Below are 112,488 nucleotides of genomic sequence, written 5' to 3'. Positions count from 1 at the left end.
ACTTCCGGGGTAGTCCAGTGGTTAAGAATCCGCCTTCCAATGCAGGGGATGCAAGTTTGATCCCTGATTGGAGAACTAAGACCCCACACGCCACAGGGCCACTAAGCCCACACGCTGCAACTAGAGACCCCTAAGATCCCACATGCCACAAGGTCACTAGACCCACATGCTGCAACTAGAGAGGCCCCTGTGCATCGCAAGTAGAGAAACATCTACTTGCCGCAACAAAGAAGAGCCTGCGCACTGCAATGAAAACCTAGCACTGCTGCGAAACAAAACAGAAACTTACTAACTAAAATTTGAATAGGCAATTCAGTATCACACTTCAAAAATCAAAAGAGTTAATCCCAATGGCCATTTTTATAGAAATGCAAAAGCTGATCCTAACATTCATATAGCATTGCACGAATAGCCAAAACAATCTTGAAAAAGAACAAAATTGGAAGACTCACACGTCTCACTTTCAAAACTTACTACAAAGCTGCTGTATTCAAGACTGTGGTATTGGCATGCGTGCATGCATGCTCAGTAGCTTTAGTCGTGTCCAACTCTTTGTGACCCGATGGACTATAGCCCACCAGGCTCCTCTGTCCATGGGATTCTCTAGGCAAGAATACTTGAGTATGTTGTCATGCCCTTCTCCAGGGGATCTTCCAACACAGGATCAAACCCACATCTCCTGTATCTCCTGCACTGCAGGCATATTCTTTACCCACTGAACCACCTGAGAAGCCCACAGTATCAGCATAAGGACAGGCAATGAGATCAATGGAATCAAATCGAGAGTTCAGAAATATACAAATCTAGACTTGCCTGTTGATCCGCTGGTTAAGAATCTGGCTGGGGACACAAGTTCGATCCCTGATCTAGGATGATTCCACGTGCCACGGGACAACTAAGCCCGTGTGCTTGAGCACTAGAGCCCACAAGCTGCAACCACCAAGCCAGTGTGCTGCAACTCCTGAAGCCTGTGCCTGCAACAAGAGAAGCCACCCCAATAAGAAGGCCACGCACTGCAACAGAGTAGCCCCTGCTCAAAGCAACTAGAGAGAGCCCTTGCAAAGCAAGGAAGACCCAGCACAGCCAAAAGCATTAAATAAAGAAAAGAAAGAAATATACAAGTCCAACCCTTTATGGCCGATTGATTTTCAACAAAGATGCCAAACCATTCAATACAGAAAGAAGTCTTCAGCAAAAGGTGCTAGAATGACTGGATATCCACATTTAAAAGAATAAAGTTGGACTTCTACCTCACAACATACACAAAAATTAACTGAAAATGGACCAAAGACCTAAGTATAAGTTGATAAACTATAAACTCCTAGAAAAAAATATAGGGGTAGATCTTCATAGTTTTGGACTTGACAATGGATTCTTAGCTATGACATCAAAAGCACAAGCAACAAAAGGAGCTAGATAAACTGAACTTCAAAATTTTACACTTTTGTGCTTTAAAGGACATTATCAAGAAAGTGAAGAGACAGACCACAGGATGGGAAAAAATATTTGCAAATCACGTATCTGTCAAGTATCCAGAATATATAAAGAACTCTTACACCTCAACAAGAAAGAGAAAAACAACCTACTTTTAAAATAAGCAAGGGACTTAGATGTTTCTTTAAAGAGGATTGATAAGTGATGAACAACAGATTAAAAAATGCTCAACATGATTAGCCTTCAGGGAAATGCAAATCAAAACCACAGTGAGATACCACTTCACACCCACTAAGATGGCTAGACTTAAAAAAAAAATAGAAAACAAGTGTAGATGAGAATGCAGAGAAGATGGAACCTTCATATATTGCTGGTGAGAATGTGAAATGGTACAGCAACTGTGGAAAACAGTTTGGTGATTCTTTATGAAGTTAAAGGACAGAATCACCCTGGCACTTGACAATTCTACCCCTAAGGATATCCCTAAAAGAACTGAAAACAGATGTTTAAGCAAACACAGACTTGTGCAGGACTCTTCATTGCAGTACCATTTACAATAGCTGAAAGGCAGAAACAACCCACCTGATGAATGCCCACCAGAAATGCCTACCTGATGAATGGGTAAAATATGGCATATCCATACAATGAAATATTATTTGGCCATAAAAAAGAATGAAGTATTGATACATGCTACAACATGGATGAACCTTGAAGACACGATGTTCAGTGAAAAAAACTAGTCACAGACAAGCACACATTACACACCTCCATTTATATGAATTAGCCCAACTAGGGAGAAGGCAATGGCACCCCACTCCAGTACTCTTGCCTGGAGAATCCCATGGACGGAGGAGCCTGGTGGGCTGCCGTCTGTGGGCTCACACAAAGTCAGACACGACTGAAGTGACTTAGCAGCAGCAGAAGCAGCCCAACTAGACAACTCCATAGAGACAGAAAGTGGCTTAGTGATTGCTGACAGTTGGGGAGGAGGGGAGGATGAGAAGTGACTGCTTAATGGGCAGTTTCCTTGTGGAGTGAAGAGAAAGTTCTGGAACTAAATAACAGTGATGGTTACACAGCATTGTGAATGTACCTAATGCCACTGAATTATACACTTAAAATGGTTTAAATGATCGATTTGATGTGTATTTTAGCACCACGTTAAAAATCAAAGTTAAGATCATGAGAAATGTCCTCTCCTATTCCCAACCCACCCCAGTTTCCACACTTACACCAAGCAAATAACCATCATTTATTAGCATTTTTTGTTTCTTGTCATCTTTCAAGAGATTTGTAGTGTATATACAAACTAACATGAACATATATATAGTCTTCAAGTGATAGAATCAAATGATGGAATTCCGCAAATGCTAGAATACTTTGCACCCAGTTTTACATCTTCCTCAGTTTCACTACTTTTCTTGGAGTTCCCACTACCCAAGAAATAAAGAATTCCCTTGTTCTGTATAGATTTCCATTGCACGGATATGTCATGTTGTATTCAGTCTTTGTGATGAGAATTTATGTTGTTTCTAATTGTTCACTATTATAAACAATACTGCAGTGAAAATTCCTGGATTTATCATTTCACAGGTGTGCATGTTGTATTAATAGGATAAACCCTGGAAGAGAATTTGTAGGGCTAATAAATAGGAATCATTTGTAATACTGGTAAGCAGTACGGGCCTTACCCCTAGACCTCCTGAAGGGCTGCAACAGTTTCCACAACCATCAGCGGTGCATTTGAAATGTCAGCTCACTCTTTCAGGAAGCATCAACATCCTTCTCAGCCTGGGCTGAGACTCAGTACCAGACACTCGACATGGGGTGTGGGGAAGGGGTGGGGTGTCAAGCCGCTGACCGCCCCCGTCCTGCTCCCCACCACCTGTGACCTCAGGCGTAGTATATATATATTTAACAGAGCCTCCACCCTCTGCGAGAGAGACCAGCCCAGGGCTCATCCTCCGCTTAACCTCAGGCTTGCTGGCTCGGCTCGCCTGTGGTTGCCCAGGCTGGGGATGCTACTGCACGAACAGCGTTTTGACTCATCTCTCACAGGTGGGGCTCTGGGCCACACTGGTTCCCCAGGAGTTGCTCATCTCCCTTAAATGGGGCCCTGGACATGTCCCCCCAACCCCCTTCCCCCCTCCTTGGGATGCAGGACTTGCCACCAATTGTATCTTAATCTGTCTTTCCCTTTCTCTCCCCTTCCTATTCAGAAATCTGATTACACCTCTAGTCTGCTTTTCTCTTCACTTCTTTACAGTTCTTCATTTTACTTCCATTCCGCCTCTGATCCTAAACATAGAATGGAGAAATATATTTCCACCCCGTTTTTTCACAGATGGAAACCTGAATCCCAGAAGTGGTGAGTGACTTGCCCAGGGTCCCCAGCGAACTTGAGCAGAGGCAGGGACTGAAGCCGACCAGGGCTCTCACTTTGCATGCTGCTTTGCCCCCTCCAACCCAGGCCCCATCTTCATGGAAAGTTTCACCTTCTCCGCACCAGTCCCCATGGGCTCTACCTAATCCCCTCTCTCTTTCCTTGGGGTCTTCTTTGATCTTCCCTTCGCTCCCTCTGGGTTGTCCATTTTCCCGGACTTAATTCTGACTCCAGTACCCTATTGCCCCTGCAGCAGCTGAGAAAGAGAGCATCCTCCCCACCCATCCAGGACTCTCAAGTCAGGAGGAAACTCTGCTGCCCACTCAGCGTCACCAGGAGACAGAACTGAGCTACTGAGCCACTGTCTCCAAGGAGTGTGGGATCTGCCCAAGGGGAGGAGGCCTGAGGGGAGCACAAAGCATTAGGCAGCAGGCGTAGCGGCTGGGGAGTAATATAGGGAGAACCTTACCTTGTATTAGTCCTTGACACATAGCTGTAAAGCAAATGATGGGCTCATACATCCCCGCCCTCCTTTTCCTGTCTCCAGTCCCACTCTTGGGAAACCAACCCGAGAGATGGGTGGGGGGAGGGAGGGTTTGTGAGGGGAAAGGACAGGAGATCTTGGGAATGCAGATATTTCAGAGCCCTTCTCAAGACTCAGCTGAACCCTGGGTGTCTTCAGGCCAAGGCCCTCTTCCCAGGAGGCTGCGTGCGACCAGGTGGGGCCTGGGCGGGTAGCGAGAGGAGGCAGAAGGGCTGGTGCCCTGGTACTCACAGGTGCGTGCTTGCGTGCGGAGCAGCCCTTCCTCCGGCAGTAGCAGCAGCCTTTGTGTACTGATCTGGGAGGCTGCAGAGGAGGAAGTGACACACCCCGGGGTGGGGGAGACTTGGGGGTGGTGGGGGTGACTGATCTAGGAGACGACGGAGCAGATAAGGGTGAAAACGGATCAAGGGAGTTGGTGACACAGGGATCTGGAAGAAGGAAGCTCATCTACTGGATACCTGGTGTGCGCTGGATATATCATCATAACGTAATTCATTCTCACAAGAACCTCACGACATAGTGTGAAACTTCCCCCAGCCCCCTAATTTTACAGACGTAGAGGCTTAGAAGTACAAGGTAAAGAATTTTGCCCAAGATCACAGAGTTAGCAAACTAGCTGGTCTGGATTTAAATCCAGGTCCGCCTGCCTCCCAAATTGATCTACTTCCTCATATAGGAACATGACGGGAAGGAAGAAATATGGAGGCAGTAAGTACTGTAAGAGGGGGAAGTTAATGACTGTTGTTCTTTCTGAAAACCTGGCGCCCACTGTCTTAGAGTGGGTGCTTAACTACATTGACTCTGGAGCCAAACTGCCCAAGTTCAAATCCCTGGCTCTGTCATTTACCAGTAATGGGGCCCCCAGTTACTTACTTACCCTTCCCGTGGCTGCTTCATCTGTCAAGTGAAACTCATATGATTGTTGTGAGAATGAAATGAGATTATTTGTAGCAATTGTTTAGTGGAGAATGTGGCACTTACCAGGGGCTGGATAAGAGTGAGAATTGATGGGTGAGAAGTAATAGCAATGGAAGAATGTAAAATTCAAGATCCAGATGCTGGAAAGTTGGGAGACATTGGCACAGGGCCAGGCTCAAAGGATGAGGTTGGGAGTCCAAGGAGTCAAACGGTGGAGCCTGGGATGGGGGTGGCAGAAGTGAACTGGGCAAAAATGAGCACCCGCATGGCAGCTGGAGTCGGGCAAGGACGAGGCTGCCAGGAAAAGAGGTCGAGGCCCGCAGCTGACCACAGGGAGTTTTAAGAAGGAACTGCACGTGATGTCCATTCACAGGTCTGTCTCCTCTACTGTGCAGGGACCACAGAGCCCATCTCCTGGCAGGGTGTTCAGTGAGCATCAAGTGGGTGGGAGGGGTGTAGCTGCCAGAGGAGCAACTGGGGAGAAGGGGGTCCTCCTCTGGGTGGGCTTCAGCCAGCCTCTGGCTCTCAGACCTCTTGCCCTTCCCCCACAACCGGCGTTGCCACAGCAATGACCCCTCCTTCCCTACAGGCCCTGTGGTTTCCTCTAGAGCTTCTTTCACTTTCTTCTTCTGCTTTCCGCCCCCTCCTCTTGTCCCCTACTCCCACATCCTCAACCTCTCTCCCCTATGTGCACAGGTCCTCAGGAGACAGCCAAGCACAGGTAGGCAAGGCACTATCCCAGGGAAGAAGGGAGGGGTGGGTGTTGATGGGGAGTCATAGGGGTCCAGGGAGAGTCCAGGGACGCAGTGGCAGAGGTCAAAGGCAGTGGGGCTGAGGTTGGGGTGCTGCAGGGGCTACAGCATGCAGGGGCAAGGAGAGGAATTAGGACAGAAGGTAACAGTGGGGTCGTGGAGGGCAAGCAGGGTCATGGAGAGAAGGGTGGGCTCAGAAAGTATAGACGGATTGACTCAGAAGGTGATCCTGGGATCACGGGGGTAGAGGGGGTGGCACGGCTCATGGGGTGAGGGGTTGGCGTAAAACAGACACACTATAACTGAGATGTGCACCGTGCTTTTCTTCTGGGGCCAGGGACCCTCCTGAGAACCAAATGAATTGGCAACGACCCCCTCCACAGAGAAGGGCAGATGTGCACGTCTAAAGAACTGGGGGTGGGGACAGCTTTAAGACCTCTGAGGCCCAGCACCTTCCTGGAGGTTCACAAAGTCCAATCTAAGGGCCCTCGCCTGGTGAACATGGGAGGCCCAGACACTCAGAATGGACCCTTGGGGACTCCCTTTGGGTCCCCCTCCCACCACACCCACCCAGTGCATCTCATCCTATTTCCCAGTTGCCCTAAGAAGCCTGCATAATCCACCCTCCTCATCCAGTCCCTCTCCAGATCACCTAGTTGCTTCCCCCTCACCCCAGGGAGCCACATTACATGAGTTTCCATCACTTTATTTTGCAAAAATAGAAAACTCAGCAATATGCGATACAGCGGGGCGGGGGTGGGGGGTGGAGGAGAAATGTAAACAGAGGGGAGGGGACAGCACCCGGACCCCCCAGAGAAAAAGGGGAGCCAGTGGGAATCTTATTTGGCAGCTAAATACAAACTGGGGATTGGAGGAAGGGAGGGGTCACAGGGGCCCTGGGCTCCCCCTCCCAAGTCCCCTGGAGGAAGGGGTCAATTCCAGGGTGTAAACAAAAGCTAATAAATAAATAGAGGCTTCCTCTGGGTCAGGGCGGGATCAGCTAAGCAGTGCCCACCCCACCTCTCCCTGGGCCAAGCTGCTCTGGGGGGTCAAGGGGGAAGGCACTAGGGGGAGAGGGATCCCCTGGTCCCTCTGTAGTGTAAGAGGGTCCCTGCCCCAAGGCTGAGATGAGGGGCAGGGGGGGCCCAAGGCACGTGACAGGGCTGGGGGAGGGGCTTGTAACGGAGGCCCCATTGAAGAGGTGCGGAGCGATCCACATCTGTCCCTTTCACCTTCTGCCCCCCCAACAGAAATGCAGGGCCCGGGCTGCCCCACTCTGACCTGGCATGAGGATGGGGCACAGCGGGCAGGATGCACCTTAGGCACCAAGGACAGGGGCAAGAGGGTGGGCTCAGCCCTCCCCCTACGGGCCCCTTTTGGTCTCTAGTGTTCCTGTTTGCTCCCAGAGGCCTAAGCACCCAGCAGAGGAAGGGGCTGTGGAATGAAGGGTCTTCCTCCTGCCCTGGGGAGCCTGGACCCTGGTGTCTGAGGGGCAGTGCTAAGATTTCAGAGTCCAAACCCAGGCTCACCCCTCTGCCCTCTCTCCTGGAGGGAATAGGGCAGGCCCCCAGGACTGGAGAGGGAGCCGGTTAGAGCAAAATGGGGATGAACACAGAGGCACCCCTGGAAACTTTGGCAAAAACAAGGAGCTCATTGGAAGGGGTGGGGAGAGGGCAGAGCAGGTCCTCCCCCAGCCACTGGCGGTGTCTGGGAGATGGTCAGTCTGCTGCCTGGAGCCCCAACCCCCAAGGCAGGGGAAGTCAGAGACCCTGGTCAGGATGGGGGCTGCGGCCCCCTCTGCCCTGGCCCCCGGGAACCTCATCCTCGCTGGAGGCCTTGGGGTGAGGGCCAGGCTGCGAGGAGTCGTCCTCAAACATTTCGGGGTTCTCCAGCATTTCTCGGATCAGGGGAGGCATCGGGCCTGGAATCTCCATCTTCAGGGTAATGGCCCTTTCTGCTCCTGCAGTGGAGGAACAAGGAGGTTCAGGGGGGCTGAGGTACAGCCCCTACAGCGGCCTCCCTAACTCTGCTTGACTGCCCTCTGGGGGCTCCCAGCACAGGCCTGTTACCTCTGTCTGCCTCTTTCTCACCCTCTTTCTACTGTAGAGCTCCTGGGGACCACTCCTCTGCCTGGAGACTCTGCCTGTCTTCTCTGCCAAGCCCACTGCCCATCCTTCCTTTCAGGCTGTCTCCTCCAAAATCACACAGTGCCCACTTTCCAGCCACACACCCTGGACCCCCTCCGTCAGCCCATGGCTTGCCAGCTGCTCTTAGGGCTGTTCTCAATAACATTTATCACTAGGACTAAGCCTCATTAAACACTGTCTGCCAGGCATACAATCAACCTTCCTATGATGATGGAAACATCTCCTCCATCCAGGGCAGGAGGCACTGAACTTTATAACTCAGCACAGCTGTAAGCCTGTTGTGTGTTAGCTTGTTTCATCCTCACAAACAGAAAAACAAGGTTCAAAAAGGAAAGGTATTTTGCACCAAGTGTTCCCACTAGCATGTAGCGGAGCGAGGATGCCAGTGCAGGCTGCCTGATTCTAACCCACTCTGCTCTTGTCTCTGCCTGACCTGGGAGACTGGCAGCTCCAAGAAGACAGAGGGGAGGCTTGCTCCCGACTAACCCTTGGTGCTGATGCCCCGGAGGTCAGTGATCTTCATGAGCATCCTGGGGAACATGTAGGGCTGACTGGGCCGCCGGCGCCGGGCATAGAGCCTCAGGGCTTCGAGCAGCGGTTCCTGCAGCTTGTCCACTTTCTCAGGCTCCTCCAGGTCCATGCGGTCTTTGGGGATACGCACAGGTGAGTGAGAGAGATGTGGAAGACAGTGATGAGTGGCTGATCCCAAGGAGTCCTGCCCTATGGCCCTCCAGGCCCCAAACCTGACCATGAGCCCCATTCAGACCATCTCCCCTGCTCCAATCCCTATACCATCCCTCTCTGGCAAGAGGCTTTCTCTGGTAAATCACTCCTGCCCAGGGCTTCCCTGGTGGCTCAGTCGATAAAAGAATCTGCCCGCAATGCAGGAGACCTGGCGGGAGACTTGGGAAGATCCCTTGGAGGAGGGCATGGCAACCCACTCCAGTATTCTTGCCTGGAGAATCCCTATGGACAGAGGAGCCTGACGGGCTACAGTCCATCGGGTCGCAAAGAGTCAGACTTGACTGAGTGACTAAGCACAGACCTCTATGTCAGCACTAGTACCAGGGGTCTCCGCAGCTCCCTGCCCCCTGTCCCGGCTCTCCCTGTCTTCTCTTTTCTTGTTCCAGGCTGCTGGGCAGTCTGTAACCGGAGCTGAGGAGTCCGGGGTGGGACCAAGGTCTCCAGCCAGGCTGGAGATCAGGTGTGGGGTGCGGTGGGAAAGTAATCTGAGTCAGCGCCAGGGGGCGCCCCCGCACCTCCGCAGATGAGGCAGATGGCGCTGAGCAGGCCTGTCTCTGTGTCGTCCATCTCCAGCGGCAGGAGCTGCCCAGCGAAGGCAAAGACGAGGTCTGTGAGGGGCCCGAAGCCGGCGTTGTGCATCTGAGTCCGGTTCAGGGTCAGCCCATCGGAGAAGGTCATAGTGTCCTGCTCTGGGGTGTACCTTGTGCAGATCCGCAGCATCTGGAGGTGGGGGGAGGGTTAGTGCTGTCTCTGGGAAGGAGCGCACAGGTGGGAGGGGAAAGAGCATGAGGTGCAGGTAAAAAGCCAGGCAGTTAGGTACTAGAGGAGGGCCACCTAAAGCAGGCAGGAGAAGGAAGGCAGACGGAGGGTCCGAAGTCGGGGGAAGAAAAGAGAAGTCAGAAGGTAGGGCATGCAGAAGTCTAGGATCAGATCTCAGGGGCAGAGATTAAGACAAGAAACAGCTTAGGTTTCGAGGGTATCTGGTGGAGTCCCAGATTGGAGCGGGGAACAGAGATAACGAAATCTTTGTGTGGACCAACTCCATGGTCTCGTCTGAGGGTCAGGCTCTGATGGAAGACAGGGCCCAGGGTTTAACTCACCAGGATGTCCAGGCAGGCGGCCTTGAGCAGAGTGATCTGGTCAGCAATGCTGAGACCGGTGAAGCCAGGTAACCGCTTGGCAAACTCCACGATCTTGATGATGCACTTGGTGGCCAGCTCACTGAACTTGTCCCACAGCCCCAGATCCAGCTGCACCCGGTGGTCTGCACTGGAGTTCTGCAGCAACAGCAGGTTAGAAAGCAAACGAAGGCTCGTCCGGGGGGCTGTCTTCCTTTTGCCAAGACCCCTGGCTCTCCCTCTGCATCCAGATGCCCGCGTTGTCAGCACCAGACCACGGCCTCCAACACCACCCCCACCCAGTCACCAAAGTCAGCGGTCCCTGCCTGCACCATGGCCCTGCCCACTCCTCACCGTGGTGTACTTGCCCAGCTGGCAGAGCGAGGGGAAGGTCTCCTGATGGGCCTTGCTGACCTTGGTGATGAGCTCTTCTAACTGGGGGCTCAGCTCATAGCTGTCAAGCGACCCTTCTTCCTTTACCTCTTTCTTCTTCTTGTTCCGATCATTCCGAACGGCTTGGGGGCAGAGGCAGATTGGAGAGGGTCAGGACTCTCAGAATCTCCCTCCCGTATCCCCTCTCACGCTAACTCAATACACTGGAGATCATCCATTCCCTGGGACCCTAGGGCAGGGCCTCGGGTTCTGTCTCCTGCACTAGCTCCCATTCCCAGGCTGGCTCTCCCCAGCCCCACCCAGGGCCTGCAGCCCCTACTCCCTCCCCAGGCCATTCGGCTCCATCCTGCCCTTCCTGTCACCCTGCAGGAGCTGGGGAGGGGGGGCAGGATATGCAGGCGGCAGGATATCCACTTATAGCCTTGGCAGCACAATGGTGCAGGGGAGGGGGGGGGCACCCCAGATCCACCTCAGGCTCATTGCTGGGAGCAGGGGAGGGGACTGGCAAGCCCCCCAACTTGCCCATGAAATAAGGAATGTGCAATGGTAACCCCCATTCCCTCATTCAGAGGAAGGGTTAAGCTCTGAGAAGAGGGAATGGGAAGGGGTGGGGTCTCCTGGGTGAATGGAACTAATCAAATAGGACTGGCCCGGGAGGAGGCAGCACTCCAGGGCGGCTGGAGGCTGATCGCAGAGGTCAGGAAAGTGGGGGCGGCCAGTGGGAAGAGGGTGGCAGCCACAGGCTAGGATAGGAGTGCTCCTGCCCAGGCAGGCCTAAGGGCCTACCTTCCTTGGACATGCCAACTTCAAAGCATTTCTGTAGCCGGCAGTACTGGCAACGATTCCGGGTCACCTTGTTGATGATACAGTTTTTGTCGCGGTGACATGTGTACACCATGTTCTTCTGGATGCTGCGACGGAAGAAGCCCTGGGGTTGGGGGTTGGGGGGAGGGTCAGTGAAGCAGGATGCTGGGAGTATCAGCCTCTCTCAGGCCTTGCAGGAGGTCCCAGGCTCAACCCCCGTCTGTGCAAAGCAGCATCCCTCCCACCCCAGAGGGATACCCACCCACACAGTCTCTGATCTCACCCAGTCAACTCTGGATGCCCAACGCATCCACATCCACCCCATACACACCTTGCAGCCTTCACAAGAGCTGACCCCATAGTGGTAGCCAGAGGACTTGTCATTGCACACGAAGCACGGCTTGTAGACCCGGGGAGGTGGAGGGGGTGAGGGCGAGCTTGGCACCATCTCCTCTGAGCTAGTGCTCTGCGTCTCCACCGCTGGGGAGAAGCAGTGATATGAGGGTCAGGGGAGAAGCCCCACCTCAGATCTCTAGGCATCCTCCTCAGATACACACCCCACATTCCCACTTCTTCCTCTGGCTCGGCGATGACACCATTGCCACCACATTGATTTAAAGTCCCAACAACCCATATACTGCCCCAGAGTAAACACTTTCAGAAACCCTCAAATGACTACTATTACCTCCCAACCTGGCCATCTCCCCCTATAATAATGTCCTATACAACTGCTCAATTCTCCAAATTCTGGGTCCAAGCCATCCTGGAAGTTAAATTCTCTGGGCCTCAGTTTGCCCAGCTACAAAGTGGGTGTGTAAAGGGGTATTGTCCTGTGGTTCTGAACTCTCTAGTCACTCCTTCTCACATTGGGTCCCTGTCAGTAGACGCCCTCCTACCCTTCTCCTGCTCAAGAGGCCACACATCTGGGGGTGAAGAGGCAATTCCAGGTCACCTGTGGCTATCATCTGGCTAAATCACCTGCTAGGAGACTCAGAAGGTAGAAGAGAACCTCATCCTCTCTCAAGCAGTACAGGGTAGACATTCCTGGATCTTCCCCCCACCCTCAATGTGCGTGTGCGTGTGCAGTCTCTGCGCCCCCATGGACTGTAGCACGCCAGGCTCCTCTGTCCATGGAATTTTCCAGGCAAGAATACTGAATGGGGTTTTCATTTCCTTCTCCAGTCCCCCCTCAAACCATCCCCCAAATAACCACCAATGTCCTTTTCCCTAGAAACTACTGAGACAGTGAAGCAAATGGGACGCAGGGACTGGGAAAGTAGGTTAGGGCACATGCAAAAGCCATATTTTACAGCTGAAGAAATAGAGGCCTATGGAGGGATGGGGCCGGCCCAGTGCCACACTGCCAGTTATGGGGGTGGGGAGGGCGTGCGGGGAGTAAGCAGCAGCGGGGAGCGGAAGATCTCAGGTCTAGATCTAACTGGCCAGGCCAGGAGTGAGAGAAGTTAGGAAAGGGAGACAGGTATTTGCTCAGATTCTCAGGTCTAGAAGTTGTTGGGGGTGTAGCAAACCAGAAGTCAGGTAACAGTGGGTTGTAACCAGGGTTGATACGGGAGGGGAGTACCTCTGGTCCCTCTCTGAGCTATGTCTTCACTCCTAAACCTCCCCTGCAAAAGCCACACACTGCTCAAAAAAGATTTCACCCCATGCCACGCAAGGAGTTTGTGGGGAGGACACCCTCTTTTTAGGAGGCTGCTGAGTAAACCTCTTTTTGAGTGTGTGGTTGGTCTTCAGAGGGTGGAAAAAAAAAAATCTATAAATTATTCAATCTGTAGGACCAGTTGCCCAAACCTGGAAGGCCTAAGTTAATGCAAGAAAACCCTAAAACCTAACGAGTGTCCCTTGCTTGCACCCACCTCATAAACACCTTCTTCCTTCTAACCTGCTGTAGCCCATCTGGTCAGAAGTCCATCCAGGCTGCCAGAAGGACAGAAAGGACTGGGATGCCAGGATGCTGGGGTTCCGGATTAGCTCCACCCTCCCCACCGGAGGGAAGCCCTCCCCACCCCCCAACACACACAGACACTCAATTAGCATAAGAATCCAGCTAGAGTGAGATTCCCCAATGAAAAAGGAGAGCGAGGAGTAGAGGATAGGAGGGTGCCTGAAGTCTATTCAGGACCAGGCGGGAGATGGAGGCGGGGGCTGGTGCTGGGAGATGGGGGGTGGGCTGGGATGCCTTTCTTTCAGGATGGCCCCGGTGTCTGAGGGCACATGTGCTGCCCACAGGCCAGTGCGTGGGGTGGTGCTTACCCGCACTGACGCCCTCCCTGCCCGCAGAGCGCTGCCTCATTTCCTCTCTTGCGAAAGGGCCTGGGTGCGGTCAGACTGGCATGGGCCCGTGCCAGCCAATCATGAGAGTGGGGGTGGCAGGGAGACAGGCCAGGGGCAGCTTTTCTCGTACTCAGGATACTGTGGTCCCTTCTCGGTACCCCTCTGACACACCCTCACCCTTGGACCCTAAAGTGCAGCCCGGTGGCTCTGGTCAATCTGGAGCAAAGGGCACAGGAAGGCTAAGTGGGTCAGCTCTGTTCGGATTCCTTTCTCAGCCCTGGGCAGAGACCCCACCATGACGATGCCTGGCCGGGCTAAGCAGGGGCCCCTGCTGCGGAGGAGGGGGGTGGGCTCTGGGTTTTTCTCCTTTTAAAGCCCAAATTGCTGAAATTGAGGAAATTCCTGGCCAGGCTGAGCGGAGCTTCAAACAAACTCTTTATAACCGGCTGTAAACACTCCCAGCTGCGAGGCCCAGGGCTGAGAAGCCCGGACTCACAATCTGACGACACACACCTCCTTGGAGACACTCTCACACATCAACAACACACAGGGCATAAAAGCAGGCACATTCTCAACCAGCTCCTATACCCCAGAGGGGACCTTGGCACAGAACACCCAGGTAGGCACATAGGCACATGCACTCCAGCCACACTGCGGAGGGGGATGCACAACACCCAGCATCCGCTTCCCAGCTGCAAGCAAGAAGCTCTGCCACCAGACAGACACCCGTGGCCTGCCAACGCAGCACCAGAATAGTAGAGCTGCCAAGCACTCGCAGACTCACCAAAGGACTTCTTTCCTTCCCTGGTCTAGACACACAGGTCTAAACTACTTTCCCTGAAAGTGTGTGGAGTAGGCCCAAACTCCCCCACCCAAGGCCCTAGAAGCCACAACTGTTGGTCCAAACTGACTTGCCAGCCAAGTCCCATGGGCTTCTCTGGGCCTGAAAAAAACCAGGTCCTTGCCGGGTCCCTGCAAGAACCCTTCCTGGGAGATTCTTTCCATCTCAGTATATTGCCCAACATACTCCAAATCCCCATCCTATCCGACCATGAGCAGAAAGCTAAGAATTCACAAGGATTTGGTTTGGTGCAAGGCACTAGTTCATGTTTTCTCCGCCCTTTAAATGCTACACTTTTCTTCTTTCTTGCCCCACCCCACAGTTCGGTCTCCTATTTGCCACCTCCCTTTTCCAGTCTCCCAGTTGTTAAATCTGAGCAGCTCTGCCCTGCAACCAACAGACCCAAAAAAAAAAAAAGCGATCTCGTAAACAGCGCTGCCGTGTGCCAAGGAGCGAGGCGCGTTGGCGGGGGCTCAGTGACCCCGCGCGCACACTCCCCTAGCGCCCGCCGCCCGCCCCTTCCCAGAGTGCCCCCCAGTCCCGCATCCCCGGGCTGGAGCGCCGTCCCAGCCCCGGGGAACTTCGGGGGTGTTCCAGGCTCCCCTCCCAGCTCCTCCCCACTCCCCCCCACCCCCGCCAGGCACTTCGGCCCGGGCTTCAAAGCCGCCTCTCATCTGGACTTCATTTTTACTGCCTCTCAGTCCCCGGCTTTTTATTACCGCTCTGGAAAGGGGTTCCAGGGCCCCAGGCCTGGCATCTCCCATTTCACAGAGAGGGAAAGATGTGTATTTGGGGACCCAGGAGTCCTGCTTCCCCGGCCGCTGCTACCTCCAGGCCCCTCCTCACCATACACAAACTTTGCTTGAAACTTTTCCCTTCCTACTGAAGTTGTGGGCTGGAGCCATAGGAAAAAGTGCACACAACCCTATACACATTTCCTAACATTTCTTTTCTCAGTGGGGGAGGGGGGCGCCAGAACCCAATCTGGCCCCTTCCACCCCGCACACAGCACACCCAGAGGATGCACGCTCCAACACAGCCCTTTCCAAAACCGCCCCCGCAGCCACGCAGGGCACACGCCCTCCCGGCCTCACGCCACAAACAATTCCACACGGGGCCATTCGGACCTGCCAACGCAGGCGGAGGGTGATGCTGCGTGGAGAGACCCCTGCACCCACACTCGCACTGCCTAAGCTAGGCGCTGCACACTCCAGGAATGCCCACGCTTCGCAAACAATATATATATTTTTACACTCGCGACTTCCCACATGGACTTTACAAACGCCACCCACGGTCCTGGGTGCCATTGCCCTCTGGGTCCACGAACCTGCCGACCCAAACTACCAACGCACCTCGGCCTCTCCCTATCTCCGGGAACCCTGGAGGGGCATCAACCACAGGTCCTAGCTATATACCCACCATCGAAACCACACACACACTCCAAACACTACTACCCACACCCAAAGGAGTCGCTGAGGCCCCCACTTTTAAAGGGCCAGTACTTCTCTTTCCTACACACCCGACCCTCACATGGAAACGGTCGGAATGCCCGCTTGCACCCCAGGTCCACCTTTTACACATGTAGAGCGAGAGCCGCTGCCTGTCCTGCACCCCACACCCCACCCCCAGGCTCGGGTACCTACACTGCAGACTGGCGGGTTGCGGCCAGGCAAAAGGCTCGAGTCCGGCGAAACAGGAGCTGCCGGCGGCTCTGCGCAGCAAGCCAGCCCCGGGTCCGCCTGCCCCGTACAGCCGTCGCGGACCCGGGGCAAACGTTTCCATGCAGTCGTACATCGCGACCCGGCTTGGAGGGAAGCTGGGTGCTGGGAACACCGAGAACCCGCGGCCGATTCCCCCTCCTCCCCCGGCGGCGCCCCGCTCCTGGAGGGGGGGAGGGGGAGGGCTAGCGTAGGGCGCCGGGCTGCATGGGGGGTAAGGGGTGGGCGGGGAAGAGGGGGATCCCCAGCAGGGGAAAGGGACTGGGCGGGGCGCAGAGCCGGGGCTGCCGCTCCAGCCGCGGTCTAGCTCACTCTGGGCGCCTCGGCAGCTAGCACTGGGGAGACCTTTTGTAAAAGCGAAGCCCAGAGGGGTGGGGGGTGGGGCTTAGAGAGCTAAGGGGGCCGGGCACCAAGATGAGCAGAGCTGGGAGTGGAGCGCACACATACACACACACACACACACTCGCACCGCCGCGCGCTTGCTTGCTTAAGACACACATCCGTGCATGCATTTATCTTGGCAGGTACCACGCATTTGCAAATATGCAATAGTGCACATGCATGTCTGCACGCGCATGAAATCAGAGGTGTACACACACGTTTTTGCAGACACACCTGGCTCGGGAGAATGCTTGCAAGGATTCTCTCTCTACAGCCGGGAGGCTTTGCAAGCTTTTGCACTCAGGCGCGTGCCCCGACCGGGAATGGGGGAAGGAGTGGAGGAACCAAGCACACGCATTTCCTTTCGAGTTGCCCCCTCCCCCCAACAGTCCTTTTTTTTTACACAAGTCTGTACAGGCAGGGGTTTCACGGAGGGCTGGGGAGAGGGGAACAAGGAGGTCCCCTGAGCGCGGCAGTTCTCCAGAGCCCAGGGACCTGCACTACCTCCACCCCCTCATTCCCAGGCCTGGCTCCTCCCTCTCCCTCCGCGCGCGCGCCGCAGGGCCGAACAGTACATTCCTACGGCTGGGCGCGCGCGGCCTGCTCCTTCCTTCCCGTCCTCCCCCAACCCCGGTCCGAGGGCCGGAGCGCGCTCCCGCCGTGAACTCTCCGGGAACCCCCCTCGGGGCGGGTGGCCGGGCGCGCTCACCTCCCCCTGACCCGGCCCCGCCCCACCCCGCCCAGGCCTCAGCCAGCGCCGCCGCGGAGTCCCCCCGCCCTTCTGCGCAGCCGGAGTCTACCCCTCCTAGCCCGAGCGGTCCTCCCTCCGCCGCGGCCCGGGTCGCCTCCCTCCGAGTCCCCCAAGGCCCGTCCCGGGGCTGACGTTCCCGGAGCGCCTCCACTGCCTCTCCCAGCGGCCCTTCCTCGAAACTGACATCACTTGTAGGGCGCAAGGCTGCTCCCACCGTGCCGACTGCGTTCAGACCACACTGCCCTCCTGAGTGCCAACTCCCCTCCCCCAGAGTGCCAATGCCCCCAAGTGCCCAGTGCCCCTCTCAGCAATAACTGCGGGTCTGGTCGGTAGCTGTTCTCAAAGCCATTCGATACCCCCACCAATGGCAAACTGCCCCTTCTTCCCTTTGGTGCCACATGTAGTGCCCTTCGGATCTCCGAGGGCCGCCCCACTCCTTCCTCGCGGGCCCCTTCCGGGCACTGAGCGCCCTCGCCCGGCGGAGAAGAGGGTGAGGGGGCGGGGGTTTGGCCACGTCAAGAGTTTGCCCTCGCCGGGCCGGGCCGACTCGGGGACCCTGGCCCCGGGACAGCGCCAGCGGCGGCGACTCCCGGAAACCGCCCCCTCCTCCGCGCCCCGCCCGCCGCCCGGCCGCCCGGCGGGCCGGCCCAGCCGGCTCTGTCAGCGCCGCTCACACGGGGAGCGCCGGGGGAACAGGAGCGGCGCCCGGCCCGGCCCATTCCCCCGCCCGGTGGCGGTGGCCGGGCCAGGGCGGGGCGCGCTTTTCTAAGAATCTGTTGTACCGGGTGGGGGGCACACTGGGGTGCCGCTGGAGTGGGGCGCCAGTTTGGAAGAATAAAGAGCAGGAAGGGGTGCCAGAGTAGGCGAGGGAAGGGAAGACAGGCGCGGAGGAGGGGCCGGGGTGGCTGCCGGGGACTGAAGGGGGCTGGGCTGGGAAGGAGGGCCTGGTTGGCGGATGGGGGAGTCTGGGGTGGCAGGGCCGACTGGGGGGCTGGAAGCAGGGATGAAGAGGGAGTGTATTGGTCTTTTCCAGTTCAGCCTGCCTGAGCTCCCAGTTCTTGCCCTCAACCCCAAATACGCCATCTCTGGATGCAGCCATTCCCCACGAAGAGAAAAAAGGGGTGACAGATTTCTGATTCAGAACCTGGCCAGTGGCAAACACATCAATTAAGTGCAAAATAAGGAGTACCCCCAAAATAAGGGGGGGAAAGCCCTGATTAGTCAACTCCAGGCTGCCAGTCTCCCCCACCCCACCCCACCCTTCCCCCTCAGAAATCTGAAAGGTCCCAATTAAGTCAGGCCTGCCTGGTTGGTAATTAGAACCAGAAGTGGCCAGGCCACAGTGAGGGGGGTTGGGAGTGGGGCACAGGAGGTGTGGGGGGAGGGCTCGGAGAAGTCATGAGTCCTCAATAGCCCCCCTTTCTATTCACCAGATGCACCCCACTCCTCATCACCCCATCTGTGTGTGTTTCCCAAGCATTGCAGGGAGAGGGGTCCTTAGAAGGGACTAGGCAATGCGGTGTCAGGCCCACCCTAACCCCCAACCCCAACCCCCCATTCTAGACAGCCTCAGCCTTGAGGAGAAGGTAAAAGGATGGGGGAATCTAGTGCCCCCTCTTTTCCCCAAAGTCCCCCCAGCCCTTATTGCAGCAATTAGACCCATTAGCCTTCTAGCATTTCATGGGAACCAGATGTTCTCCACCAGCCTGGTGGGAGTATAAGGGGGGGCTGCTGCCTGACTCACCCCCGCCACCAAAGCGCACCCCTCCCAGCTGGAGCCCCACAAAGCATGGTCCCAGAGGCAAGGAAGAGTGTACCCGTCCCCCACTAATGAAGCCATTCACACTGAGCCTGGCATGGTCACCCCTCAGAGCCTCGACCACCCTGGAAAGGATGCATTTGGCCATCAAGGGGCTGTGGGGGGGCAGGGAGAGCTAGTTCCTTCTCTGCCTCTCTCCTTTGCTCCCCTCCTGCCACCTTCTGGAAGGGGCTTGAGGATAACTGGCTCTGAATTCCTCATGCTAAATTCTCCTTTTCTTCCAAAACCTTCCCCCAAAAAACTGAAGAGGGGGCATTTCAAAGCAGAGAAGGCCCCACCCGAAGGATAAGTCCTAACTTAGGACTCCCACCTGAAGGGTAGTGAATGGGAGGGGTCTCCGGAGGTGGGGGCAGCAGTGGAGCTGAGGGATAGGGAGGTGTGAATAGGACCGGGGCCCAAAGCAGGGCGGTGAGGAGCGCTGGGCAGGATGGGGGCTGGGACCGGGTAGGGGGCCAGGAGAGGGGGGTGCAGCCTGGGCCCCAGCGGCGGCGGCTCGCCCAGCTCCCCCCGCCAGAGAGGTTTCCTGTTGCAATCAAAGCCCCGTTTGTGTCGGCCTGGAGCTGGAGCTCGAGCCTGAGCAGGAGAGACCAGGAGGGGAGGGGAAGGAGGCAGTGGCTGGGGTTTTTTCCTGGAGGAGGCCTCGCTGCCGCCTGCTCACCACCAGGCCCGCCCGCTTAACAAGGCCCCTGGCCTCTCCCGGAGTCTGGGTTCTCTCTGTGTCTGCGCCTTCCAGCCTGTATATTTCCCTCTCCTCTTGTTTACGTCTCTGAGTCTCTCTTTTTCAGTTTCTTTTAAGTAGAGCTCATTTTCTTCCTGTGCCAGCCTGTCTTCAGTTTCTCCATGTCACTTGGTGTGGTGCAGCCTGGGCTCCGTGACCCAGAGACACTGTCACCAAGTTCAGAGGACAAGCAGGGCTAGGTCGTCAGGACACCAGCTATCTTCTAAAGAGGGGGAGGCGGGCAGGGCAGGCCTTCCCTTCCCTTCCCTTCCATCACACTCTGTTCCCTGCAGTCTTGATAAAACAAACATAGACCACACCAGTGGTCATAACACTGAGATGCACAGGGACACAGACACCAGGGTTTCATGTGTAATGAGTGAGCAAGCACACCCAAACCTTCGCGCATGTGTACACACACACACCCCTCCAGTTTTCCACACTTGCAGGCCTGTGCTCGCCTTGGCAGCACGTGTTCCCTTCTCCTGCCCTCCTCCAACAGGCGGTTCTGAGATACCTTACCCACTCAGGCCCCCGCGGCACCCCAGGAGATGAAACAAGACTGCCCTTCTCAACATTAGTGTCTCCAAGGTGCTGGGGACCCAGTGGTGGGATCCAGGAGCCAGCCCCGGGGCGAAGTTCCAGAATCCTTCACAGACCACCTTCCCTCCCGCAGACCAGCAGCAGAGGCTGAGGAAAGAGAGCCAGCCACCAAGTGAGCATGGCTTTGACTTAGGCCTCCAGTCCCCTTCCATTAGATGGCCCAGTCACAAAGGGAAGGGAAGGGAGATTACACTTTCCCCCTTCAGCCACTGCTGCCCCGCTGTGGGAGGTCTCTCAGACTCTCCCAGCTGCCTCCCTTTCCTCCACCACTAGGTGCTGCGAGTCCCACTCCCAGGTAGCTGTCTGGACCCAGGCCTTTCCCTCCTCCCCTCCCCACCGCCACCTCTCTGCCCAGGCCTGTCCCCCGCTGCCAGCCGCACCCTCCAGAGCTACCAGCCCAGGTTCTGGCTCCTCCCTTGGATTTCTTCTTTCAGCCCCCCTCCTTCAGGGCAGCTTTTGGGGATAGAGTTTAGTCTGACCCTTTCCCCTGCCTTGACCTCACTTTGAACCCTGACCTTGCTCTCCACGTGTCCAGGGCACAGGGACACATGGAGAACTTCCTGGGGGCTGGCTCCTGGCTCTCCGCACTCTCCCTGACACCATTCTCTCTTCTCAGCCTTCTACCCCTACTCTCTTAGTTGCCTCGGGAAACTTGGGAAAATCAAGTCCCAAGGGACTGAATTGTACTGCTCTTTGCAAGAAGGGCATTCATGTGGGAGGGTGGTTCCCTCCCACCTCCAAGACCCTGGGACAGATTCATGGGGTGCAAATGAGGTAGGGGAAGCCCAGCTGAGGTTTACAAAAAGGGGGGCTTTGTGCTCCCTCCTTCACCTGCATGCCACCCAAATAACCCCTGCTGGACTACAGACAGGCCACCAGCAGGCCTCACCAAACCCCAGACACACCGTCAGCAGCCCATGAAATACCACCTCACTCCTCACACTGACTCTTTGTTGCAACCCTGGAATTCTGTGTGTGAGCAGCGTCTCAGGGCCACACTGTGCATACAACTGCATATGGCCTTACACACACACACATACACACACACATGCCTTCTCTAGGTGAGCTTGCTCTTTCCAGCAGAGCTGCCAGCCCCAGTCCTGTCTAATCACCCCTTCACACACACACACACACACACACACACACACACACACACACACACACCCCTCCAAGTGCCAGCTCCTGAACACAGGCCCCTTCTCTCCACCTCTCTCTCTCTGAGCTTGTGGAGCTATAAGGGATGTATCTTTATCTTTTGGTCTTTTCTTCTCCCTCTCTGTTTCTCTCTCTGGAGCTGCCCCTCTGTCTATCACCTCCCCTCCTTTCCAGGTAGGACCTTCTCTGCACCAGCTCCCACGCTGACCCTCTATCCAACGGAGGCCAGCATCCTAGCCCTCCAGCTCCTGGGCATCCATGCCTGAAATGACCCTGGTGAGGAGGATCCACTCCCAAGAGGAAGGAGAGGGGACCCAGAGGGAAGAAGAGAGGCCTCAGCTTGCTGCTGTCAGCTTCACCCAAAGAGGGCAGGCCTGAGGGACAAGCAGGGATCTGCACAGCATGTGGGCACCGGGCCAGACCAGAGAGAGAGAGAGAGAGAGGAGTCCACAGCCCACATGGCTGGTGGAGAGGATGCTGCTGGGATGCCCCTCCATTTCCCCGGATTACTTATGAGACAAGAGCTACCTTCCTTGTGGCTATTTCCACCCTTCCCAGATGCAAGGGGCTTCCCAGGTGGCTCTGCTGGTAAAGAAAATCCACCTGCAATGTGGGAGACCCGGGTTCAATCCCTGGGTTGGGAAGATCCCCAGGAGAAGGGAATGGCTACCCACTCCAATATTCTGGCCTGGAGAATTCCATGGGGTCACAAAGAGTTGGACACGGACACTGAGCGACTTTCACTTAACTTAACCAGAAGCAAGAGGGAAGTTGCCTGACCCCAGACATCCCTGGGTACCTGGCACTAGATTCGGTTCCTCTTTTTTGCAGCCTCCCACTAATTCAGGACAATTTCACCTCTTGATCCAAGAGTCAGCAGATTGTCCTCCCAGGCTCCTCCACTTCACAGCCTGGCTCCCCACACCCCGCTACTGCAGGCAGGCAGCAGCCTCAGATTTCCCCAGACCCACCCTTGGCTGCCCATACAAAGAGGTTCTCCCTGCTAGTTGACTCGCTCAGGAGGCAATTTCAGAGTCCCAAATTTTAGGCATGCCACTTTCCCATCCTAGGTGTACAGAAGGACTCTCATTCGCAAAGATGTTCATTTGCTCCATATCCAAACCCCCTCATGGCTACTCCTTTAGATCAAAGCCCTAAGCCTGCCTGCCTTCCTAACGGGGACACCAGTTCTCTCTCATCCACCCACCAGTGCCCTCCTGTTTCCACTTGCCCTCATCCCCCACGATCCCTGAGACTCACACAGAGAGGCCATCTCCTTGGGGAGGTCAGGCTGGCCCAAGCCCCGGAAGCTAGGGCTCAGCATCTCGAAAGGTGGAGACCCTCTGAGTGCCCCTGGGAAGGCGAAGGGGAAGCCAGCCCCTGGGTAGCCAGAGCCAGGCCCCAGGGCACCAGGCACAAAGAGTCGCTCCTTATTGGTGGCCATGGCCGCTGCAGTGTGGGAGGCTGAGTCCCCTGGGGTCTGCTGTGGGCGGGGGACTTCTTCAGCCACAGCCCCCGCCCATGCCCACTGCCCTGGCCTGGGAGGCTCCGTGCCCGCCCTGCCTGGCCTGCTCACTGGGTCTCCAAGAGTCCTAAGGAGAAAGAAAGGAAAAGGAGGGATGAGAGAATGATCACTTTGAGGTTCCAAGCCCCATGACCCTCACCCAGCTAGTCTTTTCTCTCCTAGCTGCCACAGTTTGTACTGCTCAGGGCCCTCTGTACACAGTGGGGGACACAGGGTGGTAGCTGATGCAGGCTCAGAGAAACTCGCCCCGAAAGGGTAAACTAAGTTTACAAGGTGAATGAATGATAGCCTCTGGACTCACAGCAGAAAGGACTCCTAAGCTAGACCACTGAACACCATCATGGGCTGAACTCTTGATTTAACACTCACATCAATCCTGCGAAGTAGGAATTATGATTCCTATTTCACAGATGAGAAAACTGAGGTTAAGGGACTGATTAAAGGTCACATGGCTGTAAATGGTAGAGCCAAGATTCAAACTCTACCACTCTGGAGAAAGTGACCATATATGTTTTAACACTTTTATCAAAAAATGTTACACCTCTCTGAAACACAGATCCTGAAGCCAGACTATCTGAAATGATCCCTACCACTTCTGAACTGCAGGACCTCTGATGTATTAGCGTTACTTAATCTCTCTGGGCCTCAGTTTCCTTCTTTGCCGACTGTGAATAATAAGGCCCATTTCATAAGGTTATTACGAGGATTAAATTATTTATCATATGTAAAGTGTCTAGAATAACATAGGACACATACTAAATGCTTTGTGTATCTCGTGTTCTTTTTCCTTGTCCCTTCTCTTTCACCATACCTCCTTTAATTTGCACTCCTCTCTTTCCATCTTTCCTCAGTGCTCCCTCTCCAAGTTTCCCCTCCTAGTCTGTCTCTGTCTCCAATTATGCCTCACTTCCTAACCTCTCTTCACATCCACAGAAGTTGATGGAAGCCCGGCTCTGTGCCAGGCATGATGCTAGGAAGCTCCGCTCTCTGTCTTCAGTTTACTTTGATTTTCCATCTCTTCCCTCTCTTCTCTGAGCCCTCTGCATATAGCAAGCCCTCTCTACATCCCCTCTTCCTCTAATATAGCCTGGCCCCTGAGCCCAGGGAAGGGCGAGGGGGATGGGGGGGAAGAGGAAGTGGGAATCCTAGGTTAGGCAGGTGGTTCCTCTCCTGATGCTCTGATAAGGGGAAGGTTGTAGGCTTTCCTAGGAGCGCCAGAACCGCCCACCTGTCTCGGGAGTTAGGGACTGGGAAAGGAGAGTCATCTCAGCCTAGGTGCCTCCTCTACGAGCCAGAACCCTGATGGACTAGATGATGAAGGTCAGAGAGCGAGGACGGAAGAGAGCGAAACACAGAGTCCTCAGGGTAGGCAGGCCCAGAGGTAGATAATGGGTATTTTACATCTCTTTCCGTCAGTCTTTGCTTCTAAGATCAATATCTTTCCATCTTTGTACCTCTGTTTTTTCATTTTTCCCCCTCTCTTTTTTATCTCTCATCTGGCTTGGCTTTCAAGTTCCTGAAGGTAAATTGCCATGGCAGTTACAGGAACTCAGACCCCAAGCCACCAGCCATCACTCAGTCCCAATGCATAAAGCAGCCGCTGCCCCTCGCTTGCCACCACTCAGATCCCCAGCACCCTGACTCTTCAACCCAGTGTCTCCCTAAGTCCTAAAACCCTGAGCTCTGAGCCCCCAGGGTACATCTCCTTCACCTTACCCTATTCCCTGCAGTCTTCTTCCCAGGTTAAGCCAAGGAAAAGCCAGGAGTCCAGGCCCCTGAGGCCCCTGGGCCACAGCTTAACAGGCTGGGCCACATTCCAGGTGGATTAACCCCTCCAATGCCAAGGGTGAGAAGCTACTAGAGGTCCCCCCATCTTCCCCAGACTGGCTTAGGCTGATCACTTGGCTGTGTGGTCCAGCACTCTCTGTCTTTGCTTCTCACCTGTGGGTGGGAAACAGAGAACTGAGGGCAGAGCAGGAGGACTTTGAGGGTCCCAGAAAAGGATGCTCAGGCTCCTAGTCCTTGCGGGGGAGTGAAGCTGTGAGTGAGTGGAGGACAGCCCAGCTCTCCCAGGAACTTCCTCTTATTTTGCCGCAGAGAAGGAACTTGAGAGTTGAGTGAAGAGAGGAAGGGGAAAGAGATTCATCCCAGTTCTGAACCTTGGTTTCTCTGCCTTGGCTGGGAAGAGAAGGGGAGGGTCCTAAGTCTTCAGTATAGGAAGGGACCAAGGACTTGAAGACAGTGGTACACAGTGTAAAAGGAAATCCTAAAGTAGGAACCCAGAGGCCATGGTACTTCAGGGGGACCTGAGGAAGGGAGAACGGACTTCTTTCCTCCCAAGATGCCACCTCAGGTGGAGAGGGCTGACCAGGGGAGAGCGGGCCCTTACAAAGCTGCTTCTCTTCAAGTTGAGGTGGAGTTGAGGGGAGGGCATGGATGAAGGGGGCTGCCGGATGGAGGCGGGGGTGTCTCTCTGCTGGCTTGCCCGCTCCAGAGCCTGGAACAAAGCTGCTCTTGTCGGTGGCTCTCCACCCGCTGCCCCCCTCCCCTCTGTATAAACACGACCACCTTTTTCCATGACCCCATCCCCAGCCTGGGCGGAGGACCCAGGCATCCTCTGCTCTGGCCTGGGCCCCCAGCCTGCTCCCCAGGAGGCAACGGCAGGCTGGGTTTCCCTGGCCTCCTGCCACCCTCGGGGGAGTCCAGACCCTTGAGTCTCCACCTCCCATCCCCGTGTGTGCCCTCCCTCTACCTCACTGGCCCCAGGGAGGGGCAGTACCCAGGAGGCAGGCAGGCAATGCCAGTGGAATGTGTGTGGGCATCGGAGGGCATGGGTAGGGTGGGGCAGAGGGGGGAACTGGAGGTGCCAGTTGGGTGGCTTTCTGAGCCAGGGGTGGGGGAGTGCCGGGATGGGGGTGTGTGCCCTGTGCTGCCTACTAGGCTCCAAGCCACAGCATGTGTGTGCATATGTGTGTGTGAGAGTGTGTGTCTATTTGGGATACCCAAGCTCCAGGACCCCTCCCACACTGCCTCCTGCCCCCTCCCCTGTCCTCTCTTTTCTTGCCTCAAGGAAATGAGACACCACCTGTGGTCCTCAACCCTAAGTCAGCATCTGAGCAGTGATGGTAAGGGTACAAACCTCAGACTTTGGGACTGGTACCATCGCCTGCCCTAGATGTGGACCCTGAAGGAACACCACCATCTCAGCTTCTTGCCCCACAGACCCCTCCTCAGGCTACTTGCCCCCCTCCCCGACCCCAGCATCCTCTTACCCTCTGGCCACCTGCAGAGACTCCCTCCTACAGACTGGGTCAGGTCGAGGGAACTGGGCTGTAAGAGCTGGAAACGGAGGCAGCGCCAGTAAGGCCCTGGGACTGGAGCTCCTGGGTCCCTTCCCCGGTCTCCCTGCTTTGCCCTTGTTCCATTCAGGCTCCCCTCAGGAATACTCCGGAGGAGCCCCCCACCTCGGCTGGAGGGAGCCAGGACTCACGCCCAGGTGGCAGCCCTGAGAGAGGGACTCCGGCACTGCAGCTCACATCCACTGCCATCGGCTATACAGACCCCTATCCTATCCACTTGTCTCTCCAAACTTCCGGACTCAAAGGGACAGAATCATTTGCCTCTGGCTCTTCTGATGTCCAAGTGGTGCCATTCCACTAGGGAAGGAGGAACTTGGATCAGCGTGGACCAAAAATCCTGCCCTCAGATTCCCCAGGGGAAGCCTGAGGGGAGGCGGATGGTGGACTTTCCCCGCAGGAGGGGACCCTATCTCCCCTCACACTCTGGGCACAAAAATAAGGATAGAAGCCCGCTGGCTGGAGACTCTTCTCCCAAAGCTCTCCCAGGATACTCACCACAACGAAGGGTGAATACAGCCCGGCCCAGCCCAGCCTGCCTTCCCCAATCCCTTCCCACCTCAGGGCTGACCCCCAAGTCGGGGCCAGGAAGCCCCCCTCCACCCCTGCGGACAGCCAGACCCGCGCGGGGAGGAACCGAGCCGCCGTGGCTCCCGGCGCCCCCGCCCCCAGCCCACCTCGCCCGAGGAGGACCCGGGCGTCCGCGGCGGCGGAGCCTGCTTCCCCGCCTGACTCACCTGGAGGGGGAGGGAGGGGGAAGGGAGGCCGCCGAGCCCCGAGGTCCCGGCGTCGGGCGGTCGCGGGGATGGAGCGTCGCAGTGGCAGGGGCTCGCGGTGATGGGGGGTTCTGGGGGGGCACGGACTCTAGGCTGGGACGGTCCCGGGGCCTCTCGGAGCCCGCCCGCCCACGTGACCGCCCCAAAATATCCGACACATTTTCTCCCAAACCGCACACTGACTCTGCAGGCGGGGACACGGAAAATATTTTCTTTCTTTTTCTCCCTCCCCACCCCCCCACCTCCCTCCCAGCCCGGCTCCCTCCTCCCCCTCCCGCCCTCGCTCCTCCCTACCCTGCCGCCTGCCCCTGCCCGGCTCCCTCCTCGGTGCCCTGGGGCTGGGGGGCGGGGGACTGGGCGGGGCGGCCCGGGACGCCTGGGTCTCTGCCCCTCCCATTTGCTGGGCTTCCGTGGCTCCGTCCCCGGGAGGCCGGGCAAGGCTGGCAGAAGAGGTCAGTGTCCTGGGCCCATGATGCCACCCTTTCTCTCTGGCACTTTCCCCCTTCCTGCCATTTGCGGAGGTGGGGGGGTGGGGAGAGGTGGCTACTGGTTGAGTCCTCTGGCGGGACTGTGGTTCCCGGAGGCTAGTCTCTGTACCTCCTCAGGACAGGCAGTGAGAGCTGTCTCCACGTCCTCCCAGGGGTGGCTTGACCGCGCAGGCATCCGCCAGAGCAGAAGCCCCTATCTTCACCCTGCGCTTAGCCTTCACCTGCGTGTCAAAGTAGACTCTTCTTCCCCATGCCTACCCCAGCCGGTCCTTAGGTCCCAGGAGCAAACTGGTTTAACTAGTGGAGGTTGTAGGGGTTCTGAGGCTTGGGTTTAAAGACCTCTCTCTGCTTTGAGTAAGCTGTGGGAGCTAGGTCTCCTGGGTCCCCGGCTGGCTGCCAACGCCATCCCCACCTTTAGGCTTGTGTCTGGAGGGGAGAGGCTGGGGAGGAGGGCCAGGGAACTGTAGCTGGGGGTGGGAGGAGCCTTGCGCTGGGTGTGAGAGAGAAAGCCCAAGCCGAGGGTGTGTGTCTGTCTTAACTAGCTCCTGCCTGCCTGCCTGGTGGATGCGCCACGAATGTTGTTGACGCTAGGTCTGTGTGTGTGTGTGTGTGTGTGTGTGTGTGTGTGTGTGTGTGTGTGTGCGCGCGCGCGCGCGCGCAGGCACCCAGTGTGAATGTCAGTGTCTGATGGGGACATTCCTCCAACTTCAACGTGACCACCACAGACTCTAAGTCCCTAGAGTCGGAACCCCCCGGGTATCAGCCTCCATCCTACTGAGGACAGAGCCAGAGAAGAGGAGGGAGTGTGAGGTCCAACCTCTGTGCACAGAGCCCCAGCACTCCTACAGGGACTAGGGTGGGCATGCGAGAGTGGAGAAGGGCAGCAGTAGGAGGGAGGGCTGGGCCGGGCAGGAGAGAGGCACCCAAAGGACCTTCCCAGCAACAGTCCCAAGTAGCTGGCACTGGGGACAATGACTTGGTCGCATCACATTTTCCATACTGGAATTACCTTGTCCCTACTGCTACCCTGAGGACCAGGTATCTTCCCTCCCAGGAGAGGGAAAGGCCACTTTTGGTAGCCAGAGTCAGATGAAGAGGAGGGGGATGAGGGGGCCTGCTGTGGCTCTCTCAGGAGAACAGGAGCTGCTGATGGGGTGCTGACAGGCTCTCCCTTTCACTCTTGGGCTGGGAAGAGCTGGGAATAGATACTCCAGGGTCCCGTCCCCAGGTGGCCTGGCTGCTGTTGACTTTGCTTGGTTACCCTGGGAGCAGCTCTCAGCAGTGTGGGAGGGGCGGGTGTTGGGGGGTTGGACCCAGGCATCCAGGCCGGGGTGGGATGGCACTCAGCCTGTGTGGCAGGGATCCTGCCAGGAGGCTGTAAAGTTAACCCCTCCTGCCCTGGTGATGGTGGCGGCAGGCGAAGGAGGGCGGGCCCAACTGCGGTTTGTGAATGTGGCCCTGATTCCCCCTCCCCCTCCCAGCACATCTGTACTTGGTTTACAGTGAATGAGTCTCCTGTCCTCATGAACCGGGTGAGGGCACCGCTCCCTCCCTGGCCCCTGGCCGGGCATCCTGACACAGAATCGGGCGCCACTCACCCCCAGAGCGCTCTCCCTGCTGGGTAGCCCTCTCCCAACTCTTCCCCTTACCCTTCTTAGAGGGGCTCGGGGGCTGGTCCCCCAGAGCTAGAGCTCTGAGACTAAGCTTCCAGGACAGCGAATGGGGCCAGAGAAGCTAACGGGGCGGAGGGTGGGGGTGGGGGACAAAACTCTTGGATAGCCTGGAAAGAGGGAGTGGTCTGGAATTCCATCTGTCTCTGCCTTCCTCATTGTCTTGGTTTGTCTGTCTGTCTGTCTGTGTCTTTGTCTCTGGTGGGTGTTTGTCCATCGATCCGTTTTGGAAACTGTGGCTCCGCCCTTCTGGCCTCTACGGTCCCCAGCCAACGACAGCAGTCAGGGGGCGATGCCCAGGAAGACCCGCCCTGCGCCGGCCCCTCCCCTAGGGATTGCCTCGCCCCCGCCCCCGCCCCCGCCCCCACCCCTCCCTCAGGACCCAGTGACTGGGGTCTGTGGGCTGCAGCGGTTTGGAAGTCAAACCAAACTGGCAGACTGGGGAGCAGAGAAGAGGGGTATTGTTAGGGGGTCAGTTTCTTCTCTCCGCCTTGCACTGCAGTCTGTGCTCTGTCCAGAGATTCCAGGAGGAAGCTTGAGAAGAGGGCCTCCCACTCTGGAAACTGGTGGAGAGAGCTCCCCTCGTTTCTCCTTCTCTCGGGTCATCCCTAGTTCTAGGCTTTGCTCTGTTTGTGGTTGCTCCACTTGATCACCCTGGCAACTTGAGAAATGATATCTTGGGGGCCCTAGAACCAGACTTCCTTCGCTCCTTACATTGCAAAAAGGAGAGAAAATGGATCCAAACTTCCAGCCTACCTGCCCTGATTTGCCATATAGTCCACCCCTAGTTTTCACCTTTGCCTCCTCCCCAGCAGCATCAGGACACTGAATAGGTAATCTGCCCAAGCCCAGTCTGCTACTGGGTGGACGTCCCACACCACGCTCAGAGGTGGCTGGCAGATGTCTGGGGGTGGGGGTGGGGAGGGGGTTTGAAAGGGAGGGGAAAGCTCTGTTACAACCCCCAAGGACATCATTAAAGCATGAAAGTGCCATCGGGGCTTGGAGACCAGGGCACCCAGGGAGACCATGATGAAAACATGTTTTGTACATCACGTGCCTTTCCCGTCCTCCCCTCCCCTTCCACCTTCTCCCCCAGGCCTGCTCTGTGCCAAGGCTGGTGCCGGCCTTGCCCTGAGTGCTTCTCAATTCTACCCCTTGTATCAGGCCTATTTTGCTTCTTGCCACTTTGTTGGTTGTCCCGGTAAATGACTGTGTGTAGAAGGTCTTACCAGCATCAGAAATACCCAGATCCCCACAGAATAAGGCCTTGACTTTGCAACACAGGATTTTAGGACTACCCTAAACAACTCTAGGAATTTCTTCCCTGAACACGCACCATTCATTAATTCAACAAATCTTTATTAAACACCCACTGTATGCCAAGCACTGTGCTGCTGCTGCTAAGTCACTTCAGTCGTGTCCAACTCTGTGTGACCCCGTAGACGGCAGCCCACCAGGCTCCCCCATCTCTGGGATTCTCCAGGCAAGAACACTGGAGTGGGTTGCCATTTCCTTCTCCAACGCATGAAAGTGAAAAGTGAAAGTGAAGTCGCTCAGTAGTGTCCGACTCTTAGTGACCCCATGGACTGCAGCCTACCAGGCTCCTCCATCCATGGGATTTTCCAGGCAAGAGTACTGGAGTGGGGTGCCATTGCCTTCTCCGAAGCACTGCGCTAGGCCCTAGGAATCCGTAGGAATCTCCTTGGGCCCAAGTATCCAGGGAAATCAGGAAAGACTTTGGGGACGGGAGGAAGTGAGGAGGAGAAGAGAGGGAAGGGAGGGCGGCAGAAGAGTATGTACAAAGGCCCTGGAATCAGGGTCCTGGCTCCCAACCACCCTGCTCCCCCAGAAAGCAGAGGGGCCCTCCACTCCTGCTTTTCTGCTGGACTTTGATTCACTACAAGGGAGGGATGGTGAGCACCTCCTAACGGCCAAAGCGCTCTAGGACCCTAGGACATCTGGTGCTCCTTCCCTGGAAAGATTCCATCCATCCCTTCATCTCTTCCTCCAGAAAGGGAAACAGAGGCACAGATAGAGAGGAACAATCCACAAGCTTAGGCCCCAGATTCCATACAGAACACAAGGCCCCACACTGAGGTGGAGAGACTCTTGAGTTGGCCCTGCTGTAGCCTCACCAGACAGAAAACCTGTCTACTCTGAACTGTTCGATGGTGCACCCTCCCGCCCTGGGATCCAGCCCTGACCTGTCCCACTCCCTGGAACGAGGAGGAGGTCTGCCTCCAAGGTTGCCTGGAGCATGTGAGCTAAGAGCTCCAGGTGTCTGCCAGTCTCCATGTGGGTGGGTGGAGCAGTCTGTTTGGTACAGAACCTCCATCCTGGATTACAGGGTTTTATCTCTCCTCTGTCCACTGGGGGGCTTCCAGCTCCTCCAGCTTAGACACCAAGGTTCCAAGCTTCTTCCTTTCTGAAGAAAAGGGATGGAGGATCCTTTGAGGAGAGAATAGGTTTCTTTGTGGCTGTTCCTCCTCCAGAACTGGCTCAGAAGTCATGGGACCAAATGGGGTTAAGTTCTAGACCTGTTCTGATGACCCATTTTTCCTCCCTGTGCCCACACCCCCTGGGGCCAGGGTGTTGGGTGGGGCCGACCTGGCACCTCCACGCCCACATCTGGGACTTCCCCTAGATGGAAACTCCCAGAACCCTGGTATCCTGCCTCCACTGCCAGCTCTCCCACTTCACTTACAGTGGGAGCTCCCTGTCTGCCAGCTCTCCTCCAGTCTACATCTCTGCCTTAGCCCCAAGGAGGCCCCGTGGATGTGGGACCGCCTTCAGGGACCATCTGCGATGTCTGGCTGCCCTTTCTAGTGGATTCCTTTGAAGAAAAGATGTGAGGCTGGGGGGAGGGAGTTGGGAAGCTATCCTTTGTTGAGCACCTACTGTATGCCAGGCGTTATGCTTGGCTTGTATATTACTCACTTAATCCACATAGCAGTCCAGAGAAGGAGCAGTTATCATCCCATTTCACAGAGGGAACTGAGAACCAGAGAGGGTAAGCAGCTTGCCCAATATCACACAGCTATAGCAGAGCTAACATGGGAACCTAGGTCTTGGTGGTCCTGAGCTCTCCTCACCACCACAGGCTTCCTCTTCATCTGCAGCTGCCCACCTCACCATGAGATGAGACTTGGAAAATTCAGTTCAATTCAACCCAATTCAGAAAATAGTTATTGAACATCTGCTCTATGCCAGGCACTGATAGGTGCCAGACCAGCAATCTGGAAGGTTGCTGACTCAAGGTCTGGTGGGAGAGATAGGTGTGTGAACTTCAGTGTCTAACTTCAGCAGAATGATATGAGCAAGGTGGCGTGGAGTAGAGAATGAAATAGTACAAAGGAGACACAGATGTAAAGAACAGGCTTTCAGACTCAGTGGGAGAAGGAGAGGGAGGGATGATTTGAGAGAATAGCACTGAAACATATACATTACCATATGTGAAACAATGATCAGTGAGAGCTTGATATATGAAGGAGGGCACACAAAGCTGGTGCTCTGTGACAACCTAGAGGGCCAGGGTGTGGCGGGAGGTGGCTAGGAGGGAGGTTCAGGGACACACATACATACCCATGGCTGATTCACACTGAGGCATGGCAACAAGCATCACAATATTGTACAGCAACTATCCTCCAATTAAAATAAATAAATAAACTTTAAAAAAGAAAAGAAATAGTATTTCTATTTTCTCCTTATAAAAGAGTATAGAAATATATTATGAACAGTGTACAGAATAAATTGGAATATGAATACCTACTCGACTGCCATCCAGCTCAAGAAATAGAGTATATCCTGCTCCAGAGGCTCCCATGTGACTCTCCCATCATCCTCTTCCTCTCTGAAGAAGTAACCACCATCCTGACTTTTTGGATAATTATTTCCTTCTTTTTATTTATAGTATTAGCACCTACATATGCATCTCTTTATAATATTATTTAATTTTGCCTGTTTTTTGTATAAACAGAATGACACTGTATTGCCCTTTCCTGTCTGACTTATTTTGTTCAGCTTGTTTGTGAGAGAGACACAAATTGTTGCACATAACTGTCTTTTTCATTGTGGCAGAGTATTCAGTTGCATGAATATACCACAATTTTTTTTTTCTTTTTTAATTCTACTGTTGGTGAAAGTTTGAGTTGTTTCCAGTTTGGGCTATCATAATGCTACTAAAAACATGATTGTACATATTTCCCAATATATACATGCAAGAGTTTTTCTAGGCTATAAAGCTAAGAGTCGGCATGTGTGTGCAGGAAATCTCAATTTTTATCAGATAATGTAGAACATTCTAATCAGGAGCAGGTGTAAAATCAAGACCCATACGCCTTTCTTGCCTAAAACTCTCAGTGGTTTTCTCTTTTCCTTGGAATAAGATCCAAGTCACTGCTGTGGCTCCCAGGGCCTCTTCCTGGCTCTCTACCTGTGCCATATGACTCTCCTCTTTGCTTTTTGTACTTGCTGTCCTCCTGTCTGGAATGTTCTTCCACTAGCCATCTCCATGGCGCTCTCCCTCGCTTTCTTCAGGTCCTTGCTAGAATGTCACTTCCCAGTGGCACTGTCCCTGACCACTGAATTTTCTTTAAATAGTTGTTTATTTATTTGGCTGTGCCAGGGCTTAGTTGTGGCCTGTGCATTCTTACTTGAGGCATGCAAACTCTTAGCTGAGATGTGGGATCTAGTTCCCTGACCAGGGACCGAACCCGGGCCCCCTGCATTTGGAGCAGTCTTAGCCACTGGACCACCAGGGAAGCCCTGGCCACTGAATTTTCTATTACAAAATTTTCCAGGCCTCCTTACCCTCCTCTCAGCTTTTGTTTTCCTCACAGTCCAGCCATCTGGGTTCTAGTCAGCCTCAGGCTGCTCTCCTGTGATCTGCCAGGACTTTTATCTCCTCCCAAACCCTTAAGTGGCAACCCACTCCAGTATTCTTGCCTGGAAAATCCCATGGACAGAGAAATCTGGTCAGCTATAGTTCATGGGTTCGCAAAGAGTCGAACACGACTGAGTGACTTCACTTCACTTCACTTTAAACCCTTAAGGGCCCTTGGAGCTGACTGTGTGGTGGCTAGCTGCTCCTTCTGAAGGATCCACCTCTCTGAGTCACTTTGTATCACATCACTCTGGGTTTTTTTTCACAGCCATTCCATGCTCCTAGACAAGCTAATGTATTTATTTGTTTACCTGTTTGCTTTTTGTCCCCACCCAGCCCCACCCCTCGCTTCAAAGGGCACTCCATAAGTGGAAACCTCACTGTCTTGCTCTATAACATGACCAGTACCTGCTGCATGATAGGCCCTCCAATAATAATTGTCCAGTGTAAAGTAATTAGCTTCCAATTAAAATAAATAAATTTAAATTAAGAAAAAAATAATTGTCCAGGCTGGTTGTCAGGCTCCCAGAGACAGCCAGGCCCTCCTCCTCCCCACAACACCTGGGACTTGCCCTGTCTGGAAATTCCCAGAACCTAGGTCTCCCCTGCCCCGCCAGCTCCCATCAATATCCCAGGCAGAGTCTCAGAGCATCTGCTGTGCTGCTGCTACTGCCCTGAGTCTCCTCTGGGGACTGTTTGGAAGTCTGAAGTGGTCATTCTGGCCATCAGGACTGGAGAGTGATGGGCAGGTGTCAGGTGCCCGGAGCTCAAGAAATACTTTTTGATTGAATAAAGGGGAAATCTTCAGAGATGAAAAGGATCTTGCCAGGTGGAGAAAAGAGAAAGGGCACTGCTTGCAGAAGAGTGCACATCATAGTTAGAGGACTTGGTCTAATCTGGTGCCCATGGAAGGTGCTCTGTGGAGGGGAGGGGAGCCGGCAAGCAGGGAAGGGGAGGGCTAGCTGGGGAGGTCTGAGCTCCTGCCGGCTCAGAGAGGCTCAGCAGTGTCTTAGGTTTAATCCTGCCCCCACCCCTGCTCCCCACAGTTCCCCCTCTGACCCCACCCGTACCCTCCCCTTCACCCAACCCCCAGCCTGGCCGCTCCCCGCCACTGAATGGACTTCTCTCTGGGCCTGCGTCTGGGGCCTCGGAACAAGAAAGCCAGCCATCAACAGCCACCTGCGCCCTCTGGACACTGCCCACCAGCTGCCTCCCCTTGTCCGTCCTGCCCCGCCTCTGCCTGTGCCTGCCCCTGCCCAGCCTGTCCCCCTCCCACCTGCTCCTGCAGCACCTTTCCTTCCTACGCAGCTCCCTGCCCCTCCTGTCCTGGCCTCCCGGGCCCACCCTGTACCTGCTCCTGCCCTCCCTGCCCCGCCTGTCCTCCCTTGACTTATCCCCACAGTGCCTGCAGCCAGTGCTCTGGCCAGCACTTGACCTGCTGCCGCCCCTCTCCTTGCCCCATGTACCCTTGCTCCAGGGGTCGAGCCACCTGTTTCAGCTCTTGCTTGGGCTGCAGTGACAGCTGTAGCTGTGGTCGAGGGGCTGCCTGGGGACCTCCAGGCTCCACTGGCCACTGCAGCTGCTGCTTTAGGGGACAGCGCACCTCTCGGCACTGTCTGATTGTCTAGGGGGCAGTTGCCCCCTGGGAGAGTGCCCATCTCCTGGAGCACTTCTGCAGGCAGAAGATCAGCTGGACCCTCTCGCAGGCAGGGAAGGGGGCAGGCTGCTCAGAGCCCCGCGGCCTCCTCAATCCTGAGAGTGAGAGCCAGGCATCTGTTTTGAAGCTAGTTTCTGGACACGCTCTCACTGGTTCCAGAATCTCCTCTTCTGCAACTTCTGCAATGGAAAATGTTCTTCTCAGGGCCTCTCCTGTGGTCCCTGAAGGTGAGCAAGTTGACCACTTCCCCCTCTAGTTGACCTCCCTGGGAGACCCTTCTTGGCTCATCTTTTCTGTAGTTTGCGTGGATAAGATGGCTTCTTCATCTAGGGACCACGTTTTCTGCCCCGTGGACCTTCACCCATATCCCTGAATAACCCAAGAGTCTCTGAACCCTTTACCTCTCATTGTGAGCCTGGAGGAAGGGCAGTGGCTCTTGGACCAGAAGAAGAGGCTGAACAGAGGATTCTTGGTTCCTCCCTCCCCTTGGATATCATGACATCCTTTATGGTCCTTTACTTCTAGGAACCCGGTGCTCTCCACCTGGATGTCTTATCTTTCAAATCTCTGAGGGCTTGCCCAGCCTCATGACCCCAATCTTCCAGCAATAATCCAATCTGTTACATTCACGCTCATCTGGCAAGGGATGATGGAAGCTGGGAGCCCTTGACTCAGGTTCCCAGTGATTCCATCCACACGCAGCTAGTCATAGTCCCCTGTCCCTGGGAGTGGGGCTGGGGAGTTGGAGAAGCCACAGAGAGAAAGATGGAGCTGATAGATGCTGGTATCTGCCTGGGATTGGATCTTAAGCTGAGAGCCCCTAAGCATCCCATCATATTCTCCAAGTTATCTGACACTGATCTGCTTCAGTCTTCTCTTTCTCTGCCTCGTTCCTCTGGGACCCTTTGTTCTTTCATTTCTATCTCTGTATATCCTTCTGTTTATCCTTCCTGCTAGCTTTCTACACCACTCTCTCCATTTCTGTTTCCTTTTTTCTATCACCTGGACACTCTACCTCCACCTAACTTGTGTCTTTATATCTGTTTCTCCCACTCTGTCCCTCCTTTTCCCCATCTAATTTAAAATCTACTTAACATACATGTCTTTTTCTTTCCCCTTTCCCTGTCTCATTTTGTATCTTCATGTTTGTTTTCTTCCTTGGTCTTTTTTTTTTTTTTTTTTCAAACAGGACAAAGTTACATATAGTTCTACTATATGTTACAATTATTTTTTAAGTAGATAAATTAAGATCTTCTCCTTGGTCTTTTGACTCACCTCCTATTTCTCTCCTTTTCCGTCCTATTCTGCTTCTGGGAGCAAGTCACTAGATCTTTTCCATTTCTATTTCCCTTCTTTGTGTCTCTGTCTTTGTTCCTGTCTTTCTGGGTCCAATTCTCTTTCCCAATTCTGTTCTTCTGGTTTTCAATTCCTATCTCTCTTTCTGCCTCCCCAGAATCCGGCTTTCTGTCTGTCTCTCCTCTCTCTCTGGGTCCTGCAGCTTCCTGCACACAGGCCTACGTCATACCCATCTCATTGCTGTCCAAGGGCCAGGACACCAAGTCTTCCATTGTCCTCCAAACAGCCCATGTCCTGGAGTGAGCAAGGGCTGGACATAGCTACCAAACAGTCCCTTTGTCCCCTGCCCACTGTCCAGGCCATCTTATTCTCACTCAGCTCTAAGTCCAAACCTTTTTTCTCCCAACTTCATATTCTGAAAATTGGCAACTGAAAAAAAAAAAGAATTATGCATTTATGCTACCTGTCCTGTGTAAACTATATTTCAGGGTGGTCAAATAGCTCTAACTGGTGAAGAAAATTTTTTTTTTACAGAAGAACTCCAGCTGATGTAGAAGAAATATGGAATTAGGAAAATCACCATTTTTGCAACCCCTAATGAAATAACTGATTAAAACAAGACTCTTCAATGAATGAAGCTAAGGATGGTGGTTGATGGAGAACTTTACGATGGAGGAATGAAGCTGTAACTACCTGACCCCACTGATGAATCTGAGCATTACTAAAAAGAGCACCACCACATAGCCTGTACCTCCTGATATGATGCAATCTGAAGCACTCAGCACCACCTGTGAAGGACTCTTGCCAAACAAAGAAACAAACAAAAAAAACTGAACATGATTCTAATCAAACCCTACTGCTAACCTCCATTTAATAGGAAATATGGGGGGGTGGAGAACAAATTAAATGGCACAACAAGGAAGTAAAACAAAATATCCAGAATGTGGGGCATTCTAAAGGAAATCTGACCTGATTTCTTTGACCAGTCAATGGCTGAAGAGGAGGGTCAATGAGAGGGGGGCGTACAAAGACAGCTACTACACAGAATAAGTGGACCTTGTTTGATTCCTGATGTGAACCTCCCAATTGTAAAAAGACATTTTTAGACTGTTGAAAACATTTAATTATTTATTTAACATTTAATTAAACATTTAATTTAATTATGAACTGAGTACTTACAATGCCAAGGAATCAGTGTTGATTTTGTTAAATGTGAAAATGGCCTTGAGGTTATGTAAGAAAAGGTCCTTATTTCCTAGAGATGCATACTGAAGCATGGAATGAAGTGATGTATTTAAGTATTTTGGCAAATAAAAGAAAGGAGGAGACGGAACAAAGGGATAAAAATCAATATTGTTGAATTACGTATATAGGGTTTCATAGAACCTCTCTACCTTTATTTGAACATTTTCATAATAAAAGTTTTAAATGATGCTCCTCTTGTAGGCATGGTTCCTAGTAATTCCCAGAGCATCCTCCCTGCCTGCTCTGAAAGCCAGACTTCCCCTGTAACTCCCCACATACAGATCCTGGTCCTTCTTGCCCTCTACTGGAAGTGGGTCCTAGAGATGGATTTGCCCTCCCAGGATATTCTCTATCCCTTCCAGTCCTCTGCAGCTCTGCAGGCACATATCCCATGTAAAGGATCTTTCTCAGCTGTGCTTCACAGCTCTGAGGGGCCAGGGGAACCTGAAAGAGTAAACATATTTTGAATAGGTCCTATGATAAAAATAATCCAAAATAATGTAACCTTCCCTAAAGTCTTTCTTAGGTGCTTCTGAGAAAACTACAACTCAGTAATGGAGAACACTGGCCTCCATCCAGGAAAACAGAAGACAAGGCATGTAAGGCCATCCTGTCCCACTCCCTGCTATCATTCAGGGTGACCTCCTCCCTCAAAGAAAAGATCACCAGGAACTGAGAGACTGGGTGTCAGGAGATCAAGGATTTTCAGTCCAGGACCAGGATGGAGGGCATTTGGATTCCCCCATGCCCTCACTCACTGAGTGACCTTGGGAAATCATGATTTTTGAGCTTTGTGCTTCTAGACGAAGCATGGGAACCGATACCCTTTTCTATTCTCTAGAAGTTTGCCAGTTAGGGATAAAGGCACTTTGGAAGTTATGGAATATAAATCTCAGATGTTTATCATAAGAAAGTATTTCTCAAGATATAATTCCAGACTCTCCCACCCTTCTTTAGTATAAAGAAAACTAGCACTTACTAATCATCTGTGCAAGTGGGTGAACACATTTAATCTTCTCAGAAATCACGAGTATGGAATTGGGAAGATCTGGGTCCCAGTTCTGACTCGACCTCTTACCATGTGAGTCTTGTCATGTCACTTAACCTTTCCAGTTCTGAAGTACCTACCTAACAAGTCGTTGAGACAGTTAAACACTTCATCTATAGCAGTTGGCCCAGGACTTCCTAAAACAGAGCTTAGGTGTAATACATAATAACTGATGCACTTCCGTGGTGGTCCAGTGGTTAAAGAACCCACTGGCCAATGCAGGGTACACAGATTCAATCCCTGGTCCAGGAAGATTCCATATGCCACGGGGCAAACAAGCCCACATGCCCAACTACTGAACCCCACATGCCCTAGAGCCCATGCTCTGCAAAAAGAGAAGCCCTCACACCGCAACTAGAGTAGTTCCCACTGGCTGCAACTAGAGAAAGCCCATGCAACAATAGAGATTCAGCCCAGCCAAAAATAAATAAATAATATTAAAAAAAAGTTTGATGTGTTACCAGCTAATAAAGACCAGCACTTTTTAGAATAATTTACATGTATTATCTCACTTATTTATTCATCTGATATTTATGGAATGCCTTTTATGTCCCATTAAATGTTTCAAGTACTGGAAATATAAGTGAACAAAGCAGAAATTTGTAGGGAGAAGCAGCAGTAAGTGAAATATACAGTGTGCCAGATAGTACTAAGTGCTATGAAGAAAAGGCAGCAAAGGAGAATAGAGAGTTGGAAGGGAAGCAGGTAGGTTACTGTGGCAGAGGTGGTGCTGCCTTTTCAACAGTATGAGCAAGGAAGGCCTCTCTGATAAGATGACACTTGAACAGAGAATTGTAGGAGCTGCAGGAGGGAACCATGTGGATATCTGGGAGAACCAGAGCTTCACAGGGCACAGTGTGCAAAGGCCCTAGTGATAACCAGTGTAGATGGAGTAGAAGGCACAGGAGGGAAAATGGTAAGAGATGAGGTCAGAGAAGTGGCAGCGGAAAAGAGGACAAAGGATTTTGTAGGCTATTATGATTTTGGCTTTTTCGCTTAGTGAGATAAGAAGCCACTGGAGGGTGGTTTTTTTGTTTCGTTTTGTTTTAAAATATTTATTTACTTATTCGGCTTCCTCGAGTCTTAATTATGGCAGGTGGGATCTTCCTTTCAGCATGTGGGATCTAGTTCCCTGACCAGGGATGGAACCCAGGCCTTTTGCATTGGAAGGAGGAGTTTTAGCCACTGGACCACCAGGGAAGTTCCCCCTGGGAGGGTTTTGAGGAGATAATACTAAAGCTGGAAAGAAGTTAAATAACCTTTCCCAGGTACTACAGCTGTAGCAGAGGGTGGGCGTCCAACTCCAAGGCTGAAGTTCTTAACTCTTGACTGCCACTGAACTTTAAGCCTTTTTCAGTTGGGCGCTGCTCTCCTATGATGCAGACCAAGAAACTGGGACACTGAGAAGTCATATGGCTTGCCCGAGGCGACACAGCTGGTAAGTGATAGGGGTGGGATTTGAGCCTTAGCGGCCTGCAAGCCAAGTCCACGTCCTTTACACCACACTGCCTCCCTCAGGTGTCTGAGCCATACTGACTTCTGGCCAGGAAGTCACTATCGTGGGAGAAGAGAAAATCGAGAAGCCCGTCTCGGCTGAGGGTGACGATGTTCCTTAAGAAGATCAAACCCCGACTCTGCGGAACTGCTGGCATTGTCTTAGGCACAGCAGCGCTCCGTAACCCACGACACGGAGGAAGAGACTGAAAATGGGTCTTTATTTCCAGGAGGTTCGGTAGGTATCCGGGAGTCGAAGAAGCGAGTGTCATGGGAAGGCCACGGATGGGAGTGAACCAGGAGCAAAAACCGCGACCACCACCGCCTCCAGTCTTGGCCTCGCCGGCGTCCGGAGGTTGTAGTCGAGTCGCGGCTAGAGGGCGGAGCAGGGGCGGGGTTTGAACGCCGCGCCCCCGTCACGTGATGGGGCCATCATGGCGGCGGCCAGAGGCCTCCCCGGCTCCCGGAAGCAGGCTGTGAGGGGCGGGCGCGCTGGTGGAACCCGAGCCGGAGCCAGAGCAGGAGGTAGAGCGGGAAGGGCGGCCGGGCGGCCTGGAGCCGGACGTGTCCGGAGCGTCCCCGCAGACCGGGGCAGCAGGTGAGACCAGGGTCTGGGCAAGGCGCGAGCGTGTGTGGCGGCGGCAAGCGGAGTCTAGGGGGCGCAGGCGGGGGTGCCCTGACCCGAAGGAGGGGGAAATCTGGGATGCACGCGCGTGGCCTGAAGCAACTCTAGAGGCCTGCGCGGGTGGTAGGGATGTCTGGGACAGATGACGAGACCTCGAGGACAAACCAGGCTCCCCAAAGAGGATGGGAGGTAACAGAAGGAAGTACAGTGTGTAAACGCTGTTACGGGGAAGGGCAGCAGCCCCTTAACTTGCGGGGCTGGGATTAGGTACTCCCTCTTTGCTATGCCAGGAAAGGGTGGGGCGAATGCTCAATCTTCTCTCCTCTCACACCCCTCCCCGCCCCAGAGTGTCCCGCTCTGGCGGGCCACTCCTCCCACCCACCCAACTGGTCCCTCCGGTCTGAGCTCTGGGGGAGTGGAATTGAGGGGTGGGGGAGTGCTGTTGGCAGGGGGGTTGGGTGGATCCGCTTTCTGCTTAGACAGGCAGCCCCTGGACAGCGCTACCCGGGCAATGGATGTGACTCTGAAGCCCCCTTCTCTTCCCAGGTCGTCCGGGGGCCGGCCATGCTGGTGACTGCTTACCTTGCTTTTGTGGTCCTCCTGGCCTCCTGCCTGGGGTTGGAGCTGTCAAGATGCCGGGCTAAGCCCTCTGGAAGGGCCTGCAGCAATCCCTCTTTCCTTCGGTTTCAACTGGACTTCTATCAGGTCTACTTCCTGGCCCTGGCAGCTGACTGGCTGCAGGCCCCCTACCTCTACAAACTGTATCAGCATTACCACTTCTTGGAGGCACAAATTGCCATCCTCTACGTCTGCGGCCTTGCCTCCACCGTCCTCTTTGGACTGGTGGCTTCCTCCCTGGTGGATTGGCTGGGTCGCAAGAAATCTTGTGTCCTCTTCTCCCTCACTTACTCACTCTGCTGCTTAACCAAACTCTCCCGGGACTACTTTGTGCTGCTGGTGGGCCGAGCACTAGGTGGGCTATCTACAGCCCTGCTCTTCTCAGCCTTTGAGGCCTGGTATATCCACGAGCACCTGGAACGGCATGACTTCCCCGCCGAATGGATCCCGGCTACCTTTGCCCGAGCTGCCTTCTGGAACCATGTGCTGGCTGTAGCGGCAGGTGTGGCAGCTGAGGCCGTGGCCTGCTGGATGGGCCTGGGGCCTGTAGCCCCCTTTGTGGCCGCCATCCCTCTCTTGGCTCTGGCTGGGGCCTTGGCCCTTCACAACTGGGGAGAGAACTATGATCGGCAGCGTGCCTTCTCTAGGACCTGTGCTGGTGGCCTGCGATGCCTCCTGTCGGACCGTCGTGTGCTCCTGCTAGGCACCATCCAGGCCCTGTTTGAGAGTGTCATCTTCATCTTTGTCTTCCTCTGGACGCCTGTGCTGGACCCACATGGGGCTCCGCTGGGCATCATCTTCTCCAGCTTCATGGCAGCCAGCCTACTCGGCTCTTCCCTGTACCGCATCGCTACCTCCAAGAGGTACCACCTTCAGCCCATGCATCTACTCTCCCTCGCTGTCCTCATCGTCGTCTTCTCCCTCTTCATGTTGACGTTCTCTACCAGCCCAGGCCAGGAGAGTCCAGTGGAATCTTTCATAGCCTTCCTCCTTATCGAGCTGGCCTGTGGACTGTACTTTCCCAGCATGAGCTTCCTGCGGAGAAAAGTGATCCCTGAGACCGAGCAAGCTGGTGTCCTCAACTGGTTCCGGGTGCCCCTGCACTTACTGGCCTGCCTGGGGCTCCTGGTCCTCCATGACAGCGATCGCAAAACGGGTACTCGGAATATGTTCAGCATCTGCTCCGCCGTCATGGTGATGGCTCTGCTGGCAGTGGTGGGACTCTTCACCGTGGTCAGGCACGATGCTGAGCTGCGGGTGCCCTCGCCCACCGGGGAGCCCTACACTCCTGAGCTCTGACCCTGTTCTAGGACCAGGGAGCTGGGATGGACCCTTGAACCCCACCTCTCCAGGGCTGAACAGATCTCTCTGTGACCTTGCGGCTCTTTGGCCCCTTAGCCTGTCCGGGGGCTCCTCCTGTCAGTGCTTTGGGTTGGGAAGCACATGGGGTGATGGCCTGGAAAGAAGATGCCAAAAGTTGCCTCTGTGTCACTCCCATCCCCCTTTCCACTTTAAAATAAACAATTTTAATTGATCATTGATCTCATTTACTCATCCTCACCTGTACCCACCTCAGTAGTTCTTATGAGGGGGCAGCTGGAGGTTGTGAGGAGAGAGGTGGGGTTACCAGTGGAACGTTTGTCTTTCTAGCTTCACTAAGACTTGTTTAGTCGCTAAGTTGTGTCTGACTCTGTGACCCCATGGACTGTAGCCTGCCAGGCTCCTTTGTCCATGGGATTTCGCAGGCAAGAATACTGAAGTGGGTTGCCATTGCCCTTTCCATGGGATCTTCCTGACCCAGCGACTGAACCCACGTCTCCTGCATTGGCAAGCGGATTCTTTACCACTGAACCACCAGGGAAGCCCTCTCTAAGACTGCCTCCACCTTAAACTGAGAACTGTGGAATTGCCTTTCAACAGAAATGGGTGGGAAAAGCCTGAGGCTCTGAGGTCCTCCATATCTTGTTACCCTGGAGACAGGCACCCTCCCCATTTGCCAAGCAAAAACCTTACTCCACATCCAGAGTGAGACAATCTCTGGAGCCTATGGAGTAGATGTCCAAGCCACTGAGCAAAGATTCCAGGGGCTCGAGCTGCTTCTGTGACCACCCCTTGCAGCAAATCCAGAGGCTTGCTGCATGAATAGGCTTGCAGCTCAGCACATGCGTGCCGCTTGCCTTCTGCCTCTCTGGCCAAAAATGCACCCCTTGTCCACATCACCTGGGTCCATCAGGGCCTGTATGCTTGCATGAAACCCAAGTGAAGGGCTGAAGAGGAGAGAGCAGTGATTGGCTGACAGACCGTGATCTTGTCTGTACCTGATTGTTCCCCACCCTGAGTGAGTGAGGGTGAGGGAGGCATCAGGGCAGGAAACAGTACCAGTACCAGGAACTCAAGTTCTGTGAGCCCCTCCCTGCCTCACCTCTGATTGTATCTGCCTTTCCTCCTCCCACCCAAACCAGGGCTTCTCAGAGGAAGGAGAGCCAGCAGTTAAGCAGGGTGGGGAATGGAAGGAGGGTCAGCTCAGGGTGTGTCCTGGAATGTGCTTGAGGTGGGCATGAGGGACCTACCTGTCCTAGAAAAGAGGTTGATGACCTTTCCTTGGGTCCCAGACGAATTCCCAGACAGGAAGAAGCAAAACTTTCCAGGACCTGCAAGTCCAAACCTGTGTGGGGAGATAGCATCACCCACTGGGGGAGGAATGCTGTTGGATGGGTGCCTGCAGGGTGAGGCCAAGGGGAGGGAAGAGTAGTGGTCTCAGGTCTCTGCTCAGAGAAGGGAAAAAACACATTCCCCCACCCATCTGCAGGGAATAGACGCTGAGGTTAAGTATGAAAAAAGCAGATATCTTTTCCTTCCCCCATCTTAAGGCTAAAACAGAGTCTGTTGCAGTAACTCTACTTCCCCTTTCTGCCTGTATTTTATAGTTATTTGTAGACTCTCTGTCCTTGAGGACAGGAAGAAATTGTGTCTTATATGCCCTTGTCTCCCCATATATACACACAAGTGGGTGCTTGGCCCATGGCTGTGCTCAGTAAATGGAGAGGAGACAGGCTAACTAACTCCGGGCTTTTCAAGAGTAGCCCGTTTGGGAACTCTATTAGACTGGAATCCAGAGACTAGTTAATGATTTGTTGTTTTGAATGAGATTATTTACTGATGGAAGCATGAGGGGGGCAGCATGTTCCTAAGTGAAAAGGAAATAGGGAGGAGAGGTAGAGGAGACAGGCTAGTGAAGTTCCTTCAGCTTTGTCCCTGCTGAGTTCTCTTCAAAGGAGCTGGTAGATGATAGCGTGGGGAGGGTTCTTCCTGGCAGACTCATTGGGTGTGACAAGCTGGCAGGTATCTTTAAGGTTGTCCATTTAGCTGTAAACATTTTATTGAGTAACTACTATATACCACACATTGTATTACTAGGTGCTGGTGAAAGTTTTTTTATCTGAGAGGAAAATCCACTTAAAGGACATACAGCAAAGCCAAGGCTAAACTTTGCCTCCTGCTGCCCACCCAGTGTCCCTTCTATGGCATGTACTGACCCTCTCCCTGGGCCTTCACCTACTTGACTTTCCCCCTCTAGCCCTGCTCTTTTCTCCCAAGCCCTGTCCCTGGAGAAGGGCATGAGAGTGGGAGCACTTACCCATGGCTACCTGGCCCACCTCTGGATATTTGCCCATATGAGGTGAATGAGGGATTGCTTCACCAGGTGCACGGTGCCTGCAAAGCAGTCCTCATGATGCCTTGCTGAGAGGCAGTGCAGGGAACTGGGGAAGAGCATGGAGCCCGAGCCCAACTGCCTGGGTTTACATTTGTGCCTCAGTTTCCTCATCTATAAAATGGGGGTGATGGTATAGTAGCTACCCTGAGGGTGCTTGTGAGGGTTAAATTAGGCGCTTGGAACAGCAGTTGGCCTCCAGTGTAAGTACTACTAAGTGTTTGCTTTCATATTTTATTTTTTAACTTTTTCAGTCCAGCTGAGCCTACCCAGATTTGGGTGTGAGAATGAGTGGACTGGGTTGTAACGGGGTGAACAACTTTCCAACACATCCCTGTGGTTGGGTGATTCCCAGCAGTGTTTATCCTTGGTCCTGGCCCAGAGAGCAGGATCAGGCTATCTGAGAGGCCTTCTGCTTTGGGGTGTGCAAGTAGCTGAGGAGGGTGTCAGTGTGCTCCACTTGAACTCATTTCCTCTTCCTCAAGTGGGACAGTCAGCTTGGTGTCAGATTTGATATACACCACCATTTTTCCCTAAGAGAGTTTCCTGATTTTCTGCCTTTCCATCCAGCTGGTATATAATTATTTTATTTGGAGCTTTTAAGTGATCCTGAGGAGAAAAGAAACAGTCCAAGGAAGCAGGAGCCAATGAGCAAGAAGGCAGGAGGCCTGGGGCATGAAGACAGTACTGAGTTCTGAGGCTGGAGAGTGACCTCTTCCTGGGAATACAGCCCCTGCTCAGGGAGGGGAGAGGGCTGCTCCCAGCTGATGGCCATGATCCTTTCACTGCGTCTGGGTTCCACTTCCCAATACACTCTTCCCCTAACCCCAATCCTGTGGTTCTCCCTGTCCGTTTATTATTTTTTGCCACCACTTCCCCCACAGAACCACAGAATAGAATTATAAGACAAGTGAAAGTTTGTCATGCTTGGGATCAGACCTAATGTTATCAAAATATGTCACATTCACTTTAATGATTTTTTTAACAATAAGTATGGGCTAACTGTAAAAGAGTCAAAGGCAAATACAGATGTATTAATGTAAATATGTGAATGTAAATACATGTCCATGTGTTAAAATACATATATTGATATATAAATATATTACAAATATACATATAGACATATAAAATATAAAAAATTATAGGCTCCCTTAAGCCCCCCTTCATACCAGTGTCAAATGTTTGTAATCTAGGGCATATGTTTAATTTTTTTTTAATAAAAATGAATCATACCATTCATGCTGTTCTCCAACTTTTTTTTATTTATTAAAGTATACCTTATTTTTCTTTTTTTAAAAACACTTGAGGGGATGGTACTGAGGAACCTATCTGCAGGGCAGACGCAGAGAACAGACTTGTGGACAGAGTAGGGTAAGGAGAGGGAGGGGCGAATTGAAAGTAACACTAAAACATATGCATTACCACGTGAAATAGATAACCAGTGGGAACTTGCTATCTGAGACAGGGAGCTCAAACCAGGTGCTCTGTGATAACCTACAGGGGTGGGATGGGGTGGGAGGGCAGAGGGAGGTTCAAGACGGAAGGGATATATGTATGCCTATGGTTGATTTATATTGATGTATGGCAGAAACTGACACAATATTATAAAGCAATTATCCTCCAATTAAAAATAAATTTATTAAAAACAAAAACAATTGAGGGACTTCCCTGGTGGCTCAGTGATTAAGAATCCACCTTGCAATGCAGGGGACTCAAGTTCAATCATTGGTCTTGGTTGGGGAACTAAGATTCCACATGCTGAGGAGCAACTAAGCCCAAGCAATGAAAGGTCCCCTGTTCTGCAACTAAGACTCAGTTCAGTTCAATCACCCAGTTGTGTCCAACTCTTTGCGACCCCAGGGACTGCAGCACACCAGGCTTCCCTGTCCATCACCAACTCCCAGAGCTTGCTCAAACTCATCTCCATCGAGTTGGTGATGCCATCCAATCATCTCATCTTACTGCTGCTGCTAAGTTGCTTCAGTCGTGTCCAACTCTGTGCAACCCCATAGACAGCAGCCCACCAGGCTTCCCCGCCCCTGGGATTCTCCAGGCAAGAACACTGGAGTGGGTTGCCATTTCCTTCTCCAATGCATGAAAGTGAAAAGTGAAAGTGAAGTCGCTCAGTCATGTCCGACTCTTCGTGACCCCATGGACTATAGCCCACCAGGCTCCTCCATCCATGGGATTTTCCAGGCAAGAGTACCGGAGTGGGGTGCCATTGCCTTCTCTGTCTCATCTTACTGGATGCAAATAAATAAAATATTTAAAAATAAATAAATAATTGAAATCCACAAGACTGTAACAATCATTCATATATCTATGACATCTTTATATGTCAATATATATACAAAACATGCTTTTAATGGCTGCTAAGCCTTGTTGGGCCTTTAGAAAGCATTTCAAGGCTTTTCTGATGCTGGCAAAACCCCTGAGAATGAGTGAGGCTTGATGTTACTACCCTATTTCACAGATTAATAATAAATTAAGCTGGGACTAGAACCTGGCTCCTCTGTCCAGGCTCAACTTGAAAGCTCTTTCCACCATCCCTTTACTATCTCTTTATAAGCATCAGGAATACTATTGAGTGTTTGAATTACGTGACTCAAATTGACATTGGTCAACACTTTTTGATCTCTAAAGTTCTTGTTAAAAGTAGAAGATGAATAAGAAAGGATGTTTTCTTCCCTTAAAGAGGGAAAAAATTCTAGAACATTGTCAGGGCATTGCCTGTTAAGGTGTAAGCATCTCTCAAATAAATATTGAGAGAACTGATGTATCGTTAATCATTTATGGACCTCTCCTCTCTGCTGGTTCCCTCACTCTATGAGAGATGGGTATCTTCTGCAACACACATTGAACCCCTGAAGTAATATTACCATTTCAATGATGAGATTCTCCAGTCATTCTTTTGCTTTGTTGGTTTGTTTAAGTGGTCTTCCCGGCTAGATTCTCAGCTGTTAAAAGCGGTTGACGGTGATAAAGAAAACCAGTAACACAGAAGGATGAGTTATCCAACAGAGTAAACTGGAACAGAGTTGTGAACTGAATTCTTTAGGGGAGGAAGGGAAGAGAAGCAGTCAAGTGAGTGTGCATGTTTGGGGACGTAGTTTGTACTCACCGAATACAAGCCATTAAAACCTGTGAAATATTCCACTGAATGAATTTTCGTAGTTCTTCACTCACACCCCCTACCCCTACCCATCTACCCTCCACCCCCATCAAGAAAATTCTGTCTTTCTCAAACAATCCCACTGATGGAGGGAGCAAGGCTGGAAGGCAGAGGGAGCTGGAACTCGCTACAGTACTTGCGTCAGTGGCCCTCAGAAAACTAGTTTTAAAGAATTCCTTGAGGACTTCCCTGGTGGCACGGTGGATAGGAATCCGCCTACCAATGCAGGGGTCAGGGGTTCAGTCCCTGGTCCAGGAAGATTCCACATGATGTGGAGCAACTAAGCTGTGCACCAACTAAGGTGTGCACCACAACCGGTGAGCCCGTGCTGTAGAGCCTGCAAGCTGCAACAACTGAAGCAAGCGTGCCTAGAGCCTGTGCACTCCAGAGAAGCCCATGCACGGCAATGAATAGCAGCCCCCACTCTCTAAAACTAGAGAAAGCCCTCACATAGCAACGAAGACCCAGCGCACCCAAAAATAAATAAACAAAATTATTTAAAAAAAATAATAATTCCTTGAAAGGCTACGCCCTTTTTTTGCTAGTAACCCAAATCGAGAGTTTCCAAGTTAAGTTCTTCTTGTTGTCTAGTTTACTTCTCCTCTTCTGGAAATTTAAACTCTTTCCGAGCTCTGACGATAAAGGGGAGGCGACAAAGGCAGGAGGCTGGCCTTCACGACTGCAGATAAGCCGCAGGAAACTGAGGAGGTCAGCCCCAACTGGAAAAGGTGGGAAAATCCGCGCCCCCAAGAGGTCGTAACGTCCAGAGCAGCGGGATCCGGTCCACAGGCATCACGTGATGGCGCAGCGCGGCAGGTAAACTACAACTCCCAGAAAGCCTCGCGACCCGCCGGCGTTACGCAACTCTCGCTGATTGGTCGCTGGGGATATTTGAAAGGAGGGGCTGGCGCGGAAAAGGAAGGTTACATTTTGGATCCTTGAGGAGTACTCAGTCTGGTGGGTAAGTCCTGGCCCTGGAAAGAAGAATGATCTCTAGGACGGTAAGGCTTGGAGGTACTCGTGAACGGTGTATGCGCCGAGGTGAATGGAGCCCCAGCGCTGACTTGAGGGATAGGCTGGGCGGCTCCACTAAAAAAGTCGGGAGTCCTCGGAGCATCCTGGTGGGCGCTGGAGAGCTCGATGGAGGCCTCTGTTGTGGTGCGTTGGTTGGTAGGATGGGTAGTGAGGCCGGGGATAGGCTGGGAGGAAGGCATAGCAGAAGCGTCGGTTTATAATGGGAACCCGGTGTCCTGGCTGGGCTTTTTTCCCGACAGGATTTCTGATGGCTTTCTTTGCCCTCCATCTTCCGCACCTTCAAGCCCTTCTCCCGCCCTTCATTTAACTCCTTTACAGATCTCTGCCTTTCCTAATCCATCTCCTTTCCCCTAGCCCTCCGGCACCATGAGGAGCTTCAGAGGAGTCAACTTTGGGACCCTGCTAAGCAGTCCAAAGGAGGCTGAAGAGCTGCTGCCTGACTTGAAGGTGTGCGTGCTGTTCGACTGTGGACACACCTGGCTTACCAAGCTGAGCTGTTTTGTTTTGTAACTTATTTGAAGAGACAGATGAGTAGGAGATCCTCTCTTGGGCAGTCCTGTTTCTGTTTCCTTTCCATATCTCTTTCTTCTTCATTAGCCTTATTCACATCTTCCTCTCCTAGGAGTTCCTGACCAAGCTTCCCAGCTGCCGGTCTGATTCCGAGAGGAGACAAACTTGTGATGCCATTCTGAGGGCTTGCAACCAGCAGCTGACTGTCAAGCTGGCTTGCCCTAGGCACCTGGGAAGCCTGCTGGAGCTGGCGGAGCTGGCTTGCGATGGCTACTTAATGTCTACACCCCAGCGCCCACCCCTCTACCTGGAACGAATTCTTTTCGTCTTTCTACGGAATGTTGCTGCACAGGGAGGCCCAGAAGCCACTCTCCGACTTGCTCAGCCCCTCCATGCCTGCTTGGTGCAATGTCCTCGCCAAGCTGCTCCTCAGGACTACGAGGCTGTGGCTCGTGGCAGCTTTTCTCTGCTTTGGAAGGGGGCAGAAGGCCTGATGGAGCGGCGAGCTGCATTCTCAGCTCGGTTAAAGGCCTTGAGCTTTCTAGTACTCTTGGAGGATGAAAGTATCCCTTGTGAGATTCCCCACTTTGCTTCTCCAACAGCCTGTCGAGTGGTAGCTGCCCATCAGCTATTTGAAGCCAGTGGGCATGGTCTAAATGAAGCAGATGCTGATTTCCTAGATGACCTGCTCTCCAGGCATGTGATCACAGCTTTGGTGGGTGAAGGAGCCTCTCCTGGTCCTCTTTCCCCCCAGAGGGCCCTCTGTCTCTTGGAGCTCACCTTGGAACACTGTCGTCGCCTCTGCTGGAACCACCTCCACACCAGGGCCACAAGTACAGTGGAGAAGGCCCACGATTACCTAAGGAACACCAGTCTGGCCCCCAGCCTCCAGCTGTGCCAGCTGGCAGTTGAACAGTTGCTGGCTGGGGGAGGAGGACCCCAGGCAGTGGCCAAGCTTCTGATCAAGGCATCAGCTATCCTGAAGAACAGCTTGGAGGCACCATCACCCCCATTGCGAGCATTGTGTGACAGCTGCCAGTTCTTCCTCTCAGTCCTGGAGCGAGGCACCAAGAGGTGCTATGGACTTGATGCCATTCTGAGCCTCTTTGCTTTTCTTGGCAGCTACTGTTCCCTCATCCAGAAGCTGCAGGATGGTGTGAGTTCAGGATCCAGAGGTCGGGTGGGAATGTGGTTCTGTGGCCTCTCTATCGGGCTAGGGTCTTTGATAAGATCTGGAGACCCTGGGTTCTGCCTTGGTAAGCTGCTCTCTGGACCATGCCTGGCCAGCCAGCAAGCAGCCTAGTATATGCTGGCAGGGGTCCATTCTGATGTCCTCCTTCCTAATCCCCAGGCTCTGTCAGTTCTCCAGGGCTCTGGGCCAGGCTTCAGCTTGGAGCTCCCTGCCCCTCAAACCAACCTTTCCCTTCCTTCCTCAGGTCTGTGGGGACTCCTCCAAGCAGCTGCAGGCTTTGGTTCAGATACACTTTCAGGGACTTCACCTCTACACTGCGGTGGTTTATGACTTTGCCCAAGGCTGTCAGGTACCATCTGGAATCAAAAAACCTGGACAGGTCCAAGGATCTGGGGTTGCTTGACTGTGCTTGGTAGAGCTTTGAAGTTGCTTTGGGGATGGAGTTGGGTGGACATCACCTTGGACCTCTTACGTCTCCTGTCTCCTCTCACCTCTCTTGTCCCTTCAGGAAGCTAATTCAGCTGACCTGGCCCAGCTAGCGGACAGTTGCAGATCTACTGTTACCTGGATGCTGGAGGCCTTACAGGGCCTGCCTGGCCGAGAGCTGACTGACTACCTGGGGATGACTGGTTAGTACCATGGGCGTCAGATGCAGGGCTCTTGGGAGAGTCATCACTTGTCAGGCAGGCAAGTAGCACTTGCTGAATAGTTCTGACCTCTTTGGGATTCCCTGTGGTTTTTGGAGGCAGTGAAAAGATGTTTATAAGTATCCAATACTCTGTATTTAATATCAGTAGAGAAGTGATGAGACTAATTTACCAGAGCAGATATTAATTTTTTTTCTCATTGACTTTGAAATCTGACTTGGCATGTGTTTCATGAATATGTGAAAGTGAAAGTTAGTCACATAGTCGTGTCTGACTCTACAATTCCATGGACTGCAGCCTGTCCTGTTCCTCTGTCCATGGAATTCTCCAGGCAAGAGTACTGTAGTGGGTTGCCATTTCCTTCTCCAGGGGATCTTCCCGACATGGGGATTGAACCCAGGTTTCCTGCAATGCAGGCAGATTTTTTACCCACTGAGCCACTAGGGAAGCCCATATAGAATGGTCATAACTTAAATTTTTTAAAAGCAGGCAAAACATTCACATCATTCAAAATTCAAATTGCACAAAAGGGCAGGCAGTGAAAAGTCCCTTTGCCTCCTCATAATCCTAGTAACCCACTCCCACTTTGCAGATGCAGCTAATATGGTCAATGTCTTATGCATCCTGCTAGAGATACACTATGTATATGTACTATATGTGTATATACTATGTAATATGTATATATTAGCCAACAGGCATATATACTTCCCCATCCTTTTTTTTTCTCCCCCCCCCTTTTTAATTGAAATAAACATAGGGAAAAATACTAAAGTCATAAGCAAACAGTCTGATGAACTTCTGCAAAGGAAGCATACTTTGTAATCAGCATCTAGGTCAACTCAAAGAATATGACTTAACCCCGCTGAAGACCCCTCTGTTCCTCCTTCTGGTCCACACACCCCAACAGTAACCACTATCCTAACAGCATCGGTTAGTTTTGCCTGTTTTTTGTATTTCATAATAAATTTCCCCCTTAAATTACAAAAAGCATGGCCCTTTAGTTTAAACTATATAAACCTAAAGAGTTCAGTCACTAGAAGGTTTTGGAAATTTTTCATATTCGTATTTTCAGGTTAAATCTAGCCACAGAAGTGAAAAAATATAAGGAGTCACAAAAATTAACAGTATGAAAATTCTTCCCACAGAATATTGAAGACCTACTTTATTTTCTTCTAGCCATCTATGTCGATAGCCAGGAAGCTGCCTAAACTAGAATTTAGGAAGAGTGTATTCATTCATTCAGTGAATATTTATTGAGTACCTACTATATGCTGCTAAGCACTGTTTCAAGTTCTTAGGTATGTCAGTAAACAAAACAAAGAGCTCTGCTGTCATGGAGCCACATTCTGGTTGGGGGAGAAAGATCATAAACAGTAGGATAACTGAAGTACAACTTGTTAGAAAATGATCAGAAATATGGAGAGAAAGGAAAAGTGGAACAGGAGAAGAAAGGGAATTAGGAGCTCAGGATAGATGAGGGGGCAAGTCACCATTTAAATAGGTGGTCAGGAAAAAAAAAAAAAGTGGTCAGGGTTGACCTCATGAAGAGGGTGACATGAGAACAACCTGGAGTGTGGGAGGGAGTTGGCCAAGTAGGCACCTGAGAAAGTACATCCCTGGCAGTGGAAGCAGCCAGTGCCAGGGCCCTCTGGCAGGATAGAGGTGGTGTGTATTCAAGGACTAGCAGGGAGGCTAGTGAGGCTTCAGTGGATTGAGGGAAGAAGAGGGAAGTGAGGGACAGGCCAGAGTGTTTCCCCCCAAATGCTGACCTTTGGAGCAAGGTGAAGACAGATCAGTGTGTGAGAAGGGATGGGCGCTGTATGGGAATGAGGACTTGGCTCGTAAAACAAGGGCAGAGGTGGGACTTCCCCGGTTGTCCAGCGGTAAAGAACTGGCCTCGAAATGCTGGTGATCTGGGTTCAATCCCTGGTCAGAGAACTAGGATCCCAGAGCAACTAGATCTGTGCACCGCAGAAACCAGTGAGCCCTCACACCACAACTGGAGAGTCTGTGCACCGCAGCTAAAGATCCCACATGATGCAATGAGATCCCGCAGCTGGCAACCTGGACCTGACACAGCCAAATAAAGATTTCTTTAAAAAAAAGGCACAGAGGGGCTGGGTGATGTGAGGTTGCCTTCCGGAATGGAGGGCTCAGGCAGACTTGAAACCCAGAAGGGGAGAACGGCCCCGTTCTCACTCCCTAGCAGTGGGCATTGCTGCCTAATCTGGGGGCTGCCGAGCTGACCACACAGGTTGAGCATCTCTCTACTGCCCCTCCAATGGCAGAGGGCATGGAGCCATTCCTGTGGTCCTCTGTCCTCTTTCCCCTGCAGTCTCGTACGCCAGTAACCTGGCCTACAGCTTCTACAGTCACAAGCTCTTTGCCGAAGCCTGTGCCATCTCCGAGCCCCTCTGTCAGCACCTGGGCTCAGTGAAGCCAGGCACCTATCCTGAGGTGCCACCTGAGAAGGTACGCGGGTACGAGGGAGGTGATGTTGAGAGGGAGGAGGGGACTCGAGTGGCAAGCAAGGGCCTGGCCAGGACCTTGGAGTAGAGAGTCAGGAGCTGCATGTTGGCACTGGTACCTGGGGCAGTGTTTCCCAGACCTCACCTGTACTGTTATTTACTTTTTTGATTGACTCACTTTTTATATTTAGCCTGATCCCCAGCCAGTGCTTTTCATCCTGGCTAGATGTTAGAATTGGGTGAACTGAAAAAAAAAATTCTGAAGCCTGTCCCAAGCTAATTGCCTCAGACTCTCTGGCACTGGAGCCCAGGCATCTGAATTTTTTAAGTTCCTGAAGGAGTTCCTTTGGCCAACCAGAGTGAGAACCACTATCATAAAGCAAGAATATACCCAAGAAATGATGGGCTGGCTGGATTAACAGGCGAGATGGGTCATAGAGGGCCTTGGGTTTCATCTGATGAGCCTCTCAAGGACTGATGTGGCATCTTGGGTTTCTCAGCATCGCTGTAGTGAATGATTGGAGGGCAGGGACAACAGTGGGCACCCAGGTGGCTCCAGCAGATCAGGCAGAAAAGGGCAAGCGTCTGAACTGAGGCAGCTTCCTGGGGGATGGACAGAAGTGGGTGGGTGCAAGAAGTCAAGGACTAACTGGAGAGTGACTGGCTATGTGAGAGGGGGAAGGAAGAGGCCAGGATGGTCTCGCCTTTCCAAGTCAGGAGAAGGTGGCGATTTGCTGAGAGGAGGGGGAGGGTCAGGAGGAGGAGCAGGTTTTCAGGGGTGTGCGTGATGGATCTGTGGGTGTAGCTGAAGCCTCAAGGAGGACCGTGGGCACACACGCACATACTCTCCCGTGGTATGTACTCCTTGCACGCCTCTTCAGTTTGGTCTGTTTTCTTTCTCTGGTCAGTTGCACAGGTGCTTCCGGTTACACATAGAGAGTTTAAAGAAACTGGGTAAACAGGCCCAGGGCTGCAAGATGGTGACTTTGTGGCTGGCGGCCCTGCAGCCCTGTGGCCCCGAACACATGACTGAGCCAGTCACCTTCTGGGTTCGGGTCAAGATGGATGCTGCCAGAGCTGGAGACAAGGAGCTACAGCTGAAGTGAGTTGGTGGGGAAGGGGATGACCCAGCTTCCTGGCCACGACTGCTTTTGGCACTCAAGGTCATGTTCATTGTCGTGGCTGAGAAAGGCACTGTTCCCTCCATTCACTGATTGATTGAGTGCCGAGTATGAGCAGGCACGGGGCTGGGTCCTGGGGGGACAGCAGTGACAGGCGGTGTTCTTGCTTTCACCCCTGGAAACTGAGCTCAGCAAACCAAGGCGGGGACTCCTTGGTGTGGGGCCGAGTCTCCCGAGTGCTGAGCCTGCCCTTTCTCAGGACGCTGCGAGATAGCCTGAGTGGCTGGGACCCGGAGACCCTGGCCTGCTTGCTCAGGGAGGAGCTGCAGGCCTACAAGGCAGTGCGGGCCAACACAGGGCAGGAACGGTTCAATGTCATCTGTGACCTGCTGGAGCTGAGCCCCGAGGAGACACCAGCCGGGGCCTGGGCCCGAGCCACCCACCTGGTGGAACTGGCTCAGGTGCTCTGCTATCACAACTTTGCCCAGCAGACTGACTGGTGAGGAGGAAGGGCAGGGGAGGCCGCTCCTGCTTCTGGCCCGGGGTCCTCTTACCCTTTTCCGAGTCTGTTTCCCTCTCCACGTCCCTGAGCGCCCCCTGTAGTTTGTGGTCATGGGGACTCTTGAAAGGTGAGGCCAGCTTGCGGCAGAAGGCCCTTCCCGGGACACTGCGGCCAGATCTCATGGTTAAGCTGGGCTTGAGTGCGTCTTCTCCTGACAGCACTGCCCTCGATGCCATCCGGGAAGCTCTGCAGCTTCTGGAATCTGTGAAGCCTGAGGCCCAGGACAAGGATCGGCTTTCGGATGATAAAGCCCAGGCCCTGCTGTGGCTCTACATCTGCACCATGGAGGCCAAAATGCAGGAGGTGAGCACGGTTGCTCTGGGCTGAGCAGGACTGGGCTCAGGGATTATTTTCCCTGGACCCCAGCAAGCTAGCTGTTGTTCAGTCATGTCTGACTCTTAGTGACCCTATGGACTGTAGCACACCAGGCTCCTCTGTCCATGAGATTTCCTGGGCAAGAATACTGGGAATTGCCAATTCCTTCTCTGGGGGATCTTCCCAACCCAGGGATTAACCCCCCTCTCCTGAATCACAGGTGGATTCTTTACCACTGAGCCACCTGGGAAACCCAGGAAGCTAGTACCAACCCTGCTTTTCACCCTGATCACCCCACCCAGGGTATTGAGCGGGATCGGAGAGCCCAGGCCCCTTGTAACCTGGAGGAGTTTGAAGTCAATGACCTGAATTATGAAGATAAACTCCAGGAAGATCGCTTCCTATACAGTAACATTGCCTTCAACCTGGCTGCGGATGCTGGTGAGGGCTGTGGACTTAGCAAGGTCGGATCCAGCCTTCTCGATGGCCTCCTAAGAACAGGATGGGTCCCCTAGCTATGGGAGAGGCTCCCCGAGAGTGGGAGGTGGGCACAAGGCAGAGGCTATTATGGGAAAGATGACCACAGTTCCCCAGACGGCCCACACTGAGAGAATGACTAGTCCCTTTCTTCTGATTTACAGCACAATCCAAATGTCTGGACCAAGCCCTGGCCCTGTGGAAGGAGGTGCTTACTAAGGGGCAGGTCCCCGCTATACGGTGTCTCCAGCAAACAGCAGCCTCCCTGCAGATCCTAGCGGCCCTCTATCAGCTGGTGGCAAAGGTAACGGGACAGCGTGTTGACACAGACCAGAGACTCAGCTCCTTCACCTTCTTTGGCCTGTGTCCCAGCTGGGAAGTCATGTCACCCAGTGTACACTCTGTCACCAGCTTCCCCAAGTCTAAACCCAAGGCCTTAGGCAAGTTGCTTAGCCTTCCAAGCCCTCATTTCCTTATTTCTAAAAGGAGAGTAACAGAACTTCCCTGGTGGTCCAGTGGCTGGTTCCACTCTTCCATTGCAGGGGAATGTGGGTTGGATCTCTGGTCATGGAATTAACATCCTACATGTAACACGGTATAGCCAAAAAAATAAAGTAAAAATAAGATAAAATGAGGGTAACAATGATATTAACTTCGCCTTGTTAGCATTCAATAAGATAATGCATGGAAGATGGTGTGTGTAAATGAAATACTCAAATGATAGCCATAATTATTAGTAATTATCAGGTAATTTTTAAAATATTTATTTTTATTTTTTTATTTGCTGCCCAAGTCTTTAGCTGCGGCATGTGAACTCTTAGTTGTGGCATGTGGATATAGTTCCCTGGCCAGGGATCGAACACGGGCTCCCTGCGTTGGGAGCACAGAATCTTGGCCACTGGACCACCTGGGAAGTCCTAATTATCAGAAAATTCGAGATGTGTATAACCAGGAAAAAATACACAAACACCTGTAGACACAATTTTACATCTTTACATGCAGTGCTGGGAGGTGTCAAGGACTTCCTGAAGTTCTTCCCTGGACCCCACATTAAGAACCTATGAAAAAATGAAAAGGATCTTTGTACTATGGGTGTTAGGCCACTTCCCTAGCAGGAGGAGCCTGGGGAGGCTGCCTGAGCCCTAGATTTGAATGTTACCTCTATCGCATACCTGTTATGTGGGCTTAGACAAGCAGCTTAATCCTACCTAAGTTTCAGTTTCCTCATCTGTAAAATTAGGATTAGAATTGTTATGAAGATAAAGTGAGCTGGTGCGGTGGCTGGCACATAGTAAGTGCTCAGTAAATCCTGGCTATTGATGATGGCTGGCATGCAGGCTTTAGAATAGAAGGGAGGGGGCAGGATGGCTTGCACACACCCCTGGCTGCCCTCCTCTCTGGCTCCTTAGGGATGGCCAGTGGTTACTCTATCTGGGTGGCCGCATTCCAGCCAGCCCCTCAGATTAGACCACAGGGCTGGAGAGGAGGGGGTGGAAATGAAGGCTTGAGTATAAGCTGGGTAAACACGTTGCTCCCGGCCTACCAGCCCCTGCAGGCTCTGGAGGTCCTCCTGCTCGTCCAGATTGTCTCACAGAGACTGAAGGACCATGCGAAGGTAGCCGGCTCTTCCTGCCAAGTCGCCCAGCTCCTCCTGACCCTCGGCTGTCCCAGCTACGCCCAGGTACAAGTGCCAGCCACCCCAGCTTGTGGACCTGGCTTTGGGGACTGGTTTCTCTTCTCTGAGAAGATGGGACACTAAAGGGGCAGCTTCTCTGCCTTCTGCACCACATTTGGCTGAAGGATCGTACAGGGTGGTTGGGAGGCGGCTGTGGGAAGAGGAGGCATCTCTCTCCATCTCCCAATTGTTCACTCTCTTACATAGCCCAGTGAGACAGGACGGCAGAAGGCCCTTTACTAGTCCTGTATTTCCCAATGGTTTCTGGTGCCCTGGCTTGCTTACTGAGTGCTGTTACAATGTGTCCTAACCAGTCCCCTGGCCTCCAGTTCCTTCCTTTTCCCCTCCATGTTCCAGCATGATGCTTTCAGGCACAGATCTGATCTTATTAACTCTTTCCTACTTAAAGAGTTTTGTGGACTTTTCCATTACCTGAGGGATATGGCCCAATCCTTTATTCTGAATTGCACGCCTTCTGTACACTGGTTCACTTTTTCTGGCCACTCCCTGCCATGAACCCCATCTGTACCACTATATTCCTTGTATGGGCCTTGCTGCCTTTGCCTATGTTAATCCCTCCACCCTAAATACACCCTCACCCCCATTTTTTTTTTTAAATTGGGGTATAGTAGCTTTTCTCCCATTTTTTTCTTTTTTTTTTGTTCAGCAAACACGTACTTTGTTTTCAAGGCCTAGCTAAATGGTCTCCTCCTTCGTAAAGCATTTTAAATGTCCTGTTCCTCACGGGCAAAATCAGCCACTTTTCCTGTGTCCCCACACCACTGATGGCATTGTATCATGATAAGATAGGTATGCCCTGCCCCTACCCCCCGCCCCCGCCTCACTGCACTGCAAGCTGTTGGATGGAAGGGCCTGCTTACTGCTTATCCAGCTTTATCTCTCTAGCTTAGTGGTTAACTGAAAGCTACTAAATGAGCACTTTAGTCAGAGAATAATTCCTACGTATGTTTGTGTTAGTTGCTCAGTCGTGTCCAACTCTTTGCAGCCCCATAGAGTGTAACTCACCAGGCTTCTCTGCCCATGGATTAAAACATTTGAGATAATTTAATATTTAACTGGATGTATTCAACATTTTGCTTGTGAATACTTTAATCCACTTTAATTGGAACAGTCTGGCTGCCTGGTCACCAGCATGCTCACGGAAACCCTGATTGCATCCTCAGGTGCACCTGGAAGAAGCAGAGTCGAGTCTGAAGCTTCTGGATCGCACCACAGACACATACCTGCTCCTCTCCCTGACCTGCGACCTCTTGCGAAGTCGACTCTGTTGCGCTCGCCAGAAGGTGCTTCTCACTTACTTGATCTCCGAAGGTCCTGGGGTTTGGAAGGATTTTAGGATTCTCCAGATATCTGTCTGGCTCCTGAGGTTTCTCTGGAGCTGGGGAGAATGTTCCTGACCCTGAGAAGCAGAGCCGTCTCCTCACCTCACCTTCTCCCGAGGATCACTCACCAGTGCTTCTCTAGGAGCCGTTCTACCATTTTCATCCTTTTCTAGCTCTCTCGGAGATAAGGGGCAAAGTCTGTCCGGTGACTAGAAATTGGGATGACGCTGACACCCTCAGCTGGGATCCAGTTGAGGGATCTAAAAGGCTGGGATTTCTCACACACGAGCTGTGTGACTGGGTATCTTGTGCCTTTTGTGACTCTAGTTTTCTGTCCAGCTTTTAACATCTGAAAAGCAGGGGCTTGGGCCACGTGATCTCTAGGGGTATCCCAAGCTCTGAATTGCTGATCCGATCCCACTCACTGCTCTCCTCTGCACCCCTACCCTCTATCCCCAGGTGGCTGAGGGTGCTGCTCTGCTGCTGTCTGTGCTTCAGGACCCTGCCCTCCAGAGGGCATCCAAGGCCTGGTACTTGCTGCGCGTCCAGGCCCTGCAGCTGGTGGCGGCCTACCTGAGCCTCTCGCCAGACAGCCTGCTGGCCCCGCTGTGGGAGCAACTGTGTGCCCAAGGTGAAAGAAGCGGGCAGTGGGCCTTCTTGCTGGGCGTGTGTGGTCTGTCCGCTGTCCCCTCTGCTGTCCAGCTGCATGGACGAGCCTGCCTAGAAGCTGCCCAGAGTAGGCTTGGGATAGCACATGAGTTTCAGTTCACTTGCTGACTCTAATCGATTGCTCAGTGACTCCCCTGAACTGACAAGGATTCTGAGACTGGTCTTAGTGGGAAGGAGTTCTGTGACTGATTATCTCTGCCTGCCTTAAGCACGGACGGAGAGAGTGAGAGCCTGCTTTGCATTTGCTGTCTTAGTATTTGAAGGTGGTGGAAGCTCTGGCCACATCATCTCCCTTCTTGTCCCTCCCATCTTCCCCCCACACTTGCCCAGGCTGGCAGACACCTGAGATAGCACTCATCGACTCCCATAAGCTTCTCCGAAGTATCATCCTCCTGCTCATGGGCAGCGATGTGCTCTCAATTCAGAAAACAGCTGTGGAGACGCCATTTCTGGACTATGGTAAGCCCAAGGAGGAGAGCCAGTGTGGGAATGAGCAGACTGGTTGGTAGGGCTGGCGGTTTTGTCTCCAGAGGATTCAGGCTATGGATCCTGGTTCCACGTGATGATGATCTCATCTCCTTTGCTGCAGGTGAAAATTTGGTACAAAAATGGCAGGTTCTTTCTGAGGTGCTGAGCTGCTCGGAGAAGCTGGTCTCCCGCCTGGGCCGCCTTGGTAGTGTGAGCGAAGCCAAAGCCTTTTGCTTGGAGGCCCTGAAACTTACAACAAAGCTGCAGATACCACGCCAGTGAGTACAGGGCCCAAGAGCCTGGTGATTCCCAAACCTCAGTGCCTACGACCTTGACCGTGGGTTCCCAAACTGGTCCACAGATTAACATGTTATGTTTGGAGGGGTTGATGGAAGAATGCATTCCATGGCAAATAAGTGGGAAATGCTGAGTTAATCAAGATTAGATGTTTTTTTTTTTTCCTATTGTGATTGTCATTGAGTTGCTAAGTCGTGTCCGGCTCTTTTGCGACCCCGTAGACTGTAGCCCCCAGGCTCCTCTGTCCATGGGGTTTCCTATAGGACTTACATATCCTCCAGTATGCTAATACACATTATAAATCTCCAGAAGGGAGGTTCAGTACACAGTGATTCCCTAAATCTCTTTGCCTGGAAGAGGATCTTTTCAGTGAGGAATTTGATTTGGGAAATCCTGTCCTTAGGCACCAGGATGGGCTGGTTTGAGAGATGAGCACAGAGGGTTTCCCCAGGGAGTACCTAAAGTCAGCTTTAGGAAGTAAAGGCTTTCTGGAGGCTGGAAAAGACTATGATGGCTCTGCCCAGGAAAGGGCAGAAAGAGACCCTCCAGGGAAACAAGGAATTCCACTGAAGGGTCTGTCATCCCCTCTCCCAACCAGGTGTGCCCTCTTCCTGGTGCTGAAGGGGGAGCTGGAGCTGGCACGCAATGACATGGACCTCTGTCAGTCAGACCTGCATCAAGTTCTGTTCTTGCTCGAGTCTTGCACAGGTGAGCAGCCAGGCCCCCACGCCCGTGGGTGGTGGTCAGGGTGACGCATGCACCGTAACACAGCTTTACATGTCAAGGTTTGGTTCCCTTCTAAATCATGGACTGACTGCTGGTCCCAGGACAAAGCTCCCTTCACTTCAGTCAGACCATTGGTGTCCTCACTCCTTCAGATGGCCTGTCCAAGACTAACCCTACCTGCTTCTTAGTTTGCAGCGCTAATATATTTTAATTTAAATAAAATTGAGTATTCAGTGCCTTGGGTACTCACCACACTTCACGTGTTCAATAGCCACGTGTGTGGTTACTATCTTGGGCAGCACAAGTATAGCATCCTCAGAAAGGATTAGGGCTAATAATAAAATATTGTACTTATGGTGCTTTTTTTTCTTATCAACTACTTTTACCTGTAATATTTCACTGGACCCATACAAAACCCTGGGAAGTCAAATGGGAATGTCAAGTTTTTCCATTCATAAATTCAGAAAAGTTGAGAAATTCAGTGTTTTGGGCCAGGATCATGGGGCTAGTCAGGGGCAGGAGCCAGGATTAAGACTTGGGCTTCTGGGTGCTGGCCTGCCAACCTGAACCGTGTAGCCTTCTGAGGTGCAGAAATGGGGGCTCTGTGGGTTGTGCTGATCCATTGTTAGAAGGGAAGACACTGTTAGGATTTCATCAAAAACCAGTAAGCTATGGGACTTCCCTGGTGGTCCAGTGGCTAAGACTCCACTCTCCCAATGCAAGGGGCCCAGATTCCATCCCTGGTCAGGGGAACTAGAGCCTGCCTGCCACAGCTAAGAGTTTACATGCCACAACTAAGAGGCCACATGCCACAAATAAGATCCCCCCACAACTGAGACTTGGCACAGATGAACAAATAAGTAAATATTTTAAAAAACAGTAAGCTATGCCAATATCTAGTGTGCTGGTACAGGAATATATATAAGCCATTAGTAAGTATTAAAATAATGCAGATGAGAGCATCAGCCGCTGGGTAGACACACCCGTGTCATTCCTCCTAGTTTTGTAATGCTTGTTCCACTCTCTGCTCAGAGTTCCTCGGACTAGCGCAGCACCCGGACTCTGTGAAGAAGGTCCACCTGCAGAAGGGGAAGCAGCAGGCTCGGGTGCCCTATCTTCCAGATCTCCCAGAGGAAGAGCTCATTCTAAAAGGCCCTGCCCTGGAGCTGGTGGCCACTGTGGCCAAGGAACCTGGCCCTGTAGCACCCTCTGCTAACTCCTCCCCGATCCTGAAAACCAAGCCCCAGCCCAGCCCCAGCTTCCTGACCCACTTGCCCACCTGTGACTGCTCGCTCTGTGCCAGCCCTGTCCTCTCGGTGGTCTGTCTGCGCTGGGCATTGGTCACGGCGGGGCTAAGACTGGCCATGGGCCATGAGGCCCAGGGGCTGGATCTGCTGCAGGTGGTGCTGAAGGGTTGCCCTGCAGCTGGTGGTCGCCTTGCCCAAGCTCTGCAGGCTTCCCTGAATCACACAGCACCCCCCTCCCCTGTCCCAGGCCTCTTTGATGAGATCTTGGCTCAGGCATATACACAGCTGGCACTGGAGGGGCTGAGCCAGCCATCAAACAAGAGGCTGGGAAAGGTCCTGGAGTCAGGGTTAAAGTTTGTGGTGGCGCGGATACCCCACCTGGAGCCCTGGCGAGCCAACCTGCTCTTGGTCCAGGCCCTTGCAAAGCTGACCAGCCTCAGCTGCTGCACTGCGCAACTTTTTGCAAGCTCCTGGGGCTGGCAGCCGCCATCAATAAATAACCCCACAGGCTCAGAACCCTCTAAGCCTCAGAACCAAAAACAGTCAGGACAGTCCAGACGAGGATGCCAGCAAGTGGGCTCTGCTACCCTGCCCCTCTCACATATCTCTCTGAAAGGTCTGGAAGGTGGAGGACCACCCTGTACACCTAAGCCCCCAGGCCGGGTCAGGCAGGCTGGCCCTGGGGTACCCTTCACCGTATTTGAGGAAGTCTTCCTTACAAAGACCAAGCCTGAGGTTCCCAAGGCCCCCAGGGTACAACGGAGGGTCCAGACACGCCTCAAGGTGAGGTGGGACTATAGCTAGGTGGTACTGGTGTTGGGTGAGGGTGGTCCTGGAGAAGAGTTCTGCAGGGCAGGTGTTTCTATGAAATAGCTTCCCAGGGCCGGGTGGGAACTGTAGCTCTCCTGTTACCTATCACGGGACCCCTTATATCTTCCATAACGAGACCTAGTTCAAGACCTCATTTGTTTCAGACAGAAGGGACTTTTCTTGGTTCTAGTCTGTTCCTTTCCCTTTTCATCCTTCCTCTGGATCTTCTGCTCCTCCCTCTCCCTCCTTCCACACTGGAGTTACTGCCCCTGATTGAGTATGGCCGATTATGCAGGAGGTTAATTCCTAAATCTTTCTCAAGGGCCTCGGTGATGGTGCCTCCACAGCGCCACCTCCTGGCCCTTTTCCTTTTCCCACCATTCTAGGTGAACTTCAGTGACGACAGTGACTTGGAAGACCCTGTCTCAGTTGAAGCACAGCTTGCAGAGGGATCCAAGAGACAGGGCACTGCTTCCCGGGGCCGGGGCCGGGCCAGAAAGGGCCCGAGTGTGAAGACTAACTCCGTGGCCACGTCAGGCAGTGCCCCCGGCCTCAGTGGCAGAAGCCGGAGGGTCAAGAAGGTGGCATCAGGATGTTGTGAGGAGCTGGGCCCTGAGATGATGAGGACCATCCCTGAGGAGGAACTGACTGACAACCATATGGAAATGAGCTTTGAGATCCTCAGGGGCTCTGATGGGGAAGACTTAGCCTCAGGTGTGCCGGCAAGGGTGGAAGGCAGAAGTCCATTTTTTTTGAGGTTGCCCTGGGGTCAAAACACAGGAAATAACTGGGGCCAAAGATGGAACAGAAAGAAAGTTCTTTTGCTGGCTCTGGGACTGGACCCTAGAAGGGAGAGCAAGGGGATGGCAGGAAGAGGGAACACTATAGAAAAGTTGTGTCGTCTGCCTAGGTGGGAAGACACCAGCTCCAGCACCTGATACAGCCGTAGGAGAATGTGAGGTGTTGAGACGGGATGCCAGCAAAGAGGAGCTGCCCGGCCCAGACAAGGAGAGAGACATGGATCTGGGTCCCCGGCGCAGACTCCGCTCGGCCCCCATAGCCATTGGTAAGTATGTTGACCACCGAGATCTGATCACCTGATCCCAGTACCTTTCCATTCTGTCCTTGGTTCTGGGTTTGGATTCCTGTCTGGATCCAGTAGCCTTGAACATGGGTCTGAATCCCAGCACTCTCTACTAGCTGAATGCTAGTCACTCCGCCTCTCTGAGCTTCAATTTATTTAACTGTCAAATGGAATTGGGGCAGGGTGGAGAGAGTGGCTGCATGTAAATTGCACAGTACCGCGCTTGGCATACTGCCCTTCAGAAATGGTAGCTGCTGTTTTCCACGTGGGAGGGGAGATAGGCACTGGTTCTTGGAAAGATTTTCTCAGGAAGTCAGGGATTCATCTGTCTTGTCTTTCCTTTAGATCTGTCTACCTTGGATTCCATCTGTGACTCACTGAGTGGTGCTTTCCGTGGCATCAGTCACTGCCCTCCTAGTGCGCTCTATGCCCACCTCTGCCGCCTCCTGGCCCTGTGCCTGGGCCACCGGGATCCCTATGCCACTGCCTGCCTTGTCACCGAGTCTGTCTCCATCACCTGTCGCCACCAGCTGCTCACCCACCTCCACAGGCAGCTCAGGTGAGTGCCCCCCATCCCTCAGGCTTGTGCTGGGACACACTAGAGGGGAGGCTCCAGACTTTGAAGGAGGGAGACCTCACCTCCACTCGTGTCGCCTACAGCAAGGCCCAGAAGCGCCGAGGGCCGCCGGACATAGCAGACCAGTTGCAGGGGCTGCACCTCCAGGAGAAGCCTGGAGACATCCCTCTGGCACGAATCCAGCGCCTCTTTTCCTTCAGGCCTTTGGGATCTGGCCACTTCCCCCAGCCTGAGAAGGACAGCTTCCGGGAGCATCTTACTCTGATTCCCAGTGGTATGGTGGCAGGCATCGTTGGCTCTGCTGTTCTTTGATGCATCTTCTTCTTAGGAAAGAGTTGGGTGAAGGATCTTCAGGCATTAGTTAGTTCACACACAGATTTATGATCCTTATAGTAGAAGGGCATGTCATGCTTTGCCACTGATTAGTCATTTTGTTACTCTCACCAAATAGACATAACCTTAAATCTAGAAACCTTATTTTTTTTTTAATCTCAAGTTTGAGTTACCTACAGATTCAATGTCTTTCTTTCTTTAGAGCTAAGTTCAGGTGTCTGGAGTTTTCCTATGCTAACATGAAACATGTTCACTGATGATTTGAGTGCCTCACTGTGAGTGGGAAGTGGAGAAGGGAGCAGGTCAGAGGAGGCAATTTTGTTAGTTTCTGTAGGGACACAAAGAAACACAAAACATGGTCTATCTACAGGGACTTGTTAGAGCAAGGGAGAGCACTTTGAACTCCAGTGATCAGGAAAGACTTCTAGGAGTTGTCTTAAGTGACGGACAGGGACTGAGTGCAGAAGACAGTGAAAGGAATTCCATGTAACAGCTGAAATAACTCGGGACATGTCCTGTGTGCCAGGGGTGACTGTGTGTGTGTTGGCCCTGGCCACCCTCCAGCCTGGAACTGTGGGCAACACCCTCCTGCTGACTCGGCTGGAGAAAGACAAACCCCCGGTCACTGTACAGATCCCCACTTCCCAGAGCAAGGTAGGTTTCCGGGGTCAGGGAGCAGAGTTGGGCTGGGGCAGGCTTCTGGTCTACCTGTGGCTGGGGGATGGAGAGATGGTGGTCATATGGACAAGCAGAACTTAGATAACGCCATCTCCAAAGCTTTCTGTGAGTTCGGCCTTGAAAGAGTTTGACGCCATCCAGAAGGAGCAGAAAGAGAACAGCAGCTGTACTGACAAGCGAGAATGGTGGACGGGCCGGCTAGAGCTGGATCACAGGATGGAGGTGTGTGTTCCCAGTGTGGGATGGGGTTGGGCCTGCCCTAGAATATCTCCTCTCTCGGGGGTCCGTCCTAGGTCTGTGCTGAACTACCTCAAGTCCTTTCTGGAGGTGTTGCTGTTTTTCAGTTGTGTCAGACTCTTTGCGACCCCATGGACTATGGCATGCCAGGCTCTTCTGTCCTCTACTGTCTCCTGGAGTTTGCTCAGATTCATGTTCATTGAGTTAGTGATGCTATCTATCCATCTCATCCCATGCCACCTGCTTCTCCTTTTGTCTTCAGTCTTTTCCAGCATCAGGGTCTTTTCCAATGAATTGGCTTTTCACATCAGGTGGTCAAAGTATTGGAGCTTCAACTTCAGTATCAGTCCTTCCAATGAATATTCAGGGTTGATTTCCTTTAGGATTGACTGGTTTGATCTCCTTGCAGTCCAAAGGACTCTCAAGAGTCTTCTCCAGAACCACAATTCGAAAGCATCAGTTCTTCTCACTCAGCCTTCTTTATGGTCCAACTCTCACATCCATATATGACTACTGGAAAAAGCTTAGCGTTGACTGTATGGACCTTTGTTGGCAAAGTGATATCTCTGCTTTTTAATACCCAGTCTAGATTTGTCATAGCTTTCCTTCCAAGGAGCAAGCCTCTTTTAATTTCATAGCTGCAGTCACCGTCTACAGTGATTTTGGAGCCCAAGAAGAGAATCTGTCACTGGTTCCACTTTTTCCCCTTCTGTTTGCCATAATCTTAATTTTTTTCATGTTGAGTTTGAGGCCAGCTTTTTTACTTTCTTCTTTCACCCTCATCAAGAGATTCTTTAGTTCCTCTTCCATTTCTGCCATTAGAGTGGTATCATCTGCATTACGTTGTTCATATTTCTCCCATCAGTCTTGATCCCTGCTTGTGATTCATTCAGCCTGGCATTTCACATGATGTACTCTGCATATAAGTTAAATAATCAGAGTGACAGTATACAGCCTTGTCGTACTCCTTTCCCAATTTTGAACCAGTCCATTGTTCCTTGTCCAGTTCTAACTGTTGTTTCTGGAAGTGTAGGCCTAAATAAAAATTGTGTTACTTGGGAACCACGAGCACAAGGGGACTTCCCTGGCGGTCCAGCAGTTAAAGTTCCATACTTCCCCTGCTAGGGGTACCAGTTCAATCCCTGGTCTGGGAACTAAGATTCCACATATATGTGGTGCAGCAAAAAAAAAAAAAAACAAACAATAAAACAAAACCAAATAAACAAGAGCCGAAGACTTGAAGGGGTTTTGGCAATGAAATGTTTAAAGATGAGTACAAAATAAGAATTTAAGGCCAAATATCAGCCTCCCAGGGCTTCCCAGGTAGCTCAACTGGTAAAGAATCTGTCTGCAATGCAGGAGACCCCAGTTCGAGTCCTAGGTCAGGAAGACTCCCTGGAGAAGGAATAGGCTACCCACTCCAGTATTCTTGGGCTTCCCTGGTGGTCGCTAAGACGGTAAAGAATCCACCTGCAATGCAGGAGACCTGGATTCAATCCCTGGTTTGGGAAGATTCCCCAGGGAAGTACATGGCAACCCACTCCAGTATTCTTGCCTAGAGAATCCCCATTGACAGAGGAGCCTGGCAGGCTGCAGTCCAGGAGGTCTCAAGGAGTTGGACACCTCTGAGCAACTAAGCACAGCAGCACATCAGACTCCCAGCCATAATTTTCATTTCATTTCCTGACTTAGCTTTTGCCTACCTGTTTGTTTATCCAAATGTAGTGATTTATTACAAATCTTACCTTATCAATACTCTCTTAGAGTCTGAGCAAATGAAAAATGTTTCTCTCTTGCCTTTTATGTTGGTTGTAAGATAAATAAGACACACCCACTCATTGGAAGACGCATTTCCTTGTCTCCAAGAGGGTGCCTGTGGGGAAAGAAACTTGGCTTCTTCCCTCACTGACGGTTCTGTTGTGCATCCAGGTTCTCACCACTTCCCTAGAGAAGTACGTGCTGGGCTGCTGGCGGGGGCTGTTGCTGCCATCCAGTGAGGACCCTGACCTTGTCCAGGAGGCCTCCCATCTACAAGAGTCACTACAGCAATGTGGCTGGAAATATCCCGACCCCACTCTGCTGAGAGTGAGTTGAGAAATTAGGGGAGAGGATGAAGTACGCCTTGCCTCTTTCCCACCTGCCACTGCGGGTGGAAAGGGGAGCTCTTGTACTCACTGACCACTGGTCCCCTGCAGATCATGCTCAGCGGTGCCAGTACCCTCACCCCGCAGGACGTGCAGGCCCTGGCTTATGGGCTGTGCCCAGCCCGGCCAGCCCGAGCCCAAGAGCTCCTGGGTGAGGCAGTAGGGCGTCTCCAAGGTCAGATGGCAACAAGCAGTAGGCATCTCGTGTTAGTGCTGGACAAGGTAAAGAGCCAGGGGCCACATGGGTAGCATCTGTGGGCAGTGGGCACCTCCTCTCAACCATGCCCCTCCTGCCTCCTGCATACCCCTGCCTCAGGACAGTAACGTCTGAGTGCTTTTTGCCCAGGACCTACAGAAGCTGCCGTGGGAGAGCATGCCCAGCCTCCGGGCCCTGCCTGTCACTCGGCTGCCCTCCTTCCGATTCCTACTCAGCTACTCCGTCATCAAAGAGGTGTGGGGTTCAGGGAATGGAAGGTGGGAGTGATGGGTAATTGGACAAGAAAAGGCAGAGAGACATGGCAAGAGAGGAAGGTGGTCTTAAGAATGGAAAGGGACTTGGGTTGTTTGAAGCTTGGGTGCTCTGACCAAACTGGGATGCTGATCACTGGTATCTCTCCATCAGTCCGGGGCCTCATCAGTGCTGAGCCAAGGAGTGGATCCTCGCAGTACCTTCTACGTCCTGAACCCTCACAATAACCTGTCAAGCACAGAGGAGCAATTCCGAGCCCATTTTAGCAGGTCAGGGGGAGAAGAGTAAGAAGGGTGGTGGGGAACGGTAGACGCAACACAGGGGTAAATGTCCTTTTCTCTGGAATCAAATGTTGCAGCCCACCTCCTTCCCAGTGTTCCTTCTGCCCTTTTTGCCACATGACCCATCTGCACCACACAGCGTGTGGGATCATAGCTCCCCGACAAGGGATCGATCACCCGCCCCCTGCACTGGGAGTGCAGTCTTAACCACTGCACCTCCAGCTAAGTCCCTTTTCACTGCCTTTTCCCTGCAGTGAAGCTGGCTGGAAAGGGGTGGTTGGGGAGGTGCCAAGCCCGGAACAGGTGCAAACGGCCCTGACGGAGCGTGACTTGTACATGTGAGTGCTCAGGGCAGGGAGGTGGGGAGAGGGACAGTCCCAGAGGGTGGGTATCATCACGGTCTGCTCTGGGGCTTTGGAGCCCCTGGCTGACTCTGGACAACTCTGGAGGCCTGGCCTGTGAGGTCAGTTTCATCTCACCTCCTTCTGCCTCAGCTATGCAGGGCATGGCGCCGGTGCCCGCTTCCTGGATGGGCAGGCTGTCCTGCGGCTGAGCTGCCGGGCAGTGACCCTGCTGTTCGGCTGCAGCAGCGCAGCCCTGGCTGTGCATGGAAACCTGGAAGGGGCTGGCATCGTGCTCAAGTATATCATGGCTGGCTGGTGAGTCTCGAGGGGCAATCTATTCAAGGTCCTGACCCCAAGTGCTTTCCCAGGTCTGAACTCTAAATCCTTGCTCTTTTGTGCCCCATTTTCCTCCCATCCTAGTTCCCTGGCGTACTTGGGCTTTTACCCCTTTGTCATCATCTATCCTCCTCCTGGAACTATGGGCCAAGGGGCTTTCTCATTGGTTTAATCCCTCTCAACTCATTCACCACCACGAATCATGCCTGCCCTAGGTTCCGTTTTTGAGCCCTTACTTTGTATTTCTTCCCTCTCTTTTCCCAGCCCCCTATTTCTAGGTAACCTCTGGGACGTGACTGACCGTGACATTGACCGCTACACAGAGGCTTTGTTGCAGGGCTGGCTTAGAGCAGGTTCAGGAGCCCCCCTTCTGTACTATGTCAGCCAGGCCCGCCAGGCTCCCCGACTCAAGTACCTTATTGGGGCTGCACCTGTAGCCTATGGCTTGCCTGTCTCCCTGCGGTGACTCCTTGGAGCTCTCCTGTTGCCGATAGAAGCTATATGACTATTCTACCTCCAAACTTAGGTTTGGCCCTGAAGATAAATATTTTAAGTGATTTTCCCCAGTGTTTTACATGAAAGGTTCCCTTTTGATTTAATTTTAATATAATAAAGATACGTTACTTAAAATCCTGTTTTGTGTAGTTTCTCTGAGAACATCTGAAGATAAGATGCCCACTTCCCACTATATGGTTCTATAGATAAGAACAACTTGCAACAGTCCAAGTCTGAGAGCATCAGGAAGAGAGGCAAACCACAGGACCTGGCTTGGCCTCAGCAGACAAAGCTAAAGGAGAGCAGGGCATCAAAATGATCTAAGTGGGGACAAAGCCCTGAGTAAAGGTAGAGATAGATCCATTGAGAATGTCTTGGCCAGGTACACTCATATCTATCTTGACTTCCTGCCTCTGGTATCCTCGGAATGACATTAGCTTTACTGCCTCAGTTGCCCTGCCCCCTCCTAAGTGGATATTGTCCTTCCCCCACATTCAGCTATTACACTTGTCAGTGCCATGCACTTTAGCAGCAGGTTCTGGAGAGTTTTTGTAGCTCAGATGGTAAAGAATCTGCCTGCAATGCAGGAGACCTGGATTCAATCCCTGGGTCTGGAAGATTCCCCCAGAGAAGGAAATGGCAACCCACCCCAGTATTCTCGCCTGGAGGAGCCTAGCGGGCTACAGTCCATGGGATCGCAAAGTGTTGGACGTGACTGAGCAACTAACACACACATACACATTGGGAAGTTTTGCGACTTATGTATGGTTTTCCTCTCCCCAACTAGATTGTTAAGCTCAGAACTATGTATCTTACACTCATGGATCCTTCACTTCTAGCTCATGGTAAAACACTGTGTTGATTAATAAAGCTACTGCTGTACTGTGGGTCATAACGTGCCTCCTTCCTGTTCTCTCAACCGCCAGACTCTGGCTTCATCTGCGCGAAGCATCCCTTTCATAATGCTACTGTCCCCCCGTCCCTTGCTCCTAGAACTTCCCAAGCTTCTTCCTTGCCTGTTGTCACCAGGTTTATATCACCGCTGTGGTTATGGTGTTGCGCGGGTTTTCTCTAGTGGCAGGGAGTAGGGGCTACACTTCATAGTGGGTGTGTGGACTTATTTCGGTGGCTTCTCTTGTTGCCGAGCACAGGCTCTAGGCGCCCAGGCTTCAGTAGCTGCCCCTTGCAGGAGCTGTGCTCAGCAGTTGCTGCACAAGGGGCTTTGTTGATCCTTGGCATGTAGGATCTTCCCGCACCAGGGATGGAACCCCTTTCCCTTGCATTGGCAGGCGGATTCGTAACCACTGGACCACCAGGGAAGTCCCAAGGCCTGAGTAAGATTAAGTTTCTTGAGCATAAGAATCCTGTTAGAACTTGATTATGCGAGGCTTGGGATATTTTGTGAAAAGAAAACGCCGCAGCCCTTTCTATTCCATGGGAAGTCACGCCGAAGATTCCGTACCCTCCGCCCCGCCGCGAGCTTCCTTCTCTTCTGGGTTGAAGGACCATAGAGACGTCTAGCGCTGCAAGGCCTCCAGGCGTAGCCATCGAGATACGCAGAGGACGGCTAGAGCGTTGCTCTCCCGGAGGGCTTCCGCTTCATAAGCCCTCCTTCCCAACATGGCGCAGTCGGTTAACATCACCGAGCTGAATCTGCCGCAGCTAGAAATGCTCAAGAACCAACTGGACCAGGTGGGGATAGGCTCCGAAAGCACCCCTTTCCCGCCTCACTTCCCTCCCCCCCCCAGCGCGTACTTCCTTGCCCCCCACTCTTCCCCTCTTGGGGAGAATTCCCTTCCCAGGCGAAACCCCCACCCCGTCCCAGGACCCGCCCCTTCTCTGGCAGTGCCCGCTTCTCCCGCGAGCCCCCACCCTGACCCTTATTCCTGTTCTCTGTAGGAGGTGGAGTTCTTGTCCACGTCCATTGCCCAGCTCAAGGTGGTTCAGACCAAGTATGTGGAAGCCAAGGACTGTCTGAACGTGCTGAAGAAAAACAACGAGGGTACGGGGTAGGCGTGCGAAGGGAACCTGGGAGATGTGGCCAGCCGGCTTCTCTTCCCGCCTCCTAGTCCAGTTTTCTTACCTGAGACGAGAGAGCAGTCCATTACGTATTGTATACCGCTGCAGGAGCCCTTTGCATGTTGCTTATCTAGAGTTGAAATGTCCAGGACATTTTTCTGCTCCTGTTGCCTCTATTTTCGTCCTTTTCGTATAGTTTTCGGGCGCCGTGCCGCTTCGAAACTCCCTTTAAAAGTTGGAGCTGCCAACCTTCCCCACATGTTTGTCTTCATTGCTTTCACAGGTAAAGAATTACTTGTCCCACTGACGAGTTCTGTATCCTTTCCGCAGGAGCCTTTTCCCTGCCCTCTCGTTTTCTCCCTCACACTTAACAACCTTCAAAAAAGGCCGGGAGATTTTGATTATTCCAGAGTGCCTAGATGGTTCTGAGACTGCTGTTAACACAAGCTTAGCTCTGCTGTCTAACCTAAGGCCAGCAACTAATTAATGCTTGGTGAGCACCCAGGTGTATGCGTTTAGAATTGAGGTGTGATTATTTCCCTTTGCTCTCTGAGGATATAACCTAGTAGGGAGGTAGAACTGGTGGTTTACATTTTTACTGTAACTTAGAAAACATAAGCAATAGAAGAATAGAGGATTTGGAAACAAAGGGGTTGGTTCTGTTTATTAATCCTCAATTTCAGTTTAATTATGGCTCTTATTCCTAACTGTTGTTACTAAGAAACCTGGATTATGTCTTACCTGTTGAATCTTGTATTTGAGTAAGTTATGGCAATAGGGCACCCATAAGCTACCTGAGAATGGACAGGCTGAAAAGGAAACACAGGAATAGCAGCATAGTAGGGATTACTTAAATAATCAACATTAAATCCATCAGGAATTAGCTAATTCATGTCTGGGAGTGTTAAAGAGAAAGTGAGGCTGGCTTTTCACTCTATTACTCAACAGCAGCAGGAAAGAATTATCCTCTTTTGTCATTCTAATGATCTATCTATCATTCTAATTGCTCTAATATCTAGTCTTTCTGGAAGGAATAATGGTAAGAATAGTAAGAACTGCTTGCAGGATGGCAGATGAGATCAGAACAAGATCAGCACATGTGATTTTTCTCCATAAGGAACCAGCTTCCCTGTCTCTCCTCATGTGGAGTTTGTAGGCCTTCAGATGTGCCTTATAGCTTATTCCTTTTAAATTTTTCTTTTCTTTTTTTTGACTCCATGACTCGTGGGATCTTAGTTCCCCTGCCAGGGATTGAACCCAAGCCCCAGCAGTAAAAGCAGTGACTCCTAGCGACTGGACCTCCAGGGAATTCCTGCCTCCGTTTTTTAGAAAAGGAGGGTGTTGGTAGGTCAAGCTGAACTAGCTGACAGGGAATCATGACTCATACTGGGCTAGTTTTCCCTTAATCCTTGCTTCTCAGATGTATGTCCCCGGGAAGCTACATGATGTGGAACATGTGCTTATCGACGTGGGAACTGGCTACTATGTAGAGAAGGTGAGTAGAAGGGAAGGTAAGAATGCATCTCTGAGGGGGAGGGCTAGCGTGCAGAATGGGTCACCTCTCATTCACTCTGACCTTGCAGTCAGCTGAGGATGCCAAGGACTTCTTCAAGAGGAAGATAGACTTCCTTACCAAGCAAATGGAAAAAATCCAGCCAGCTCTGCAGGAGAAGCACGCCATGAAACAGGGTAAGCTTGGCCTTGGACACCTCTTCAGACCCTTTCTGCCTCCATAATAACAAACAGGGATTGCAGTGTGAACCATGGGAGGGAGTATCCCCTTTGCTGGATTAAAACTGTGGTTTTCTGTTTGGTATCTTGATGCATTACCCCTTAGATTCTGTGTCTAACATACCCACTACCTTTGGTGCTTGAGAAATTTAGAGAAAGGAAATCATGTGTTTTTGTGTTTGAGTTCCTATTTAATGGGGATGGAATGAGGGAGCAGGTGCATGTAAATGAATACACAGCAAAGAAATACAGCCTTAACTAGCCAACTACTAGCAGTTGTAGCCCTGGCTGCATATTAGAATCACCCAGATAGTTTAAAAAGAAAACCTGGGCGACTCCAAACCAACTACAGTTGACCCTTGAACAACGTGAGAGTTAGGGGTGCCAAACCTTGGTGAAGTGGAAGAAAATCTGCATATAATTTATAGTCTGCCCCTCTGTATCCTCGGTTTCAAGTTTGCAGATTCAACCAATTGTGGATCATGTCGTACTATAGTATTTAGTACTGGGGGGAAAAAAACATGTAAGTGGACCCACACAGTTCAAACAGGTATTGTTCAAGGATCAACTGTGAATCAGTAGGGTGAGATTCCAGAGAACAGTGTTTGTTTGTTTGTTTTTAAAGCTCCCTGTGTGATATACAGTCAGGATTAAGAACCACTGTTCTAAAAGCAAACATCTTTTCCACATTATTAATTTCTGGATATATGTGACTCATTTGAAACTGTATTTTGTTCGTTTTTATATCCCAGTGGTTCTCATATTATTCTCATATGAGCTTCCCTGGTGGCTCAGAAAGTAAAGAATCCACCTGCAATACGGGAGACCTGGGTTGGGAAGAGCCTTTGAGGAAGGAAATGGCAACCCACTCCAATATTCTTGCCTGGAGAATCCCCATGGACAGAGGAGCTGCTCTGTCCATGGGGTCTCTAAGAGTCAGACATGACTGAGTGACTTTCACATCTCATGTTATTGACAATTTAGATTCTAAATTGGTGTTGTGTTTGCCCTCTACAGTGAATCTCTGTGTTGAAAGTTAAATAACTGTAGTAATCTACCTGTCAATTTTCCTTAACTCTGAGCTGTCCCCTTTAGCTCCTGCCCAGGGTCTGACTCTTCTTTTATTCCACAGCTGTCATGGAGATGATGAGCCAGAAGATTCAGCAGCTCACAACCCTGGGAGCAGCTCAGGCTACTGCCAAGGCCTGAGAGCTTGTTTCAGAAATGGGGCAGAGGGTGCCTGCTTCCGGGGCCTGGGACTTTGTGGATGTGGTTTCCTGGAATGGGGAAAGAAGAGGGTCTGTGTTTAATGCTAATAAATGAGCCAACTGGGCAGAGTGGTGGTCTTTTCTTGCATTAGGCAAGGGACTAGTGAGGAGGTGGGAGGGCAGTGTTAAGAGGGTGTGCCCCTGCCCAGAACCTGATAAGCAGGAGTGATGCAGTGCTCATCTTGGGGGCTTCACTTGGGAATCTGTGAGGAACTGGAGTCAAAATTCAGTGCTGGTGATACAGGATGCTCAGGGCTGGTGCACTGCAATGACCCAGAGGGATGGTATGGGGAGGGGGATTCAGGATGGGGAACACGTGTACACCCTTGGCAGATTCATGTTGATGTATGGCAAAACCAATACAATATTGTAAAGTAATTAGCCTCCAATTAAATTAAAAATAAGTGAACTGTGGTATAGAAATTTGAGAAGATGGAAAATGCCATCAAAAAGCTTCAAGGTATGATCTCTCAGCATTGTTTCTAATGCAACTTTGGGCACCAGGTAGCAAAGCAGTGGTCCAGCCCTGGGTAAAATAAAAGCAATAATAATTTAAAAAAATGCAATGCTGGTGCGCGGCCCGTTGCCATAGGAACAGCTGGCAGCCGGAAGTGGGGCTGCGCAGGCGCTTCCCCTTCCGGGTCGGCGCCCTTACTGACTCGTGGAGAAAGCTGCATGGGCCACCGCTTCCTGCGCGGTTTCCTCCCTGTGCTGTTGCCGCCGCCACCGCTCCGGAGCCCGCATCTCAAGCTCAGCCTGGAGCCTGTCCCACCTTCCAAACGACCCCGCAGCCACCTCATGGCCCCGCCCCGAATCGGGACGCACAACGGCACCTTCCACTGCGATGAGGCGCTGGCGTGCGCGTTGCTGCGCCTCCTGCCGGAGTACCGGGTAGGTACAGGCCGCGCGAACTGACCCGGGGGCTGCCGCCAAATCTTCGGGGTGGACCGCGTCCTCCTAGAGGTGTCCCGCCCGAGCACCCCTCTCCCCTCCTCTGCTCCTTGGAAGCCCGACATTAATCCCCTACCCGTGCGACCCTGGCAACCCCCTCACCTCCTGTGTCCCCTGCAGGATGCAGAGATCGTGCGGACCCGAGACCCCGAGAAACTGGCTGCTTGTGACATCGTGGTAGACGTGGGTGGCGAGTACGACCCTCAGAGACACCGATATGACCATCACCAGAGGTGAGGACTCACTACCATTCCCTTAATTTTCTCAGTGCCCCAGGCCACTGCCGTGGTTCTTGTCAGCGAAGGGAACCGCCTCATCGTTGAATCCCATGGGACTGCAGTCTCCCATGCTTCCAGTGCTCCACCTACTCTGCACCCATCTAGGTGGCTTTGTGCTTCGCTGAGCCCTCGCGTCTGCCGTGGCCTGCCTTGGTCACCCCCGGGGCCCTTCCCGATTCACTTCCTTCTTTGGCTCCGCCAGGCTTTTCTCCCAGCAGCCTTATCGTTACCTCACTGAATACCCCAGCAGAGATTAATCCATTCCTGTGCCCTTGCTGCCCTACCTCAGGCTGCTGGGCCCACGTGATTGTGGCAGGTGGTGAGTGTGTGCTGTCTTCTACGTCATTGACACTCTACCCCTGGGAAATCGTTCTGGCCGAGAGGCCAGAATCCCCAGTACCTCTCCAATCCTTTTCCCTCGCCTCAAGCCCCTACCTCATCAAACTTTCTCAGTGAGTGATCCTGTCTCTCTTCTTTCAAAAGAAATTGAGCTTTTCCTGCGGGTACTTCCTCAGTTTCTCCCTCCTGAATCAACTCCCTCTTTCCAATTCAGGAAACCCATCTGTTTGCCCCTTTTCCAATGTATCACTTCCTGCTCTGGGACTCTATATCAGCGTTTCTACTTCTTATCTGAAGAAAGAAACTCTGTTTACGCATCTCCCATCTTGAAAACAAAGGACTGAAAAAAAACCCATAACCCCCTCCCTCACATACACCTCGCTGTTTAAAATGGTTATCTCTGGGGTATCATGAGGATATTTGAAGTCTGTTTCTCTCTTTCTCTCTCTCCTTCCCTCCCTATCTTTCTCTTTTATTTAAGTATACATATTACTTTTCATTAGTGATGTGGAGAGGGAATGCTCCCAGTGTGTACAACCTAATCTCACCCTCACTTCTCAGGCATTCTTCAAAAGAAGAGCTGACCCTGGCTCCACATTTCTTTCAGTTCATTCCTTTTATCCATCCTATCATTCATTCAGCCGGGTCTTTTCCAATCTCTCTACTGGAAATGCTGGTGGAAAGGGCACCAGTGACCTCAATGCCAGACTCAGGTTGCTGGTTGAGGGTTAACTGACTGACCTGTCACCTTAACCCTCTCACCTTAACTGACTTCTTTGTGGCACTTGATGTAATTGACTGCTTCCTTTTTCTGGTAATTTTATATACTTAAAAAAAAATTGTGCCATTTTTGACATGTAAAACAATATATTTAATATTTCTGGAATATAAAACATAAAATGAACACCGAAGAACTGATCTCCCAGCTGAAGAAATAGACCATTATCATTATCTTAGCACCTGTACCTGTGTGCCTCTTCCTCATCCCAACCCCACCTCCCCAAGAGTAAGCAACATCCTGAATTTTGTGTTCATCATGTCCTTGCTTGCTCTTGTGTACAGTTTAGCACTTATGTCTTATCTGTTTGCATCAACTATTTAGTTTTGCTTCTTCCTGAATCTTTTCTGGGACATTTTTATTAGTCTTTGTACCTTATGAGTATTTTATAGGTACTTTTGTGTTTACTTAATATTTAATAATAAAAGTCATTAGAACGAAAAAATGAGCTTCCTTGGTGATTCCACTGGACTGGTATTTAGAAATTAGAGCTGTGGTTTCTACTGTTCTAACAACTATCATACCATTTCCGTGCCCTCTGTCGCAAGGCTGTTCAAGTCCCTGCCTTCCTCACTCACCCAGCACATTGCAGGTGATCTTGGATCGCTTCTCCATGCTGGCTGGCACAACGCACTTTCTGACATGCTCCGGCCTGCTTAAAGTCTCTCGGTGGCTCCTCCTTACCTACAGATAAACTTCAAACTCTGAAGCGTAGAATTCAAGGCCTGCCCTGGTCCAACTCCTGCTTTATCTTTTGCCTCTCATTCCTCATCCCAAGCTGCTTTCTTGCAGATGCATGGATACCTCTCTCTTAGGCATTATACATGTTGTTCCCGCTACTTGGAATGCCTTTTCTCCTTCCCCCTGTATGTGTCTGGCACACACCCACTAATTCACCTTCCAAGAATGACCTGAAGGTTCTCCTGAGCGCTTTCCTCTCCTGAGCCCTTGTTTATAACCAGCTGGAGCATTCCTTTGGTTGCTCATGTGAGTGTGCGTGGGGGGCTGTGTGTGGCCATGTGTCCCCATGTGTCCCTGTCCGTGTGCCTTAGGAAGATAAACTTGAAGGCAGGGACAGAGTCTTAGTTTTTTTCATCTCTGATGTTTACAACAAAGTCTGGGCATCTTGTAAGCACTGAGTTAATCCTTGTCAAATGACATCTGAGCCACAGGGAAGCCCAGTGGATGCATGGGGGCTCCAAACTCAAGTCCGTGTTAACCCCCGAGGACAAGCCAAAGCCTCCCCAGCCAGGCTTTGTCCCAGTCCCCACGGTGTTCCCCAGCCTCCCCACCGCGCTGTGCCTGCACCTGCACACGCTGGGTGAGCCGGGGCGGTTGGCGCTAGCGCCCCTCCCTGTGCTCCTCAGGTCTTTCACAGAGACCATGAGCTCCCTGTCCCCTGGGAAGCCTTGGCAGACCAAGCTGAGCAGTGCGGGACTCATCTATCTGCACTTCGGGCACAAGCTGCTGGCCCAGTTGCTGGGCGCTAGCGAAGAGGACGGCATGGTGGGCACCCTCTATGACAAGGTGGGGACCCAAGGACAGAGATGCCCCCCATGTGCGTCTCCACCCCGTGGGCCAGAGCGACACTCACAACCACGCTCAGGTCAGGGTTCCTGACCTGTGCTGGCCCACCGCCCTCTCGCTCAGTCAAGCCCGTCTTCTCGCAGGGGGATGGGTAATCTCTCCTGCCTCCGTTCTCGGGTGGTTGTGAGACATGGATGAGGTAATGAAAACTGTAAAGCATGCCCTGACACACATAAAAACAGTTGTTCAGCAGCTTGGTAGTGGACCAGGCTGCCTGTGTTTGGCAGCATGTGACTAAGGTGCTGGCTGGCCTGAAGGTGGAGGGCGGCAAAGGCACAGTGAGTTGGGAAACTGGCAAGGGTTTGATTATGAAAACCTCTTCAGGTTCCACCAGCCCCCCCTGCAGGCAGTTCAGGTGCCTGTGGTTGGGGAAGCAACAAGGGCTAATGGCCCTGGCATGCACGTTGGATCCATGATTCTGAGGTCAGCTACTTGACCCTGCTCCTGTGAAGTTCACAAGTCAAAGTTCAGATGCAGTCAACTCTGTCTTTTGCAGATGGGCTGTTGAGTTCAGTTCTCTGTCTCGGCTTGTCTGTCTCCTCTGTGACACAGCATTAGTATGATCCAAAAAAGTTGAATAAATGTGAATGTTTAAATTGGAGCTTCTGGAATAGGTTTTAGACTGCTTGGGTCAATCTTCCCTTCTACTGCTGAGGGGTTTCTAAGCAACTGAACTAAATTATACCCAAGGTTTTGTTTCTGGTGTACTACATGGTGATTCACAATTTTTAAAGATTATACTCCACTTACAGTTATTATAGAATATTGGCTATATTCCATGTGCTATAAAATATTTTCTTGTAGCTTATTTTAAGCATGTTCTTTTTTTTTAATGTTTATTAATTTTTTTGGCTGTGCTGGGTCTTAGTTGTGGCATGTGGGATCTAGTTCCCCAACCAGGGATCAAACCCAGACAGACCCCCTGCATTGGGAGCTTGGAGTCTCAGCCACTGGATCACGGGGGAAATGCTATTTTATTTTACATATAGTAGTTTGTACCTTTTAACCCAACCCCATCTTGCTCCTATCTTCCCTCCTCCGATTGGTAGCCACTAATTTGTTCTGTCTGTGAGTTTGTTATTGTTATATTCACTAGTTTTTTAGATTCCACATATAACTGATACACAGTATTTGTCTTTCTGTGACTTATTTTACTAAACATAATACCCTACAAGTCCATCCATGTTGTCGCAAATGGCAATTTTTCATTTTCATTTATGGCTAAGTCATATTGTTGTGTACCACATCTTTATCCACTTATCTGCTGATGGACACTTAGGTTGCTTTCACACCTTGCCTATTGCAAATAATGCTGCTGTGAACATTGAGGTGCATGTATCTTTTTGAATTAGTGTTTTTGTTTGTTTCAGATAAATACCCAGGAGTAGAATTGCTGGGTCATATGATAGTTCTATTTTTAACTTCTTGAGGAACTTCCGTACTGTTTTCCACAGTGACTGCACTAATCTACATTCCCATCAACAGTGTACAAGGGTTCCCTTTTCTCCACATCCTCACCAACATGTGTTCCTTGTGGTATTTTTGATGATAGCCACTCTGACAAGTGTGATATAATATCTCAATTGCGGTTTAATTTGCATTTCTCTGATAATCAGTAATGTTGATGGCCTTTTGGCCATCTGTAGATCTTTGGGAAAATATCCAGTTCTGCCTATTCTTCAGCTGGGTTGTTAGGTTTTGGTGTTAAGTTATATGAGCTGTTTTGTGTTTTTGTTTCTTTAACATTCATTATTTATTTATATTGTAAGTACAGAATCTTAGTGATTGGACCACCAGGGAAGTCCGAGCTGTTGGTATGTTTTGGATATTAAAATTACACCCAAGTTTTAACTGAGCCTCAGGTTGGGGGTTCAGACCAATTGGTGCTGGGCAAAGAGGAGATTCTTTTCCAGCTCTCCCTGAGTAGCACTTTTTCTACATACCACAGATGTGTCTAAATGTAGGCCTATTTTGTAAGGCAGTTTTGCATTAAATACTGATATCCCATGTCCTTTTCTACCCCCAGACTCTTGAGGCATCCTACCATTTCTTTAGGCTCAGGAGATGCCATTGGTACATCAGGGGCTTCCCCGGGACCACAGTCCAGCCCTTGATGTCTAGTACTCATCTTCTCCCACTTGATGGGTATGCTTGATCAGACCCTCCAGTAGCTCAATAAGTGGATCAGTGACTAGCCTGCTCAGCCCACCTGGACATTTACCTGCCCTCGGCCATGAGGATCCACCCCACAGAGCCCATCATGGAACTCAAGACCTTCCTTGTTCAGAACACAGCAGCTCCCTCCCCACACATGCTGGCCTTGGCTTTGGCTTTGAGCTGTAGTAGAGTGAGCACTGGATCAGAAATCAGGTGATCTGAATTCAGCCCTAGCGCTGTATGATCTCTGCCATTTAGGAAGTTGCTGAACTCCGCAATTCCCCCTCTCGTCGTCCAAGTAATGTTGGGAGATCCTTGCAGGATCCTTGTGAAGATTAAAGACTGTATCTGTATACATGTTGAGATCTATAAAGCTTTATGCAAATAGTCAGTGCCCTCCAGAGCCCTTCTACTGCTGCCTTAGATGTATGAAAACTTCGTGGAGGAAGTGGATGCGGTGGACAATGGGATTTCCCAGTGGGAGGAGGGAGAGCCTCGGTACCTGCTGACCACCACGCTGAGCGCCAGGGTTGCTCGGCTTAATCCCACTTGGAACCAGCCCAACCAAGACACTGAGGTAAGGAGGGCCTGGGGAAAAGAGGCTGAGGTGTATGAAAACCAGGGGAGGAAGTGAGTGGGCTTGGCCTCTTCAGCCCTAGCAGAGTTAGAAGTTCGGGCCAGCACCATGGTTCTCATTTCCAGGCTGGGTTCAAGCGTGCAATGGACCTGGTTCGAGAGGAGTTCCTTCAGAGACTAGATTTCTACCAGAACAGCTGGCTGCCAGCGCGGGCCCTGGTGGAAGAGGCCCTGGCCAAGAGGTTCCAGGTATGGGCCTGGGAGGAGGCACTGTGGCCCTGGAGAGTACGTGCTGGCAGGCTGCTGGCCTGTTGGGGCTCGTGCTCCTATCCTGAGCCTTCTGTCCCGGCTCCACTTCCTCTGCAGGTGGACCCAAGCGGGGAGATAATAGAACTGGAAAAGGGTGGCTGCCCCTGGAAGGAGCACCTCTATCAGCTGGAATCAGGGCTGTCCCCCGCAGGGACCATCGCCTTCGTTATCTACACAGACCAGGCTGGACAGTGGCGGGTGCAGTGTGTGCCTAAGGAGCCCCATTCGTTCCAGAGCAGGTGAGGGCCTAGGGGTCCACCCTGCAGCCCTTCAGGCATGTTTCACCCCCATCAGAGGAGGCAGCCACTAACCTAGGCCTCTGCTCCCCCTCTCCCAGTTCCTCACAACCTCCATTTGCCCCCACCAACTCCCTCTTTCTGCTCACTCGTAGGCTGCCCCTGCTAGAGCCATGGCGGGGTCTTCGGGATGAGGCCCTGGACCAGATCAGTGGAATTCCTGGCTGCATCTTTGTCCATGCCAGCGGCTTCATTGGTGGGCACCGTACCCGAGAGGGTGCCCTGAGCATGGCCCGTGCCACCTTGGCCCAGCGCCCAGCACCTATGCCTACCCCAAATCCCCTAGTCCAATAAAACTCCCATCTCATGCTGACCAAATAGTGTTCTATTACTGCTCTGCACTATTCTGGGAGCTTAAATTTGGGGAAAGTGCAACATGTATTACGTGCCAGAGCTGGTGCTAGGTATTTTCTCAGTTTTGCTTTCAAATCATTTGAAAACTATCCAGTTCTTAAGGGTAAATAATGAACCGATTCACAAGGAGTGACTAAAAAGTGAAAGAGCCAAGATCTAAACCCGAAGTCCATGCCTTTTTTTTCTGTGTATCCCAGTGCAACTCACTGGAAAAGACAGAGTCTCATAATTAAGTGGAAAACAAGAAAGGACACTCTTATTACTGAAAGTGGGAGTGAGGGGAGTGGGGCCGAGCAGGGGGTGGTCCTGGGAGAGGGTCCCAAGGGGCAGAGGTTGGGGATGTCTCAGTAAACAGGGGTAGATCGTGAATAGCGCCTCCACCCCCAGCAGGGGGCTCCTGGGCTCGGCCAAGCACCGGGCTAAAGCGTGGAAACTGGGCGTTGACGAAGTACAGAGGGATGTGGGTGATCCGGCCTGTGGACCAGCACTGCAGATAGAGGGGAGCAAAGTCAGCCTGGGCCCAGAGAAGGGCTATTTACGGCAGAGCCACCCAGCAGCCGTGGCCCTCAGCTCCTCCCCACTCCTGCAGCCCAGCAGCTGGCCTACTCACCACGCTGAGCAGAGCTCCTTTGTTGAAGGAAGGATGGAAAGTGATGAGCTGGGCCTGGGCTCCTAGCTCCCCCTGGATAATGCCACTAGACGAAGAAGAGAAGGGGAGCAGGCAGCTGGAGGCAGCAGGCAGGTATAGCGGGATGTGGGTTTGGTATGGGAGGGCGAGTGAGGAACCCAGCACTTACCAAGGAAGTAGCTCAAACACGGGGCTGTTTCGAGTGCGAAAAAGGAGGATGACTGGTTTCCCGTTCTGGACCCGAGGATTGCCTGTAAGAGATGGACGAGGGACAGGAAGGAACTCTGGAGGCTGAATCCCAGGGCAGGGGCACAGCAGAACTGCTGCCAGGACATGGATACACTTGATTAATGGGAAGATGGCACAGCCTCCGCAGAAGCCTTCCTCTCCACCTCTTACCTTTCATGAGCACAGCCAGCCGCTCCCCGCTTGGGTCCCAGACCATGGAGTGGGCCTCTCCCCCAAGTCTACGAGTCAGAACAGCAGGTTGAGGGGCTCTGCGTGGTCCCTCCCGGCTTTGTCTCACCGCTCCTTCCTCACCCACCCAGCTTACCTCTCCTCGCCATGTGGCGTCTGTATGGTGGTCTCAGACAGATCTGCCACTATTGTAGCAGACTTGGCGCCTCCAACATACCCCTTTCCCTCACCTGTGGATCAGAGCAGGCGCTCTCAAGTATAGGAAAAGGGCCCCTCTCCCCCGTCTCCTCTCCATCACAGGCATCAACGCCTCTCAAGCCTTCCAAGCTTCACTTCCCTTTTTCCTTCAAAGCAGCATATTCCAGATGGCGCTTTCCTCCCTCCAACTACCCCAGCTATTGTGCATCCAAAAGTGTTGCCCCTGACTCACCACACCGTTCTGGGAATGACAAGGAGTAAATAAGCGGTTCCCCCAACACTGTGAACAGCAGGCGGTTTCCACTAGGGCTCCAGCAGCCAGTCTGGGGTCAGGGAGCAAAGGGCAGGAAAAGGGTGGGCTATGGGAATACAGGAAGGACGCACAGGCGCAAGAGAAGTAGAGGAGGTGGGGGGGACACGCCTGGGGAAGTAGAGCCAACCTCCTCCCCAGCTCCTGCAGCGCATACTCCCTCCTACCTGGCATCGCCCCGAGAGGGTAGGCCACCGCTCACAAGTCCACATCTGGGCCTCCCAGACTCTGTGCCAGAGAAACAGGCCACAGCTTAGTTCCAGGTGTCACAGCTCAGACCTCCCTGCCTGTCAGTCCCAGGTTCAGGGGAATGGGGATGGGGACAGAAGGCTGTGCAGCTGAAGTTCCAGAAGCCTAGTGCCTTTCTCCACGTCCTTCCTGCCCACTCCCGCTCTCCCCACACTCACCGAAAGACAGCTGAAGGAGTGGTAGCCAAGACTTTGCTGCCATCTGGGGACCAGAGCAGGTTCGTAACCCCACCTCCCCGAAACCAGGGAAGGGGAACACAGGTCTCTGTTGAGACATCCCATACCTGGGAGAGAGGCGGGGAGAGTGAGACAGGGAGACAGTATCCCCAACACCCCACAGACCCCCTTCCCTGAGGTACAAAGAACCAGAGAGGGGAGGAAGTGGGAAAGGGTTGAAACAGGAGGAAACAGTGAGCAGAATTTTACACGTGAGGAGCAGGGCTGGTGCTGCACCTTGGATAAGTTTAAGACTGAATGGATAACTGTTCCTCACCTCCCCCAGCGTACTTCCCACCACCAGGCAAAGGCAGCTCTTCCCTCAAGTCTGAGGGGTGTGGCTGAAGTGACCCCAAGAGGCGTGGGGACCAACTTACCAGGATGGCAGCATCCACAGGGGAAGCTGAGAGCAGCCGCCCCCCACTAGGGGCCCAAGCCAAGCTGGTAACGGGTGTGTGCCCAGGGTGAGAGAGCACCTGGGCACAGCCAGAAGAGGGTCTGCAGAAGGGAAACGGTGTCGGGTCAGAAGACAAGAAGAAAGCCTTGTGACTATTCCCTTGCCTCCGCCTGCTAAAACTGCCCAATCCCTGTGGCCCCTCTGAATGCAGGAATAAGAATAATGGAAGTTAAAGGAAATCAAGAAGGAAGCAAGGGCAGTCACTACCAGGAGGCCCAGAAAGGGTGAAAGGGGGTAAACCTGAGACAAGAACTTTATTATTCCCGTTACTTATTTATTGGCTGTGCTGGATCCTTGTGGCTATGTGGGTGTTTTCTCTAGCTGCATCAGAGGAGCTTCTTGGTGCGCAGCATGGGCTTTAGGGCATGTGGGCCAGTAGTTGTGGTTTCTGGGCTCTAGAGCACAGGCTCAATAGTTGTGGCTCCCAAGCTTAGCTGCTCTGAAGAATGTGGGAATCTTCCTGGATCAGGTATTGAACCTGTGTCTGCTGCACTGGCAGGCAGATTTTTTACCACTGAGCCATCAGGGAGGTCCGAAAGAGATAAGAACTTGTGACAAGTAAAGCTCGGTGGCGCTGGGCTGGGGAGATGCATGCTCTGCTCTGGGTGAGAACCCTCTCTCCACAGGACCATCCTGCCTGGAGGCCAGGATAACCCATGACATCACCTCACAGCTCCCATCTCTTATCTTTCTAGTTATCTGCCACTCCTCAGAGTTCATCCTGTGCTCCCAAACCTCTCTCTCTGTTTCCTTGTCACAGTTACCTTCCCTCCTTGGTGCTCTGCCTCGTTTTCTGCTCATCAAAGATGGCACGTGTGGCAACCTCCGACTAGGCTGGGAACAAACTGAGGCCACCAGCTGTGTCAGTCAGCTCTGAATCTCCAGAGCGACATACTTGGCCCAAAAAGCGCAGGCTACTGTCTGAATTAATGCCACTCTGTCCCTTTTCCTCCCAACTATACACCCACCTTTAGCTCTAATGAGGTCACCAGTCTACAGTTACTCTCTTAATTTTATAATACATCAGTTTACAGAGATCCACCTCATTCTTTTTGATGGCCTCACTGTATTCCACTGATTAGATGAACTATAATATATTCAGTCGTGCTTCCACAGACATTTCAGTTGTTGGTGATTTTTTAATTACAAATAGTACTGCAAAAGTATTCTTTATATCTTTATGTACTCATGTCATTATTTGTGTAGAATACAGTATTAAAATGGCATTGTGGAATTGCACCTTTCCAAAGATAAATATGCCAACAAATTTTTTCCAATAAATTATTTTCTGAAAAGTTTGTGGGGCTTCCCTGGTGACCCAGTGGTTAAGAATCTGCTTCACAACGCAGGGGACACCAGTTCAATCCCTGGTCCAGAAAGATTCCACAGGCCAGTGCACCATAACCACTGAGCCAGAGCTCTAGACCCCGGGAGCCGAAACTACTGAGCCCAGGCGCCACAACTACTGAAGCCTGTGTTCCCCAATCAGAGAAGCCACTGCAATAAGAAGCTCGCACACTGCAACTAGAGAATAGCCCCTACTCACTGCAGCTAGAGAAAGCCCACACAGCAACAAAGACCAAGTGCAGCCAAAATAAATAAAATAATTTTAAAAAAGTTTGTACCACACTATGCCATTTTTCCTACTCTTGCTAATAATGGATGTTATCAAACATTTCAATTTTAATAATACTGTCATTCTGAGTGGGCAAAAAAAAATCTTATGTATTTTTCTAGTCCTTTTAATTATGTATTTTTACACTTAGTTTTTTTTATCAGCTTGGAATTTATTTGTATATAAAATATGAAGCAAGGCCGAACTTTATCATTTTCTAAATGGACAGCCAATTTTGTCAAAACCATTACAAAAAAAAGAAATCTGAACTTGTCTATTGCAATGCAAGCCAAATTCATCATGTAATAAATTTCCATAAATTCCTAGATCTGTTCCTGAATGTTGTTCTGATACACTGATCTGTTTGACTTATCTTATGACAATATCTTTGTATTACTGTGACTTCATGAAACATTTCAATACCTAGAGGCAAGTCTCCTCTCAATATGCTTCCTTTGCAAACATTCGTGGCTATCCTTCCATATCTATGCTTTCATAAAAACTCTAAATAGCATTTTGTCAAGTTCACAAAATTCAGTAGAATGCTAATCGGACATCTTTATGATTAAATTTTCCTATCCAGGAATATAGCATGTCCCGCCATTAATTAAGCTTTTGTTTTAATATTCTTGTCTAATATTGACTTCCCACCAGGCTCAGACGGTAAAGCGTCCGCCTACAATGTTGGAGACCCGGGTTCAGTTCCTGGGTCAGGAAGATCTCCTGGAGAACGAAATGGCAATCCACTCCAGTATTCTTGCCTGGAAAATCCCATGGACAGAGGAGCCTGGTAGGCTACAGTCCATGAGGTTGCAAAGAATTGGACATGATTGAGCGACTTCACTTTCTTCCTTTAATATTCTTCAACCACTTTCTTCAGATGTCTAACATTAAATAAATTTAACAATTTATTCCTAGTAACCTATAGTAATTATTGGACCTGTTGTAATAGAACATATTTTTCATCACAATTTCTCAGCTGATTCTTACTAGTACAAGGAAAGCTATGACCTTTTCAGTTTCCTGGATCCAATTACAGTACTACTTACATTTCTTACCAGATTAAACAGGTTTCTTTTAGTTGAATCTCTTGTTTTATCTAGGTGTAAAATCATATCTCCAAATAAAAATTAATTTTATCTTTCTCAAGACTTATACCACATTCCTTTTTCTTGTCTTACTGCACTCACAAGAACATCGAAAACTACTGTTGATTAACATGGTGGCAATGATACTTCTTGTCTTTATCTTGACATTACTGGAAAAACTTTTAGTATCTCCTATTTCACCGTTTAATATGGCAGCCACTCATTTTGAGTATATACTCTTTATGTTTAGGTCATCTCTTTGTATTCCTATTTACTTTATGCATTCAGCAAGATGTCTGCTTATTCAAGGGCATTTATTAATACAAACATTTTTCTCCCTTAATTTGCCAATGTAATAAATCATTTTAATATATGTCCTAATGGTAAATAGTTTCTAATTTCTGGAAAATTCCACTAGGTTAAAATTTTTTTTTAATATATGCTTTTGGATTCTTTTTGATAGTCTTTTATTTAGGATTTTAAAATCAGTAATTGTCAGGTTTCAGTTTTAGGGTCACATTAACTTTATAAAAAACAAATCAGGATGGGACAGAAAGAGGACATTAATGGGAAAACTGGTGAAATGTAAACAAAGTCTACAGTTTAGTTAATAACAACGTTCAAATGTCAGTTCTTAGTTTTGACAGATATAACATGGTAATGTCAGATATTAACAATGGGGGAAATGCTGTGAAGGTATAGCCAAACCCTCTGTCCTATCTTTGCAGCTTTTCCAAAAATCTAAAACTTTGTCCATATAAAGTTTATTAAAAGGAAGAAACAAATCAGAAGGCTTTCCAAATTTTTCTATGATCTGGGTTAGTTCCAATAACATGGAGATTATCTTTTCTCTGACAATTAGACAAACTATCAGAAAATCATCTCAGTCTGGCATCTTTTTTAGTGGTACAACTCATCCACTTTGGTAACAGATATTTGGTAGAAAATCAAACATTTCCTTAGATTTTCAAATGTGCTGGTCTAAATGTATAAAATACTCTCTAATAATTCTATTTTCTTCCATATTCGTGGTTCTCTCTTTTCCCGTTCTGAAAATAGTATACTTTGATTTTCTCTTTTGCCTTAATAAAGTGAGCCAAAATCTTTATTCAAAATTTAAAGAACCAGTTTCTGGTTTTATATGTAGTTAGTTCTAGTTAGTTAGTTAGTTAGATTTAGTTAGATTCTTTTTCCGTTTTCACTAGTTAGATTTAGTTAGTTAGATTCTTTTTCCATTTTCACTGGTTTCAGCTCAAATCCCTATTAATTCCATATCTACATTAACTGCCTTTCTCCCTTCTGTTAAACTTGCATCTGGCAGTCCTCCCAAAGAGACTTTCTTTCCACTTCATGATCCACAGGTGCACACTCCCCACACTCCCAGAAGCCCCTATTCTGCCCCTTTCTCTAGATTACCGCTTGGTAGAACCTCCACCTTGGCCTTAGGTCTGCTCTCCCGTAGCCATGGGAAGTGCTGTGAGGATAAAGAACTTTTCCTCCCAGACCTCCTCACCACCCCATGGCCTCGGGCCAAGGTAAGAGACTGCTGGGACTCACCGGGTAGACAAGGACATGGGGTCCAGAGTCCAGATGAGAATGCAGCTCTGGCAGGCCACAGCCAAGACAGAGGCACTGAGGGGCTTCCAGGCCAGGGCTGCCACATTGCGCTGCAGCCGGTGCTTCAGGGAGGGGACTATAGTGCTGGGGTGAAATGGGAGGGGACAGAATCAATCAGGGACGCTAAGGTGCAGGGGACCTGAGTATAACTGAGGACAGACAACCAGAGAAGAAAGCAGGCCATCCAGCGCCTGGGGGTCTGGTGGGACAGGAGGATAAAGGCTGGGTTTGGAAAGAGGATGCATCCAGCTGTGGGGCCTCCCTGACCCCAGTTCTGAAAAGAGCCATCGAAGCGGGCTCAGGAACTGCAGGACTCCCCGGGCACCAGAGCTGGAGAAGGAAGAGGGGGCTGAGAGATGGAGACTAAAGTGTCAGAGCCCACCCAGCGTGCCACACACACCTGTTGGCATTATACACGCGGATTGAGTCATCCAGCAGAGCCACGGCAAACTTGTTGGTGTGGGGGTGCCATGCAAAGACCCGCAAGCAGCAGCTGGACCTGGGGCAGGAGTGAGAGTGAAGAGTCCGAACTACACCTCACCATACCTGGGCCCAGAGCTCAGGCTGCCTTCCACATGAGACCGTTTACCATTTTTTGCTGTTTCTTTCTTTACTGGGAGGTAGAAGGAACGAGAACATGCGGAACAGTCAGGGAAGGGGTGGGAGGAGTCTCTGCCTTGTTTTCCCTCTCCCCAAAAGAAGTTTCAAGGTTCAGGACTTCCTTTTAACACAAGCCCCAGAGCTGGTACACTCACCAATTTGTGACTTGAGCAAATTCAGCAATCAGATCTTCGCTCCTAAGCTGCAATAACAAAGCAGACAGAGGATGCCCTGGGACAAAGGGAGCTTATCCCCTCAAAGCTCCCACGGGGAGCTGGACCATTCCCACCCTCTGCCATCTTCCCATCACAGCCTGAACCTAAGGCACAGAAAATGGTAGGAGTAGAGGAGCAGCAACAGGGAGGGCCAGTGGCAGAAGCCAAACTTACAGACAGATGGGGAAACAGGGACCCGTGGAGGGAGGAGGCCCATCGACAGAGTGCCAGGGCCCAGCTGGATGCCGTCTTCACCCACTCAAACACTGTGGGGTTGAGGAAGCAGCCGTGATTAAATCGTTCACAGGGCTCTCACTGGGCACCCTCCTAGGTAAGGGCTGAGCAAGGGCAAGCACTCTCCGGGCCCTTCCACCCAACAAGTGATCTGGACACCCACTCTGCGGCATGAGGGGTAGGTAGAGGTGAGAGAAGATAGCACCAGTGGAGACAACTGGGCCAGAAATACAGGGCTGAAGGGAAAGGCGCTAGGCCAACAGGTATTGGGATGAATTACGGAGAATATGGAGGGGAGATGGCAACCACAAAACTAGAGAAGGCTGGAGGTAAACACACTTACCCTCCTCCTCTGAATGTGCAATTTCATTCAGTACCCCGAAAAGGCCTACATCACGCCTGAAGAGGAGAGGGAACTGTGAGTTAGATAGCTTTGATCCCTTCAATCTCCCCTTTAAGTTCCTCCATTCATTCATTCATTCATTCAAGAAACATGTACTCAGAATAAGATCAGGGACTTCCCTGGTGGCTCAGTGGCTAAGACTCCACACTCCCAATGCAGGGGGCCCAGGTTCCATCCCTGGTCAGGGAACTAGACCCCACATGTTGCAACTATAAGATCCTGCATGCTGCAACGAAGACCTGGTGCAGCCAAGTGAGTAATACATAAATAAATATTTAAAAAATAAATAAGAGCACTTCCATTTAATGAGTGGCAACTATATGTCAAACACTTTATACTGTCCTTTCATTCTACCCATTTCCTCAATGAGACAATTAAGGCTCAGAGGTCTGTCAGGGCTTTGTGTGCAGATCAAGTCAGGACTTGCCCGAAGACAATGAATGGAAAGCCACTGAAGGAGTTTCAGTTGAGAAATAAACTGATCACACAGGCATTTTAGAAAGATCAGTCTGGCTGCAGATTAGAGGGAGACAAGAATGGGAGAAAGAAATAGATTAAGAAGCTACTTCAGGAATCTAGAAGAAGCACCAAAGTGGCCTGAACCACTGGGGGTTGAGAAAAGAGGACAAGTTTGAGAGCTTGAGGAAGTAGAACAGACAGGACTGGAGGACTAATTCAACATTAGTAAGGTAAAGAGCAATATCAAGGGAAACACCTAGGTGATAATTATAGCATCCAACACTGATTACACTGTGCCAGGGCTGGGCTACAGCTTCACACGCAACATCTAACTTAGCTATTATCACAACCCTATACAACAGAGATTGTTATCATCTGCATTTTTAGATGAGAGAACAGGAAGTGTGAAAGGTTGATTATCAAAGGTGAACTAGGTAGGAAAAAGCAGAGTCAGGATTCAATCTGTCTGTCTGTCCCAAAGCCTACATTCAAGCCACTTATTCTTATATGACTAGGAAGGGCATTCCTTGAGAGGAAAAACACAAGGAAGACACTGGCATAGAGAGGAAAACAGATTGATTTTGAACGTGCTGAGTGTGTGAAGCCTGTAGAATATCCGACTGAGGGTGTTGAACAGACAAGTGAACACCAAGGTGTGGTGCAAGTCCAGTTCAGGACCAACATTTAAAAGATAGCAGAGGGCTTCCCTGCTGTCAAAGCGAAAACAACGCCCAGTTGTGGATGTGACTGGTGGTGGAAGTAAAGTCCAATGCTGTAAAGAACAATATTCCATAGGAACCTCGAATGTTAGGTCGATGAATCAGGGACGTGGAATTGGAAGTGGTCAAACAGGAGATGGCAGAAGTGAACATTGACATTTTAGGAATCAGTGAACTAAAATGGACTGGAAAGGGTGAATTTAATTCAGATGACCATTATATCTGCTACTGTGGGCAAGAATCCCTTAGAAGAAATGGAGTAGCCCTCATAGTCAACAAAAGAGTCCAAAATGCAGTACTTGGGTGCAATCTCAAACATGACAGAATGATCTCTGTTTGTTTCCAAGGCAAACCATTCAATATCACAGTAATCCAAGTCTATGCCCCAACCAGTAATACTGAAGAAGCTGAAGTTGAACAGTTCTATGAAGACCTACAAGACCTTTTAGAACTAGCACCCCAAAAAGATGTCTTTTTCATTATAGGGGACTGGAATGCAAAAGTAGGAAGTCAAATGATACCTGGAGTAACAGGCAAATTTGGCCTTGGAGTACAAAATGAAGCAGGGCAAAGGCTAATTAGAGTTTTGCCAAGAAAATGCACTGATCATAGCAAACACCCTCTTCCAACAACACAAGAGAAGACTCTACACATGTACATCACAAGATGGTCAATACTGAAATCAGACTGATTATATTCTTTGCAGCCAGATATGGAGAGGCTCTATACAGTCAGCAAAAACAAGACCAGGAGCTGACTGTGGCTCAGATCATGAACTCCTTATTGCAAAATTCAGACTTAAATTGAAGAAAGTCGGGGAAACCACTAGACTATTCAGGAATGACCTAAATCAAATCCCTTACAATTATACAGTGGAAGTGACAAACAGATTCAAGGGATTAGATCTGATAGACAGAGTGCCTGAAGAACTATGGATGGAGGTTTGTGACACTGCACAGGAGGCAGTGGTCAAGACCATCCCCCCAAAATAGAAATGCAAAAAGGCAAAACGGTTGTCTGAGGAGGTCTTACAAATAGCTGAGAAAAGAAGAGAAGCTAAAGGCAAAGGAGAAAAGGAAAGATATACCCATCTGAATGCAGAGTTCCAAAGAATAGCAAGGATATATAAGAAAGTCTTCCTCAGTGATCAATGCAAAGAAATAGAGGAAAACAACAGAATGGGAAAGACTAGAGATCTCTTCTTCAAGAAAATTAGAGATACCAAGGGAACATTTCATGCAAAGATGGGCTCGATAAAGGACAGAAATGGCATGGACCTAACAGAAGCAGATGATATTAAGAAGAGGTGGCAAGAATACACAGAACTATACAAAAAAGATCTTCATGACCCAAATAACCACGATGGTGTGTTACTCACCTAGAGCCAGACTTCCTGGAATTCGAAGTCAAGTGGGCCTTAGGAAGCATCACTACAAATAAAGCTAGTGGAGGTGATAAAATTCCAGCTAAGCTATTTCAAAATCATGTTTGGGAACACATGTAAGAATTAAAGATTTTAAAATTAAAAAAAAAATAAATAAATAAATAAATAAAATCTTGGAAAATAAAAAATAAAAAAAAATAAAAGATGATGCTGTGAAAGTGCTGCACTCAAAATGTCAGCAAATTTGGAAAACTCAGCAGTGGACACAGGACTGGAAAAGGTCAGTTTTCATTCCAATCCCAAAGAAAGGCAATGCCAAAGAATGCTCAAACTACCGCACAATTGCACCCATCTCACACGCTAGCAAAGTGATGCTCAAACTTCTCCAAGTCAGGCTTCAACAATACGTGGAACCATGAACTTCCAGATGTTCAAGCTGGTTTTAGAAAAGGCAGAGGAAACCAGAGATCAAATTGCCTATATCCACTGGATCATAGAAAAAGCAAGAGTTCCAGAAAAACATCTATTTCTGCTTTACTGACTATGCCAGACTGAAGCGACTTAGCAGCAAACCCTTTGACTGTGTGGATCATAACAAACTGTGGAAAACTCTTGAAGAGATGGGATTACCACACCACCTTACCTGCCTCCTGAGAAATGTGTATGCAGGTCAAGAAGCAGCAGTTAGAACCGGACATGGAACAACAGACTAGTTCCAAATTGGGAAAGGAGTACAATAAGGCTGTATATTGTTACCCTGTTTATTTAAGTTATATGCAGAATACATCATGTGAAATGCAGGGCTGGATGAAGCACAAGCTGGAATCAAGATTGCCAGGAAAAATATCAATAACCTCAGATATGCAGATGATACCACCCTTATGGCAGAAAGCGAAGAACTAAAGAGCCTCCTGATGAAAGTGAAAAAGGAGAGTGAAAAAGCTGGCTTAAAACTCAACGTTCAAAAAACTAAGATTAGGGCATCCAGTCCCATCACTTCATGGCAAATAGATGGGAAAACAATGGAAACAGTGGCTGACTTTATTTTGGGGGGCTCCAAAATCACTGCAGGTGGTGACTGCAGCCATGAAATTAAAAGACGCTTGCTCCTTGGAAGAAAAGCTATGACAAACTTAGAAAGCGTATTAAAAAGCAGGGACATTGCTTCCTCAGTGGTCTAGTGTTAAGAATCCACCTGCCAATGTGGGGTCACAGGTCTGACCCCCACACTGGGAAGATCCCACAGGCCGCAGAGCAACTAAGCCTGTGCACAACTACTGAAGTCTGAATACCTAGGGCCACTGCTCTGCAAAAAGAGAAACCACTGCAATGAGAAGCCCTAGCACCCCACAATGAAGAGTAATCCCTGCTTGCCACAACTAGAGATAGCCCCCGCACAGCAGCTGAAGACTCAGTGCAGCAAAAATAAAATAAATAAACAGAACTTTAAAAAAAAAAAAAAAAAAACAGCTATTCATATAAAAGACAGCAGGAAGCAACTTCCCTGGTGATCCAGTGGCTAAGACCCCATACTCCCAATGCAGGAGGCCGGAGTTCAGTCCCTGGTCAGGAAACTAGATCCTGCAGTGCAACTAAAAGATCTCAAATGCCACAATGAAGATGTAAGATCCTGCACAAGAACCCAGAGCAGCCAAATAAATATTAAAAAAAAAAAAAAAACCACGACAGCAAGAAGAGAAGCAGCAGCTCGATAGAGGCAGAAATCAAGAAAGAATCCAGGACTGAATGGGTTTTCAGACCACAACCTGATGTTTAGCTTCACTCAAGGAGACATGCAAATGAAACTGTTATGCAAAATCAAATATCAAAGTTTGATAAGACCAGTGTCAGAAAACAGGCACTCTCATACACTTTTTTGGCTTTGTTTCATGTTTAGGTTTTTTTTGGAACACAGTTTCTCACTGCTGGTGGGTCTATAAATATGTACAACTTGGAGGACTGTATGGCAACAGCTTATGAAATTACAAATGAACATACCCTTTGAACCCCTACATACAATGATAAGGATAATACTAATAATGGCTAACTCTTGAAGGGATTAACATGTGGTTTACTCATTTAATCATCGCTAGAACCTTGTAAGACAGGTTTCATTTTATAGATGAAGAAATTGAGGGACAGAATGATTAAGTAACTTGCTCAAGGTCACACAGCTAAAAAGCGGCACAGCCAGGAACTGAATCCACATACAAAATGCATGACCCATGTATGAGATTATTCACTGCAACCTTATACCTATCCTTTCTGAGCTCCAGGTAAAGGCTCAGAAAGTGATAATGACATGAGGGATCAAGTTCACATAATTAAACCAGAAAGAAAAGCAAGTCATTGGCGATGAAACGGAACTACCGTTGCACAGCCTTGAGTTCCACAGAAAGGACTGATAATTTGATGTGTTGAATGACAGACAGCTCTGAGCTAGAGAGAGCCAGGAAGCCCAGGGCAGAGAGGTGGTGACCCCACTGCGTCCAGGATCTGCAGACCAGTGGCCCAGGAGACCCTTTGCCAAGTCTCACCAAATGTTGATGCATCTCTTCCACACTTGCTCCCGGTGGTGGATGAAGGCAGTTCTTGTGCCATGGTCCAGCCTTCCAGGGGTCTTCAAGGGCTCCTTAGTCAGGTTTAGGACAGGAAGATTGATCCACTATAGCCAAAAATGAGAGGTATGACAGTGAGTGACTTCTCCTTCCCAGATCTCTACTGAACCCCCCCGTTTCCCATTTCCACAAAAGAAACACTTGTGGAACTGGGGAAACAAGTCTTATCTCCCTTATCGGTAAAACCAGAATAATATTTCATAGGGATGCTGTGATTATTAAATCACATTATTAAAACATTTGTGGAGAACACCTGACTCAGAGCCTCTTTCTTCCACGCAAACGCTTAATAAACGTCCATTTCTCTTCCTTTTCCTTGCCAGGAAAACCTCGGGGGAAAAAACTCCCCAGGTTGGGCCTTCCCAGTTGTCCCAGATACTGTCTCCAACTTTTCAGAAGTCCTCCTGCACAGTCACGGCCCCTAGATTCGCCCCTACTCTCTCCATCCCCGCTAGGCCCGCCCCACAGCTCCTCAGCATCCCTCATCCTCCAATCCCAGCTCTAGAATACATTCCATCTCTTCTCTTCTTCTCCACCCTGGGAGAGGTTGTTTCCAATCCTCCAGTCTGGGGACCTCGACGCGCCCCCCACCCCCCACGCTGCCTCTGCTCCCACATACCCTCCGACACCGCCCCCCATGCCTAAAGGTCCCTCCCTCCTCGCCCCGACCACCTGGCCCCGGAAGTCGGGAGGCGGACTCTCACAGCTACTGCCTGTCACCAGTTCGTTATTATGCTCGTATAGGGTGATTTGTCCCCTAGGCGGTGGAGGAGGGAACAACCCCAGGGAGCACATCTTGCCGGTCCCGAGGACGTCCGGAATCAGAAAACTCCCAGATCCCCGCTCCTCTGACTTTTAGTTCCCGGGCTAGATTCGGATGCGTACGGGTAGGCGCATGGGACAAACGGCAATACAAAGCTCAAAGAAAGTAAACGGAAGAGCACTGGAGAAGAAGGACGCGTGCGCAGTTCTGGGATCGACTTCCGGCGTCCTGGCGCGCCGCCTGGCGGTGGGAGAGGGAGCGGCGCCGACACATCCGCAGCGCTGACCCCTAGTTAAGAGTCGGAGCGGGTTTTTTTTGTTTTGTTTTGTTTCCTGTGAGACTGCTGTTTTCCCAGTTCCGAATTCCCCAGCATAGTCTCCCACTCACTCTCAGCACTCGAAAAGCCCAAAATAAGCCACGTTCAGGGAGGTACCTAATTAAACCCTTCCAGAACTGTGAATCGCCCAGAAGAAAATAACCGACTCTTATCACGGGCAGCTGGCTGGAAAGTTGAGGGACGCTCACCCTTAGGAGGAAAGTCAGGCGGGAGACCTTGGGAGGGAAAGTACTGCGCCCGCCAGAACCTAAAGGCCACAGGGTTAGGCTTCCTGGAAGGAAAAGTGGGAACAGTTGGGAAACTAATATTTCCTGAGCACTTATTATGATAAGTGCTTGACTAATCTTTACAACTCCATGAGATGGGTACTGTTATACTACCAAAAGGAAAGAGAGGCACAGGGGAGATCGGACCTTAAAAATACCAAAACCGGGAATTCTGCCTTCAGAATAACAGTGAGATGGAGAGGAGAGGGGCAAAAATAGGTGAAGGGGATTAAGAGGTACAAACTACAAAGTAAAAAATAAATTACAAGGATGTAATGACAACACAGGGCTTCCCCAGGTGAAAAATCCGACTGCCAAGCAGGAGAGGCAAGAACCTGTGGTTCAATCCTTGGTCGGGGAAGATCCCCTTGAGAGGGCAATGGCAACCCACTCCAGTATTCTTGCCTGGGAAATCCCATGGACAGAGGAGCCTGAAGGGCTACAGTTGGTGGGGTCGCAGAGTCAGGACACTACTTAGCAACTGAACAACAGCAATACACAAGGAATATAGCCCATATTTTATAATAACTTTGTGTGGAGTATAATCTAAAGAAATAACATCACTACGTTGTACACTTGAAACATTGTAGCCAATATAGCACAGGGAAAGTAGTCAATACTTTATAATAACTCTGTATGGAGTATAATCTATAAAAGTATCAAATCACTGAATTGTACACTTGAAACTAATACAATGTTGTATATCAACTATGCTGCAATTTTTAAGTGATATTTATCTTACTCTAATTCATAACAATGGAGTTATTAATAGAATTGGAGTCTAATGCAGATTGCAGGGTCCTCTTCTTACAGCTGTGTAACTTTGGAAAATCATTGAACTCTTTGAGCCTCAGTTCCCTCACTTGCAGAGGGCGCTCACACATGGTTGTTTCCCATACATAAAAATGAAAACAAAGCCATTTAATAAATTGTAAAGCACTAAGCAGATACAGGAGATAAACAGCTCTAACTCTGCCACAAACTAGGTGACCCTGGACATTGGTTCATTCATTTAACAAATATTAATAAGCAATTCCAGGGCTTCCCAGGTGGCACAGTGATAAAGAATCCCCCTGCAGGAGATGGCAGGAGACAAGAGTTTGATCCCTGGGTGGGGAAGATCACCTGAAGAGGAAAATGGCAACCTACTCCAGTATTCTTGCTTGGAAAATTCCATGGACAGGGGAGCCTGGCGGGCTACAGTCCATGGTGTCGAAAAAAGTTGAACATGACCGAACACGGTGCACGCATGTGCACACACACACACTCAACAATTCCAAGGATCAGGCTCTGGGCACACAGAACTGTATAAGGCATAGTCCCCACTCCCAAGAGCAACCAGCCTCATTGGAGAGACATTCTGGTTTAATATTTTTATCTGTGTCTGCCCCTCTTTTCTACATGAAAATTTCCCCTCAAGCAGAAAACCAGGGGTTCCAGAAGGTTAATAAACATGGGACTCATCTGAGAATCTTGTTAAAATACAAATTCTGGGGTGGAGCTCTGAAGCTGTAGCTCCAAAAAGTCCCCAGGTGATACGGAAGGGACAACACTGTGAGTACCCTCTCTGGCCATTAGCTTACTGTTGCCTAGGAAGTCACAGAAGGTGTAAAAGAGCAGAATATAAAAATGGGGTAGTTTGGAGAAACTGGCTGAGAAAGCACTTGCTGAGACAGGAAAGCAGTATAGGACTGAAGGGAAAGTGGGAGTCTGTGACTGTGACAGATCTGTGGAGAGCAGTGAGATGCCACTCCCAAACTTTTTTTTAATTAATGTAATTATTTTTGCCTGCACCAGGTCTTCCTTGCTGTGTGAGGGCTTTATCAAGTTGCTGGCAGTCGTAGTTACTCTTTCCTTGTGTTTGGGACTCTCACTGCCATTGCTTCTACTGTTGGGGAACAAAGCCTCTAGAGCACTGGCCTAGAGTTGCAGCAACATGGGGCTTGGTTGCTCTTCCTCGTGTGCAATCTTGCTGCACCAGGGATGGAACCCATGTCCCCTGCACTCGCAGGCGGATTCTTAACCACTGGACCACCAGGGAGGTCCCACCCACAAACAGTTTCATTGTATCTTAACCTTGGCACCATCCAACCCCCAAAACTCACTACAGCCTGGGCCTGCACCTTCCACCCTCCCTTCAATGAAGCCTGATTTTCACCAACAGATTGCGTTATAATTATCAGTTAGGTGCCTGCCTCTTACCAGTAATGTGACCTGGAGAGAAGGAAACGGTGCTCTGTGTATTCACACACAGTCACCATCTCCCCTTGTGTGTGCTTAGTTGCTCAGTCGTGTCCGACTCTTTGTGACCCCGTAGACTGTAGCCCGCCAGGTAGACTGTAGCCCGCCAGGCTCCTCTGTACACGGGGATTCTCCTGGCAAGAATACTGGAGTGGACCTTCCCAATCCAGGGGTCGAACCCAGGTCTCCCTCATTACAGGCGGATTCTTTACCGTCCGAGCCACCAGGGAAGCCCATACAGCTTATTTAACGTTTGTTGAATGATTTTTCACGATTTCCAGAGTCTTGGGAGGCTAGTCCGGACCTAACGCACTCTCCACTAACTTCACCAGGGGGCGCGGTGGCCCCGGCGACACAGTGACTGAGACCCACAGTCCCGGCGGCGCAGAGCTCTCAGCAGGCGGTCTCCACCCCGGCCCCTCCCTACGACCTGGGCGGGAAACCGAGGCAGCGCCACTGCCGCTGCCCGAAACTTCTAAAATGGGCCCCCTACTTTGAGAGGGGGGAGGCATCACGGCAGCCTGGGTGCCTGGACCTCGGCCCGCCGCCCCTTCCCCGGGCCCGCCGAAGCCCGGCGCCCCGGCCCGGGGCCGGTAACCAGGCGCACATGGCCCGCCCGGCCCTGTTTGTCCTGGCAGCGCGCCGCCGCTATTTGAGGCGGTTTTTATCTCCCAGAAACCAGCAAAACCCCAAGCGGAGTCTAGGGAAGATGAAAGGGGCCGAGGGGCCGGGGAGGGGACGACCGCGAGGCTGCGGCGGGCGGGAGCTGGCACCGGACAGGCGGAGACCGGCAGGCGAGAAGGCCAGGCCCTGGGGGGTCCCGAGGAGCCGGCCCAGCGGGGTAGCGCCGAGCCCGGGGGTCCACTTCGGGCCGCCGCCGCGAGCCTAGGCGTCCCCCGCCCCTTTTCAGTCTCTCTTCCGCCGCGGCCCCCGGCCCGCGGGAGAGTCCTCGGAACTCCGATCCTTCTTCAAAGCGCCTTTGAAGCCCTGCGCCCCGCCCGAGGGCAGGAGATTTCGCACCTGGACAGGGGCGGGGTGGGAAGGGGGCCGGCAGCTCGAGCTCGGCCGGATCGCCGCCTGGGACCCCGCTGACCCCTCCCCGCTGCAGCGCGGCGGGCCTCTCCCGAGCCCCCGAGGGGTACCGGCGGACTGGGGCGCTGCCCGCAGTCGGGCCCAGGCCGGGGGAGCTGCGGGTGAGCCCCTCTGCCTGGCGGGGGCGCCCTAGGGGGCGGGGGCCGCACAAAGCCCTATTGTGGCTGGGGGCTGGCCGCCACAGAGTGCCTTTTGTTCCGCCTCTAACTCAGTGGCGGGCACGACTGATTGCAGGCCCCGGGCCGGGGGCGGGTTACGTGCCAGGCGGGTCCGCCCGCGGGAGCCGCACCGCGCCGGGCTCTGGCCCCGCGGTACTCCGCACGGGGCCGGCGCGCGTCCCGGCTAATGCCGGGCCAGTCCGCTGGTTCCGAGCCCGAGGAAGAGCCGGGGAAGAAACCTCTTTGCTTTTCCAACTCCGCAGAGAGCTCTGGGCTGTTAAAAACACCTCCGCCGCAAGGCGGGACAGCCGAAGTATTCTATCCAAGGTGTAACGTGCAAACAGGCAGGACACAATGCCCCTGGTGACTCCCCGGATTGCCAAGGAGAAATCCTGTGGCTCACCTTTCTCCCCTCTTCTTCCTCTTCTCTCAGCATGACAAAATGTAAAATCAAACTTTTATTTATTAAATTAAAAAAAAAAAAGACTCCATGAGGGCTTGATCCCTTCCCTTCCATAATATTACCCTCTCCCCAAGCTCCGGCGGCTTTAACCCTTTAACTTGGGGCCTTGAGGGAGCAAGAAGTAGAAAAGGAGGATCCAAAGTCACAGGAAAGGCATTCAAAGGCACGAAGCGGCTTTAAAAGTCACTGGAGGTGGAGTTGGGAGCATCGGAAGTCCCAGGTTGCCGGCCTGTGGATGCAACCCCAAGTCAGCTTGGGGACCTCTGTCCTCCTAGGTCTATAAATTCTTCTTTCTCATGACTTCTGGGCACCAGCCTATCACAGTGCCTTGCACAGAGTAAGCACTCAATAAATACTCGATTTTCTTGATCTGATCCCAGAGGAAGCCTTCCTCGCCTTTTCTCCAGGAGAGACACTTCCAAACTAATGTCCTCCTTGGGTTAGATGGGCTTCCCCAAAGAGCATGTCTAAGATGGCAGCTGCAAGCTCTGTTAAAGGCGGCAACAAGGGATTAGCCTAATGGGGTCATGGTGTCAGGAGGGGCAGTGGAAGAACCTGCTCTGGGGTCAAGGAATCTGGAGTACATTCCAGTTCTCCCCTCCATAGGGCTTGAGTTTTCACAGCTTCTGGCCAGGGCTGGAAATATTAGGGATCCCTTCGTTGTGAGATACCCCATCAACTCATTAACAGAGATCTAGCTAATTCACTCTATTAGAGATTCCGCTAAGAGAAACACCATTAACTGAGACCCTGATGATAGAAGTTCTATTAACAAGATCTCCACTATCACTTTTTCTAGACAGAGATGCATTTGGCTAAAACTTCCATAGCAGAAATGGACCCCCTTCCCTCCCCAGCTCACTCTACCTGACCTGTCATCATAACTTAGATAAATAGAATTATTATTATTACTATTCATTTCTCTTGGAACATAGGGGTTAAATATACATGCCTGGGGGCAGCCTCCCTGACCCTGGGGTCACCCCATCTTTGGGATCAGATCCCCACCAGTCTGCCCCCTCTTGGCACCCTGCTCCCTGCCAGGTCACTTACCCCAATCCCCCGAACTCTGGTCCCTAATGAAGAGGCCACCAGGGGGCAATAAATTATCATTATCATCATCATGACTTTGTAAAAAAACGCTCTGGAGCATAGAAGGCAGTGGACTACAAAGTTGAGAAGATTGGAGCCTAAAAGCTAAGGAATAGTGGTAAATAAGCTTGGGAGGCATAAAAGATGCACATAAAGGAGTTAGTGAGATGGAGAAATGAAGTGTTGGGAGCCCAGATGGAGGGGAAGTGAGTTGGTTTGGTAAGAGCAAAGAAACTGTGCAGTGGCCAGGAAAGAGCTTCTGAAGCCCTGAGTGCAGAGATCAGGCACCAGGTGACGGCCTGAGATGAGAGTTTGCAGAAGGGTCTCATGGCAAGGGGAGGAAATAAACTGAGGAGGCATGCAGGGTGATACTCAGGCCCAGAATGGGTGGGAAGAGGCGGAGATGGATAGAGTTGCAAAGGGCAACATGCATGGGGCAGAGGGGGTGAGGCGCAAGCAGTGGTCCACAGAGCCAGGAGAGGCTGGTAAGGCAGCCTCAGGGAGCTGGAGACCTCCACCCAGCTCAGATCTCCAGCAGGTTGCTCTGCTCCGGACTGCCTTCAGGGGCTTTTTCTGGGGGTGCCGGTGAGGCGGAAGGTCTGGGCGTCTGACTGGCCTCTTCTTCGCCAGCGCTGCGGCCCTCCCCCAGCTCCTTGGGGCCGCTGGCTGGGGGTCCCGGACCTGGCTCGCCGTGGGTGCGTTGATGTTTGCTCAGGTGGTCGCTTCGGGTAAAGCGCTTGGAGCAGAGCAGGCAGGTGAACTTCTTCTCCCGGGTGTGAGTGCGCACGTGGCGCTCCAGCTCGTCCGAACGGGTGAACCTCTTGCCGCAGAAGAGCCAGTTGCAGACGAAAGGCCTCTCTCCCGTGTGCCAGCGCAGGTGGGCCTTCAGATGGGAGGCCTTGCCGTACACCTTGCCACAGCCCGGGATGTGGCAACTGTGGATCGGCTTCTTTCGCAGCCCGGCTGCGGCAGCGCCCAGGCGCTCCAGCTCCTGGCAGTTGGGGCAGTCACAGGAGGAGCGCCCTGCTCCGCTGCTCCCGTAGCCAGCACTGCCCCCTGTGCCTGCACCCCGGGGGGGTTTGGCTCCACCGCTCCCCTCCAGCTGCCCACTGTTGCCCACTGCCTTGGGTTTATAGACATCCTGGGGCAAGACATGCTGGGGCCCTGGCTGCAGGAGGTGGGGAGCTGGATAGGGGGCTGGATTAAGGGGGGCAAAGTCAGACGGGTAGGTGGGCAGCTGGGGGTTCAATGGAGGCTGAGCAGGGCCTGCAGGCAGTGTCCCTTGCAGCCCATCACCCTGGCCCTGCCCGCCACCGAGCCAGTTGCCCCCAGGATGCATGTCCCACCAAGGGGTAGGAGCATTGCCTGGGCCCGGTGAGATGCCTGCGTGGATGCCTGCCTTGTACCAGGAGCCATAGGGGTGTGCCATGTCCAGAGAGGTGTAGACACTGGGCAGGCAGTCAGAAGAGCTGTGCCCCTTGGGCACTAGGAGCCCAGGGTCCTGGGTGCCCGTGGGCCCTGGGAACGAGTGGGAAAAGGGAGGGTAGTCATTGGCATAGCCCGAGGTGGGTGCTGGAGGGCTGCCTGGGGGGGAGAGGAGCCCATTGGTGCTGGAGAAGGGGGCTGGGTAAGCATCCCCCATGGTTTTGGAGGCTGAAAGGTCACTGGTCACAGAGTATGGCTTCTTTGTGCCTGCTTTGCCCAGTGTCGTGGAGTCCCGCAGAGGGCTAGAGCTGCCAAATTTACTGCACGCCGCTGTCAGCATGGCCAGGGGGCTGGAGCCATAGTGAGCTTCCTCCTGTGGGGAGAGAGAAGCATTGCTTAGGTGGAGAAAAGGAGATGTGCAGAAGGGCTGCACAGCCTGGAGACCTGGAGAACAGAAGAACAAAGGTGGTGAGGAAGAGGTGAAGAGGATGGGGATTCAGAGGTAAGGTCAGGGAGGGGGATGGGCAGTGAGGACTGGGACCCAGGGAAGAGCTCAGATAGAGTCTGGAAAAAGAGCAGAGGACCAAGACAGGGGCGGTAACACCCAACCTAACAGGCAGGAGGCGGAGCTCCCTGTGATGCTGGGGATGTGCAAGGGCCTCTGAGGAACAGGAGATGCTTCTTAAAAAGCCATGAGAAGAGCCAGGGGTCAAGGAAGCACCTGGATGCAGTGAGTATTAGGGATCCTGACCCCTGGAAGTGGGTTGGGAGCAGAGGCCATGGTGGGGGACTTGGAGAGGAAAGACGAGGCTGAAAGAGCAGCGTGGGGAAAAGCCGAAGTCTTAGGGGACCGTAGTTGCCCCCGTTCCAGGTTTTCCCAGCTTGACCCCTTATTCACTTCCTGTCTCTACTTCATCTCCTGACTAAGGCAGTGGCCTAGTCACCCTAAAGCAGTGTCCTCATGTCCCTGGTAAGGAATCTCTTTCTCTTGGCAGGGACCCTGGGCCAGGGAGCAAGAGGAAGCGACGGCGGAGACACTGGGACATTGAGAGGGAACAGGGTTGCCGCCAAGCCAGGGCTGTGGCTGAGGCAAGAATGTCTTTCAAGCGGGCATTAGGCACCTCCTGCTTTGTGGAGCTAGCTGGTACCCCTTTGGGAGGGCTTGGAGAGCTGAAATCCTCACACCCCTCCAGGGCAGGGAATTGGATTGGCTATGATCGTGGCTCACAGCCACACCCCTCCCTCCATGCCTCAGTGTCCCCTAACACGTAGAGACCCCTCCAGCACAGTGAAATGAGGGAAACGTGTATAGATGCAGGGCACAGGGGTCTTTTAGGAATACCAAATGCCCATCGTGCTGTTGCTACCAGGCCAAGCCCCCCGAGATCACCATCCCTCAGGAACTCACGGTGCCCCTCCGAGTCAGCTCTGGGGCATCCCAGAAGGAAATGGTGCCCTCCTGGATTTCTGGCTGGCATACATAGGCATTCATTACTGAGAATCCCACCAAAAGCAAGTCAGAAGCTGACCCTGTATAGTCCCTTGACGGGGGCCCTCAACGAGAACAGCAAAAATGTGCCTGGTACCTTCCCAGTAAAACTGAAAAAGAACCCAAGAATGCAGGGTTCCCAGGCCGGCCTGCTAGCTCCTAGCGCACAGTCTGTGCCTGTGACACCAATCCTAGAGGAAGATCTGAGGTTTAGAGGCTTGCAGTGAGGGCTGCGTGTGCAATCGCCAGCCTTGCCCTGCTCCCAAAGGGAAACCTGCTGTTTCCCCTGCCCAGTGACCTCTTTCTGAGGTCCTGATGACAGCATGGACTCCCAAATTTGAACCATCAAAAGTGCCCTCAAATCTGGCCATGACAGAAGCCCTGCATCCTTCCCAGCCAGGGTGTCCCTGGAGCCTCCCACCTCCCAAGCGGAGGTGGGCAAGGCAGGGCAGCTGCTGGGGCAGGAGGCAAATCCTAGTGGAAAGGAAAGGTCGAAACGTCTTGTGCAAAGGAGAGGGGCAGAGACCCATAGAACCAGAGCAGAGAACCTGACCTTAAAGCCCCTGGTGGTAGGGGGCGGGGCGGGGAGCGAAAACAGTGGGAGCTGGCCCACAGGGCAGAATCGGGCAGGGACGCGAAAGAGAAGAGAAGGAAAAAGCGACAAAAGGAGGGAGAAAGAGGAGAGCAGAATAAACAAAGAAAGAGAGGTGATGGAAAGAGACTGGGCAAGGAAGGCACAGGAAAGCAGAGAAAAGAAAGGAGGGGGAAGGAAGAAAAGAGGGGAGGTCCGGGGAGGCAGATTTCCTACCTAAGAGAAAATCCCCCCAGTGCTGGGCTCCAGAAAACCCCCAGACCAGGCCACTCCTCCCTCCTTCTCCCCCTGACCACCCCCTCCCCCTCTGCCTGCCTGGCCCGGCTCCGTTGGTTTCCCTGCGGTCGGTTTATTTTTAAAAACGCCGACGCGGTCCCCCCCGCCCGGCCCTCACACTGTGGCCACAGGGGCCTCAGCCAAGCCCAAGGACCCCACCCAGCCATGGGGCGGGAAGGAGGGGTGAGAGAAGGCAAGCAGCCCCAGGCCAACAGCAGACCCCCGCCCTGGGGAACAGAGAGCCCCAGGGCCCGGGGGACAGAGAAGGGGGAGCTGGGCACCAGACAGCTCAGAAGGTTCTGGAGGCCAAGAGCTGGCACTTGGCTAAGGTTCATCGCAGCCTCAGTGTCCTTGTCGTGCTGCTTGGGCTCTCCCGAGAACTAGGGAGAGGGTCCTGGTTAAGGATTCTAAATATGTGCGTCTGTGTCCCCATATGGGAGAGCCGGGGGCTGGAGCCCACCTTCGAGTTGTTTTTCCTCCTGCTTCCACCCACATCCATTGAAAACAATGACAACCATACCAATACAGGTTTTTAAGTACTGAAGGGGGAATCTCTGGAGAAAGAACAAGATAAGGAGCTGTCCCAGCTCTCACTCTCACATGGGGAGGGGACCCCGCCCTCTTTCCCCTGACCTCACACTGGAAGGCTCACTTGGACATCTGAGTGCTGACTGGCCACCTGAGGTCCCAGTTTCCAGTTCTCCACTTTCAGCCTCCTCCCAAATTGTTTAGTTCTTCCAGCTTCCAAGTCTCCATCCTCATTAGCCCCCATCCCCATTTCTCCCTCCTCCCTGATCCTCTCTCTGCATCTCTCACTCAGCCCAGGTGAGCCTCCTGTCAAGCTTCCCTCTCTGAACCCCCAAGTTCTTCCCACTGTCCAAGAGGACTTCCTGATGGGGGTATAAGAAGAAGCTTGAGGGCCCAGGTGCCCCTCAAAATAGATGAAAGAGACAGAGGCTGGAAGCCTTGGTATTAGGGGCATCTCCAGCTTACAGGGAGTGAGGGACAAGAAAGTCCAGTTTCCAGGACACACTCCTCTTGCCAAATGCTACCCCGATCCCATGTCTTTCCAGCAGACCTCTGGCCCAGCCACTCCCGCAGGCACCAATGCCACGCTGGCAACTCTGGCATGAAGCCCACGCCCATTGACACGGCCCCTGCTTTGGGTGGACCCAGGATTTCCATGCACCTTAGTCCTCCAGCTTCCTCAAGACCAAGCACAGCATTTCAGTGATGGCCCAATCAAGAGTCTCTTGGGGAGATGGTGGGGTGAGAAATCTGCCTCCTTGCAGCAGAGGGTAGACATAGCCCTGAGGACCCCCAACTAGGTCATGGCGTCCACCCCACTGCCTCACATGCCATTCCCTCAAACTCAGGCACAGGCTCCCTATCCACCAGCCTTACACACACCATTCCCCACTTGGACTAACAGGTACTTGGGTGACCCAGCCTGTACACACACCTGTGCTCCCACAGAGCCAGCCACACGTGCAGGTGTGCTGCTTTACATTCTGACACTCACAGGCAGGCCAGTGAACACAGATGTTAAGAGACTCCTGGTCCATCTCCCACACACCTCTCCTGCAAGGCTGAATGAGTCAGCCTGGACCTGAGCTGGTGTACTGGGAGCAGACATGGGGCCTTCAGAGGGGCCCAAGAATAGAGAAGGTCAAGGCCACTGATGGGAGTTGATCTTTGGGAAGGGCTCTCTGGTCCCAAATTCCTATGGAGGGAGCCAGAAAGCAGAAGTGGTAACAGAGGCACAGAGTCAGAGATCCAGAAGCAAGGAGAACTCAGGACATTCAGACAGCCTCTGAGTGACTGTGAGTCCGCCTTTCCAACTGTGATGTGCCATGAGTCCCTCAGAAGCCCTGGCAGAGTCAGCAGTTTCTCAAGCCCCCAAGCCCTGACCCCCATGGTACCCTAGTTCCCTTCATCCTCAGTGCCAGAGGCAAGGGATGCTGGGGTCCCAGCCTGGAGGGGAAGTGGCCCGGTCCGCCCTGGAGCCTCCCACTCCCAAAATAGAGCTGAGTTTGTCTTTGGCTGAAAGCTAAATATTTGTGAGCCGGGCAGGCGGCCTCAGACCCTGGCCCTCCTCCTTGGTTGCCTCTCAGACCTGGGCCCAGTTCCTCTGGTCAGCTCCCCCACATACATGGACTGCCCTCTCCCTTCTCTCATTGCCCACCTCCTCTGCTACCAACCCAGAAGCCCAGCCCCCTCCCCACCTACAAACCAGACAAGACACTGCTTAGGGTGAGTCCTGAGAGCCAGGACCCCCAGAGAACCATGTACTCACTGTTGCCCAGTGCCCACTCAGCCAGTCCTCTGGCCTATTTCTCTCCCCCGTCCCCTACCAGTTAATCTCTCTCCCACTCCTCTCTCTTCACTCCCCTCCCCTTCCTTTCTCGATCCCTCGATCCCTAGTCCACTCCTCAGAGTTGGTGTGCTTGGCGGACCTCAGGGGTCCATGCCTTCTTCTAACCTAATCCCCTCTGTCCTCCTCTGACTGCTCCGTGACCCCTTGCCCTGCCCTCTCTCCTCCCCTTTCTTCTGCCTCCTGCCCCCCACCCGCCCTCTGACCCCTGGAAGTGACAAGCACCACAGCAACTGTCTGTGTGAGTTAGAAGGTGGGAGTGGACAGGGATTAGGACCATTAAGATCCAGGCTGGTGTCCTGGGGGAAGGAGGGGGCAGTTACCTCAAGCAGGGAGGACGCCATCCTGAGGCTGGGGAACGGGTCCCAGGGAGCCAGGCAGATGGAGAGAGCTGAGCCGGAGAGAGGGAGAGGGAGAGGGAGGGAGAATGGGAGAATGGGAGAGAAGAGATCTAAAGTTAGAAGGGACTAGGGGGTGGGGGTGGGGGGGCTGCTCTCTGTCTGTAGGGATCCACCCTCTAATTACAGCTTTCCCAGCGGAGAAGGCTCCGGATCCAATGAGCAGGGCGAGAGAGGGAGGCAGAGGGCCCAAGTTTCCTGCTCCATTTGCTGAGCTCCCCCAAAGAAGGGATCTGGGCGGGAGAGGAGAAACGGGGCTCCCAGGGAAGCAGGAGGGGTAGGGACAGGGCAAGGTGTCAGGGCATGCCGGGGGCGCTGAGGGTCTGGGCAGATGCAGGGTGGGCCCAGGTGCCCCACACCCTGCCCCCAGCCATCCCATAGGCGGCTGTGGGAACCCCTCCCAGACAGAGCTCCCGAGTGTCCTGTACCTGGGGGATAAGGGGCTGGGTGTCTCGAGTCTCTCCTCTCTGGAGGTCTGGCACTGGGAGTGCTGGCAAGGGGTCGCCTGCGGGTCCAAGGAGGGCTCCGCTCCTCTCCTAGGCCAGCCGCACTCCTGTTCCCACTCAGGCTCTGATCCTAGAATCCTACTCTGACTCCGGAGTCCTGGCTGCGGGTCCGCGGGTGGCGGCGGCTGCTGCTCCTCCTGCTGCTGCTGTTGCTGCTGCTCCTGCCGCCGCCGCTGCTGCCGCTGAGGGAAGGAACAGGAGGGAAAAGGAACAAACCCCAAACCACTAATTAGAGATCCAGGGGGGGGATGGGGGATTGGGGACGACACTCACACAGAGAGACTGGAACACACTGACATACACACTCATGGACAAACACAGGACGATACATGTGCACGTCCACGCACGCCGGGCTCCCCACCGGGGCACGGCCACTGTCATGAATGAACAGAGACAAACTCACACACAGATGATCGCAGTGACATGGCTGGAGGCGCGCACGCCCCACACACACATCCGAGCTGACCACAGAGATGCCTGCTTCCCCAGTCACCGACCTCGAGAGCAGGAGAGCCGTGTTGTGAAAGTCAGGAGGGAGCGTGTGCTCTGGGGTTGAGGCTTTCTGCTGCCCAAGCATTTGAGGGTCACGTAGGTAGGTTCCAGAGCAAGGCCTAGAGGGAGGGACAGGGTGGGGAGGGCTTGGCACAGGCTTGGGGCTCCCCAGTCTTCCTCCCAGTACCTCAGTTTCAGTCTTGAGAAGTGACACCTAGGCCTACCTCCCTTTGTGGGGCAGAAGCTAGATCTTGCATATCTGAGAAAATTTAAGGCAGGCAGGAGTGAGGGTAGGGGGTAGGAAGTCACTGGGTCAACGCATCCGTGCCCGAGCCTGGCCTTTTTGGATCAACTTCCTTTCCCCCACAGACAGACCCCAGACATCATCATTTCTTGCCAATTACCAGCCCTAGGCCCTTCTTGGCCACACACACATCCAGTCTCCAACCTCTGATGGATTGTTCTCATGAGCACTCATGCTCTCCTGGGAGTGGGTCTGGTTCCCTTTCTCACTGTGGTGCATCGATTCCCCCTGCAGCAGGAAGAATTGAAGTTAGAGCTTAGGCAGGACTTCCAAACTTTGACTTCTCATCAAAATGGGGAAGAAAAGAAAGTCACCCAGTTGGAAGAAGGGAATGCAAAAAAGTCTATGAATTGAAACCTGGACCCTGAGGTAAGTTTATGGGAGAGAGAAGACTGGGCAGCCAAGTGGAAGAACCAGCATGTCTCCCACTGAGGGGCCCAGCCAGACAAGGTTGTTTTGCAAGTTATTCCCCAACACACCCCTCTCCCCAGGCCAGCCCTGCCCAGCAGAGGAATGGAGCCTGGTCCTTCCC

General features: G+C 51.8%; 8 protein-coding genes across 11 annotated transcripts; 5 read left to right on the top strand and 3 right to left on the bottom strand.

The window, feature by feature from the left end:
• Positions 1–6,794: 6,794 nt before the first annotated feature.
• Positions 6,795–22,959, bottom strand: RARG (retinoic acid receptor gamma). Of its 2 annotated transcripts, none has more exons than XM_068970180.1 (8): positions 22,776–22,959; positions 11,569–11,717; positions 11,220–11,361; positions 10,395–10,555; positions 10,023–10,199; positions 9,438–9,642; positions 8,665–8,823; positions 6,795–7,991 (listed from the first exon to the last, which is right to left on the bottom strand). In XM_068970180.1, the coding sequence occupies exons 1-8, from the start codon at positions 22,957–22,959 to the stop codon at positions 7,792–7,794; spliced, it is 1,377 nt and encodes a 458-aa protein (XP_068826281.1). In that variant the 3' UTR covers positions 6,795–7,791. The 2 variants fall into 2 exon arrangements, with proteins under 2 accessions (XP_068826281.1, XP_068826282.1); XM_068970181.1 differs by lacking the exon at positions 22,776–22,959 and adding an exon at positions 16,014–16,164.
• A 12,368-nt stretch (positions 22,960–35,327) lies between these two features.
• On the top strand, positions 35,328–35,840 carry LOC138077784 (sperm mitochondrial-associated cysteine-rich protein). Its single transcript, XM_068970002.1, has one exon. The coding sequence runs from the start codon at positions 35,328–35,330 to the stop codon at positions 35,838–35,840; it is 513 nt and encodes a 170-aa protein (XP_068826103.1).
• Positions 35,841–41,411: 5,571 nt separating this feature from the next.
• Positions 41,412–43,634, top strand: MFSD5 (major facilitator superfamily domain containing 5). Its single transcript, XM_068971309.1, has 2 exons — positions 41,412–41,550; positions 42,124–43,634. The coding sequence occupies exon 2, from the start codon at positions 42,142–42,144 to the stop codon at positions 43,492–43,494; it is 1,353 nt and encodes a 450-aa protein (XP_068827410.1). The 5' UTR covers positions 41,412–41,550; positions 42,124–42,141; the 3' UTR covers positions 43,495–43,634.
• Positions 43,635–50,065: 6,431 nt separating this feature from the next.
• ESPL1 (extra spindle pole bodies like 1, separase) lies at positions 50,066–71,627 on the top strand. The gene is made up of 31 exons (XM_068971578.1): positions 50,066–50,080; positions 50,469–50,561; positions 50,737–51,780; positions 52,061–52,165; positions 52,325–52,445; positions 54,799–54,935; positions 55,840–56,033; positions 56,312–56,551; positions 56,773–56,917; positions 57,232–57,370; positions 57,571–57,710; positions 58,953–59,087; positions 60,266–60,385; positions 60,884–61,055; positions 61,424–61,552; positions 61,683–61,839; positions 62,457–62,566; positions 63,617–64,614; positions 65,028–65,355; positions 65,552–65,707; positions 66,071–66,284; positions 66,386–66,576; positions 67,162–67,289; positions 67,413–67,535; positions 69,480–69,635; positions 69,746–69,916; positions 70,041–70,145; positions 70,317–70,432; positions 70,699–70,782; positions 70,939–71,103; positions 71,389–71,627. Exons 1-31 carry the CDS (start codon positions 50,066–50,068, stop codon positions 71,588–71,590), a joined length of 6,333 nt encoding a protein of 2,110 aa, XP_068827679.1. The 3' UTR covers positions 71,591–71,627.
• Positions 71,628–73,228: 1,601 nt separating this feature from the next.
• On the top strand, positions 73,229–76,688 carry PFDN5 (prefoldin subunit 5). 2 transcript variants are annotated; one of them, XM_068971254.1, is made up of 6 exons: positions 73,229–73,311; positions 73,519–73,621; positions 73,922–73,953; positions 75,059–75,133; positions 75,222–75,327; positions 76,502–76,688. In XM_068971254.1, the coding sequence occupies exons 1-6, from the start codon at positions 73,240–73,242 to the stop codon at positions 76,576–76,578; spliced, it is 465 nt and encodes a 154-aa protein (XP_068827355.1). In that variant the 5' UTR covers positions 73,229–73,239; the 3' UTR covers positions 76,579–76,688. The 2 variants fall into 2 exon arrangements, with proteins under 2 accessions (XP_068827355.1, XP_068827356.1); XM_068971255.1 differs by lacking the exons at positions 73,519–73,621; positions 73,922–73,953 and having other exon boundaries at positions 73,240–73,311.
• A 624-nt stretch (positions 76,689–77,312) lies between these two features.
• Positions 77,313–84,202, top strand: MYG1 (MYG1 exonuclease). Its single transcript, XM_068970324.1, has 7 exons — positions 77,313–77,528; positions 77,709–77,821; positions 80,351–80,510; positions 83,152–83,304; positions 83,430–83,552; positions 83,670–83,851; positions 84,004–84,202. Exons 1-7 carry the CDS (start codon positions 77,313–77,315, stop codon positions 84,200–84,202), a joined length of 1,146 nt encoding a protein of 381 aa, XP_068826425.1.
• A 310-nt stretch (positions 84,203–84,512) lies between these two features.
• Positions 84,513–98,531, bottom strand: AAAS (aladin WD repeat nucleoporin). 2 transcript variants are annotated; one of them, XM_068970322.1, is made up of 16 exons: positions 98,361–98,531; positions 97,608–97,735; positions 92,449–92,504; positions 92,046–92,137; positions 91,812–91,858; positions 91,457–91,555; positions 90,997–91,140; positions 86,657–86,777; positions 86,223–86,347; positions 85,983–86,043; positions 85,738–85,828; positions 85,444–85,537; positions 85,290–85,357; positions 85,060–85,141; positions 84,873–84,957; positions 84,513–84,749 (listed from the first exon to the last, which is right to left on the bottom strand). In XM_068970322.1, exons 1-16 carry the CDS (start codon positions 98,481–98,483, stop codon positions 84,522–84,524), a joined length of 1,644 nt encoding a protein of 547 aa, XP_068826423.1. In that variant the 5' UTR covers positions 98,484–98,531; the 3' UTR covers positions 84,513–84,521. The 2 variants fall into 2 exon arrangements, with proteins under 2 accessions (XP_068826423.1, XP_068826424.1); XM_068970323.1 differs by lacking the exon at positions 91,457–91,555.
• A 6,092-nt stretch (positions 98,532–104,623) lies between these two features.
• On the bottom strand, positions 104,624–110,600 carry SP7 (Sp7 transcription factor). Its single transcript, XM_068972072.1, has 2 exons — positions 110,580–110,600; positions 104,624–105,898 (listed from the first exon to the last, which is right to left on the bottom strand). The coding sequence occupies exons 1-2, from the start codon at positions 110,598–110,600 to the stop codon at positions 104,624–104,626; spliced, it is 1,296 nt and encodes a 431-aa protein (XP_068828173.1).
• Positions 110,601–112,488: the final 1,888 nt, after the last annotated feature.

Source organism: Capricornis sumatraensis, chromosome 4 (genome assembly GCF_032405125.1).
Source record: "Capricornis sumatraensis isolate serow.1 chromosome 4, serow.2, whole genome shotgun sequence".
Classification (NCBI taxonomy): Eukaryota; Metazoa; Chordata; class Mammalia; order Artiodactyla; family Bovidae; genus Capricornis; species Capricornis sumatraensis.
The sequence above is the reverse complement of the archived record's forward strand: the minus strand, read 5'-3'. Positions and strand labels throughout refer to the sequence as shown.

Excerpts from the sequence above, each read along its gene's own strand:
- RARG (XM_068970180.1), bottom strand. The coding sequence starts at position 22,959 with ATGGCCACCAATAAGGAGCGACTCTTTGTGCCTGGTGCCCTGGGGCCT. Across the intron at positions 10,556-11,219 it reads AGTTGGCATGTCCAAGGAAG|CCGTTCGGAATGATCGGAAC; the intron begins GTAGGCCCTTAG and ends TCTGCCCCCAAG. Across the intron at positions 10,200-10,394 it reads AGCTGGGCAAGTACACCACG|AACTCCAGTGCAGACCACCG; the intron begins GTGAGGAGTGGG and ends CTGTTGCTGCAG.
- LOC138077784 (XM_068970002.1), top strand. The coding sequence starts at position 35,328 with ATGGACTTCTCTCTGGGCCTGCGTCTGGGGCCTCGGAACAAGAAAGCC.
- MFSD5 (XM_068971309.1), top strand. The coding sequence starts at position 42,142 with ATGCTGGTGACTGCTTACCTTGCTTTTGTGGTCCTCCTGGCCTCCTGC.
- ESPL1 (XM_068971578.1), top strand. Across the intron at positions 56,034-56,311 it reads GACAAGGAGCTACAGCTGAA|GACGCTGCGAGATAGCCTGA; the intron begins GTGAGTTGGTGG and ends GCCCTTTCTCAG. Across the intron at positions 67,290-67,412 it reads TCCCCACTTCCCAGAGCAAG|CTTTCTGTGAGTTCGGCCTT; the intron begins GTAGGTTTCCGG and ends CCATCTCCAAAG.
- PFDN5 (XM_068971254.1), top strand. The coding sequence starts at position 73,240 with ATGGCGCAGTCGGTTAACATCACCGAGCTGAATCTGCCGCAGCTAGAA. Across the intron at positions 73,312-73,518 it reads TCAAGAACCAACTGGACCAG|GAGGTGGAGTTCTTGTCCAC; the intron begins GTGGGGATAGGC and ends TGTTCTCTGTAG. Across the intron at positions 73,954-75,058 it reads TTGTCCCACTGACGAGTTCT|ATGTATGTCCCCGGGAAGCT; the intron begins GTATCCTTTCCG and ends CTTGCTTCTCAG.
- MYG1 (XM_068970324.1), top strand. The coding sequence starts at position 77,313 with ATGGGCCACCGCTTCCTGCGCGGTTTCCTCCCTGTGCTGTTGCCGCCG. Across the intron at positions 80,511-83,151 it reads TGGGCACCCTCTATGACAAG|ATGTATGAAAACTTCGTGGA; the intron begins GTGGGGACCCAA and ends CTGCTGCCTTAG. Across the intron at positions 83,305-83,429 it reads AGCCCAACCAAGACACTGAG|GCTGGGTTCAAGCGTGCAAT; the intron begins GTAAGGAGGGCC and ends TCTCATTTCCAG.
- AAAS (XM_068970322.1), bottom strand. The coding sequence starts at position 98,483 with ATGTGCTCCCTGGGGTTGTTCCCTCCTCCACCGCCTAGGGGACAAATC. Across the intron at positions 86,348-86,656 it reads CTGTGGATGCTGCCATCCTG|GTATGGGATGTCTCAACAGA; the intron begins GTAAGTTGGTCC and ends CCTCTCTCCCAG. Across the intron at positions 85,829-85,982 it reads CCCTCTCGGGGCGATGCCAG|ACTGGCTGCTGGAGCCCTAG; the intron begins GTAGGAGGGAGT and ends CCCTGACCCCAG.
- SP7 (XM_068972072.1), bottom strand. The coding sequence starts at position 110,600 with ATGGCGTCCTCCCTGCTTGAG. Across the intron at positions 105,899-110,579 it reads TGGCGTCCTCCCTGCTTGAG|GAGGAAGCTCACTATGGCTC; the intron begins GTAACTGCCCCC and ends CTCTCCCCACAG.